This window comes from Sorex fumeus, unplaced genomic scaffold (assembly GCF_029834395.1).
Source record: "Sorex fumeus unplaced genomic scaffold, SorFum_2.1 ptg000034l, whole genome shotgun sequence".
NCBI lineage: Eukaryota > Metazoa > Chordata > Mammalia > Eulipotyphla > Soricidae > Sorex > Sorex fumeus.
The window spans coordinates 31,739,471-31,871,443 of record NW_026606091.1 but is presented as its reverse complement, the minus strand read 5'-3'; the positions used below and the strand labels follow the sequence as shown (position 1 = coordinate 31,871,443).

The window sequence follows — 131,973 nt, the reverse complement described above, 5'->3', positions numbered from 1 at the left end:
GGTCCCCTGAGCACCGCCAGGTGTAACTCCTGAGTGCACAGCCAGGAGTAATCCCTGTGCCTCGCCAGGTGTGACCCAAAAAAGCAAAAAAAAAAAAAATTGCTGAATAGTATTCCATCATATGGATGTACTAAACCTACCTAGAACTTCTTTCATCCTCATTTCTGCGTGCCAGTATTTCCACTCTTCTGTCTCTCTTTTTCACCTCCATCCAAACGCTGCAATGGATGGCACAGAGCTAAAATAGAGCTAGACCAGTTTGTTCTCTGCTGCACTCAGATGCCCCTCTGGCTCTGTGTTTAAGACAGAAAAGCTGTAAAAGCAGCTCCCAGGGGGCCAGAGCAATAGTACAGCAGGGAGAGAGTCAGCCTCGCATGCGCGGCCAACCTGGGTTCAGTTCCCAGCATCCGATATGGTCCCCCAGGCACTGCCAGGAGTAGTCCCCGAGCATTGCTGAGTGTGACCCAAAAAGCAAAAAAAAGGGGTGGGGAGCAGCTCTCAGTTGAAAGAGTGCCCATTGGAACACGAAGTGTGGAGAAACTCCAGAGTCCAATGTGCAAAATAATTCATTTCACCAGGGCCTGCAGTATGACTCAACAGTCCGTGCTCATGCTCTGTGTGCCTGAGACCCGCCTGGGTCCAAAAAATAAATAAATAAAATAAAATAAAAATTAAAAAAAAACAAAGAAGCTTCATTTACAAATCATCAGTGTGTGTTGATCTCAAGCTGGACATTTTTCTACCTCTACGTTTGAACAGTCTTATATTTGTTTATCTGTGTGTGTGTGTGTGTGTGGTGGGGACACACACCTGGTGGTGTTATGGCCTTACTTCTGTCTCCGTATTCAAGGCTCACTTTTTAAAAAAATTTTTTTAATGAATCACCATGAGGTACAGTTACAGACATACAAACTTTCATGCTTACGTTTCAGTCATACAATGATCGAGTATCCATCCCTCCACCAGTGCCACTTGATGGGGCTGGGCGACCTTATATGGTGCCAGAGATCGAACTCAGGTCTCAAAAGCAAAAAAGAAAAGCTGCATTAGATAAAGATAAATTAGATAAATTCTGCACCAAAGAAACAGATCTCAGGGGGAGGCTTTTTCCCTCTGCAAAAGATCTCTGTTGTCTTTAGATGCCAGGGGTGGGGACCAGTGACATGAGGGTCTACGCAGAAGCAAGTGTGTTCCTATCCTCAAGGACCCCGAGAGCTCCTCATTACCCTGTCCAGGCTTTGGAGGGAAGGGAAGATGGATGAACCAGTTGTCAGTGGGCTGCAGGTAATAGCATAGAGAGTAAAGTGTGTCCCTCCAGACACGTCCTGGGAGAGGTGACAGAGGGAAGGGCATGCATTGCAAGCCTAGGTGGGAGGACAGAGGAGGGTGAGTTTGCTGCGGGTTTATCCCAGGCTGAGAATGGCAGAAATAGCCCACATGTGAAAGTCATACATCTAGAACCCTTGGTGCATTTTTGCCCATGCCTGGAAAGCCCTTCGTTTGAAGAGAGCCACACAGGACACCCACACCAAACCACTTGGTCAAGGCCAAGAGGACCTAGGCTCTGGGCACATCCTATCTTCCTCCCTCACTCCTCTGAGTTCAACAAACATCCAGAGAGTGAGGAGGAGACAGCTGCCCCATTGTGGGGAACGTATCTACAGCTCATCGTGATTTTCTCTCACCAGCAATATATATATATATATATACATATATATATATACACACACACACACATATGTATATATATACACACACACATATATATAGTATGTATATATATTTTCCCATTGGGGGACACACCCAGCAGTGGTCAAGGAATATGCTCAAAGCATATTGGTTCTGCACTCAGGGGTCACTCCTGGTGGGGCTGAATGGGGCTGAGGATCCAATCCGGGTTGACCGCATGTAAGGCATGGGACATATCCACTATACTGTCTAGCCCTATTGTTTTTTTTTTATTATTGTCTAAATTTTATTATTATCATTTTTGGATTGGGGGCTATACTCTGCCGTTCTCAGAACTTACTCTTGTTTCTGCGCTCAAGGGTCACTGCTGGTGGGAGCTCAGTGGAACATAGGGGATGCTGGGGTTGGTTGCCTTAACCCTTATACTTTCTCTCTGGCCTGAGGTTATTTTTTCTGTCTGCAGTGCAGCCCAAGAGAGCACCCAAAAACTTCCCTCTTAGAGGAACACCAAATAAAGGTGTTGGGAGGACCCTCCCAGGATGAGAGAAGCATGCTGAAAGTAGACTATAGACCAAACATGATTGCCACTCAGTGTTTCTTTTGCAAACCACAACACCCAAAAGGAGAGAGAGAACAGAGGGGAATGCCCTGCCACAGAGCCAGGGTAGGATGGGGGGGATGGGGTGTGGGAGGGACACTGGGATGCATGGTGGTAGGAAGTGGGCACTGGTGGAGGGATGGTATTTGGTCATTGTATAATTGAAACCCAAGCACAAAAATGTGTAAGTCTGCAACTGTACCTCATGATGTCTCACTATTAAAAAAATTTTTTTAATAATAAAAAAAAAAACTTCCCTCTTAGAGACAAACCCCTTTGAGCTGGCACAGCTGCTCTTACAAAAGTTCCCCCCACCCTCCTACACTGGCAATTTTGGACACTTACTTTTCTCTCCCACCTGAACTTCTCTGCTTCTTTTCTATAGGGTTCTCCTCCAAAGCAAAAAAACAACCCCACATATATGTGTATATATATATATATATATAATGACAGCAAGGCAATATATATTTTTATATATTATAGATTTATATTATATATTTATTGTGTATTATATATATTTGTAATTATATCTTTATATTATATATAAACATACATATATATCTCCACACTGTCATTCTGATCCATTCCTTTACCCCCAGATAGCCTCGGGGCCTCTCTGTGGCCCTATCCAGAGTTTCCTTTCCTAGAAAATCTTCGTTCAGATGCCAGGGGTGGGGACCAGGGGCATGAGGGTCTACGCAGAGGCAAGTGTGGAAACCTCCCCATGTAAGCAGCTCCTCTTAGCTGAGATCCTAGGACTTGCCATGTGCTCTCAGTTAAGAGGAGAGGGCAGTTAGGATAGAAAAGGGACCACCATGACAATGACAGTTGAAAATGATCACTCTGGACAAGAACTGAGGGCTGAAAGTAGGTAAAGGGATATATATGATAACCTTGTGGTACCTGTACCACAAACCATAATGGCCGAAAGAAGAGAGAAAGAGGAGAGAGAAGGGGGAGGGAGGGAGAAAGAAAAAAGGAGAAGAAGGAGGAGGAGGAGGAGAAGGAGAAGGAGGAGGAGAAGGAAGAAGAAGGAGGAGGAGGAGGAGGATGAGAAGGAGAAGGAGGGGAAGATGGAGGAGAAGAAGAAGGAGGAGGAGCAGGAGGAGGAAGAGGAGGAGGTGGATGTAGTGGGACAGACTCGGGTGGTGGCGGGAGAGAAACGAGGAACATTGATGGTTGGAAATATACACTGGGGAAGGGGCAGGTGTTGGAACATGGTATGACTGAAACACAAATTTGTGACTGTATCTCACAGTGATTAAATAAAAAATTACAAAACAGAGTTTCAGCAGAATGGGCTATAGGGAGAGACTCCTTGTGTCAACTTGAAAGTACTTTCGATTTTATCATCTTTTTTCCCTCTGACTTTTATTTCAGTGCAACTACTTTCTGCTGGAGCGATAGCACAGCGGGTAGGGCGTTCGCCTTACAAGCGGCCAACATGGCCGAGAATATTCGATATGCCAAACACAGTAACAACAAAGTCTCCAATGGAGACGTTACTGGGCCCGCTCGAGCAAATCGAAGATCAACGGGAGGGCCTTTACCTTTTACCTTACTTTCCGCTATAATCAAAAAGAAGCTCACTTCTTTTTGAGGCCAAATAACGTCTCAAAGTTATATATGTATACGAAACCCAACCTCACAGGTACTCTTTGCTGATATAAGGCTGGGAAAAATAGATCCATGATGTAAGGAATCTTTGAGCAGATCTATTTCGGGGTTCAGCATTAGCACCATAATCAGCCTAACTCCCCCCCACCGCCTTCCCCTCCCTCGTCAGTTTTTGCCTCACTAAAAATGGCAGAAGTTTCTAGATGATTTCCTGTGTTTTAACTGAGTAAGGAGAAGGGAAAAATAAAAAAACACAAAAGGGAAAGATTGTTGGAGTCGCGTTGAAATTCGTTACTGGCACAGCTATGGATATGCTGATCCTGCAGAACTCCCTAATCTGCCCACAAAGGCCTCCAAGATGAGTCAGCTGGAAGGGGCTAATCTCCAGACAGGATGGATGAAAGCCTGGGCAGCCACACAGCCATAGCACAGTGGAGAGCAGGCCCTTTGTAGGCTGAAAAGATATGGGTACAGCCCACAGAACCACTAGGGTGAAAGCTCCGGCTCCCCAAGAGTCTGCTTCTGCCCTCCCTTTGGTCAGGGGTCACCCCACAGCTCAGCCTTGGATAAGGCTCAGAGAGAAGGGTGATTCCAAGGGGACAGTGGTGAACTTGTCAGCTGGGGTTAGGTGCTCTATTGTAGGGTGGGGCACAGAGGTGGGGTTGCCTACGTTAAGCACAGCACAGCACATTATGGTTGATTAACAGGCAACTGGTCAGTTGGTGCAAAAATTACACTGCCCAAGAGCAAGGGAGAAATCACATAGGTGTATAGGAGCTCAGACTGGGTGAGAAGGCCCTAAAATCAAATATGAAAGTGGTATTCTTATGGTATTCTTATTAATCTGGCGCTTCATGTTTCATAATAAAAATTAATATTTTTTTCTTTTTTTTTAATTTTTATTAGTGAAACACCATGAGGTACAGTTGTAGACTTACAAATTTTTGTGCTTGGGTTTCAGTTATACAATGATCAAGTAACCATCCCTTCACCAGTGCCCATTTTCCACCACCATGCGTCCCAGTATCCCTCCTACCCCCCATCCCCCCAATCCCACCCTGCCTTTGTGGCAGGGCATTCCCTTTTGTTCTCTCTCTCTCCTTTTGGGTCCTGTGGTTTGCAAGAGAGGCATTGAGTGACAATCATGTTTGGTCTATACTCTACTTTCAGCATGCTTCTCCCATCCTGGGAGGATTCTCCCAACACCCTTAATTTGGTGCTCCCTTCTCTATCTGAGCTCCCTTTCCCCCTAGCATGTGTGGCTGGCCTCCAAGCCATGGAGCAAAACTTCTGGTACTAATCTCGGCCACTCTTGGGTGTTAGTTTCCTATTTTGTTACTTTATGTTCCCCAGATGGATGCAATCTTTCTATGTCTATCCCTTTCTTTCTGAGTCATTTCGCTTAACATGATACTTTCCATGCAGTACCACTTGTATGTAAATTTCATGAAAGTCTGTGAATTAAAGTTTGAAAGAAGAATAGCACAATGGTAGGGCGTTTGCCTTGCATGCAGCCAATTTTGAGTAAAGGTAAAGGTAAAGGCCCTCCCGTTGATCGTCGATTTGCTCGAGCGGGCCCAGTAACATCTCCATTGGAGACTTTGTTGTTACTGTGTCTGGCATATCGAATACTCTCGGTAGCTTGCCGGGCTCTCCGAGAGGGGCGGAGGAATTGAACTCGGGTCGGCCATGTTGGCCGCGTGTAAGGCAAATGCCCTACCCACTGTGCTATCGCTCCAGCCCATATTTTGTTATTAACTTCCACAAGAAAACTTCCAGTGCAAAGCCTGGGTGTGGGAATGAGGATTTTTTTTTTCATTAGTGAAACATCATGAGGTACAGTTATAGACTTACAAATTTTTGTGCTTGGGTTTCAACTGTACAATGATCAAACACCCATCCCTCCACCAGGGCCCATTGTCCACCACCACGGGTCCCAGTATCCCTCCCACCCCCAACTCTCCCATCCCACCCTGCCTTTGTGGCAGGGCATTCCCTTTTGTTCTCTCTCTCTCTCATTTTGGGTCCTGTGGTTTGCAAGAGAGGCATTGAGTGGCAATCATGTTTGGTCTATACTTTCAGCATGCTTCTCCCATCCTGGGAGGATCCTCTCAACACCCTTTATTTGGTGCTCCCTTCTCTATCTGAGCTTATGAGGATTTAATTGAGTAAATATCATGAAATTTTTAAAATACTTTGCTTTTTACCTTTACAATAAAGACAAAACATTTCTAGAAAAAAAAGGAAGTGGTATTCATAGAGTAGAGCATCAGCGGGACTAGGGAGATCATGGTCACTTGTTTTTTTGACCTTGGATAAATCATTCGAGAGTTAATCGTGTTAAGATTAGAAACCGTTCAGTCTGGCTGAAGCCTTGGGTTCCCTTGGGTGGCAAAACCTTCTATTGGGGCCACTCTCAAAATCACTGGCAATTCTCAAAAAAGCATTATTCCCTGCTTGCCTATAAAGTGCTTTAGACCTTCATGAGGTTATTTTTTTAAATATAGGATTACTGCTATTTATTCAGCCACCGATTAGCTGATTGAATTGTGCATGAACTCCACCTTACTTTTTAAAATTTTTTTTATGATTTTATTTATTAAATCACCATGAGAGCAGTTACAAAGCTTTCGGGTCTAAGTCTCGTGTGATAATGACTGCGGCACCTCTGGGCATGAGTGGGCAGAGCAGGTGCTTTTCCTGTCGTGGACAGGGCAGCTCCCTCATGCAGAGGCCAACATGAGACCTTTTCACCAGTCCCCTGTGTAGATGGCAAACCTCTGCTTTCCCTATCAACACAAACAACCTTTTATGGTCTTGCTATACAATTAATTTTCCAAGTTTTTAAAAAATTTGTGAATTTCATTTGAGTGGAGTAGAACTAGGAATTAGTTAAAAAAGAGGTTCAGCACAGCACCCAAAAGGAGAGAGAGAACAAAAGGGGATGCCCTGCCACAGAGGTGGGGTGGGATGGGGGGTATTGGGGGGGTGGGAGAGATACTGGGAACATTGGAGGTGGAGAATGGGCACTGGTGGAGGGATGGGTATTCAATCATTGTATAACTGAAACCCAAGTACAAAAATGTGTAAGTCTACAACTGTACCTCATGGTGTTTCACTAATAAAAGTTTAAAAAAGAAAGAAAGGAAGGAAGGAAGGAAGGCAGGAAGAAAGAAAGAAAGAAAGAAAGAAAGAAAGAAAGAAAGAAAGAAAGAAAGAAAGAAAAGAGGTTCAGGTCAGATTGAGTGCTGCCTCTAGAAGTGGCCCCGTTTCCTTCCAAGGAGAAGCTGAGCAAGACATTCCTGTTCATTCCAGCAGACAGAGGGATGGACACATACGTATCTTTTTATTAGGATTCTGCTTTAACCAGTGGCCACGCGAACCACTTTACTTCACCAAGGTAAGTCAGATGAGAAAATCAAGTGCTCCTTTTGGAGTTCTTCCTGGATTTCACTGAGCCCAGCAATAAATGAAAATGCAGATCAAACTGATTGCAGTTATAGATTTCTTCTCACTGTTGCCATCCACAGTCCTGAGAGAATAATCACATCTGTACATGTGCCAGTCATATTTTATCCCATGTCCCATGCTATTTCTGTGTTAGCATTCTATCATCTCAGATTGCCTATTTGCCTGTTACCTGACTGACCCCACCCTCGTCCCATCCCCAGTGAGAGTAAGAGATGGAAACTCTTGTCTCATTCCACTGTGCTGAACCTCAAGGATGCAGAGTACAGAGGAAATCATAAATACTTTATGAACACCATTAACTTTATACTCTTATTTCTTCAGAATTGTATAAACAACATTAACATAGACTTTTTGCTCACACTTTTTTTTTTTTTTTGCTTTTTGGGTCACACCCGGCAATGCACAGGGGTTACTCCTGGTTCTGCACTCAGGAATTACTGCTGGCGATGCTCAGGGGACCATATGGGATGCTGGGAATCGAACCTGGTCAGCCATGTACAAGGCAAATACCCTACCTGCTGTACTATCGCTCCAGCCCCCTGCTCACACATTTTTGATTAACATGATGAAAAACAAGTTAAACCTTTTATGCCAAAACTGATACCCAGAAATCCATAACAACCAAGACTTGCCAAAATACCAGATGCCCATCAGCTTATGAATGAATAAACAAAATGTGGCCTATTCATACAGTGGAATATTACTGACCACAAAAATTAGTCAGGGTGACATCATAGAAGATGGTGGAATAGGAAACTCTAGGAATTCATCTCTTCTGTAGTCACCGGGGAGTAATTGTCTGAGGTGTCTCTTTGGGGGAAGATTAATAAAGAGTAACTTTGAGGGATTTCAGCAAATTTTGCCGTGGTATAGCTACAACCTCCCAACTCCCTTTCTGTGTCAGGAAGCCTTAGGGATAGTGACCCATATTTGTGGCGTAACTTACTTGTGGGTCAGCTGGGTAATTGGGCAGTTGATAAACACCTGGACCCCCACATATCCGGTTGTGTATTGAGGGCTGACTGCTTAGTTGATGTTCAGTGCTGAGAGATAAGCATGGAGATCGGCAGTTATTGTTTCCTCCTGCATAGGCTAGACTTTTGTTGGATTTATTTACTGTTTTTTTCTTTGGCTTTTTGGGTCCCATCCCATGATACTCAAGGGTTAAATTCCTGGCCCTGGACTCAGGAATTACTCCTGGAAGTGCTCAGGGGACTATATGGGATGCCGGGGAGTGAACACTGGTCAGCCACTTAATCACTTAATCACTTAACTTCCCATTAGTCGTCGATTTGCTCGAGTGGGCGCCAGTAACGTCTCCATTTGTCCCTGTCGCGTGCTAGTGTAGCCCAATGGCATCTGTTCGCTCCGGGAACATGAAGAGCCTCAAACAGATCATTCATGACCTTGATGAAGAAGTCTGACCATCTGGTAGGTGGGCGGCCACGCGGTCTTTTGACATCCCGTGGAATCCAGTCAGTAATAGCTCTAGTCCAGCGGTCGTCTTTAAATCTCATTACGTGACCAGCCCATCTGATTTTCGACACTTTGACAAATGAGACAGCGTCCCTGATTCTTGATCGTCGATGGATGTCGGAACTCTGGATTCTTTCTCTCATTTGAGTGAAACGTGTCAGCCACATGCAGGGCAGATGCCCTCCCCACTGTACTAGCACGAGGATAGTCCTCATCCTGCTCCACTCCACTGTCCTAACTTCAGGAACCAAATATTTAAGAAGTTTTCCTCACATCACTGGATGAATCAAAAGGAAAAGGAAATAGTGATAAGGACTATGATTTGCAAACAGTCATAAATGGATGGCACTATCCGAAAGGAAAGAAAAAGGAAGGAAGGAAGGAAGGAAGGAAGGAAGGAAGGAAGGAAGGAAGGAAGGAAGGAAGGAAGGAAAGAAGGAAGGAAGGAAGAAGAAAAAGTCTGAAATCCCTGAGGTAGAGCTGTATTTCTAGTTATAATAGCGTAAGATATAAAATGGCAAGTTCTCAACACAGATCTATAAAACGTACAAAGAAACAGAAAAGTATAGCCCATTCACTGTCACTGTCACTGTCCTCCTGTTGTTCCTCGATTTGCTCGCACAGGCCCAGTAACATTGTGAGACTTGTTATTACTGTGTTTGGCATATCGAATACGTCACGGGGAGCTTGCCAGGCTCTGCCGTGCGGGCGAGATACTCTCGGTAGCTTGCCGGGCTCTCCGAGAGGGGCAGAAGAATCGAACTCGGGTCGGCCATGTTGGCTGCATGCATGGCAAACGCCCTACCCGCTGTGCTATCGCTCCAGCCCAGCCCATTCACAGGGGGTGAAAATAATTTAAGACATAAATCTGACAAAGGCCAATCATTGGGGCCCAGAGTCATAGCACGTTGGGTAGGATGCTTGCCCTGCACATGGCTGACTCGAGTTTAATACCCAGCACCCCATATGGTCCCCTGAGTCTGCCAGGAATGTTCCCTGAGGCAGAGTCAGGAGGAGGTTTTGATTACCCCCAGATGTGTCCCCCAAACAGAACAAAACAAAACATAAAAGTACAATTACTGGGATTATTCAATACATTAAACTGTATTAAATATATTAAATTATATAAAATTAAATAAGCAGGGTTGAAGAGATAGCACAGAAGGTAGGGTGCTTGCTTTGCATCTGGCTAACCCAGGCTTGACCCCCAGTACCACATATGGTCCCATGAGCCCACCAGGAGTGATCCCGGAGGGGACAACATGCATCCACGCTCTTCTTGGCTCTGCCCTGCCCCCTGCCCCCAGCCGTGTTCTGAGGCCTAGCTGTCCAGCATGGTGTCCTTCAGCTTCTACCAATACCGGGGAGATCTCTGCACCCATGACCATCTGAGCATCTCCATCCTAGTCCCCCAAGCTGCATGGATGTGCCCCACTGCTCATCACTGCGCGCCTGCTTACACAGCCTCAGGCTTACTCCTGGCTCTGAGCTCAGGGCTCACTCCTAGACAGTTCGGCGTTGAGGGGTGGTAAACAGGAATGCTAGGGAGGGAACTCAGGTCAGCTGCATGCAAGGCAAGTGCCCTCGCACCTGAACTATCACTCCAGCCCCACAGGCTGTTCTCGGTGGAGGTGCAAGGGAGGGAGGATTAGCTGTCATGTCCACACCCAGGTTTCAGGCCTCATGGGAACAACATCCATTCTACCTATGAGCTCCGGACTCCGGGATGGGCAGGGGCCCCCTGGTTCCCTGCAGTCTCTTTGTGAGGTGCCCCTCAGTGGGCACCTGGACATGCAATGGGCCTATAGCTCTCCAGCATGGACAGGCAACCAGAGTAAAGGTCTCATTGTTATTGTTGTTTTCCTGTCTAAATAGATGCTCATGGCAGGGATGACTCCCAAGGACTCCAGAGGTTCACAAACTGTTAGCCATGACTGGGGATGTGCTGGAGAGATGCTTTCCACTCCCTGGAGGTGGGAGTGAGGCTTAGTGGCTTGGCTGGGGGAGACCTTGGGATAAGACCTTAGACCACCATACTGCCCCAGGAAAAGATACGCAGAAAGAGGGGGTAAAGGAGGGGCAAAGAGAGGGGTAAAGGAGGCATCAGTGGACCCACAGCCTGGAACTGTCTTGGGGTCAGCCAAGTGAAGACTCATTTGTGGTCTTCCTGCCCAGTACTGTAGTGCTGGTGTTGGCCGACAGGGGGCAGGCAGTCTCCTGCATCCAGAGCAGGAAAGGGTCAGGCAGAGGTCATCCTGGTTGACCTCAAAACCGGTTGGAACCGTCAGCAACCAGTGTTCATTTGCAGTGACAGAGCCAGTCAGAATTCAGTAAGGTGGCGCCAAGATCTTCCCACTCATCCATTCACTAACTGCACTCACTCTGTGCATTGTAGGGCAGGGGATGGGGGTGGGGGCATAGGTAATGCTGAAAATGACTCAGGGGCCTCTGCCGTATAGAAGCCCAAAGTCTGGAGGGGAAGTGGACAGAAGGAAAATGAAGAGCAAGTGCTCTTCTGATCATAAGGTGGGACACCTTTAGGAAGGGCTGGGGAGTCTTTGACCAGGAGACTTTGAAAGACATCAGCACATAGGTACAGTTATAGCCCATGATTAATTCCATGTAAAATATACTCTCTCCATATGTTTTATTATTCCAAGATGAGAAGTCAACCTTTGGGGAATTTATATCCTTCAAAGTACTGATGCTGTTGTAAGTTGCTCATTCCTGTGACCCTTTTTGCTGTGGGTCCCAATCCCCCTCACTCACTGGAAGTCATGTCTTGAGTAGGTGGGGACCTCATGGTCTCCTGGTCACTGATAAAGCTACAATACGGGGCACAAAGAATGGATTGGAGGGGGAGATTCCTTGGACAGATGGATAGATGGATGGATGCATGAATAGAGAGGTGGATGGGTTTGGTGGGTGAGTGGATGGATAGATGGATGAGTGGGTGGATGGGTAGATGGATGGGTGGGTGGATAGTTGGGTGGATGGATGCATGGATAGATGGTTGGATGGATGGATGAATAGATGGATGGGTAGATGCATGCATGCATGCCTGAATAGATGCAATGATTAATGATGGGTGGACGCATGCATGAATAGAGGAGTAAATGGATTGGTGGATGAGTGGGTGGATAGCTGGGTGGGTGGTTGTATGGGTGAGTGGATGAGTGAATGATTGGAATTGGATGAATGGATGGGTGGATGGATGGGTGGGAGGATGGATACATGGATGGATGGATGGATGGATGGATGGATGGATGGGTGGATGGGGTGGGTGGTGGGTAGATGCATGCATACATGGATATATAGGTGGATGGATGATGGATGGATGCATAAACAGATGGGTGGATGGATGGTGGAGGGATGCATGAGTAGATAGATGGGTGGGTGGGTGGATGGATGGATGGATGGATGGATGGATAGAGCAGGAATCCATAGAAAATAAGCCTTTATTAGGTCATGTTGAGGGGGTCACAAGTACAGGCTCCGGAGAATTTTCACTGAGCGTTGCCAGCTCTCCTTCCAGCTCTGCGCCCTCTTTATCAGTAATGCGGTTTCATCCTGGATCTTCTTTAACTTCTCCTCAAGCAATGTTAGATATTTCTGGGAACAAGGCACAGGGAGAGGTGACTGTAGGAGGGACTGAAGACGCTGCCCTGAGAGGATGCTGTCCCCAAAGCCAAGGAGAAGACTCCAGGGCTGGGGTCTGTGCCTTGCCTGGGGGAGTTGGGGGAGCCTCCTATTTCACTCCCAGCTCTGCTTTCTCCCCCGAGCATTGCTGGGAGTGCCACCAGCTGAGGACTCGCTCTTCAAATAAAGAATACTGCCCCCGGTGGGCAGCAGCTCCCCAACCCTCAGGAACTGTGGGAGCATCACAGCCCTTCCTCATGTGATCTTCCCAACCACCCTTCAGCTGGGTCCACTTGTTCCCCTCACTTAGTAGGTGGTGACACTGAGGCGGGAATCCTGGCCTGAGGTCACTTGGCTGCCAGAGGCTGAGCAGGCACGAAGACCCTTTTCCCTGAGTCTTTCCAAAGGGCCTCCCTGGGGTGCAGAGGGCCCAGCTTCCTTGGAGCCTGGGGCCTCCAGACCTGGAGCCCTTGCTGAATTCAGCAGGCAAAGGCCAACCCCTCCATGCACACGGGCACGGCCGCCAAGGAGTGCCAGACCCTGACTGTGGGATTCTCCCAAGCCAAGTCTAGGCCCAGGGTACCACAACTGTCATGGGGGTTGGGGTGGGGATGGGACCCGGGGCACTTGTTTTCCAGGTAGGTGTCATCTGCACAGGGGTCAAAGGTTGTCTCCCCCACCCCTGCCAGGGCGGCCAATGCCAGCTCTTCCCACCTGCCTTCCCACCTGCCCACACACCAGGTAGACAGCATCACGGGCCTCTACGGCCGCCAGGTGGCCCAGTGTGGTTTTGGTGGTGCTGATGGATGGTGTCTTCTGCAGGAAGATCTTGGCTTGGATGGTGAAGGGGGTTGGTTTCAGTCCTGGCCACTTCCTACCAACAGACAAGCCTGTCAGCCCTCTGCACGGCCATGCCTCCAGCCCTGGGGGAAGCCGGGCCTTTCTAGTCTGGCAAGAATATAAGGGCATGGGCAGGGTCTTGGGCATCTTGGTAGTTTAGATCACAAGAATCCATACTGGTGCATTTGAGTGGCCCCAGACTTTAATTCTAATTGAAAGTTAACCCTTTCCTGAAAAATAAAAACACTCACGTTTTAATGTCATGAAAATCCCCAATGGGAGCATTTATCACTTCACTTCTTCAGGTCTTATTTCCACCCACGTGTCCCTTCTCAGGAAGGGCCACCCTCACCTCCAGTGAGTCCCTTTCCTGGGCCCCAATTCTCTCCTCAGCCAGTCACTGGACGCCAGTTCCCAGCCCATCTTGCATGCATTTGTGTGAAAGCCACCACTAAGAAGGAAACCGGGTACCCAGCAGTCCTCCTCCTTCTTCCCTCTGGGGGACAAGGCTCCCTTCTTTATGGGTCCTTACTGGCGGCCTTGTCTCACACACTAGGTCCCCTTACCTGTCACCTTCTCAAAACATCCACAAGAAAGGCAGGCAGCCCAGTTCACAGAGGAGGAAACTGAGGCCCAGGCGGACCAGTTACAGAGGAGGAAACTGAGCGCCTTTGGGCCAGTGCCATCTCGGCGTCCCTGAGCCCACCATCGCAGCCAGGATCCCGGCAGTTCTTAGCCCTTACCCGGCCCCCCGCTCAATCAGGGGCTTCTCGATCTCTTCCTCCATGGGGAGCCCCGCGAGCTTCTTCCGGATGAGGATGGATATCTTCTGTCTGGGGGGATACACCTCTGGCGGGCAAGAGACGGGTCACTGGTATGGCCTCACCCCTAGCCTGCCACCGGGGGACTCCTCCTGACAGAGATGTGGGATGCTGGAAGTGGCAGCAGCGCTGCTGGGGGAGTCTCTGGCGGACATAAAGGGTGGTCTGGGCGGTGTGTGCCCTGGACCGGACAACCTGCTCAGAGTTCCCGGGAGGCCTGGCAGAGCCTTCGGCTAAGTCCAGCTCAAATGGTCTCTAAATAGGCACTGCCTAGGGCAAGGAATGGCCCAGGTCCCAGGCTATCCCTCTGCCTTTGCTCCTGCCCTGCCCTGTCTGGCCTTCTTCCCTGGGTTCTGTCTGAGGAGGGGGCCGGGAACAGGCAGGGGTCGGGGCACATGCCCTGATCTGCATGCAGAGCCGCCTGCTGTCCCTGAGTCATGGGGAGAGACAGGAGGTCTTCCCGGCTCCGTTGCTTCTCGGGGACCCCAGCTGCCTCCTCTGCCTCGGCTCCCCCTGCGCTCAGCCCCCTGGGTCTCTGTGGGTCCTGCTTCTACATAAGAGAGCCCAGGGCTGTACAGCACCCACCCAAGTACACATGCACGGGGACCCAGCGAGTCTGCTTCTTGACCCCGAATGGAGACAGAGGCATGCAGATGTCCCTTTCAGCATGGTCACAGGAGAGAGACGCTGGGATGGACCATGCCCAACATCTGGGGATACAGTCACTGAAGATGGTGTCCAGCAATGAAAAAGAAGGGACACGGGGCTGACAGTTTGGAAAGCGTCCACTGGAGGGGAGGCGAGGTGGCAGAGGAGCACACCTCCTGAGCCACCATAAGGCTCGCCTCCCTGTCATTTCCCTCCCAGGCCAGGCCCCCAGGAAGAAGACAGGGGGCGTGCAGAGGTGGGAAGGTGCTTGTGCGCTGCTCTCAAAGGAATGAGCTCGTCTCTTTCTCACACTGCTACAAGAAACGTTGGTCTCTGCCATCAAAACCGTCAGAGACGGGTTTTGATTCTTTAATAGGTTAGTGATCGTGATAGCAGTTAAGATGTGACTGCTAAGTGGAGAGACATGGAGAGTATCACGCTAAGTGAAACAAGTCAGAAAGAGAGGGACAGACATAGAAGGACTGCACTCATCGGTGGCGTATAACATAACATAACATGAGACTGACACCCAAGGACAGTAGATACAAGGGCCAGGAATATTGTGCCATAGCTGGAAGCCTGTCTCATGAGCTGGGGGAGAAGGCAGCTGGAATAGAGAAGGGACCACTAAGTCAATGATGGTTGGAGGGATTGGTCGGGATGGGAGATGTTTGCTGAAAGTAGATAAAGTCACCAAACATGATGACCTCTCAGTATCTGTATTACAAACCATATTTCCCAAAAGTAGAGAAAGAATATGGGGAATATTGTCTGCCATGGAGACAGGGGAAGGGTGTGGAAGGGGGGTATACTGGGGAGATTGGTGGTGGGGAATGTGCACTGGTGGAGTGATGGGTGTTTGATCCACTGTATGATTGTAACCCAAACATGAAAGCTTGTAACTATATCTCACAGTGATTCAATAAAATAATAATAATAATAATAATAATAATAAAATGTGACTTTTCATCTTTGTGCAGTTACAAAGGCAGCAGACACCTTATCTGAGAGTTTCAGTCTCGCTTGATGGGGAAAAAAGAGAAAACTGAGGAATTTCTGGGAATTCTAGCAAAATGGCAGAGGAGTGAAAGCTCTCAGGACCCACTACCCTCCCTGGTATTTTTCAACTAAATGATAAACGGGGTGAAACAGAGGTGCTGAATCAAGGCCAGCGGCCAGAGGAAGATAGGGGTCTGGGGAGAAAAAACTGTAACCAAAGGTGACCACCAGCACACCTCGGAGGGGGGTGAGGGGTGGGGATGAGGGTGGCGTCCAGGTGCATCTGTGATCTGTGAAAGGGAGGATGCTGCAGCTCAGACCCTAGCCTGCAGACTGTGGGGACAGGGGGGCTCCCGTTTGTGTTGGGAATGGCTGCATCAGTGAGGGGAGCAGTTGGAAGCCGTACAGGGTTTCCCCGGGAAACTGGGGGACAATCGGAGGGACAAGCTGCACAGCCAAGGGACTGGGGAGCAGAGGGACACCGGTAGAGGCCACATAAGACAGCCAGGAAACTGGCCAGGAGGCGGCTTCGAAGAGGGAGGTAGCATCTCTGCTGCAGGGGCTCCTGATATGTCCACATTGGGCCTTCGGGGTCCAGGCGGATGGAGTCCAGGGCCAGGGCTTTGGGTTGGGGCACGGAGCTATGGAGCTTGTCAGGAACTGACTGAACTCATAAGAGCGGGTCCTCTCTGCACCTGGCCCTGAGCTCTGTAGAGCATCTGTGTCTGTAGAGCATCTCTGGACCTCTCTTCATCCCGGCTTCCTGCCTCTGACCAGCATGGAGGGCCCCATCATGCCCCACCCTATTTGTGGTTATTATTGTTGTTGCAATAACCAGGGGCTAAAAAAGTTCTTGGTTGAAGGGGTTGCACATCTGGCCGGGGGGGGGGGGGAATTCACCCACCCATCCCCAGTGCTAGCTGGGGGTCCTGCACTTTCAGTTGCTGGACTTACACATGGGCTCACCAGGGCCCATATTCATTTAGTTGTGGTGCCTGTGCCCATTTGGGGATTAGGACCAATAAATGATGGTCCGGCTGCACAGTGGACACTGGATGGGGTTAGAGTGGATGGGAGAGGTCCACATGGACCCAGATGTAGTGTTTGGGGGTGTGGTAGGGCCAGGAGAATTCCCAGCAATGTTTGGGGTACTGGGGTCACACACTAGGGGCCCACCTCCCCACCTCTTCTTACTCTCCATTGACAACTTTGACCCCTTGGGGTTCTCTCTTGACCACAGGGATATGGACTGTCGCTCTGATTTGTCAGTTGTCAGGAGTTGCCTACTTTCTGGCTTGTCGTACCCTCATCAACATCTTTTTGTTCTGGGTACAGCGAAGGGCCAGTGATTTGGTTTATGGCTCTGAGATCTCATCTCCTACTAAGGAACGTTCTCCCTGTCCCAACAATATGAAGCTGTTGACTCTTAAAGTGTCATTTTTTTCTACATACAATTGTTGGCTTCTGCAATGTGGGGGTGGGGTGAGTGGGGCTTGTGGGGCCACTGGTGGTGATGCCGAATGGGACAGTGCAGAGTGCTTGAGCTCGGTGAGGACAGAAGTCACCAGGGTCAGCCCAGAATTACTTAGAGAAATCTTAAGATGTTAAATGTGTTTGAGATTTGCTTTTTAGATTTTAAAAAAGTTATTTTAGGGGCAGTGGAGATAGCCCAGCAATTAGGGCTGCACATTTGTCAGGCACTGGGACTTGGGCATGGCCCTCCAAGCACTTCTGAATGCACCCTGGGAACCCCGAACACTGCTGGTCTAAGCAGCCCTATCTGTCTAGGCCTGGGCACCTAACCAGCTGGCCTGGTTGGCCAAGTACTGCAGGGAAGGACCCCTGTCCCTGAGACTACATCAAAGTCCATCCCCTCCCAATGCTGGTGATTCAATCAAGGCCTGCAGATGTGGCACTGCTCAGCCCTACTATGCCAGGAATTACCTGAGCCACCCTGACAGTGCTTGGGGACACCTTCAGGACTGCCTTCAGTAATGCTTTGGGGACCTTGTGGCATATGCCTTACCTCTGTGCTATCTCTCTGCTAACACTCCCAATCCTCCACCCCAGCCCCGGCGCTCGCAAAGTTATTTTTAATGCAAACAAAAATTCCTCAGTCTCCTCAGTGGAGAATGATTTCACTTTGGGGAAGTTGGGGGAAAGCAGACCCTTCCAGCCCATCACCCTCTACCTCACCAACCCCCAACACCAGGACATAAGGTTGCTGCCACTCACTCGCAGTCTGGATATCATCAGTGGTGACCACTTCGTCCAGTTGCATCAGGAATTTCTCAGTGAAGATGGCCAGGTTGTTTATGAAAAGCATGGTGGACTTCTTGGTGAACTCCTGGAGGAAACACAGATGCTGGGGACTGCCCTCCAGAGAAGCTGGGGGGATTTGAGAATCCAGCAGTGAGACGAAACCCCACCCATGTGTCTAGGTTCACAGGTCCTTGGTCAAGAGGCCATTCCCAAAACAGGACTAGGCTTGAAGACAGGAAATGACTCAGAAACGGCCAAAGATACACATGTAGGAGATGTACCCAGAAGGAAACTACATGAAGAATGGAGGTGTGTGTGTGTGCGGGGGGGGGGGGGGGGATTCCGCATTGTAATTTATTGTGATGCATTAATATCTAATGTATCACAATAGACTAATGATACTTATATTCAATTAGTCCCAGAAATTGACTTGCTCACTTGATCACTTGACATCCCATTATTCATCAGTTTGCTTGAGTGGGCACCGGTAATGTCTTCATTCGTCCCTGTCGCATGCTAGTGTAGCCCAATGGCATCTGCTTGTTCTAAGAATACGAACAGCCTCAAACCGATCATTCAGGGTCTTGACAAAGAAGTCTAACCATCTCATAGGTGGGTGGCCACGCAATCTTTTGACATCCCGTGGAATCCAGTCGGTAATGGCTCTAGTCCAGTGGTTGTCTCCAAATCTCATTACGTGTCCAGCCCATCTGAGTTTCGACACCTTGGCAAATGAGAGAGCGTCCCTGATTCTTGATCATCAACGGATGTCGGAATTCTGGATTCTTTCTCTCATTTGAGTGAAAAGTGATATCACAAGCATAGCTCTTTCGATTCCTCTTTGGGAGACCCAAATAGCGTTCTCATCCTGTTTTCATAGGGCCCAGGTCTCTGAGGTGTATGTTAATGCAGGAAAAACAGTGGAATCGAAGAGATGTGCCCAGAGCTGGAGATTCTTCATCCTCTTAGCTATTTCTTCAATGCTCTTGAGGGCGTTCCAAGCTGCTCTCTTCCTCCTGCACAACTCAGGTGCCAGGTCATTCGTCATGTTGACCTCTCGACCTAGGTATACATAACTGTTGCATTCAGAGATGTTCATTCCATTGAGAGAGAATGGAGCGTCAGGAACGAGACCGTTTCTCATAAACATTGTCTTCGTGAGATTCAGCTGTAGTCTGACCTTTCCACACTCACGGTTGAAGTCGGCCAGCATTTGTGCTGGTTGGCTAATTTTTGGTGTATTAGAACAATGTCATCAGCAAAGTGGAGGTGGTGTAGTTGCCGACCATCTATCTTCACTCCCATTCCTCCACATTCCAGTCATTGCATGATGTTCTCGAGGGTGACACTGAAGAGTTTCGGTGAAATGGTATCACCCTGCCGAACCCCTCTCTTGACATCAATGATCACCTCCCTGTAGAATGGTGAGATCCTGGTAGTGAATCCACAATACAGCTCATGAAGGATAGTGATGTATTGAGTTTGAACACCCTGTTTGGCTAGGGCTTTGATGGCCACTTCAGTCTCAACAGAATCAAAGGCCTTTTTTAAATCAATGAACGTTAGACAGAGCGGCATCTTGAACTCCCAAGAAACCTCAATGAGCTTGGTTATTGTGTGTATATGGTCGATTGTGCTGAAACCTTTTTGGAAACTGGCTTGCTCTCATGGTTGTCCTTCATCTAGTGTTCTGCCAATCCTATTCAGGATGACTCAAGTGAACAGCTTGTAGAGGACAGACAACAGGTAGATTGGGTGATAGTTGCCAATGCTGTAGATGTCTCCCAAGAATGCACAGTAGTACAGCCCTGCTGGTTTTCCATTGGGATGGAACCTTACATTCAGACAGATAGCATGTGAAGAGCTGAGCCAGTGTATTGATGATTACTGTTGGCAGGTTCTTCAGGTGTTGGGGTCCGACCTTGTCGGGGCCAGGTGCTGTTTGCTTCTTTACCAATAAAATGGTGTGTCGGATTTCAGAAGGGAGAACGTTGGGAACAACATATCCATCCTGCAGAATTTGGTATGTGGGCAGGTGGACATGGCTATCAAAGAGATCTGAGTAGAAGTCAAGGATAATCTTCTCCATTGCCCTTCTGGAAGATGTGATAGATCTATTAGGACATTGGAGGGCAGTCATCTTGGTCTTGTAGTTGACGGCGGGCATTGCGAATGATTTTCCCAGTTTCTGCTGCATCTGCCAGCACTGCTGCTCTTCCTTCTTTGAGATCTTACTTTATCACTTCTCTGCACTGCTTTGTGAGCTCGGATGTTAGCTTGCTGTTGGCTGAGGCTTGTGCCAAGCCACATTGGTGAATGAACTCGAGAGTTTTCGAAGACAGGCATCTTTTTGTGGCTATCTCTCTCTCGGCGTTCTTCGCACAATCATGGAGGTGCTGAACCAGTCAATCAAATTCCTCATCAATGTTGTCAATGATGGCATCTTCCCATGTTGCCGCAATAGTGCCAAAGAGCTCCCAGTTGGTAGTCGTTCTGGGAGTTCTCTTCCTAAACTTTGCAGCCCTTTCTCCCCACTCTGTGAAGTAGAATTTTGCACGAAGGAGACAGTGGTCCGATCCTGTTTGGAATTTTGGGACAACAGCGACATTGGTCAGGCAAAACCGTCGATTGAATATGATGTGGTCAATTTCATTGTGGAACCATCCACCAGGAGACTCCCATGTCCAACGTTTAGATTCGGCCTTCTGGAACTGTGAGTTACCATGGATGGTCTTGGTCGACTTGACGAACTCAGACAGTCTCTCACCCTGTTCATTCCATTCTAGGCCATGGGTCTCGATGTGGAGTCCTTCAGCTGATCTTCTCGGTCCTATCTTGGCATTAAAATCACCCACAATGATCTTGTAGAAGGTGTGGTCTTCTTTATAGAACTTCTCCAGCTCCATGTAGAACTTCTCAATTTCTCCTTTATCATAATTGGATGTTGGTGTGTAGACAATGAAGATAGAAACTGCCGGCAGTGAGCCACATCTATTCAAGTGTAATCGTCTGATTCAGGTTGTTAGGCATTCAAATGAATCAATGTTTATGGCCAAGTTCGTGTTGACAAGGACACCGACATCACCAACGCTCTTTTGTCACATGTTCCGAGGAACAGTTCTTCTCCAGTGTCGAAAACAGCGTGATGTGATTGTTGCCTTCTCATTTCAGTCAGGCCAACGATGTCATACTTGATCTTTCGCGCTTGCACCATCAGATCCTCGATAGATACAACCGATGCCAGCAGACGTGCATGGAAAGTACAGACAGTCATTTTTGTCCTTCTTAGTTTTGGCAGCCTAGTTTGGTCCTGAGATTTTTATCAGCTTCTCCTTCTTCATCCATCTTAACACTGCCGTATTGGTGGCTCTTTCAAGGTCAGGGGAATGAGACCCATTGTATTTACTGGTTTTGGCGTATCGAATACACAATGGATAGCTTGCCAGGCTCGGCCATGTGGGCAGGACACTCTCAGTAGCTTGCCAGGCTCTCTGAGAGGGTTAGAGGCTTTTAGGGCAGCCTCTAATCATCCTTGAAGGGGTTCCCATGGTTCAAACCATATTTTTACCCCATCAAATATGGTGCAGTAATCTTGCATTAAGTGTTTTATGATGTGGGTACGGAAAGCGTCCTGAAGCGTGGCAGCAGCTGAGTAGTGGAGGTAGTGGAGGTAATGGAGGTCTGCCAGGCTGCTGGGAGCAGGCAGAGGATCTCTGTTCCTGGGTCCGTTGAGCCTGGAGTCTGAGGTCACAAAGTTCTGCTTCCCTGGTTCTGTGGGGCTTCACCACACATGAATCTTGGCCCTAGTTTCCAGAAAGCATCCTGGAGCATGGTAGCGGCTGGGTAGTGGAGGTAGTGGAGAAATGAATTATTTAAAAATTCAAAGAACCCAACCACACAGCCATGCTCAAAGCCGCTCTCCATAGGCTTGGACGAGCCTCACCTATGAGGGAAGCTGCAGTAAAACCCAGGTATGTGGGACCCATGACTGAGATCTCTGAGCTCACTCAGAACAAGAGTGGGCCTTCTCCCCCCAGCTCCCCAGTTTTCCAGTAGCTTGGTAAGTACACCCACAAACTGCCCCCTGGCGCCATATAATCTCATCAATAGCGAAGATCTAGAAACTATAAAATAAATTTCCCAGAAAAGAGTGACACAGTAGGTCCTGGAGGACACTTGCGGCCATGTGACATCTTATACTCTAGCCCGCTGAATACCAAAAGCAGCACACATTTGTTTGGGTTTAACATACATGCTTGTAATCTCTTATACAAGGGCTTAAATGGCTCCAGGATGAAATACAACAACCTTCACACACTTCCCTCTGAGGGCTGCCCTAATCAGTAACAGCAGTGGGATTGGTGTTTGAATATTATCTGTAATGAACTACTGTCAACAACTTTATAAAAATAAAAATAAATTGAAAAAATTTATTGCTGGGGAAGTAGCACATGGGTCAAGACACTTGCTTTGCATGTGTTTGGCCCTGCTTTGATCTCCAGCACATTGGTTCCCTTACCAATTCCCTGAGACTGCTGGGGGTCCTGAGTGGTCTGTAGGGCCCAGGTAGTACTGCACCAGGGCACTTCACGTTGACTTGCTGGTCTGATTGGCCTAAAATCACTGGGAGGAGCTCCTGGAACTCCTGAGCACCACTCAGCAGACCCCCAAACCCTGCTCTTCCCCAAAAAATAGAACAAAAACGGTCAATAAGGACCATCTCCATCTATAAAACCTGCCTGTTCCCATGGCCTCCTTTGGCCAGATGACAGCAAAGTGCTGCTCTCAGATACCCACTGGACTCACCCCTGCAGAGGGAGTGAAGACCCCCAACACTCGGACTCAAGAGGCCACGGCACCACTGACCTCCAGCTTCTCTGTGCTTGCTCTGATCTCCCCTTCTAAATCTTTCTGCCGTCTCTCTTCCACTTGACATAAAGACTCCATATCTTGGCTGTTTGCCGGGTGTCCAATATTTGGATGGAGTTTCTGGAAATTTTTATCCTTCAATCAAATAATTCATACATCAGTGTGGGTGTCGGGGGGGCATTGACCCAGGTTTGCAGTAGGATCTACAAGTCACTGACCTGCTGTCTTAGCCAACTAAGATCATGGTCAAACTGAGAGTGTGAAAGGTCATGGGCAGGGTTGGGGGTGTGATGGATGGAGTTTGAGGTGGAGAAGGCAAAATTGGGGGCTAAAACCCAGCCTGACAATCAGGGAGGGGATGAACTGAGCATCTGTTCTGGCGCAATCAGGACTTTAAGCCAATGATATCAATAGCATTCGTATCACAGAGCTCCAAGGAGCAAGTAGATGAGCACTGTCCACCCCAGTGACCACAGTCCCATTGAGCACCTGGCAGGCCATCCATTCAATCCTGCAGGGAGCTTATTGTTTCTGTGAAGAAGCTGTGGCTCGCCTCTGACTTTTCCAGTGCCTGTATCTTTCTGCCCTCATTCAACAGTCTCCTTCCCTGGTGCTCAGTTTTCCCTATGCTCTGCCTCCATTTTTAAATTGGGGGGTGGGAGTATTAATCTGGATCCTGGACCGGAAGGGATAGTTCTAAGACCCTCACCTTCCTTCTCTCCAGCTGCTTCTGATGATGAGTAAATTGGTTCCAGATCTCCTCGACGCCGTCACAAAACTTTTTCCAGTGGTTCTCCTTGAAGTTCTCCATTGTTAGCCAACAGACTTGGGGCAGAAATTCCTCAAATCTCCTCATCTGGGCCCGTAATTCTGCACAATGGGATGGGGATAGAAGGGAGGACAGAGCAGAGCCAAATTGCTAAAATAATCTTTCCAACAAAGGACCGGGGTTATTTCCCAGTGGGAAATATTTGGCCTATGATGTAATAGCTACCTCATCAAAAGAGGCTCTGGGGCCTAATGACATAGAACATGTTTGCTTTATAGGATCAAAGGCTTTCTTCACTCTGAGGGCATTTCCAGCTCATTACAAATGCATTGTGTCTTTCAGCACTTCTGGCTCATCCATGCTCTCCCCAGACATGGCCCTGAACTAGGCAAGTCTCCCTAGTTCACCCCACTTGCCCTCAAAATAGCTAGAGGTCAGGCTGACTCTTTCTGTCCACATTTCTTTACCTCTCTTCCATATTTTCACCTTTTCATCTGGGTTACTTTTTGAATACTTTCTTTGGACTTGCCTTCCAGATTGCTGATTTTACCTCTACCTGTGAATTATCTGGTAGCAATGCCACTCCTTATTGTAAATTTTCAACGAGTTTCAATGAGCTTTCTGATAGGGATGTTCCATTTGGTTCTCTTTCATATCTACCTGGCCGGGGCTGGAGCAATAGCACAAGCAGGTAAGGTGTTTGTCTTGCATGTGGTCAACCCGGGTTCAATTCCCAGCATCCCATATGGTCTCCTGAGAACCGCCAGGAGTAATTAATGAGTACAGAGACAGGAGCAACCTCTGTGCATCGCCGGATGTGACCCCAAAAAAGTAATTAAAAAATATATATCTACCTGGCCATTTTAATAGTCTCTTGCTCCTTATTTGTTATCAACTTCCTCTGATATTTAACTCAACCACACAGTTTTTCTGTGTCTGGTGCATTCATGTCCGAAGTCTTCTTGTCTATTTTTGGTTCATACCCAGTGCTGCTCAGGGATATTCCTGTCCTATTCAGAAGTCACCTCTGGTGGTGCTCAGGGGACCATTAGTGGCGCTGGGGATATGAACTGGGGTGATTGCTGCTGCACTCATACATAAGGCAAGTACCTCACTTTCTGTACTAGCCCTCAGGTCCCTGAACCTGAAGCTTTGGCGATGTTCAGGGCTTACTCCTGGTTCTGTGCTCAGGAACCATACCTGGTGAGCTTGGAGACTATATGGAATGCCAAGGAGCAAACTTGTGTCAGATGCATGCAAGGCAAATGCCCTACACATGTCCTATAGCTCCAACCCCAGCACCTGGAGTCTTTACTGCTCTCATTCTGCTGTCTCGTGTCCAAGGTTCCTTTTCCTCTTGTATCTGTGTTTGCTTTGTTTGTCTGTTTTACTGTGAGCTCAGATTCTGGACATTTTGTTGGTGGAAATCCATATGAGCTCAAATTGGTTTTTTCCTTGAAATGATTTACAGTGCCTCTACTTAGCAAGCACCTGGGCATGCATAACTCAAGCCCTTTGTTACTTGAGAGATCATTTGGATGATCCACAGAAAGAAAACTGAATTCTGATTTATTTCGGTATGACTTCAGGATTGAAAACCATACATTGACTTACACCTAGAGATTCTCAGCAAATTTTTCTTCACTTTTACCTGTGAGTGAGCAAGAGTTAAGAAACTCCATTTTGTTTCCCATGTATGTACCTTTTATAATCTCTCGGTCCTCGGTCTTTTCCCTGTCTCTCCTGTGTTGTAGGTTTAATGTTAAACCAGGTCGTTGTGGATGGAGGCGGAAGGAGCAAACACAGAGCCCTCTGGAAAGATACTTGTACCTTCATGCAGACTCTGGAGGTGAATGGCTGTATATCCATGTTGTCTCAGAGTTTTACAAGGAACAGACATCACTTCTAGGAGCCATTAAATGCTGATGCTAGCCAAACTGCCTTGAGACATTACTCTCTTCCCCTGACCCACTGCCCTAAAATTCCTTCTAACTTGCTTTCCCTGTCAGCCCTACAGAAACACTGAGCCCCCAATCTGAGAAAGATGGGTTAAAGAAGGACAGGACGGCCATCATTCTCTCAGTTTGGGAGCACCTTAATAAGACCCTTATTTCTACTTCTTACCCCTAGTCATAGTTCCAAGGTTATATGAATAAGACAGCTCCCTTCCAGCTGTGGAATTAACCTGGGTCTGGTTTCTGTCCTATTCACTGTATTCTGGAGGTGGGAGACCCAGTTTGATGTGGCTTGTTTCTTCACTTCCCTCTTTGGGTAGTCTGATGCTTTTCCTCCTGCTTCCAATGCTTTGAAGGCCAAGAAAATGGGCTTCAGTTTGCAGAAGAGTCAGCAAAGTCCACAGGGCAAAAGCATGGTGCTGCAGCTAAACTTATCTCTCCAGAACTTAATTTGGGGTCTGTTTATTTCTCATTTTACAGTTAGCTCATCGATGCATTTTAAAGATTGGTCACACACAAAAAAATATTGTCCAAATTTTCTGGACCGCCCACCTTCCAAAAAAAAGTCACAAGAAACAGAAGTTTCCATTTTATGTGAATTTTGCTTCTCTACCCAAGATGAACATAATCGGTAGCATTTCCAAAACCTATTTGAACTGGAACCTTTCTTCTGAGATAGATCACACAGGATGTGATCTCAGAACTCCCTTGAAAAATCCTGAGCTAGAGATACAAAACTGCTGATTGTGACTCAATTCCAGTCCTTCAATCACCAAATAAATAAGAACCACGGCTGAGTATCCCCTCCTAAATAAGGCAGGGGCTTGATCCTCCAAAGAAAGTCTTCCAGGTAGCTATTGTCTTCATCTCCAGGTAACAGACAAGGAAATGGAGACTCATGGGTGTAGGTGGTACAGTCAAGGCCCCCTTGGAGTGTGGAAGACGTCAGTGCAGGATCTTGACCCAAGTCTGGATGTTCCCTAATCCTCTCCCTCTTCCCCCCGCTTCTGGCCCTCGGCCAACACAGTGGTTGTGAGGCCCTCAGTTTCCCTGTCATTAGGAGCAGAAGCATCCAGGTCTTCTAAGGCATACTTGGCTGCAGATAAAGAGGCAGAGGAATGTGGGGAAACGGGCAAGGCACGCCGAGGAGGCTGTCTTCACCATTCCTTTCATGTTCTCATAGTAAATATAAGTGTCATGATGGATTTCAACTGCCAATCTTCTCGATCCTGTTCCTCCGGAGACGCTGTCAAGCGAGTTCATGCCACTCAGCCCAGGTCAAATGGACAGTAGGCACCTTACCAAGCATCTGTGGAAGCGTTCTTTCATGATCAAACATCAGCGTTCCCATACAACCCAGCAATTCTACTCCTAGTTGCATATCCAAGAGAAATGAAAACGTACACGCCCACAAAAACAGGGACATGAATGTCTGTGGTGGCATGACTCAAAATAGCCCCGGGTGCCAACAACCCAGGGGCCTGTGGCTGGGTGGTGAGACGACATGTATTCTGTCGTCTGAACCCACCAGAACACGGTGCAGTCATCAAAGGCAATGGAGGGCTGATATATGCTATGAGGCTGGACCTTGACCAGAATGAAAGACACCAGTCCCCAGTACTCCAGCCACATGAAATCAGAACAGGAGAATTATGAGAAACAGGAAGTAGCATGGCAATTGCCCTGGTTGGGGAAGAGATAGACAGACAGAGACACATGCAAGACAGACAGTGACTAGGCCAGGGATGTGGCTCAGTGGAAAAGCAGATGCCTTGCATGCTGAAGACCTGGATTCAATCTCTGGCACTGCAAAAATAATTTATTAAAAAAGATACAAATGAAACTGTTAGTGAGAATTCAACTCAGAAACATGAAAATTCTATAGGTGGGTGAATTATTCATTTGTGACCATCTCAATAAGCTGCACAAAACATCCGTGCAAAAAAAATATTTTGCTGGTTTTATTTATTTGTTTGTAGCCATACCCAGCCAGTACTTGTTATGTGTACTGAGGGTGCCCTTAGTTTGGGGACACACAGGGTGACAGGAATACAATCCAGGTGTCCCACATGCAAAGCATATGCTCACCCTTGTGAGCCATCTCTAATCCCTAGCCAGAATGTTTCTAGTGTTACAGATCACAGTATTTCTTAAAGCAGAAAGGAAGAATAGAAGAAAGAAAGAAAGAAAGAAAGAAAGAAAGAAAGAAAGAAAGAAAGGGAGAGAGAGAAAGGAAAGTAGGGAGAGGGAGGGAGGGAGAGAAAAGGAGAAAGGAAGGACGGGAGAGAGAGAGAAAGAAGAGGAAGGGCGAGAGAAAGAGAAAGAAGAGAAAGAGGAGGAAGGGTGAGAGAAAGATAGAAAGGAGAGAGAGAAAGAGAAAGAAGAGAGAGCAAGCAAAAGAGAGTTGGCATTATTGTTTCTTTCCAGTTAAGTCTGATGAAGGACTTTACCTAGTTCCCAGCTGTCAATCTGTCATTTGTCACAGTGACCTACAGGTCAGGGGGTGTCATTCAGGCCACAGTGCTCAGACCTAGCTCCAGGGGTGGCTTGGTGCGCCCTTGGCTGCCTGCCTGCCACCAGCCCAGCCCATACCCACCAATGAGGCAGGAGTTGTGATAGTCATTCGTGTCGCTGTAGTACTCCATGATCTTCCTGGCCACGTTCTCTGAGCACTGCTCGAAGCTTTCATGCACGAATTCAGACCTGGTGGTCGAGTGCTTCTCCTTATGATAAAACTCCTATAAGGGAGGGAAGCCAGCATGGGAGTGGCGGGGGTCTCCTTCCCGTGGGACTCGAGGCGCCTGCCCTGTCTATCCTCCTCCACTCCCCACCCCCAGAGACTTTCCAGTCTCTGTGGCTCTGTCCTGGGCTGGCCACGCTCTTCCTTCCTCTGTCCCGACAGCCTCTCCAAAGCCCAGCCCCATCTCCTGCCCGTGACCAGATCTGGAGGGTTTCTGTGCAGGGCCACACTGGGCGCTGGACATGAGCCTGCTCTGAAGGACTCATCGCTGTGGGAGGGGGTGGGGGAAATGCAGAGCCTGGTGTAGGTGCCTGTTCCCATAGCCCTGGGCCTAGCCACCCTCCTCTGAGTCAGAGAGGGTTTTTTTTTTCTTTGGCACACCACATGGAGAATTAGTCCAAGGCACATTCAGGGTCTAAATAAATGGGTCAGTGATGGCACGAGGGCAATCTTGGGTGGAAAAGCAAGTCCCTGGTGACAGGGCTGCGGAAACAGTGGCCAGAGGCAGAGGTGCCTTCCCTCAGTCTCACCGTCTCACCACAAGACCATTCCCAGCAGAGTGCCAGATGGGACAGCGGCCCTCACCTCCATAACGGCCAACAGGTGCTCATGACTGTCCCAGAGGAGGCTCAGGATGATCCCTTTAAAATCTCTGCAAAACACACACACAGAGAGAGAGAGAGAGAGAGAGAGAGAGAGAGAGAGAGAGAGAGAGAGAGAGAAACAATCCCCGAGGGGGGTCTCGTAACCCACACACAACCCACAGCTACTGACAGCTCACCAGGAAAGGAATCGGTGTGTGTGTGGGGTGCGGCACAGAAGCAGAGGTTACCCCTGGTTTTAAGGGTGTGGGAGAGATTTACGGAAGTACCCCATGGGTGGCTTGAGAAGACAAAAGTTTCACCCAAACACACTGACAGTGCTGGAGAAATCTGCCTGCACTTCCTAGCTTCAAGATGCCATAACAATTCTCCTCTGAGCAGCCCAGAATCTACCTCAGTCGTAGATCCCTGCCTTGCATGTGTGAGACTGTTTGTTTGTTTTGATGGGGGCACATATCCAGCAATGCTCCTGCCTCTGTGCTCTGGAGATTAAACGGGGGGTTGGCTGTATGCAAGGCAAGGGCCCTACCTGATGTATTCTCTCTCTCTCATCCATTGTAAAGGACTTTTCTGTGACACTCTTGGAGTGACAAAATTAGAGGAATGGAAAATATGTAGGTGACCATCTATGGTTCAGGCTGGGGAGAGGGGTTAGAAGGAGTCTCTGAGACTTGGAGGTCTCCACCATCTTGGAGTGCAGTGCTGTTTTGCTTGGGTGACGCTTACATGAGACTATAGGTGAGGAGATCGTGCCAAGGTGCCAGCGACACGCCAAAACACAGAGTCAGGAGGCGCGTGGGGTGGGGACATCAAACTGCTGCTTCCTTTTGAACATTGAGGCCACTGTCCTAACCTTTCTCCACATGGTTTGCAAGAAGACCAGTGATCAGGGGAAGGGGGGGTGCTGTGTATGTATGTGTGTGGTAGCAGGGAGGGGGCTGGTGCTCTGATCGAGGGGCGAGTAGGGGGCACCGTCCACCTTGGCTTCCTCTGAGCAATCTGGATTTTCTGGAGGCAAAATAGTGCTTTTTTTGCTTCCAGGATAGCCAGATTCTATTTGAGTAGCTGAAAGGAAAATAAAGGCAAGGCAGAATGGGGACCAGGGAAAACACTTGGGAAATTGCAAAAAAAAAAAAAATTTACTCTTAAACCTCAGAGTGTGCTGAACTAAGAAAGTGCCTCTAACTTCCACCTTTATCTTCCACCCCTCCCCTGCTCTCTTGGCTGCGTCTCTCATCAGCCCCCTTCTCTGAGTCAGGAAAAGATCTACCTGGCCCCCAGAAAAGGCTTACTCAGAGCGAGGCGGCTTCTCTCCAAGCACCTGGAACTTCTTTTCCATCCGGCTGGTCTTGGTGTACGGGGGGTAGTGGTGGGGCATCGTGACTTCGCCCCCCATGCTCTGCATCCTGTGGACAGACCCCGGTCTCTCAGCTTGAGCAGCTACCACCCATTGGAGAGACAGTGGCCCTCGGATGCCTCCCGACTTCCCTGAGCACCAGCTCCTTGGGGGAATGAAGCCCTTAGCAAGGGGGCTGGGGGCCTGGAGCAGTGTATCATTGCTTCCCGGAGGTGAGACCCCAGTGACAAACGGGGTCGCCAGCTCTCTCCCAGTGCAGTGATGATGTATGGCCGTTGGAACCTGGGCTTCCCATAAGCCAGGAACAATTTTTTGCTGTTGGGGTAAGTGTGTCCCAGGCAGTGTTTGCAATATGCCTAAATTAGCTTGTGTTGTGTGTCATTCAGTTGAAACTCAGATTTCACTGGACATCCTGAATGTTCCTACGGCAGCCCCAGAAGCCTGGATTTCACTGTGTGACTACTGAGAGCATGGGTATACCGACCGACAGTGGCTGGATCCCTGTGTAAATTCAGAACTCAGGTCCCTACCCAGCCAACACCTGCCCCAGGAACCTCCCCTTGGAATATGACTTGTAAAGTCGCCTGCTGAATGTGCAGGACGCTGCAGAGTGCTAGCTTGGGGGATAATCTGGAAAGTGAAACAGCAACTCCCATCACCACTGCCCCCTCCCCCCACCCCAGCAGCTAGAATGTGATTAATAAGTGCCAGCTCCTTGGAGGTTGCCCCACTTCTAATTGGGGACTGACCAGAGAAAGCCCAAATACACCTGCAGAAATAATCAGCAGAGGGGCTGGAGTGATAGCACAGCGGTTAGGGTGTTTGCCTTGCATGCGGCCGACCCGGGTTTGATTCTCAGCATCCCATATGGTCCCCTGAGCACTGCCAGGGGTAATTCCTGAGTGCAGAGCCAGGAGTAACCCCTGTGCATCGCCGGGTGTGACCCAAAAAGCAAAAATAAATAATCAGCAGAATGGTGTGACTGCCAGGCTTTGGTTGGTGCCACACTCTGCCTCTGCACTGCCAACCTCGCTCAGGACACCAGCTCGGTCTCTGCCCTCCTGGGTCCAAACCCCTCACTGCCCCATCTGCTCCAGGGTCTCTGTCACCACGCCTCAGGGGAGGGCTGGCTGGCTGGCTGGCAGTGGCAGACCGGGAATAACTAACTTGTACTTTTCTCCTTTGCCTGCTTGGTCATGATTTAAATCCACATGGTGAAGAGCACTGTGCCAGGAAGACCCGGAGCTTTCCAAGGTGGCTATGAACCTCTCCATTATTTCCTCAAAAGCCAAGAATTTTTTTCTTAAAAAAAAAAAACAAAACACAGCAATGAGGGCAACTGGCAGACACAGAAAGTCAGCTCGGCCATGTGGCTTCTGGAAGCGGCCTTTTGAGAAACCAGTGTGGGGACTCACTTGGCCTGGGGCCCCCTCCACAAACCTCAAGGGGTTCTGGGCGGGACTCTGAGCAAGAGCACCCTCTCTCCCTCCCTCCCTCCCTCCATCCCTCCCTCCCTCCCTTGCTTTCCTTTTTTTAAAATGTAAGAGAACTGCTATTTATTAAGCCATTAATTAAGCTGATTGAATTGGGCATGAACTCCACATTACTTTTTTTTTAATTTAATTGGATATCCATGAGATAGACCATTACAAAGCTGTTCATAATTGGGTTTTAGTCATATTGTGACCCAGCACCCATCCCTCTACCAGTGCACATTTCCCACCACCAATGTCCCCCATCACACTCCCCCAAACCCCCAATCCCCTCCCCTCAGCCTCCCTCTATGGGAGGCACTTTCCTTCTTGGAAAATATCATTTCTGACCGGAACAACATGTGTGGGAGGGAGCAGGGCCCAGTTCCACCCGTGGAACCTCTCCCACATGAGTTCTCAGGCCCAGAGCCTCGGCGGGGGAGGGTGCCCCTGGAAAGGTGCACTGTGTGAAGGAGGAAGCTGGCCAGAGTGCAGGTGTGTGTGACCAAGTCCACCCTAGCCTGGGCCTCGCTCTGCTGCCGGTATGATCAGTGACTTCTGAGGTCAGTCTGGGAAAGGAAGGAGTGGCCTGTGTTTCGAGGGACCCCAGAGAAACCAGCATCCCCACCTGCCCAAGGAGTAGGCACTGGCAATGGACATGGTCTTCCTTGTCAATATTTCCTGTCGAGGCCGTTGGTGCTTGAAGGCTTCAGGGGAGGAGTGCCCGGGAGGAAAGAGCAGAAGGATCCGGGTGAGGAGGGGCTGGGTGGCACCATGGTTCCCCAGTCCCCCAAGAATCCCAGCCCTGTGAGCTTCTACCTGTCTGTGCCCGGTCCATCTCATACTGATGGGACAAGCTTTTTGAGATGGGTCTGAAACCAAAGAAAAGGGGGTGCATTTTTGCCAAGTGAACACAAGCACCTTTTGGGGCAGGCACTGGAACCATCCCCATGAGCCCACAAAGCCAGCAGAACCATACCCGTGAGCCCATAAAGCCACTGGGACCATCCCTGTGAGCCCACACAGTCAGTGGGACCATCCCTGTGAACCTACAAAGTTGCTGGGATCATTCCCCTGATCCCACAAAGCTGGCCCGGGGTCTTACCTGATGCTTCAGGTCACAGAAGGGGATGAAATGGAGGCTCTGAGGATAAGCCCGGACTCGAGGGCACAGGTGGTCAGGGCTGGGTTCACCACTGGGCACCCAGTGGATGGGCGTGCGAAGCTGGTTGAGGGGCCACTCACTGTAGGATCTTCTTGATCACTTCCAGAGCCGGATCATCTATCATGGACTTCCCGATGCGGCTCGGCTGGATGAAGGACTCGGGGATCAACTGGTCCATGATGGCCTCATCTTCAGCAACGTCAGAGGACACTGGCTCGTCACTCTCTATATCAGAGTTCTTTATGACATTGTCCTGTGGGCCGGAGAGAAGGTGCTGTGGGAGCAGGCCCAGCCAAGTCCCAGCAGGGTGGGTACAGCTCATGTCCCAGTCCCGCCTTCACTTGGCACAGAAGCCATTAACTCCTATGTGACTCTGCCCCTTCCATAAAGGAGTCATGTCAGAGCTCCCTCAGAGGGCACCGACCCAGGCGTGCCCGCCAAAACAAAAATTCTCCAAGTGTATGTTCTTTGCAAAGCATGGCCTGGACCCAGGGATACCACAGGCAGTGCTCTGAGGACAGCCTTATCCTCGTGGTGCTTGTGTAAAAGGAGCCAGACAGTCAGAGACATGTAACATGGCCTTCGACAAAGAGGCTGATCCAAAGTGAGCCTGGGACTATGAGGGGAAAGCTCCCGTGTCTTCAATGAGCTACACAAAAGGCTAAGATGGGCCAGCAGAAATGCACAGGTGATGTTTTTGATCAAATGCGCGGGTGAATGCATGATTCCATTAATCACTACGAGGCCAATCCCTCAGCCAGCTAGACCTTAGAGGAAGATTCAGAGGGGCTCATGGGCTTAGTTAGGCCCTTCTTAATGTTTTGAGAGTGGACTGGTCCCCGCAAGGGAGTAGAGCTGAACTCCCAATGTCTCATTGAGTTCAGTTCTAGTGGTACAATCAGAGTCTCTCTACCTGTGGCAGGGTGGGAGACACTCTCCCCACCACCCCCAACACCATCACCCCCATAAAGAGAAGAGCTGGTTCAAAACTTGGCTGGGAAGGGCAGTTACTGAGGGTGCCCAGAGCAGACTCTGAGGAGCAAAGTGCCCCCTAAGCGACCACTGGCTCCAGATCCCATCCCTGGAAATGGGCCGAGTGCCCCTGATGTTCCAGGCCTGGCCAGAGGGGCTGCCTATGGTGTGATAATGCCTCAGGATAGCTACGCTGGGGAGACGCCCCCTAAAACAGAGTCCTCGTGCACCCTCTGAGGGTTCATGGGGAAATTGGAGACGCTGAGAGGCCAAGAGAACCTGCCTGAGACCAGGACTAGGGGAAGACTTGGGGGGGGGGGGGGGCGGGAGTGACTTATCCGGGGGACAATAGAGCTGAAGCCGGGGCTGGAAAGGGACAAGCTCAGACTGGCTGACGTAGGGGGAGTGAGAGGACAGAAACTGGTAGGTGGGCAGGAGACAGGGTCAGGTAGTTTGAATGGCATGAAGGGAAGCCATGGCTTGCTCTGGGCATGGGGAGGGAGGCAGGGAGGAAGAGTCTGGGCAGCGAGGCTGGCCTGAGGTTAGTACAGTGGGTAGAGCATGAGCTCAGAGTCCTAATGGGGGGAGGTCGGGGTGCCAAGTGGTGGGCGGTTTGGGGAGGGGAGGGTCTCCAAGAAGACAAATGCAGGGAAGGGACCATCTGGACTTGAAGTCTGCTCTGACTGCACAGCTTGTGGCCTTTCCAAAGGCCTCCCAGGGGGCCTGATGTCCAAAAGAGTACCCGCTTGTTCCAGTACTCTGCTGACCTTGTGGTCTCCCAACAGTCCATCCCTGACCCCAGATGGACCTGCTGCTGGTCCCCACTGTCACCTCCCCATCACTGCTTACATTGAAGTTGACTTGTGTGGAGACCAGCAGGCAGTTGAGGTACTGAATCCTCTGGTCCAGTTTTTCTTTCCAGCTTTGGACAAAGTCATGGAGGTCCTCTGTGGTCACTATCTAGTGAGGACAAAAAAGAAAGCCCCAGGAAGCAGGCTGCGGGAGGGCAGGAGGGGTCCATAGGAAGTGCAGGAATGGGGGACTGGCCAGTGAGGACACCCGGGGCTACAGGGAGGTGGCCACCTCCACAGAGGGTGGGGAACAGCTGCACTGGGACCTGTGTCTTTCACTCAGGGGGCAGTGGGAGTCCTATTCTTGCTCCCATGGGGACTTTTCGGCAAATAATTTAAACTCGCTCTCTCCAGTCTCCCATCCATGATGGGAACATGGTCTGTCCCCTAGCTGGAGAGATAGAGGTGATGCTACTGGGTCTGTTGAATGGGGTCATGGCTGGTTAATGTTGCCCTTGCTCCCCAGGAGCTCCTCAGCAAGATCAGAGGAGGAAAGAAGAGAGGGACCCACTTCTTACTGCATAACCCTCACCCTAGTGCTAGCAACCTCAGGGAATGTGTGGAAAGGTCTACATGAAACACGTAACATGTCACCAACATAGAAAATGAGAGCAACAGGAAGAACATATTCTCCATGCTCTGGGGATGCTTGAAATTTTTCTCAAGTAGAAAATATAACAATGCAAAATAAAAAAGCAATAAGGATTGAAAAAAATGTCAGAGCCTAGTGAGATAGTACAGTGGGTAGAGCAGTTACCTTGCATGTGATTGCACTGGATTCATCCCCAACATCCCATATGGTCCCCTGAGCAGTGTTGAGAGTAATCCCTGAGCATAGTTTACTGTGGCCCAAAAACCAGAAAAAGAAAAAAAGGAATGTTTTCATAGGCAGAGCCTGGTGAGGAATGAATCTCTCAGTAAGATCCACTGAGACATCTTTTTCTTGGGGTGCCTGAGTGCACTGTGGATGAAAGATTATGGAGCATATTCGACTAAAAAGAGCAAGGAAATGACAGAACTATCCAGAGATCTGCCTGCTGGCTGGCTGGCTGGCTAATGGGGGTTCCTGGCAGGCAGTTAGAGCCTCTCTTCTCCTCTTTGCTCCCAAGAAGACTTGACGTGGCTTATCCAGAGAAAATGGAAGCTACCAGTTTGTGTTGCCCAAAACAAGTAAAAAAAAGGCCCTCCCGTTGATCACTGGTTTGCTCGAGCGGGCCCAGTAACGTCTCCATTGGAGACTTTGTTGTTACTGTGTCTGGCATATCAAATACGTCACGGGGAGCTTGCCAGACTCTGCCGTGTGGGCGAGATACTCTCGGTAACTTGCCGGGCTCTCCGAGAGGGGCAGAGGAATCGAACTCGGGTCGGCCATGTTGGCTGCATGCAAGGCAAATGCCCTACCCGCTGTGCTATAGCTCCAGCCCAAAACAAATCCGTGAAAAATTAAACAAAAGGTGGCTGTTCTGTTGGCAGCGAGCTGCTCCAGTCATTGTTCCATGAGGGGTTTGAGAGCATCAAGGGCAGGGAGGATGGGTCCCAGAACCCACACTCAGAAGAATCCACTGCATGCTGGGGGCGGCCCTGGGGGTGAGCAGTGGATTCTCTTGCCTAAATTCCACCGAATAAAAACAAAGGTGAACTAGGAAGTTCAGCGGTCACTCTGGTACTGGAGCAACCTGACCACAGACGCCAGTGTATTTTTAAGCTTATGATTTCATTATGACTGTCTTTCCCATTCCTAGTTTAGCATCTACTGAACACTTACTTTATCTGCTGGTGAGCTACGACACATTTCTACCTTGCTCTGAAGCTGTTCCAGACAAGAATTTAATCCATCCGTTTGCAAATTGGATTTTGCCACCTAGGAAAAAAAAAATCAGAGGTTCTGAGATTTGTTGCTACAATACTTAAAAAAAAAATCAAGAAATTGTTCAGCAAAATATATTAGCAACATATTATCTGAAAGATGGATCAATGGCTGGAAGAATGAAATGTAGGGGGAGGATTGTGCAATCTTATCAGATATGGGCAAAATACAAAAGAAGTGGGGTGGTGTTTTTTGTTTGTTTGTTAGTTTTTGAAATCACAGAGATAAGCTTAGGGGATGGATCAATTGAGCCAGTTGGGTGCTTGCCTTGCATTTAACCAACCTAAGTTCAATCCTGGGCATCCGATATGAGCGTGAGAGGAGTTATTCCTGAACATAGAACCAGGAATACACCCTGAGCATTGCTGGGCATGACCCCAAACAAAACAAAGCAAAAAAAGATAAGCTTTAATAATAAAACTGGCCATTCATAGTGGTGGTGAGGGAGCTAGGAAGCCCCAGAAACTCTGGTAAGGAAGCCACCCTCCCACCCTCCCCCCACCCCAAGCATGCAAAGGGCCAGGCTCAAGCACCACTTCAGGGAGAGCACTTGCATGTATGAGGTCCTGGGTTCAATGATTGACTCTTGGAACCAATAGCTTTGCTCTGGGAGCTGTGCCCCCACTCCCACCCCCATCCCCAATGTAATCAATTTCCTGTGCAAGTGTGTGGATACTGCATGTGGTCATAGGGGAAATCCACTAGAAGCTCCTCCAGAAGGAACCATGAAGCAGAAACCAGCAGCACATTTTGGAAAATCAGTCAATCAAATGGTATCCGAAAATATTTGAAGATTTACAATTTAAAAATGTATAAATAGGGGCTGGAGCGATGGCACAGCGGGTAGGCCGTTTGCCTTGCACGCAGCCAACATGGCCAACCAGGGTTCGATTCCCAGCATCCCATATGGTCCCCCGAGCACCGCCAGGAGTAATTCCTGAGTGCATGAACCAGGAGTAACCCCTGAGCATCGCCGGATGTGACCCAAAAAGCAAAAAAAAAAAAAAAAAGATGTATAAATAGAAAGTGGCCAACTTTTTTTTTAATATATAGTGTATATATACATATATATTTATTCCATAATTTCATAGGTAGAAAAGAAAGCTTAGTAAATTAAATGATTTCTCCAGATTTCCTGAATTGCAGTTGATATACAAGATGCGTTTATGGGGCCAGAGAGATAGTACAGTGGTTAGGGTGTTTGCCTTGCATGCAGCTGACCAAGGTTTGATCCAGCCCCGCTGACTCTGGGTAGTGGGAAAAGTGGGCGAAGCAGGTTAAAATGCAGAGGGGAGGAAAAACTATCCAGACCGTAACTGAAATTAGGTTGATAGTCTCCAATTCACAATCTTGACACTGAGTATCAACCCTTCCAGTGCTGACTCAGTGTGACCTTGGTTTCTTATGACACAGGCCCACATTCACTCCCAATGTTACCCAATGCCATTAGTATTTGGAAAGTAAGAAGTGAGGGAATGTCTGCCTTCCAAAGGCTATTTATTTATTTACTTATTTTGTTTTTTTTTGGGGGGGGTCACACCCAGCTGTGCCCAAGGCTTACTTCCAGCTCTGCACTCAGGGGTCACTCCTGGTGTTGCTCAAAGATCCATATGCATTGCTGGACATCACACTGGGGTCAAATGCATGCAAGGCTAGTGTTTTGGCCCTTGTACTATCTATCTGTACTATCATCAGCTGCAAAGGATACTGACCCTGTCAGCTATTCATTGAAATTAGGATCTGGCTGTTAAATAATTTTGGAAAATAACACGTACTATCTTTCTTCTCAACTGACACAGTATATATACTCATGTAGTACACATCCAATACACATTCACATATTGAAAACCCTAAGAAGTCCAGACTGGAGAGATAGTACAGTGGGTAAGGCTCTTTGCTTTGCATGTGGTCAATTTGGATTTGATTCTTGGCACCACATATGTTCCTTCAAGACCCACCAGGAATGATGACTGAGTGAAGGACCAGGAATAAGCCCTGAGAACCACTGGGTGTGACCCAAAAAACGAATACACAAACAAACAAACAAAAAAAAACTTCTAAGAAGTTCTACTGGAAAACAAAGGTGCTCGATCCATTGATACCAATCCTCTGAGGGCTAATATAGCTCACTGAAATAGGCCAGTTAGCAAAAGCTGTGGTGCAAGAGGCCTCACGGGTGTCAGAGGCTTCATGATCTCACCTCTGGCTTCCTTGTTGGAGTGCGAGGCGAGTGCCACCACCAAGGGACCATCCCTGCCCACCCACCCCAGAACCTGGGCCTATGCCTGGACTGCAGGGAGTGGAGGAAGGTGGGACCCAGCCTACCTCACACTTGATGTGCAACTGTAGGTTTGTCAGCAACCGCTGGATCTTCTCTAAGAATAAAAGGTCTGCATACAAGTTCTGGAACTTAGTTTCAAACTTGTTGATGACATCACTGGCCTATGAAGAAAAAGAAAAGGTAAAGAACGGCAGCTTAAGGAAGTGGCAACTTGCGGACTTTTCAAGCAAAGAGAATCAATCCGGCTCAATTCCCGGCTGGAAACTGAGCTTAACCAGCCTAGCGGGTAGGGAGCAAGTGGGCAGGGGCGGGGGGCCACCTGGCAGCCAGGAGTCCTGGCAGGGGTAGGGGCAGGCTCATGCACCTGGTCCATGTAATCATTCTCCATCTTCTCCATGTTGATCATGATCGCATTTTCAACGGACTCGATCCGAGAAGCTTCCTTCTCCAGCCGTTGACACAGGGTCTCCATTTCTTCAATAGAAAAGTTGCCTCCCTCTGAAAACAATCTGAAGACAGTCTGAGTGAACCAAACGTCATGGGGTGGTAGATAAATTTTCTAACCATCCCAAACACTGTCAGGTGGCAAGACTTCCAGTTAAAAGTACCAACTCAATCTTCGCCGGAGTCAACGTGCGTAGTCTGAGGACAGACACAGGGAGAGACAACCCGAGAACCTGTCAGGGAATTGAGTCGGTAAGGAAACTGTGGTGTGGAGGGGCCAGAATGATAGTACGGCAGGGAGGGCATTTGCCTTGCCTGTGGCCAGCCCTTGGTTTAATCCCCAGTGACCTATATGGTCCCCTGAGCACCATCAGGAGTAATTCTTGAGTGCAGAACCACAAGTAACTCCTGGTGCCATCAGGTGGGGAAGAGAAAAGAAAAAAAAAAGAAAAGGTGGTGTGGACCCTAGATGGGAGTGGGTGCTGTCCCTCCTCCTGTTCTCTGGGGATCCCAGTGGCCGCCATCTTCCAGAATTCATTGGAAAATCCAGGTATGAGCCAGCAGTGACGACACACGCCGGGCCTCGTGGGATAGGGGAGGAGCTGGTCCTTCCCCTCCCCTCCCCCGACAGGACACTTAGATGCCACCCATGGATGGCCCCAGGTTCTTATTAAGCTCCTTAATGGCCATGATCCCAGAGACACACAGATGAATCTCGGAATGGGGAAGCTCTTGGTAGAAATCTCTCCAGACCTCATTATTAACATTTTAGAATCCCAAGATCGTTCGGCCACTCTTGCAGCTGCATGACATCATATGCTCTTCATAATTAGCAGTAGAAAACAATTTGTCTAATGTTGCCTTTTCGGCAGGTCTGAGTGTTGGGGGCAAATTCCAAGTAATTATGGTGGGACTGGTGTTGAAATATTGAATGGGATCAAAGTAGAGAGAGAGAGAGAGAGAGAGTAAAGTGGAAATCATCTGCCACACAGGCAGGGGTAGGGGTGGGATGAGGGGATACTGGGGTCTTTTGGTGGTGGAAAATGTGCACGGGTGAAGGGATGGATGTTTGATCATTGTATGACTGAGACTCAAACACGAAAGCTCTGTAACTGTTCTCACGGTGATTCAATAAATAAATTAAAAAATAAAAAGAAAAAAGAAAAGAAAATGTGGTGTGGAAGTCCGGCAGCCCTGTCTTCAGTCTATGAGGGGGTGCCTCCCTGTGGCAGGCTTGAGTGTGGGCACGCTGTGAAGACACCGCATAAAGTGGGATAAGCCAGGCATGTGGGTGGCCAAGTGCTGTGTGACTGCACTTGTATGTGGAACCTAGAGTCTTCAGATCCACACAGGGAGAAGGCAGAACAGTGGTTGTCCCGGAGCAGGGGAGAGGAGAACAGGAGTTAATGTTCACTGGGTTCTGAGTTTTTTCATTCGCAAAGGTTAAAAAAGTTTCTAGAGAGGCTGGAGTGATAGTACAGTGGGGAGGGCATTTGCCTTGCACATGGCCGACCCAGGTTCAATCTCCGGCATCCCATATGGTCCCCCAAATACTGCAAGGAGTAATTCCCGAGTGCAGAGCCAGAAGTAACCCCTGTGCATCGCTGGGTGTGACCCAAAAAGGAAAAAAAAAGGTTGCTGGATGGTGATAGTTGTAGCCTACAACGAATGCTGTGATCGCCACTGAACCAACCCTGCTCCTACAAATGGGATTGATCGTTGGCACCCCGGAGGGTCCTCTGAGCAGTGCCAAGAGTGATCCCTGAGCACAGAGGTAGGAGTAGTCCCTGAACATCATAGGATGTAGGTCCAAACCCAAACTCAAAGCAAAACAAAAAAAGAGGTAAGATGGGGGTCAGAGCTATAGGACAGTGGGGATGGGTGCTTGCTTCGCCTGCTGTTGACCTGGGTTCAATCCCCCCCTCCTCCCGCCCCGCCAGGAGTGATCCCTGAGTGCAAAAAAAATTTTAAAAAAGCAGAAAGGAAGTAGGATTGGACATTGTCGCATTCAGCACAGTGTGTGGCAGTAAGTGAAGGAGAGAAACGAGACCGGCCTGCCGCGGCTCCCACCTGCACTGCTTGATGAACTCGATGTTGGTGTAGCGGAGTTTGCCCAGGCTCTCCTCCAGGTACTGGCGGAAGCTGCGCAGGGACACCTGGACCACGTCCACGTAGCCCAGAAGCTCCCTCTGCAGGCTGCTGCTGAGGGAGAGCAGCCTGGGGAGGAGCAAGGAGGGCGCCTGCAACTCGGGAGGGGAGGGCAGCCGCCCACCCGCCCGCCCGCCTGTCCGCAGGAGCCCCAGCGCCCCACGAACGGTGCCCAGGGTAGGGAAGGCAGCATGTGCGGCATGCCCAGCGGGCTGCTCTCCCAGGCTCGCCCTGGCTCCCGCCACCTTATGGGCAGGAGAGTCTCCGGGGCCGGCAGGATCTTCCTCCCGACTCCCTGCCATCACTCTTCCTACCAGCAAATTCCCTTTTCCCACCCAAGCCTACCCACGCCAGCTGCCCCCCACCCCGGAGGACTCAGAAACTGTGCTCAGGCTTATGCGAGGGCCTCCCCTGCTCCCTGACTGAGCCCCCAGCAGTCCCCCCCACCCCCAGACACACACACATACCCCCCTGCAGGAGCCGCCACCTCAAATCCCACCTGAAGTTACCGGGACCCCAGAAGCCCTGACTCAACCCTAAACACACCCTACATTGAGGGTCTCTTAGGAGACCCCCCTGGGCCCCCTTCCCCCTGGACCCTCCTGTACTTCCCTTTCTGTAGGGACAGAGAGGAACCCCATGGGCTGCATAACCACTCTCTGACGATCCAGGGCTTTTATTATTATTATTATTATTAAATCTATTCATTTCGCTTTTGGGGTCACACCCAGCGAGGCTCAGGGGTTACTCCTGGCTCTGCACTCAGGAATTACTCCCGGCAGTGCTTGGAGGACCATATGGGATGCCAGGAATTGAACCTGGGTCTGCCGCATGCAAGTCAAACGCCCTCTCTGCTGTCCTATCGCTCTGGCCCCCAGTAGGGCTTTTCTTTCTCTGGAAGTGAACCTCCAGCCCTGAGTCCCGGGTTTCCCCATCCCCCACCTCCACTTCAAGGTTTGGGGCACTTAACTCACTCTTGTGCAGAGGTGACCTGAAATGCGAAGGGTGCTGCTGCGGGACCCCCCACCCCACCCAGACCCTCTGGTCCACCTGCGAGGGGCGTTGCCTCCTGGCAGAGCAACTCTTCCATGGGGGCTCTACAGCCTCCACCCGCTGTGGAGACCCCCAGGCCGCTCACCTCTGGCTCTTGGTGGTGTTCAAGATGAGGAGCTCCATGTCGTCGACCTTGCTGTGGAAGGTCTTGCTCTTGATGTTTTGCTCTTCCTGGAACTGGTAGAACATCAGCTGCTCCTTCCTCAGGCCCTCCACCACCCCTGCGCAGTGGCGGTCCAGCCGCTCTTGGTGAAGCAAGAGCTCCGCTGAGGGAGGAGGAGTGGGGCTAAGGCCTCGGGGACCTCCGAGCCCCCCCCCCCATGGCACACTCTGCGTTGGACCACAAGAGTGGCCTCAACAGGGAGCCCTCAGCTGGGTGCCCTGGCCAGTCCTAGGTCCGGCACAGCTTCGGAGGTGTGGGTGGAGAGACGGCCCTGGGGCTATGGGCAGGGAGATACCCTGCCTTCCTGGGAAAGGAAGAAAGCCTGGGAGGTGGGGTACCAGAGTCAGTGATAGGCGGATGGGTAGAGAGGACCAGGGAGAAGGCATCGGGCAGAGAACCTGGGAGGAAACAACTGGCCAGAGCAGGGCTTCGTGCCGTGATATCATTGGACACGCATTTCCAAGGACCCCAAATTCCAATAAACTCCTTTCTAAAGGGGGGGAATGAAGAGAACCTGGAGCTGGCTTCAAGGTCCGCAGGAGCCAGCAGACAACCCTGATCACCTGACCTGATCTCCCTGGGACCAGGAGGAGTGAGCTAGCTCAGCCCGAGATGAAGGCGGACTGCTTTTCTGACCTGGACTTCCTGTGTCTTGGGTGGGGGAAGAAAGCCAGTGTTTAGAGAGCAGCTTTATTGACATGAACACCCCCATGTGCCAGGGGAAGACAATGAGATCCCAAGAGCCAAGCAGGATGCCAAGGCCATGGGCACTGGCGGGGTTCTGGGTTCGGGGGAACGGTGTGGGGAGGACTCTGCAACTCTTTTGCTGCTGAGGACCAAGGAAGTTAGTAGGATTGTGGGAGGATGTCAGGGCTTTACAGTCAATAACAGAGCTCCCAGGGAAACGTGAATGAGGCCTGACATTGGTCACAGGGGAATCCACCTCAAAGCCTGCCCCCATCTCGAGCCGGAGCCATGGACAGCAGACAGGACGCTTGCCTTGCAGTGGCCAAACTGGGTGTGATCCCCGCCATCCCATGTGGTCCCTTCAGTCTGCCAGGAGTGATTCCTGGGCACAGAGCCAGGAGAAAGCCCAGAGCACCACCAGGTGTGGCCCAAAATAAAACAAAACAATGTGCCCCCCCCCCCAATGGAGCTCTGCTGGCTGGTATAATTTTTTTAAGTCTTGTAAATTATATAATTAATGACTAGATTTTTATTTTTTTGAACCTGTGGCGTCTACCAGCTGCTTATACTTGTGGTCGTGATTCCTCGTGGTGCCACTTAAGGAGACTTAATTCCCACCACCGACATCCCTTTCTGCAGGAGAAGGAGGGATCAGAGAGGCCCGTTAATCTGCTCATAGTCAGCTAGAAAGATCAAACCTGATGGCTCTGATTCCTGAGCTAAGGTACTGCACCCACAGCATCTGCACAGGTATATAATAGAACTGGATTCCATGCAGCTATGACAATAATCTTCACTTCAGCACCGAACACTCTCTTGTGTAAGAGAAAAATATAATGGTCTAAAAATACAATGGGGACTGGAGCAATAGCACAGCGGGTAGGGCATTTGCCTTGCACGCAGCCGACCTAGGTTCGATTCCCAGCAACCCATATGGTCCCCCCGAGCACTGCCAGGGGTAATTCCTGAGTGTATGAACCAGGAATAACTCCTGTGCATCACTGGGTGTGACCCAAAAAGCAATAAATAAATATATAAAAATAAAAATACAATTATCTACTTCTTCACTATCGGTCTGGGAGCTGTGACCCCTAACAGACCCTTCAAAGTATGACAATGCTTATCAGAGTCTCCGGGGTAGTGGCACAGCAACCTTCCGGTCCTGGGTCCGTACCTGCCCTGACATTATAGATGTCCTGTTTTATGTTCTGGGCCTTGGGCTGGTGCAGGTGCAGACGCAGCTCCAGTTCTGAGTCTAGCACATCGACCTTCGTGGCCACGACGATCCGGGTATTGAGGGAATATTGGTCAAACCACTTCTCCAGGTGCTCAAAGAAGCCACTTCTGAGCCTGAAGGGAGTGGGCAGTCAGGTAAGTTCTGCCAGCAATTGTGGCCAGGAAGTGGGCTGAAGTGATAGTGCAGTGGGTAGAGCATTTGCCTTCCATGCAGCCCGACCCTGGTTCAATCCTCGGAATCCTGAGCACTGCCAGGAGTGATTCCTGAGTGCAGAGCCAGAAGTAAGCCCTGGGCATCACTTGGTGTGACCCCAAAGGCATAAATAAATAAATAAATAAATAAATAAATAAATCGTGGCCAGGGAGACACTATTCCCTGTGGACAGAGAAAGGGCTTCCCCCAACCCCTTCCTCCTCTGTCCGGCCCCGTTGAACTCTCAGTGATGTGTGCAGGTGTGCTCTCATTCATTCAGCCAGACCCAGTGGTGGATGACATGAGGCTGGGCTCTCTTCTGCAATCAAATAAAGTGATGGAGTTTGGCAATGACAAGCCCAGAGAGCAGCAGAAGAGAGCCCAGCTAGAAGAGGGGAGAGAAGATTGTTTTCACAGGGTGCAGGTTACCTGGATACCCACATGGGAAAAATAGGAATCCCACTTCTACCTCATACATATCAACCAAGGCTCTGCATTCAGGGATCACTTCTGTCGGGGTTTAGCACTGTAGCACTGTCCTCCCATCGATTTGCTCAAGTGGGCACCAGTAATGTCTCCATTGTGAGACTTGTTACTGTTTTTGGCATATCGATTACACCATGGGGAGCTTGCCAGGCTTTGCCATGTGGGTGGGATACTCTCGGTAGCTTGCTGGGCTCTTCAAGACAGGCAGAGGAATCGAACCCGGCTTGGCCGCATGCAAGGCAAACACCTACCCTCTGTGCTCTCGCTCCAGCCCTTACGGGACCATATCAGGTGCCAGGGTTTGAACCTGGGGTGGCTGCAAGGAAAGCACCCTACCCGCTGTACTATCTCTCCAGCTCCCCAAATCAATTTTAAATGAAAATGTAGACTTGCAATGAATTACAGGAGAATATTTTTGCGTCCTGATGATACGCAAATAGTTCCTAAACAGGATACAAATGAGCCTGACTGGTAACAGAAAATCAATAAATTTCAGCTTATTAAAATTAAGAACTTTACTCCATTAAAAGAGATCTTCAAGAGAATACGAAGGCAAGAGTAGAACAGGAATAAACATGTTCTACATGTGGATCTGGGAGGAAAGTACCATTAGGATCTTTAGAATAAGGAAATAGACTGAAGGGAAAGTGCAGATTTCATTAGGAATTTCCTAAAACAAAAAGGTCAGCAAAAGGCCAACAAGTATTTGAAAAGCGGCATCATATCATTTCTCGTCAGGAAAAGGATAAATTAGAAGCATCATGAAATACTGCCACACATGTACCAAGTGGTTAAAAATCAAACTGCGGAAACACCAGCCCTGGCGAAGCCTTGGAACAATCAGAGCTCCCACATGTAGCTGTGAACTACTAAACTGCTAAAAAGAAACACTCAAGAACTCTTTTTGAGGGAACTGGAGTGATACTGTAGTGGTAAGTGGTTTTGCCTTGCATATGACTCAACTTGGTTTGATATCTGACGCTCCATACGGTCCCCCAGCCTGCCAGGAGTGATCCTTGGGTGCAGAGCCAGGAGTAAACCCTGAGCACTTCCAGGCGTGATCCAAAACCAAACAAACAAAAAAATTGGGCTGGAGCAATAGTACAGGGGGAAGGGTGTTTTCCTTGCATGTGGCCACCCTGGGTTCGATCCCTGGTATCCTGTATGGTACCTGCCCCCAAGTATGCCGTCCCCTCCAATAAAAAAACCCTCTTTCCTAGCATCTTTGGGCCATATTTCCTCCAGATGGACATACTTACAACTCTGAGTCTTAGCCATTCCACTCAGCGAGACAGACAACAGAAATGCATAGCACCCCCCACCAAGGCTTGTAAAAGAAGGCTTGTAGAACATCATTATTGGTAGGACCCCAAATGGAAAACAATCCCAATGTCCCACAGTATCAGAATGGATAAATAAAATGAATTGCACTTCTAGATAAAGGAGCGCTACTCAGAAATAAAAATGAGTTTTTATGGTCACATTGAAGAATACATATTTCATTTTTAGTGGTATCTCAAGAAGCTGGCGTGCATGCTTTGCATGTGGGAGCCTGGTGGTCAATCCCCAGAACCGAATGGCCCCTTGAGCACGTCCAAGAGTGACCCCTGAACACCACTCTGTGTGGCCCCCCACAACAACAACCAAGCCCCAAGATTAGAAATGTTCCAGGATCAAGAATACAGGAGCATTCTTGTAGACTGATATTTTTCATGGACAAGACTTAAGTCGGCAAGGCATCTTGGAAGAGGTGATGGTGGCAGGGGTAGGGATATTATGGGGGGTGGGTGGAAGGATCACTCTTATAGAGGATACCTGTGACTGCAAATAATTTCTGAACAAGAGCTACTTTTATTGTGATTTTTATTTTTGGAGGCTTTTTGAGAGGGGTACACCCAGCAATGCTCAGGGGTTACTCTTGGCTCCATGCTCAGGCATCTCTCCTGGAAATACTCAGGGGATCACATGGGATGTTGGGGATCCCATATAGTACCAAGGGGCAGGGCACTCACGTGCAAAGCAAGCATCCTACCCACTATACTATCTCTCTGGCCTCTGTACTTGTCATTTCTACCCTTAGTTACCTTTTACTGAAAGGAGTCTAGTCTTTTGTTTTAATATTCCGATTTCTTAGGAAAACTCAGGGAAGAGAGGGGTTGGAGTGATAGCACAGCGCGTAGGGTGTTTGCCTTGCACGTGGTTTGACTCCCAGCATCCCATATGGTCCCCTGAGCACCACCAGGAGTAATTCCTGAGTGCATGAGCCAGGAGTAACCCTGTGCATCACCAGGTGTGACCCAAAAAGAAAAAAAACTCAGGGAAGAGAATGAGAATAAATTTGTTTTCTACTCACTGTTTCTTAATTTCTGAGATGACTGAGGATGGTATGAACACTTGTTCTAGCAACTGAGCATAGGGGGCATCCATGTTCAGGTTATAGTAGTCTTCATCTTCATCCAAAAACAGGAAGACAAAGTAAGTGTTCCCACTCGAGGTTGTGAAGAACTCCATGTCTTCTTGAGGGATCTCCACCTGAGAATCCTCTAGGAACTTCGCCGAAACAGAAAATACTACTTTATAATTGGTAATATCAGACAGACTTCTTAATGACAGAAGATTGAAATTTGACCGAATCAAGTTTTCTACCCATTTAATGCTTTCACCATTTAAAACTGGGAAATTCATCCAGATGGAAGATGCTGACTGAAAGTAGACTATAGACCGAACATGATGGCCACTTAATACTTCTACTGCAAACCATAAAAACCCAAAAGGAGAGAGATAACAAAAAGGAATGCCCTGCCACAGAGGTGGAGTGGGGTGGAGGGGATGGGGTGGGTGTGGTGGGAGGGACGCGGGGACCATTGGTGGTAGAAAATGGGCACTGGTGGAGGGATGGGTACTCAACCACTGTATGACTGATACGCAAGCACGAGAGTCTGTAAGTCTGTAACTGTACCCCATGGTGATTCACTAATAAAAAATTTTTTTAAAAAAAACTGGGAAATTCAACATAGACATCTGATTTCTTTGAAAATGTATAAAATTTGGAAATCCTGAGTCTATATGCCAACATAGTATTATTGGCTGGAGCTGATTAATGACTGCACAGTTGCCACAGACTATTGCACCTCCCTTAAATTCATATGCACAGTATATTAGTATTTGGAGGCAAGGCCTCTGGGAGATGATTAGGTCATGAAGACAGAGACCTTACGCATGGAATGAAAGAGATTCTAAGAGAGATCCCTTGATTATTCTACCCTGTGAGGACATTGAGAGAATAAAGCCATCAGAGGATCAGAGGTGGAGCTCGGTGGCAGAACATTTACTCTCTATGTGTGAAGAAGAAGAAGAAAGGGAAATAAAAGAAATGAGAAATAGGAAGGGAGGAAAGGAAGGAAGAGGAGGAGGGGATGGAGAGGGAAGAGGAGGAAGGAGGGGGAATGAGGAAAAGAAGGAGAAGGAAGAAGAGGGGAATGGAGGAGAAGAGGAAGAAGAAGGTGAGGAGGAATTGGATAAAGGGAGGAGTTGAGGAAAAGGCAATGAGGAGGAAGAAAGGAAAAGGGAGTGGAAGGAAGAGAAGGAGAGGGAGGAAAAGGAAGAAAGAGAAGGAGAAGGGGAAGGAGGAGGAAAGGGGAAAGAAGGAGATGAAGGAGAAGAAAGAAGGGGAATAAGGAGAATAAGGGAGAAAGGAATGGAGAAGGAAAAAGAAGAAGTAGGAGAAGAAAGGGAAGAAGCTAAGAAGAGGAAGAAGGGGGAGAAGAAGGCCATATATTCAACATGGAATTTAGCCTTAATAAAACACTGAATCTGCTTATTGTTGGTCTTGGACTTCTCAGACTCTAGTACCATGATAAAATTTAATTGTTTATGTTACCACCCAAGCTATGGTATTCTATATGTAAGCCTGCATTGACTGACAATAATTCAAATAACTCACTCTTTTATACTTGGTCTCCAGTACTCCTTTCTTTCATATGCCTTTGTACATTTGATCTGGGATCCCCGCTCAGAAAGAAGTCTCATATGCCATCCCCTTAATCTAATTCCTCCTTCACCTTCATCCCCCCCAGACCCCCCCTAAAAAATTCAGGAAAAGTGACTTTTACCTTCCCATTATGGAGTTTGTGACTGTTTTGTGAGTTTTAGTGTTTGGAGGAGAAGATGCAAGCACATGACTCACTTTCCTGCATGCTAAGAAAATTACACCAGAGCCTGGAAATGGGTCTTTTTTTAAATTGTGCAACCAAAGAATGAACAAAGAAAGGCATGGAATAGCACAGTGTGTCTGTACAGCACAGAGAAATGGAGAGCAGGACAAGGGCAGCCTTAGAAGTGAGGGGTAACTTTACAAGAGGCTCCAGGATGTGAGATGCAAAGTGAGGAAGAATGCTAACAAGCATTGTTGTGAGAGAGGAATTGCAAACTTATTGACAAAAATAAAAGGTGGGCAGCAGTTTGCCTTTTTAAAAAAAATGGAGACACCACCACTGGGGGACCCCAGCTTGTTTGAAGGGTACAATTCAGCAAATCCAGGGAATCCAGCAAACTTATCCCTACCCAAGTACGAATCGGTTGCCAGCTTACCTCATTCACAGACACACTCTCAGTTTCTTCCTGGACTTTCTCCTCCTCTTCCTCTGCATTCTCCTCTTCATCTGTCTCCTGCTCCTCCACTTCCTCTTGCTTCTCCTCCATCTCCTCGCCCCCCTCTGTCCCTTTTGCCTCCTGCTCCCCGGCCTCCTCTGCTTCCTTCCTTTCCTCTTCATTCTCTTCTACCTCTTCTTCCTCCTCCTTCCCTGTCTCCTTCCCTTCTTGGCTCAGGGATGTTCTTGAGTCCCTCTGTCTTCTTCCCTGTACTGTTGCCTCCCTTCTTTCGCCCACTGCAGGCTCTTCTTGCAGGCTTGCTTGCGACCCCAACTCTGTACTGTGCCCTCTCTCTGAGTCTTCTGTGGCACTCATTAGACTGGATTCTTGTCTTGCACTTCGCCCTAGTTTGTTCAGTTCAACAGAGCCTTTTTCCTTCTGTTTCCTCATTCTCTCCCGGAGGTCTCTTTCATGTGCTTCTGTGGATGACCAGGCCCCAGACACAAGAAGAACCAGGTTTACCAGAGTAGCATGGATTTACCCTCCCCAGCCCAACCCAAGGTCCAGAACCATAGGCAACAAGGAACAGACAACAACGAACTTGGAGAGAATTGGACTTGAATCACAAAGGTGTTACCTGGTTCCCTGATTCTGAATATGACTTCCCCATTCGAGTTCTACAAGGGAAAAACACAGGGTGTGGAGTGAGGGCATGGCCTTCCTCCAGAGCTGGACTTCCAAGAGCATCTCTGTTCTTTGATGAGAAGCCACGCTCCCCTGAAGCCTCACGTTCCATGGGGGATCTGAGGGTTCCCAAGCCAGGCAGCCAATTCCCTTAATCCCAACAAGGCTAGCGAGCTCACTGCATCGCAGATGCTAGTGCAAAAAGGATCTCATTTTGAGACAATCTTGGTGTCAATCTGGGGCAAAAGGCAAGGGAGGACTGAGGGATGCAAATCAACTGAGGGATGCAAACTAAGGGGCAGGAAGGACTGCATGGGAGGGCTTCGTGGTTTCCATCTGAGTTTCTGTGATATTAGAGCCACTTCATTGACCCAACAGGTTCCTGACCTCATGGATTCAGTATGGACATGCTATGTCCTCCACAGTGAGTCTACAGCTCTGAACTGGAATCCCAGCTTCGTAAAATCCGGGTAATTGGGGGGTATTCCTTTAAATGCAAGGGGAGTGTAAAAGTGCCTGTCCTGTAAGCCAGGTGACCAGGAAAATCTCCAAGGGCAGAGGGGAGATGACTGTCTGAGAGCCCGAGTTCCACATCTCTGCAGAGCCCTGGTGAGGGGAGGGAGTCTTTGGGGAGCCGCCCCTCCATACACCCTCCACCCTCACCCCCACCCTGCTTCTATGGGAAGGCACACACCAGGCGCACTGCCACCCACACAAGCATTTCCAGCTCTGGCCATGCCGGAACAGGGCAGCCCAGGTCCTCCTGCAACCGGGGGCCCCTGGTGCTGTGGGGGAATCTGCGCAGGGCCTGTGCTGAGAAACGAAGGCTGGTTGGGCAGCTGTGCCCTTCTGAAAACTCACTCTGGGGCAAGCCACAGACAGATTGGGAATTCCCGTATCTGTCCACAACCCACACACCAGCACAGGAGAAGGAGGAGGAGGAAGGGACAGTGAGGGGCAGTGCCGGGGGGTGGGCAGGCTTGAGGGGGTAGGGAGGCTGGCAGGGGTTGGGGTGCGGGGACAGGAGGGTCCCAGCAGAGGAGAGGGAGAGGTAGAGGACAGGGGCAGAGCTGGGAAGAGGAAAGGGTCTGAGAGAAGGAGGGGAAGGGGACTGTGGTCACACAGTAGGAGGGAGGACTTGGCAGGGTCTTCAGAGAGGTTGAGGGGCTTCTGAACAGGAGTGCAGCCAGAGGTATGTATTTTCTGAGGGGTAAGTAGCAGCATGTGTGTGGAGGTTGGTGGCAGGAGGGCTGAAAGGCAAACGTCATTTCACTGGCTTTGGATTACCAATTGGTGGGGGTATGGTGCCACCAGCAGGTCAATCTGTACTTGTGAGGCGAGTGCATCAGCAGCCTGATGGCGCCTTCAGACTTCCAGATACCCCAAAGTTGCTGCTGTGCCTTTGGCCAGACCCCAAAAACTTGGGCAAAGTTTACCAAGAAAGTAAACGGCCAAGTTAGGTATGTGGGGCTAGAGAGATAACACAGCAGGTAGGGCGTTTGCCTTGCATGCATCCGACCCGGGTTCGATTCCAGCTTCCCATATGGTCCCCTGAGCACCGCCAGGAGTAACTCCTGAATGCAGAGCCTGTGAATTGCCGGGTGTAACCCAAAAAGCAAAAAAAAAAAAAAAAACCCAAAAAGTTGGGTATGTGAGAGCCACACCCACAAACCACCTCCAGCTCCGCTATATAATTGGAGGCATGGCCTCTCTGGTTCCTGATCAAACTGCTTAAGGGCCATGATCCCAGAGACTCAGAAACAAATCTCGAAACCCAGTGGCTTGTGGCAGAAATGCGTCCGGTCCCTGCAGTAGGCTACCGGCGCCGGGCCACCCCAGGTGGGAATAGGTTTTGTGCCTTGACCTGTTCCCCCTGACGGCCCGGTGGCCATCATCCTCCAGAAGCCACTGGACAGTTAGTTTTGGGCCCGCAGTGATGAGACACACCGAGCCTTATGGGATGGGGGTGGAGCCGGCCCTTTCCACCCCATCCCAACGAGACCCCGAGTTGCTGCCCACGAATGGCCTGTCTCCTGATCAAGCTGCTTAATGGCCATGATCCTAGAGACTGAGAAACAAAACTGGATTGCCAATTGGGCCTCCAAGAGCTTAGCCCTAAACCTCCAATGGGGAGAAACTCGTGCAGCCCCAAGAGAGAGGGGTTCAGGAAAGGGGCTCCAGGCAGCCTCCCTCCGCATGGCCCCTTCAGGGGAAGGGCTGTGCTTGGGGGGTATCCTGCAGCACCTGTTCAAAGATCTCGCGCACGTAGAAGTATCTGCTGAGGGAGATGCTGTAGGCGTTGAGTTCTTTCAGGATGATTCTTGGGTAATGGATGGCCTCGTTTTTCAGGAGGATGTGAAACGTCTTATACCTAGGAGGGGAGGAGACAAAGAGGGGCAGGCAAGGAGAAGCGCTGGGTGCTGGGTGCTAGGTGCGGGAGGCCTCAGCCAGGACCCAGCCCGTGAGCCCATGATGGGAGCGGGCGATTGGCACATAGTGCGGAGGGCACTTTCCCCTTGAGGCTGGCAGGTCGTAGGGAAGGGCCCCCATGGCAGTGGAATTCCTGGGAAGCCAGAAAACCAATAGCTCCAAGGCTGCAAAAAGCCCATCTTGCGAACACAGGAAATAAGGTCTAAGAAGACCTTTACCTGGCTCTGGCAAAGACCAGAGAAGGCTGGACATATCCCCTGCCACCGAGAGAAGCTCCAGCAGGAACAAAAGTCCAGAAAAGGAGTTTCAAAGAAGACCATCCGCTACTCCTAACTCTACCCCCTCGGCAATCACCCTACCAAGGGGACTCTTATCTCAGTAGAGAGCCCCACATGGGGCGGATTGAGAGAAACCCCATAAAAGCCAACTTGAACAAGAAAAGCGCACACGTATGCTGTGCTGCTCGTTTGTGTACTGCTGGTGTTCATGTGTCGAGGACAAGAGCATGTGGTGCCTGAAGCCGTGTGTCACCCACATCTCCCCTCTCGAAACATGCAACTGCGTGCTTTCCTGTCCAATGCTGAGATATGGGTAGGGGGCTCTTTCTGCCTTGGGAGAAGGCTGCATTCTCTCTTAAGCGAGTTCTCTCTTTGTTTCTCTCCCTTCTTCCCCTTCCTCAAAAACCTCCACATAAAAACTGTTTTGACTTCACTGCTCATCTCCTCCTGAAATTCTTTCCTGTGAGATGGCAAGACCTACGACAGACTTTCCTTTCCTGCAAAGAGCGATTCTAGCCCACGTGCATGGCTTGCTGAGAAATTGGGTGGTGGGGATTAACTCCTGTGCCACGCAGAACAAGTGGACGTTTGTGACTTGACGGCTACCCAGCCCACTGGCGGGACTCGAGGGCTTGCTGTGCAGGGGCTCATCGCAGGCTTTATCAGTCCTAGTCTTCCCAGCCAGTCCTGGGGTGGCAGAGGTGGATCCACTTCACATAAGCCCCCCAGGGCCCAGTGGCATCACTCTTGCAGGTGTGTTTGGCTATTTGGCTATTTTTCTGCACAAACAGGGCTCTTTGTGGAACATCTGGAAAGCACAGGCATAGGGACTCCTCTGCTAATTGGCAGGCCGCTTCTCCTTTCCTGTCTGCCCTCATCAAACCCTTCGAGGCCCAAACCTTTACCTCTTTCCCTAATAAGAAGACCTGGGCACCAGGAGGCTGCTCATTTGCTTCTAGAGAAATGAAGCGAGGACCCGTCTGTCATCTTCAAAAGTGCAGTTCTATTTCAGTATGACTGGCCCTCGCATGGCCAGTTACAAAAAGGCACACCTGGAGTGGGGGCTAGTTCCCACAGAGAACTGTTTTGATGATCGAAAAGCGAGAACCAATCAGAAACAGATTATGGGTTGTGGGGAGGGGGGGATGGAAAAATCAGCATGAAACATTCTCATTCGTGAGGTCTACCTGGTCACGGAAAACGAAATCGCTCTGTAGCAACTTGCATGGTTTTCTGGCATTTCTGAGGGAAAAACAGCCCAGGTGAGGGCCTGGCCCCATAAATAAATATCTCTGTCCATAAAATGGAAGAGCTGGGAGGTTAAAAAGTGGGAAATTTTCTTCATGTTTGTATTGGTTGGCAGGGTTTCTCTCTCTCTCTCTCTCTCTCTCTCTCTCTCTCTCTCTCTCTCTCTCTCCCTCTTTCATAAAGAATATGTGAGCTTTTGATTTTAAAAAGACGTGGGAAGGGGAGCAGAAGCGATAATACAGCGGGTAGGTCATTTGCCTTGCACATGGCCGACCCGGGTTCAAACCTCAGAATCCCATACGGTTCCCTGAGCACCACCAGGAGTAATTCCTGAGTGCATGAGCCAGGAGTAACCCCTGAGCATCAGCATCACTGGGTGTGACCCAAGAAGAAAAAAAAAAGATGTGGGAAGGCCCTTGAAAACACACCCCAGCCCACTCTCTGTCCTCACAGGCCTGACTGATATACCTGGCTTGCATATCCTTCAGGAAAGTGAGGGCCTTCTCCAGGTGATACTTCAATGTCTCCTCGTGGTTTTGCTGCCTCAGTTTGTCCAAGATTTTGTCCAGGTGGGCCTCCTGCACCTGGAAGTAGCCCCCAAGAGAGTTGGAAGCCAGAGACTGGTCGCTGGAGCTCAGCATCAGGGACACACAAGGACATTCTGCAAAACTGGGGTCCGGGGGCCAGGGGTGGGCCAAGGCCTCTCTTTTAATTTTCTACAAAAGGGGCCCCAAGTGTGTCGCTGCCTTACTCCAGGTTCTAGGGCTTTGGGATCTTACTTTTCCCTGTTTAGGACATTCTCCCTGGGGCACTTTACAACCCCCCCCCCTAGCCCCCGAGATCCAGGGACAACTTTTTCCCACCCACAGAGGCTGGGAAGCCCCCCAGATACCTTCCCTACCCCTCTCCCCTCTGCATAAGACTGTGAAGGCAGATGGAGGCACTCGTGAGTGGAAAGGCACAGGGAGACCCCGGGACAGATCCTGCATACCCCCGAGCCTGTCTCTCACTTGTACTCTTACAGATGTAGACACCGGGACCCACTATGATGCAGCCGAGACCCAGCTCTGGCTAATTGCTTCTCTTCTACGTGGTCCCATTGCCCAGGGACCTTCACTGCCTCATTGCTTCCAATGCTCTAGCTTGGCATTTGACAGCGGAGTCTGGGATGCATTGGGGTGGGGTGGGGATGGGAGGTGGGGGAGTCATTTCTGTCTGCTGTGTGTGAAGCAGGGATCGGAGTGGGCTTGTCCAAGATTGGATTGTGTTGTTGGGTCCCCAGCTGAATGCTGTTTGCCTCCACAGGGTGTCAGGCAGAGCCACCATGCAACTGGCCCATTCCTGAGGAGCTGTGGGGTGGTACCCAGGGCACCGGGCGCACACCTGGTCTTCCAGTTTGTGCTTGTGCCGCTGCTGCTCCATCCTCTTCTCCAGCTCCAGCTCCCGCACCGACAGCATGTTCTGGTGGGTCTCCCACAGCTGGATGGCCTCCTGGAAGTAGCTGAAGAGGCTAGTGCTCTGCTGCTCCATCTGCTTGGCCAGGGTCTCAAAGGATTTCTGCAGGGCAGAGCCCAGAGAGGGAGCCTGGAGGGCCAGGCAGCTGGGACCAGGAAACGGCCTGCCCAGCCCAGAGGGTTCATGATGTTTTCCTAGACTGGCTAACCTCTGGGTCCCCTGGGGGTTTGCCCCGAGGTCCGGGGCCCTCTGTCCCTGGGGACTGCCTTTCTACTCTGCCTTGCCTCCAGCCCACAGTCTGGCTGATCTTTGAATGTCGTCACTACACCTGTCCATCTTCACTGATGCTGCTGGCCAGAAGAGGAGGGACCCAAGGGCCTGGAAGGAAGCAGCAGCCACTCTGGAGTGCAGCCTGGGGCTTTCCCTTCCCAGCGGCCCCCACTCAGCCTCTAACAACAGCCAACTCCTGCCTGCACTCAAGAAACAGAAGCTTCTGCTCTTCTTGGGGTGGGGGGGCATGTTGAGGACTAGAGGCTCCCTCTGGTCCTCTGCCTTTTGTCTGCCTCTTTGCTTGTTTGGCTCTAGAAGCAGAGATTTTTTTAGAAAGAAAGAAAGAAAGAAAGAAAGAAAGAAAGAAAGAAAGAAAGAGAGAGGAGAGAAAGAGAAAAAGAGAAAGTAAGAGAGAAGGAAAGGAGAGAAAGAAAGAAAGAAAGAAAGAAAGAAAGAAGGAAGGAAGGAAGGAAGGAAGGAAGGAAGGAAGGAAGAGGGGCTAAAGCAACAGCACAGCGGATAGGGTCTTGCACACGGCCAACCTGGGTTCGATTCCCAGCATCTCATATGGTCCCCTAAGCACCGTCAGGAGTAATTCCTAAGTGCAGAGCCAGGAATAACTCCTGTGTATCGCTGGGTGTGATCCAAAAAGCGCAAAAAAAAAAAGAAGAAGAAAAAGTTCAAAGAAAGAGAAAGAAAAAAGAGAGAAGAGAAAGAAAGAATAAGAGAAAAAGAGAAAGAGAAAGAAAAGAGAAATAGAAAGAAAAAGAAAGAAACAAAGAGAAAAAAAGAAAGAGAAAGAAAGAAAGAAAGAAAGAAAGAAAGAAAGAAAGAGAAAGACCAACACCTTTATTAAGTGACTGGAAAATGACAAAAGGAATTACTTAAGGGAGGGGCTAACGCTCAAATGTCAGTGTCCACCAGCAAAGCCCAATGAACCCCCAGCCCAATAGTCATTGGTTACTGCCGTGGGTGGCCGGCAGATGGAGAATCTATTTCGGGAAGCCAATGGTGGGCAGAGACTGGGTGCTGTGGGCCTCTCGGGGCGGGATCCCATGGGCTCCTGTTTGGGATGCTCCAGGAGCACTCTCTGACTACAGGCAGAGCAGAAGGGCACCTGGAGCAGGAGGATGGGAGACCCGGGGGCTTGCCGCCCAGCCTCCCCTGCCACCCCAGCTGGGCTTCCCAGTTTTTGGGCTCCCCAGCCACGCACATCCAGGGACGCCAGCCCCTCCTCCACTCTACTCTGGAGCACGCCCACCGCCTGGTAGAAGCTGGGGTTCACCAGGGCCTCGGCCTCCTCCTCGGTGAAGGACGTCCACTCCAGCAGCTGCTTCTGCAGGGCACAGGGCATAGCGGGGCTCAAGGCTGCTGCAGTGGGGTAGGGGGGGCTAGTGCTGCCCCGTGCCCAGCCCCCGCGAGTCCCACGCTGAGAGCCTGGTCGAAGTGGGGACCACCGCTCTGCATCCTGCCCCCGCAGTGACCGGCGATGCTGACACACTGGGGGACCTGGGCTCCAAGGTGAAGGAAGGGGCTGAAGGTCACAGACCCCCCAACTCGGACCTGTCCCTCTGCAGACCCACAGGCAGAAACAGGGGTGCGCACTGCTCCCGCTCCTTCCTCGAGAGACTGGAAGCGGCTCCCAGGCTCAAAACTCAAAACGGCACCGGCCTCCCCCAAACGGGGACTCTATCCGCAGTGGTGGCCACTTCCGGCCGCTGTGGGTCAGGCGGGATCAGGCGCACCCAAGGCCTCTGTCCCCCGTGTGTCCCTCTGTCCTCTGCGTGTCCGGTCCTCTCGGTGCACCCTGCAGGGCTGGGGCGCAGGGGCCACTCCCAGGGAACACAGGGGCTCCCTCCTACTCTGTACCCCCAGCCCTTCCCTGATCCTTCGGGAAACTTCGTCGGCTTGGATCCAGGGGGCCGCGGCACTGCAGAACTCCAGTGGAATTGTGTGTGTGTGTGTGTGTGTGTGTGTGTGTGTGTGTGTGTGTGTGTGTGTTGGGTGGGGGTGAGAGAACTGCGGTCCTGACACTGGCTGTGGCCCAGGCTCCCTGAGCAGGGCAGGGGTGGAGCTGCAGGAGCTGCAGGAGAGGGGCGGACTGGGCCTCTCTCAGAGCTGAGGATGCCTCCCAGGGCCTCCACTGGCAGGTCAGACCGTGTCCGGACTGTGAGGGAAGTTTTATAGCCACTGACGTCACTGGACCGAGGAGCCCAGGAGGGGCTCTGTAACCAGCTCTTTCCTTGCTCCAAGGGGAAGAGTAGGTGCTGGGAGGGAAGGGGGCTGGGAGAGAACTCAGGGCCTCACACTCCCGCTGTGCAGAGGGTGGAGAGTCACAGGAGAGAGCCCTCCCACACGGGGGGCTCCGGAGGCATGTGGGAGGACCCTCGCCACACAGGGGGTTTGGGAAGCACATGAGAGAATCTTCCCCACACAGGGAGCTCGGGAGGCGCACAGGGGAACCCTCCCACACAGGGGACTCGGGAGGAAGTGGACTGCCTGAAGCGTGGACGACTGACTCCGTACACAGGATCCCGGGATGCTTCCTGGTGGAGACAAGTGACAACCATGGAGGAGAGGTGGGAAGAGGTGGGAGCAGGGATCCAGGTGACAGTGAAGTGACCCAGAGTAGGCCGAGGGCGGTTGGAGGGAGTGTTTTGAAAGGGGGAAAGGGGGTTCTGGGAGGAGGCAGGGAAGGGCACCTTGCACTTGGGCACGTAGGCCAGGCACTCCTGCCAGGTCTTCTCGTACTGCAGGTGGATCTGCGTCATGCACTCCATGTGGTAGGAATCTCCCGGGAGCAGAAAGCAGACAGGTTAGCCAGCTGCATCCCCAGAAGGAACAGGGGACGGGGCTCCCCGGCCTCTGGAGTGGCAGCTTTTCCCTCCAAGTCAGAGCCTCCGGAGAGACTGACCTGAGGTCAGCAGTTGATTCCCCGTCCCCGTGGAAGGTCCCGTGATGCCCCCCACCCCCCACTCCAGAGGCCTTTGCACTTCCCCCTCTCCATCCAGGCTCCATTCACTCTCTCTGACCCCACTGTCCCCCAGTTCAGAGCCTTCCACAAGGGCCCCCGCCGACCTAGGATAAAGTCCAACCCGCCCCCTCGGTCACACGGCCAGCACAGCCTGGGTCCTTGGCACCTCCTGCCAAGGCCTCCACCCCGAAGGTCCTCCACCCTGCCTTTTCTCTCAGCCTCCACACACACTCTGGTGAGTCTTCCTCCGTGGGAAGTCACCTGACCCCAAGGTTGGGCTGCTCTGAGTGGCCGTGCGAGTCTGAACCGGGCAATCACTCCTTTGGCAAGGCCTTTCAGGACTCCTTGTTAGGCTGTGTCCACAGAGCTCACACAGACCAACATCCTGCAGACTCTGCCTCTGACTTCCCTTCTTGGGTGGGAAAGACCCCAAGGGAGGCCCCACTCCTACCCTGCTGGTCACCAGGACCCAGCCCCCCGTACTGATCCCTAGGCAGTGAAGTAAAATGGAATTCCGTTCTATTTGAAAGCCAGGAGCAATGGGGTGCACCACTAACCAAGGCCCCCAGTGGGGCTCTGCTCTGTGACCTTGGCCAGGATGCTTGCCCTCTCTGTGTCTCTGGGTCCTTCCCCGTCACAGGGGGACAATGACACCATGAACTTGAGCAAGTTAGGTATCAAGTTATCAAGTTGTGCTAGGCATCCCAATGGAGACAGAAATACCGTCTTTCTCCTGAGCGCACCTTAGCCAGGTTTTTCAGCCAAGTCTTCAAGTGTTTCCAGCTTGGCCCGCCAGACGGCTTCTGTGGCCTCTGCTCATTTCTGCTTTTCTGGGTTGGAAGCAGCCACAGACAAGATGCCAAGAGAGGCACCAGCCTCGCACTGAGGACGACGAGCTATTAGCAGGCAGTGGCTGAGAATTCAGTGTTCAGAACACTGGCTCGAGGGGATGTTTCAGCATCACTGTCACTCAGCCCTCTCCATGAAGCCAGGCCTGAGCTCCGAAAGGACTGCAGGATGGCACACACTCCCTGGACAGCCTTCCAGCACAGCGGCCTCTCCCAGGCCTCCTGAGAACCCTATTCACAGGGGAAGAGCCTGAACCCCAGAGAGGCCATGACACCTCCAGGTCCCAGAGCAGGGGTGCAGAGACCGGGGAATCAAACCTACACACAAGGCCCTGTGCCTTAACCACTGGCCGCCAAGCCCAACGCTCCCTGGAACTGTCCCTCTGGCTCCCGGGGCCAGGAGCTCACCTCTGCCTTTTGGGTAGTGATTTGAGAGGCAGAGGGAGGGTAGAGGCGCCTCTGACAGGCTAGGTTTGGGAAGTTTGCTACCAGCCCTCCAGGACCTTCCCCTTCATACCGCTGACCCTGCCCTCAGGTCTGACTGACCAGCACCCCTGAGGTTAGAGCACAGCCTCCCATCGACCACTGACCCGCAGGTTGGAGCACGGCCAAGCCACCGTCCTCACCAAGCGGTGGGAGCAGCAGACCCCACTCACCGAGGTTCCTGTTCAAGGCTTTGAGAGAAGACTGCCACTCGCTCAGCTGAGCTCGGCTGTAATTGGGGGGCAGAAGGTCACTGGGGAGGGAAGACGGAACAAGTCATCTCAAATGGGGCCTCCACTCCCTGCAGAGTGGGACCTGCAAGAAACAGAGCAATGACTGGGGATTTCCACACTTTGGGGAGTTGGGGGGCATAGAGGGAGGGGCGCTACTAAAAACAGACCACGGAGGGAAACCCCATCAAGGTTCCAAGGTGCTCAGGATTCTCCGGGGACTTTGAGCACTCTTGCTGGGGACCGTGAGATCTTAGCCAGCCTCCCCCCACTACCTCCCCGCTCCGTCCAGCCCCACCTTCACCACTCCCAGCACCCCTCCTCCTCCCTCTCTACCAGATGCTGTAGAGGTGCTTCAGCCGCTGTTCCTGCAGGAGTTTCTGTTTTTTCATCATGGTCTCCATCTCCTTCCTCACGCCTGGAGGGTCCTGAATCCTCTCACTGGCCATGAACTTGCTGGGCACCAGGGCCAGGGCCGGAGGGAGAGGAGGTGAGCCACGTCAGAGCACTGGACGCCAATCCCCACTTCCAACCCCACCCTGGCCTGGGAGACACAGAGGAAGTGGGGGGGGGGGGAGAGGGAGGAGAGCAACCACTGGGGTGGGGGTTGGAGGGTCTGACACCCTTCCTCTCCCCATCCACCTGACTCATCTGCCTCTTCTGTCAGGAAGGAATGATGCTACCTTCCCCTCTGGCACCTGAGGGCCCAGGGAGAGAACAAGGTCCGGGGCCTGGCAGAAGGAAGGGGCCTGTCCGTGCTACTGTCATGACTGGCCTTTCCCAGGAGCACCTTGAGCATCCTGGCAGCCGAGACAGGGCCACCGGGGGGAGGTGCTCTGTGCCTGAATGAGCAGACGCCGGACCAAGGTCTCAGGGGCAGCAGAGGTGGGAACAGGGCTCGGGGTTCTTTTTTTTTTTTATTTTAATGAATCACAGTGAGATAGTTACAGACTTACACACTTGCATGATTACGTTTGCACACAATGTTCGAGTACCCATCCCTCCACCCGTGCCCATTCTTCATCACCAATGTTTCCAGTACCCCTCCCCTAGCCCCCCCCCCGCCCCACCTCTGTGGCAGGCATATTCCCTCTTATTCTCTCTCTCCTTCTCAGTGTTGTGGTTTGCAATACAGGCACTAAGCGGCCATCATGCATGTTCGGTCCATAGTCTGCTTTCAGCATGCATCTCGCATCCCGAGCAAACCCTCCAAGCATCATTCACTTAGTGGCCCCTTCTCTATCCCAGCTGCCTTTTCTCCCAGCATATGAGATGGGCTTAGGGCTCGGTGCTCTTTGCTTCCATCCCCAAAGAAGCCAGACTCTGGGGCGCTCCCTCCCAAGTGCCACCGGAGAGACGACCTCCTACCGCGACAGAGACTCTCCTTGTCCTGTGACCTCTCAGCCCAAAGCGCCCCTCCCTCAAAGTCTAGTTCACCGGAAACACCCAGAGGCCAGGCCTGACCCAAGAGCCCCATGCCGAGGAAGCAGAGGAAGCAGAGGAAGCAGAGGAAGCAGAGGAAGAAGCCTGCCTTCCAGATCCTTCTCACGGAAGAGACTTGCCAACAGAGGGGAGGAGAGGGGAAGAGTGGGGGGCTGTGTGGCATCTTGGGCAGTGCAAGGGGAAGCAGCACCTTCTACTGCACTCAGAGAAAGGTTCGCGGGAGGGTCTCTGAAGACAAGAAGCTGGGGGAGGGCGGGCAGCTGGAGCAACAACAACAAAAAGGACACTAAGCTGCCAATCTAGACTTGCAGCCTGAATGTTACAGGGCCAAGGACTGCGAGCAAAGGCCCTGCCGCACGTCACACTAGGGCGAGGGGCTGGGGGAAGCACACACGCCACACCCCTTTCTTTTCTACCAGACACTTTTGACTTGGAGTGATAGCACAGAGGTAGGGTGTTTGCCTTGCACGCAGTCAGCCTGGCCGAGCTGGGTTCTATTCCTCCACCCCTCTCGGAAAGCCTGGCAAGATACCCAGTAACAAGAAGCCTCACAATGGAGACGTTACTAGGCCCGCTCGAGCAAATTGATGAACAACAGGAGGACAGTACAGTTTGGGCCCGCTCGAGCAAATCTATGAACAATGGGAGGACAGTACAGCACAGTACTTTTGACTTGAAGCATTGTCAAAAAACTAGCACGTACTCAGCTCCACATCTCTCCCTCCCCGCCGCACCACCCCCCCCCCAGGTTGCTCACCTGAAGTCCTGCGCCAGCATCTCCTTCTTGAGATTCTTCCAGGTGCCCAGCAGGTCCTGCCAGCGGTGGCGGCTCCCCACCTCCTGCTGCAGCGTGGCCTCCATCAGGTTGACCACCAGCTGCGCGATGGCCCTCCGGTTGCCCAGCAGGGCTTGGTTTATGACCTGGGATCACAGCGGTGTGGGGGCACTCAAGGGTCTGGGCTGCTGAGGACATGAGGGCGCACCCCTGGGGCTCAGCCATGGGCAAGGACAGGGGTGGACGAGGGGGCGTGCAGGAGACTCTGCTGGACTCTTTGATCCCTTTACCCCTGGCCCCTCGGGCTTCCACCTTGCTCCAAGGCACATCAGTTATTTGCCAGAGATGTTGTTTCCCCTGGAGTTAAAGGCTCCAACGGACCAACGGCTCTTTGGGCTTCTCTAGGTTTTGCTGCTGCTGCTGTTGCTTATATGTTTGTTGCTAAAGCATCATGCCCGTGTCATCATGAAGACTCGACACAGCTGTGGTGAGAACTGGGACCCAGTGACCTTGATGAGCCTGTGTTGGTGCCCTCTCCTCCTGGCCCTCCTAGCGGTCCTCTCCTGGGCAATCTGGGGCCAGCGGCGGGGACAGAGGAAGAGACTCTGGCTCTGTCATGCCGCCCTGAATAAGGGTGCTCCCTCTCTGGTGGCCTGGGGCTGCAATGGCCAGAATAGTTCCCCCAGCCCACTAGCGGTTCTCATGAAGCCAGAGGTTTGGTGCTAGCTGCTTTTCCCGGCTGGCGGGATTTTCTGTCGGGTATTACAATACTTGTTAGATATTTCCGGAACCTCTACAAAATGAAGAACCCGCTGGTGACTGTCTCAACTTTGAGACAGGTGCAAGACTGGTGCAGAGAGCAGACAGCAAGCATCAGGTCAAGATGCAGAATTCCAGGTCCACAGCACCCTCGGTCTGAAGCTCCCGGCACAAGAGGCTCTGCCTTTGGAACAAAGGCTAAGAATATCTAAGCCTTTAAGCCAAATAATTCCAAACTCTGTCCCTGAGCAACCTCCTAGCAATAGACTTTGGGGGTCAGTTTGGGGAAACTATAAGCATGAGCTTGGCAGAGGGAGAGACACATATTTCCCATTCTTTGGGTGGCCTGCCCCTTTCTTTTCCTCTACGGCATACATTTTCCATCTTGATTCATCCACACCGCTACTTGGGACGTGCATTCGGCTCTCTGCGCTCTGGAGAAGCCCTTTTCTCTCTCGAGCACGTAAGTCTTTCTCTCTATCCTCCTATTTCCCAGGTAAACACCTTCACTATACAGCTCCTTCCTGAAATGTTTTTCTCTGCGTGGGTCATCACCAGCTGGGGAGAGGCTCGTACTGACTTTCCTTTTCCTACAAAGAGCAAGTCCTCACTCCCACCATGCCGTGATCAGATGACTCAGATCAGGTCTCTACTGTCCTAAGCAGTCTCACAGCGGACTCTCAGCAGTCCTAACTCTCACAGGCACTTCCCAGGGGACAGAGGTAAGAGAGAAAAAAGATGGAACTTCCCCGCCCCCCCCCTCGCTCTAGAAGCTGCCACATCTCTTCTGCCCCACTTCATAGGTTGCCTCAGGACATGAGGCCATGAGGCCAATCCGCAGAAGGGAGTCCAACAGTGAACTCTGCTCACTCAGGCTCCCCCGAGGGGGATGTGAATCACTGTGAAGAATTTGTGCTTGTCTCAGGATGAAAGAGACAGCCCTTAACCCTTCCTTCAACGAATCCTGGGAGCATCATGACCCTGCGGGGCACAGGGGTAGGGCTGAGTGTGTATGACTGGTCAGTCTGTGCTGTCGGTTCCCAAGGTGCTGTGCAGGGACCCATCTGGGATTATCATCTGCGATTATCGAAACAGTTCTTTCACCCCACCTGCTGCCTCCTGGTGAGCCCAAGTTCCTGGTAGGCTCAACTTCCTGATGGGTCTAACTTCCTGGTGGGCCCACCTTACTGATGGATCCAACTTCCTGGTAGGCTCAACTTCCTGATGAGTCCAACTTCCTGGTGGGCCCAGCTTCCTTGTGAGTCCAGCTTCCTGGTGAGCCCAGCTTCCTGGAGAGCCCAACTTCCTGGAGAGCCCAACTTCCTGGTGGGTCCAGCTTTCCAGACTTCTGCCTGGGAAACCCCAGGCAGACAAGACGGTGATTTTGAATTACCCCTCCCCCTGCAGGTGAGGCTTTGCTCTGTCACCGTCACCAGGCTCTTAACAACCTGGCATGCCTTAATGTTTACTCCAAAGACAGAAGTAGGTGGGGAGACTGGGGATGTGTGGAGGTGGTAGCAGCGGGCATGGAGCTAAGGGGGCAGGCATCAAGGGACACTGTCAGCTAGCAAGAGGAGCAGGGAGAAGTTACAGGGAAACAAGGCCAGCAGAAGGGAAGGGTCGCTTACAAGGGCACACACTACCCTTGAGAACCCCAGATGATGCCTCCTGCAGGAAGTCCTCCTGCAGCCACTGAAACATGGCTCCGCAGATGCTCCTAAGACTTTTGGTGCTGGGTATCCTGGGATTCAGAAGGCAGGGGAGGTGGTAAAGGTACTTGAGGAAAAATCGCTACTGCAAATCCTTCGCCAAGATTCTGGTTCTGGGCCCCAGCGGCCACGCTATTAAGTGGACTGACTCCACCTGTGAAACCCATCCCTGAGGACAGGGCCGCTGGGCCACTGCACCCCCTGCAGGCCGAACCCGCACAAGACAAGCACTCACCATGGCTTCCTTAGTGATGAGCCAGTTCACGTCTCGCTGCATGAGGTAGGACGTTTTCTCTAGGATCCTCAGATACTTTTTCAGCACGCCTTTTAGCTGGAAACGACACGTGAGCACAATCAGTGGGGACCATCTCTAGAGAACACAGAGGAAAGAGCTGAGGCCCTGGAGGAGCCTGCATGCGCGTATCACCAAGAGCCCAGCGACAAGCCAACTCACTTTGTCAGTCCGGGAGAACTCAAGCAGATGCAAGGTTTCATCCAGAGCCTTAATATCCTGCTTCTGGAGGGCGAACTTCATGGCCACCTGATCCCACAGCTCCATGAGGGGCTACACCAGAAAGTCAGAGTCAGGCTGGGGGAAGGGACGGCAGTTGAGAGGGAGGGAAGGAGCAGGGCTGAGTGGGGCAGGCTGGCTACGAGGGGACCCCCTACCTGGATGGAATAGTCTTTGAGGTCCTTGTCATTTTCCATCTTTCTGAAGAGACTGTCGATGGCAGCATCAGATTTGTTCAGTTTTTTTAAAAAGCGTGCTCCTGGCCCCAAGATGAGTGGTTCCATTTCCTAAAACAGGCCAGGAGAGAGGCCAGAGTGATAGTACTGTGGGTAGGGCGCTTACCTTGCCGGCAGGTGACATAGGTTCGATCCCCGGCATCCTATATGGTCTCTGGTGCACCACCAGGAGTCATTTCTGAGTGCAGAGCCAGGAGTAATCCCTGAGCGTCACGGGATGTAGCTGCCTCCCCTCCAAAATAGGCCAGCAGAATGATAGTTATGGTATCAGTACCTCCAGGAAGAGAGGAAACACCCCCAGCCCAGCACACCCTACCACCACCAATACACACACGCACACCCTCAGGGTCCCATCTCAAACATAAGAGGAAATTCAAAGACCTGTGAGTTTACTGACTAAATCCCAACCAGAGCACAAGATAGCTGCCATGTGGGCACATGCAAGAGGCGGGCACACTTCTGGGGGGCAGGAAAGGGGCTTGACCTTGGACCCATTGGGTCCTTACCACCCAGTTCACCACAGAAGGCACCAGGGCTCTCATTTACCCGGGGAGTGTTCAAAGGGATGGGTAGGCTACGGGAGCACAGTCCTGGGACTTTGGGGACTGAGTCAGCCCTGGGAAATCCAGGGGAACCCACCGAGGAGATGAGAAGAGAAGGGTGAGCACAATCTGGGATTCAGAGAGGATGAGCCCTGTGGAGAGGACCCTGGAGCCAGGTGAAGGGGTGACCCAGAACTGGGCAGTCTCAGGCCTGTGGCGAGTGGGGGCAACAGCAATGGGTGACCAGACCTCTGGTCCTCATGGACGCAGGGGCTGTGTCAGAGCTGGCGTCCAGGTCCCATTTGGTCCTTCAGCGCCAACTCAGGCAAAGCTTTGGGCACTTCCCCTGACGAATTGGGGACGGACCCCGGTGTTCGCCACTGTGACGAGCCGCCCTCACCCCAGTGCCATGTCAGAACAGGGCCACTGTGATTCCACCTATGCCAAAAAGAGCCACTGCAGGTCTCCCAGGGGAGGGGAAGGTAGTGAGTGACATTGGGCCCCTTCAGCAAGGCCCAGGAACAGAAGAGAAGCGAGTGGAGACAGTGATGGGACAGTGGGTAGAGGGCCTGTCTTGCACGCAGCCAACCTGGGTTGGATCCCTGGCATCCCATATGGTCCCTTGAGCTCTGCCAGGAACAATCCCTGAGCACAGAGCCAGAAGCAGCCCCCGAACACTGCTGGGTGTAGCCCTCAAAACTGAAAAGTTTAAAAAAATGCAATAAGAGGAGCTCGCGGTGCTCACCATTCCGATCTGTGCCATCTCCTTCTTAAAACTGCTCAGAGCGTCCTCGAAGTTCCTCCTCATGTGGTCCACTTGAAAGACCTTGCCCACCCTCTCGGGGACTGGGAAGAGGAGCGGAGGGGACAAGGCGACTTTAGCAGTTGGGGCAGGGAGCCCCTCCATGTCGGACACACGCCCCCACCAAACCGGGCCGGGGGTCAAACGGCTTCAGGAGAAAGACAGCCAACCACAGTCTGCAGAGCCAGGGGCCCTTCCTGTGTTGCTGCTTAATGCTGGGGGAAGTTCCCACACGGTGGGTGTAGAATGGGGCCCTCTGTGGCTCACCACCACCACCAAAGCTTTTCAGAAATCAATACACCGACAGGCAAGAATAACCAACGTTGGGATTGGAGCGATAGCACAGTGGGGAGGGCATTTGCCTTGCATGCAGCCGACTCGGGTTCAATTCCCAGCATCCCATATGGTCCCCCGAGCACCACCAGGAGCAATTCCTAAGTGCATGAGCCAGAAGTAACCCTTGATCATCACCAGGCATGACCCAAAAAGCAAAATAAATAAATAAATGATCTACATGCGGCCAGGGCGGCTCACAGGGCTGGGGTTTGGGCTTTGCACACAGAAGGCTGGGGTTCCATTCCCAGCACATCCAGGAGTGACCCCTGGTGGGGGGGGGCTGTTGCCTACAAAAGGGAAGAATCAGCAACACCACCGGCAGCAAGCAGGTGCCTAACGTGGTGCTGATGTGGACGCAACGTCCGGATGAGGCGGTCTGTGCTGTGGGCCCCCATCACAAGGGTGAGAGCAGGCGGGTGGGAGAGAACAAAGTCAGCAGAGGGGCAGGTGCTTGACCCAGGGTCTCAGGTATCCTCCCCGCTGCCCCCTCCCTTTGCTGCTGTGCCCTGAATTTGTGTGGGAAGAAGGATGCTTTGCGTGAGGGACCCTGGTGGGAGAAGGAAGGTGTGTGTGTGTGTGTGTGTGTGTGTGTGTGTGTGTGTGTGTGTGTGTGTGGTGTGGTGTGTGTGGTGGGAGGAGTGGACAGAGTTTTGATTTTCCACTCTGTGGCTGCCTTTGTCACAGTGAGCATCTAACGCACGGCTTCTTTAAGGATGAAGGAGAGCCTCCCCGTTGGGCTGAAGTCAAACTAGGGCAGTGAAGGGTGGAGGGAGAGAGTGTGGCCTATTGCCCAGCCTGGAGCAAGCTGCTTTCTGTGGGCCACTGCTGACTCCCGACTCCTGGGCCCCAGGGAGAAGTTTGGGTGAGGGGGCAGTCCTATAGGGGATGGGTAGAGGAGCCGAGGAGCCGGTGGCCATTTCTGGGATCCCACGCTGGCATTCCTGTGGCTTGGTGGGCCCTGAGGGAGGAAGGGGGGCTCACCTACGTTGTCCAGGAGACCCTGCACTTCCCGGGCAGCGATGGTGTTCTCACTCTCTTGAGCCTTCTCCTTCTCGGCTAGTTTCTGTTCCCTGAGGGTCAGCAGAAGAGCACAGCACCCCCTCTCACCAACCCCCAGGCAGCTCTGGCCTCTGGGGGGGGGGGGTCTGGCCCTCTGTCACTCACCCCAGACATCCCTGAAGATAGAGCCCACAAGATATCACACAGAGACCCGATCCATCAGTTCTGGATTTTCCCAGGCACTTCCCAGGTGATGGAGGTGAGGAAAGAGGAAGTGGCAGAGAGACCTGCCCTCAGGGAGCTGGTTTCAGCTCAGCCCTTTTCTCTGTGTGGAAATTGAGGGCCGACAGGGACAGAGAAAGCAGGACTGGGGGCGGAGGCCTCAGCACGACCCCCCCCCCCCCCCCCCCCCCCCCCCCGCTCCTGCCCCATTTATTTCTTCAGCTGCCCATTCTCTGAGGTGGTGGAGGGTGAGGGAAGAGACTCAGGGCAGGCAAGTGTGAGAAGCCAGCTCGGCCTGTGAGGGGGAGCAGCGACACCAAGGGCCACTGTCCAGGGAAGGGTGGGAATGGGAGAGGAGTGACCAGGATCCTACCCTTTCAGCAGGAAGGACACAGGTAAGTGGGCATGACTGCTGTGCAATCAAGTCCCTGGACACAGGCGCCCCCAAAGGCATGTTTCTGTAGTGGCTGCCTTTTTAGAGTTGCACCGAGTGGTGCTCAGGGCAGACCCATGACTCTGCACTCAGGAATCGCTCCTAGTGGGGACTGGGGAAGCATCTGAGGTGCCAGGTAGCAAACTCGGGTTGGTGGCATGAAAGGCCGGACACTCCAGCTGCTGTCGACTGAAGCAGAGAGGTAGATGGGTGGAGAGCAGGAGTAGGGGATGGGGGGAGGAGGGGAGGGTGTCCCCTGGGCACAAGTTCTTGGGATATAACAAACTCAAGGTGGGATTTGAAGAAGCTACTCCTGCCCTTAGGCTTAAAGCAGCTAAAGGCATAATTGGCGGACCCACTCTGTGGACACAGGGACAGAGGCCAGATAATACTCCTAAAACTCTCTTAACAACAAACCAGCAGAGACAAAAAGCTATGATAAGGACGTGAAGGAGGACCACCAAAGTTCCAAGCCCCTCCTCTACAACACTCTGATGATCTCCTTCTGCCCACAGGAAATAAAACTAACTCTGGCTCTGGAGAAGCCCATAGTTTTCATTTCCCTCTCTTTCTTCTCTCTTTTCCCTCTCCCTCTCCCTTACTCTCTCTGCTCCCTTCCTTCCTTATAATCCCTAAATAAAACTTCCACTATCTGTCATCTCCTGACATTCTGTTTTGTGAGGGAACGACGAACCTGCAAAGCCTGGGTAAGGTCTAGGGCTAATTTTCTTTCCCTGCAAAGGGCCATTTCTCGCTCCAGCCTGAGCCCACGGCTTCCTGAGACACTGGGGGGGGGTCCTCTCTCACGCCCTGCAGAACAAGAGGAGCTCAAGTGCCGCTGGACTCAGGTGCCCCTTGGGGCTGGTGGGATGTGAGGTCTGTAGCATACAGGGGCAAGCACCCTCACCGCTCTACTATTTCATCTCCCATCCATCAGTTCTGGACTTCCCCAGGCGCTTCCCAGGTGATGGAGGTGGGGAAAGAGGAAGTGGCAGAAAACCTCCTCGAGGCTTCCACCTCCTCCTTCTACCCAGGTCACGTAAGTCACCTGTGATACCACCTCTCTGTTCTCTTGGCACCCATTTCTTCCCTGCGCTCAGGGAGACTGCATGGTGTGGGTCTCCTGGGGGGTTAGGAATTGTCCTAGTCAACCAGCTGTTGGGGGCCACTGTGCCCCACTAGGGGAGCTGTTGATGCCTCAGGTGAGTCTCTTGCTTGCCTCTTCTTGGGGTTTTCATCCCTACCCTGCATTTCCCCCCATTCCCTGAAGCCCCCTCCTGGATGGATGAGTGCAGGTATGAATTGGCTCTGGTTGGCCACATGTCCAAAAGAAAGCAAGCGTTCCAGAGGGGTTGTCAATGCCAAGACATCCCCCACCCCCATCATCATTTTGAGGACCTGGAAGGTTACAACCACATCTCTGCTCCTGCCCTAGGCCATAGGGATTGTAGCTTGGTTGCATACAGGCCAGGACTGGTCTTGTCCCCATCCCTAATGGCTGTGTAGAACATTGTCAGTATTCGCTAGGGAACCACCTGTCCCTATCCCCATGCTGAGGCTGTCAAGAGCTCCTGACGGATGCTTTTGTCCGTTTGCTAGACGAGGGATGGTCTGAGGCTAACCCCAGGGGATAAGGAGGGGGCGGGGGTCCTCAGAGACAGATGTCAGGAGACTCCCACCTGGATGAGAACAGGTCAGCTGAGAGAGGGCCTGCAATGCTGGTGGGAACCAGACTCATAGGCAGGCTGTGGACCAGCTCTCTGGGGGTGGCCCAAGGAACAGGTCCCAGTGCTGCATATCAAGTCCTGAACTGCACAGTAAGGGTATGCAAGACCAGAAGTCTCTGGAGCCTTTCCCTGGGGGAAAATTGAGGATCAAACTTTGCTCAGAATTGGGTCAGTTCCTGAACCAAAAGAAAAAGGGACAAACAACAAGAACAGATTCAGGAGGACGGACTTCTCGGCCACAGGTAGAGTCAACTGTAGAGATCACCGGGTCAAAGGGACTCACAGCCACGTTCCCCCAGAGGTCACCATACCCTGTCCTTTCCATCCCTCATCCCCTCCTCTGGACTCCTGGAAGAAATAATCCGCTCGGAAAGTTCAGGTTTCACTTAGGAACTTGTAAAATTCAGAGCAAATGCTGAGCTCCTGCCCTCTTTCCTCCCTTCCTCTCCCATCCCAGCGACCAATGGTGCAGCCGATGCCCATCCTGGAGGCCAACAGGACCCACCTGTAGTAAACAGGGTTTTCTGTGATCCCGTCGTTAGACAGGCTGTGTGCCCACATCTGCTGCCGACGGGTCATTATCTTCCCTTCGGGGATGTCCATCTTCTCCATCAAGGGTTTCCTGACACCCTTGCCACTCAAGAAACGCTCCACAGCCCGCCTCCTGCTGGTCGCCAAAGAGTGGACGAGCTGCATCTGAAGCCCCCCCACACACAAGATTATTATTGGGGTGGCCAGAGCTACAGATTCCCCAGAACCCCCCCCCCCACCCTGGGTGGCTGCCTAATGATAGAATGTCAAGTGACACTTCTGGCAGGAAAAACCCAGCTCCTGCTGGAAGGTCTCTGGGCCATCCACTCAGTCACTTCTGGGCAGGGGTCTCAGGAAATGCTCCTGGGGACCCAGATGCTAATCCCAGAATTTTCTGTGATCACAAGAAATCAGGAGAATGGAACTGTGCAATAATTTGCTAAATACATATGGTTCTGTCCTCTCCATGGGTTGTCAGGCGTTTATTAAAACTGAGACTTAGAAATGTTTCAGGCAACAAGATAGGGAACCCTGGTCATGTATGTTGGGAGGAAATGTCTTACAGCCTAGACCAGTCTGAAGACATAAAGGCCTTGGACACCGAAAGAACCCTATCGGGAGCCTGGAAAACCATGGAGATGCAGAACTCCAGGCCAGCAGTAAGGATGGCTTCCGGAGAGCTGCCAGGACCCCCTGGGAGGAGAGGAGCCAGGGCTGGAACGAAGGTCACACAAAGAGTATCAACAGAAGACCATCAACTTCTCCAAGCTCTTCTCCTTGGCAATCACCCTGGCAAAGGACTGGGGAAGGGAGGCGGGAGCAGCATTTGGAGAAACTACATAAACTAACTTGGCAGAGGAAGAGGGGCCATATACCACCCACATCTCCCATCTTGAAACGTGTATTTTCATAATTTACAGAGTTTCAAAGGAAGGAGTTGAGTCTGTGTGCTTCTTTTAAGCTGCTGTTTGGGTTGTGTTTGTTTGCTTTTCTTTTTTCTTTTGTCACATGTCAACAGACAGCAGCACTTGGGGCTTGGGGCTACTGCAGGCAGAAGTACACTCAGGCTAGTGGTACTTAAGAGGCCTTTAGGGCCATGTCTGGTACTGCTAAGGGACAGAGTATGCCAGGCCACATGCTACCAGTTTGGGGGATCACCTGTTCCCCTACCAGAGTGTTTTGTCTGTGCAGTTGTTGTTGTTGTTTCATAAATGACAGGGTAATTCTAACAACCTTGCCCGTTGTCAAGAGGCTGTTACTTTAGTTTCACATTACAGGAATCACAGCCAAAGAGATGTAGCCATGAGCCCTGCCAATGTGGAAGCTGTTAAGAGGATGCATGGTCATGATCAGTTTGCAATGTATACACCAAGCGATTGAATCACTGTGCTGTAGGCCTGAAGCTAAAACGATGTATGACCACTGCATTTCAAGGGGGGGGAAAAAGACATTCTAAATCTGACTTACTCCATTTGAAGAGTCAGTAAGAATTATTTTTAAAATCAAAGCAAATGTTGCCATAACCATGCTGCCGGACCCTGGGCCAGGCTGTTTCAGTCAGGGGGCCCCAGAGTTGGGGGTGGGTACGACCCCTCCCTACCCCAAGGGACCCAGCTCCAGCAGTTGAAAACCTCCAGAGCTCAACGGCTGCCCTGCTCGCAGCCGCTCTCCACATGCTCTGGGTGAGCCTCACCCATGAGTGAATCTTTCCCTGGACCACATGGCTGCAAATGCAACACTTCATAGGATGCAACACTTCATAGGACACACTCTACCCATAGTTCATACCACACCACATTAGATGGGATTCAAAATAGGAGGCAACCCTTTAGAGGGAAACATTATATTATTTTGGTTCTGCTTTGGGGCAGGGATTGGGGTTCAAGATGGAAACACCAAACTATGGTGGTGGGAAGGTGTAATGGTCATGGAATTGATGTTTGAATATTAAATGTAATGAAATATTGTGAACTACTTTATCACTGTCACTGTCCTCCCGTTGTTCGAGCGGGCCCAGTAACGTCTTCATTGGAGACTTTGTTGTTACCATGTTTGGCATATCGAATACGTCATGGGTAGCTTGCCAGGCTCTGCCGTATAAAATTTAAAAATTAAAAAACAAATCAAAGCAATTGCAATGCCTCTTCATTTCATTACCAGATAAGAAGGGGAATTTTCTAGGGAAGGGAAGTCTGAGGTACAAAGAGATAAAGGGTACAAAAAGAAGAGGGCTTACCTCTGCCTCGAAGATCTGCTGATAAACTTTACCTACGGGAGCCTGGGTCACCTTCCCCACGACGGGCATCGTGGTGGCTGGCAGACAGTTCCTGGGCAGGTGGAATCAGGAGTCCAGGAATGAATGGAGAATGCTCCACCCCAAGACAGGACTTGTCACTGTCCTGTTGATGTAGGCAGGATAGGAAAGGCCCCCTCCCACCGCAATGGCAAAAGCTGACCTTTCAGAAAACAGGAAAAAAAACAGGAACTTAGGCCTGATAAGACCCTCGCCTATCTACAGCAACAGACCCAGAGAAGTTCCTGCAGAAACAAAAAAACAGGCAAGAAATTTCAAAGAAGACCATTACCACTCCCAATGCCCCTGGTAGCCTCCTTAGCAATGGACTTTTACCTAGGTAGAAGTCCCACATGGGGGCAGGTTGGAGAAACCCTATAAAAGCCACCCTGAAGGGCATGTATATGCTGCCGGAGCCCATGTGCTGCTTGTGCCCACATGGTCAAGCATATGTGGTGCCCGAGCACATGTGTCACCTGCATCTCCCCTCTTGAGATGTGTATTTTCATGCTTTCCTGTCTAATGTTGGGGTGTGTGTAGGGGTTCTCTATGACCTTCCCTTCAAAACCTCAAAATAAAATCTGTTTTACTGGGTCCTGGGTGGCAGAGACAGATGGGGAGAAAGTGACCATCTTTCTCCTTCCCGCTTCAATTAAGTCACCAGTGGGGACCACCGACATCACTGTCATACCCAGATATAATCATCTCAGCATCCTCTCCCCCATTTTTAATGGCATAATAAAGAAAAGATCAACTACCCACCTTTCTTAAAATGTATAAAGGGGGAAGGTGTCAACCTTTCTCCAGAATCCTGCGTTAAGATCCCCCTCCCATAATCTGGGGACTTCCCTGCCTTCCGTTCCCTTCCTTTGCTTTCCCCTAAATAAAGTCTGTTACCGAATTGGGTCATTTGGTCTTTGTTGCCTTGCTTTCAATTTTCACTGCTTGAGGACCACCTCATTGTAGCTGTCGGTGCCACTATAACAACAGGGACTCTGGAGTGGGACACATTAGACCCATCTCCCTCTCAAGGTTTGAATTAGAACCTGAGAGGCGGCAGGGGGCAAAATTAATCACTATTTATTTTGTTTTGTTTAGGGGGCACACCCGGAGGTGCCCGGGGCTAACTCCTGGCTCTGCACTCAGGGATGACTCTTGCCGGAGATGGAACCTGGGTCAGCCGCGTGCAAGGCAAGTGCCCCACCTCGGCTCCAAGAGATCTGTTTTGTGCGTCCCGGGAATGTCACTGCGCCCAAGGGGGCAGCTGAGCTTCCGCACCCGGCCTTGCAAGCCCGCACCTGGCGCTGAGCAGAGTCCCAAGGACCCCCCGCCCAGAGCACCTGGGGAGGGAAAGTGGCCACTGCCCATCTCTGGCGCAGCCGCTTTGGCACCTACTGTCTGCAACAAAGACCCAGACAACGCCTCTCACGACCCCTCCTCGCGTCCCGTGGGCGCCCGGGTCAGGCGGGGGACGCCCCCAGTCGCAGGCCCAGTTCTCTGGGGTCACCTGTAGGAGCCGCGGGACCTCCTCTGCCGGGCCAGACACACACGCCTGGTCCCTACGGCAACGCGGAGGGGCGGGACCCTCTCCGGAAAGGGGCGGGGCGATGCCCTTAGCAACCGGGGGACGCCGCGTGGAGGCGGAGGCTCAGGCCACGCCTCCCGGCTCCTCCTTCCCACGCTGTTCCTCTCGGGGCATCCCCCGAGCTGCACCTTAGAAGTTCTGGGAACTAGCAAGAGATGGGATATGTAATTCTGAGCCACGGGATGGTGAAGTATATCCAGCGAATGAAAGTACAGCGGGTAGGGCGCTTGCCTTGCACCCGGGAAACCCTGGCATCCCAGATTGGTCCCCAGAGCTCACCAGGAGTAATTCCCGAAAACAGACAGAACACTGAACATTGCCGGGTGTGGCCCAAGAACAAACAAACAAAACCAAAAAACATGTCGTGGTTAAAAGCAGCCCCCATTAGTGGGGCTCACGCCTTGCTCTGTATTCAGGAGTCACTCACGGTGGTACTCTAGGGATAGTATAGGGCACCCGGGATCACACCTGTATCTTCTGCATGCAAGACAAGTGCCCTATTTGCCGTACTGTCTCTTCAGTCCCCTGAATTCCTTTTCTTATATCATGTGAAGGATGAAATATCTGTGAAGCAGTTTTTAAGGCTACCTGACCCTTGTTCTGTTAGCTTTGCTGCTACCCATGAGCTAGGGTTTCCAGCATCTTGGCCTTTCCTAACAGAATTCTTTTTTAAGACAGAAATTCCCTAAAAGGTCTCTGATTTCTTATGGCCACTCTTCCCTGAGTGAGACCCAGCAGGTCACTGGTGAGATCTGCTATCTAGATTTCTATTGCATTAACGACCCCTCCCCCCAAGTAAGATACTTCTCTTTTGCTAGCCAGGGTGATGTGGCGTCAGGTGGTTCTGAGGCCCATGATCACTCAGTCATGTTGTTATTCAATGTCCTAAAGGGGTGGCTGAGCCTGAGCCCAAGCAGCCTCTAGCCCCCAGGACTGATCATGTTCTTTTCTAGTCTGGCACCTTGGTTATGTTGTGGAAGTGTGTGCCACTCTTGATGGAGTTTTGAATAATGATGAATAAGAGCTGTGGGTATTGGGGATCACAGGGGAATATCTCCAATGGCTATGCATGAAATATCTGTGCTTTATTTAATAGCACAGCGGTAGGGCGTTTGCCTTGCACGCAGCCAACATGGCCGACCCGAGTTCGATTCCTCCGCCCCTCTCAGAGAGCCCGGCAAGCTACCGAGAGGATCTCGCCTGCACGGCAGAGCCTGGCAAGCCACCCGTGATGTATTCGATATGCCAGACACAGTAACAACAAAGTCTCCAATGGAGACGTTACTGGGCCCGCTCGAGCAAATCGATGATCAACGGGAGGGCCTTTACTTTACTTTACTTTTATTTAACCATGTAAATAAAGAAAACATATCAGTCTTCCCACATTTTCAAGTCAACTGAAACCAACACTGTAGGTGTGTTTGGTTAAATAACTGGGAAGTATGGCTTGGTGAAATTGACACGCAGACTATCATTCAAAGATCAGAAAGGTGACTCAATGAACCAGAGTGAATGCTTTTGGGGGGCAGGGGTGTGGGCGGTGACAACCAGTGGTGCTCAGGGGCTGTTCGTGGCTCTGTTTAAGGATCATTCCTGGAAGTGCTTTTGAACTGTATGTGTGCTAGGGATCAACCTGGAGTTGTCCAAACACATGGAAAGCATTTTAACCTCTGTCCTGTATCTCTAGCTCCAGACCTTTCTTCCTTTTATGTGTGTTTCTTTTGGGAGCCATGCTCAGCTGTGCTCAGGGCTTACTCCTGGATCTACATTCAGAGACCACTACTTGTGGGTTTGAGAGTCTAAACGGGGTGCCAGGGACGGAACCTGGGTGAGCTTCACTCAAGGCAAATGCCCTAACTGCTATCCTATCATTCCAGCCCCACCTTTCTTCTTTTTAATGTTTGTATTGACAACAATACATTTCCTATGAGCACTGCTTTTTTCTGCATACCTTAAGTTTGGTATTTTTTATTTTCATTTGATTCAAGATACTTTGAACACTTACCCAGTGGGTCTCTCATGGTGCATTATTTAATTTTTGCATAGGTGTGGCTTTTCCCATTTTGAACACCAAACTATTACATAGCTTTATTCCATTATGGTCATTAGTGATATTTTCTTATTTTATAGAAAAAATTATGATTTTTTGGGGGTCTCAGATATGCTCTATTCTGAACATTGTGCCACGTGCAAGGGAGGAGAATGAATATTCTATGGTTTCTGGGTGTGTTGTCAGGTCTACTTGATTTACAGTGTTGTTTAAGTTCTCTCTTGTTGATGTTCTCTCTGGTTATAATAGAAACTACTGAAATCTCTACTATTACTGTAAAACTGTCTACATCTCCCTATAATTCTTCCAGGTTTTGCTTCATACGTTTTATGACTTTCTTTTTAATTATGCATTTGTTTATATTTGTTAAATTTTTTGATGGATAATTTTTGGATAAATTAAGCATGCTCAGGGCTTACTCCTGGCTTTGTGCTTCGGGGTCACTCCTGACAATGCTCGGGGGACTATACATGGCATTAGGGATTGAACCAGAGTCATCTACATGCAAGGTAAGTGCCTTAAACCCATCATCATCTTTCCAGCCTCTGGATATCAAGTTAATCAATACATGATATAATTAGGAATGAGAAAATCATTTCCCCTCCCCTTAGAGGCTTGCAAATCAGTTTAAGGAAGAGACCAGGAAACAGCTGTGGCCGGAGCTGCAAGGCAGGTTGTACCACTCTCTGCAAAAGGGTCTCATCTCCTTTGCGCTCCCATGACCTTGGTGTGGGGATTGCATGCAGATGGTACTTGGTCAGTTCTGGCTGGGTGTGAGGAGGAGTATGGGCTATAGTTGCAGCACTCAGCTTCATTGAGAGAAACTTGCCCCAGTGGCAGAGCTGAGACAAGAATCTTCAGTGGAGTGGCTTCCCCACAAGGACTCCAGGATCTGGGTATCAAATTCATGGCTAAAACAGTAATTCATTGTAGTCTCATACTTTTATTCATTGCCATAGCCTATGGTGTGGTGGGCATGTGCTTTGGTGAATGAAAAGTGAGAAGGCCCCATTCTTCACCGAGCTGACTGCTGAGTAGAGGAACGGGAGCCAGGGAGAGGAGGTGGACAGTGACCTGATTCCACCCATGGACAGTGAACCAATTCCAGCCACCCACGGGGGCTCCTGTCAGGCACAAACTTAGAAGTGCTTCAGTTTTCAACAAATCCACCCCTAACAGTGTCAATGGGCTCTTAGGAACTGACTTTGAAGAAAATGATTGAGAAGGAAATCAGGTTCTCAAATAATTTTATTTTCTGTTTATGTTGGTGGGGATTGTCTTTCTCTTATCAACATTATTTTTTTGATGACATTGAGCAAAGTGAAATTATTCAAGAACCTACTGCTTTAGCTCATTCATTTTGTCTTTTAAATAATGTTGGAAAGGAAGGGAAGAAAACAGACAGAAATGTCCAGGCTTTCTATGCTGGCAGTTGGCCTCCAGTGAATCATCTGATCCAGTGTTCTATACCAGGAATGGGTGAAAACAGTTCTCTGTGGCTACCCAGGATATTCCAAGGGAGCCACAGGTAAGAAATCATGTAAATGGGGCTGACTATAGCATGATTCTAGTGGGATAATCAGCAGGACAGAGAGATTATAGGAAGGGAATGTGGTTCGAAGGGGCCAGAGTCGGGGGAAGGCAGAGAAACAGCCCTAACCGCTCCACAGAGCCATGCACTACACTCACCAGGAGGCCTCCCCACTCAGACAGGCCTGGGCCTACCTTACTCCCAAACCCAACCTCTTAATATCCCCCACCTTGAATGCCTCTGCTGAGAGGGGTCTTCCTGGGTGCTCTTCTTTAATCAGAGAGACCTTTTGCACGTTCTGCTACCAAGACCCAGTCAGTTCTGATCCATCCCTCAGGTCAGAGCTTTCTGGTCCCTTTGCCATCAGTAGTTGGGGTCCTGGGATTCCTTCTAAAGCAGGAAGCCATGACTCTCCCTGGTGCATTACGGCCACACTATCCTTCAGAGAAAAACTGTTTCAAACGGTCAGACTCTCCAGATAGAAAACCTGTGCCAACCCTCTTTGGTGACACCGAGTTCTGCCCTTGTAGTCAAATGAAGTCTGCTCCAGGCTGCCTCCGACCCGTGGATGAGGGAAAAACATAATTGGGAAAACAAATTCTCCACAGAAATTCTTCTTTGGTTCTTGCTCTTCTTGTCAAGGCATGAAGAAGACATGAGGTGTCACCGTTCAAGGCAGGTGACACCATGAGTGAGTCAGACTGTGTGCCAGCTACATAGTGTCTCTACAGCCCAACGCACTGAGGGGGGCTGCCACCGAGAATCAGAGGCCTTGTCTTACGGGCAGTCCAGAACTGGCCTTATCGTCACCTTGTAGCTTCGAGTCAGCTCTCGGAGCATGTCAGCAGAATCTGTGAAAAGTCCCGCGGGCCATGGCCTGGCTTTGACTTTCTGAGCATGACCAGTCTGGGGTTGTTGATCAGGGTCTGCAGCAAGAGCCACCGTGTCCTGCATCTAGCTGAGATGCGGAAACCTAGGACAGAATCAGAGATGAGAGAGACCCTGGGAGGGAGGGGGGTGGCTTCTCTCTGCCCCTCCCTGGGCTGTGAAGTGTGGCAGAAGGAGCTGGAGCAGGATGCTGGGGACCCTGGGGGCAGAGCGAGAGTTCTGAGTCCGTCCCACAGAGTTGGGTAACTGCAGCATCCCAGAGGCAACTGGTGGGCTTCTCAGCAGAAAGCAGAAGGGAGGAGCAGCATGGCGAGGGTGGAAGTAGAAGGTATAGGGCTCAGAGCGGGCAGGAGCTGGTGGCCCAGAAGGTTTATAGTGAGCAGCTTGGTAGATGAAGACAAATTGGGCCCATCTTAGAAGGCTGGGGTGGGGGAACTGCAGGCTGGGATATGGGTGGGCTCTCAAGCAAAGAGGCTGTGGTGGACCTGGTGCCAGGACCTGGGTCCATTCCTGGGAAGAAGGGTGGAGTCCAGTTAGGACAAACACCAAAGGCTCAGGCTTCCCCAAGACAAGGTGATGGTGGGCTAAACCTCCTGATCCCTTGAGCAAGTCAGCCAGAATAGGAGGAAGGAAGAAAGGGCAGAAGGGAAGCCTTCTCAGAGCTCTGAGGGAAGCCCCGAAGACTTGTCTCTGAGGTTCAGGCTCGGTGGTGGTTCATGCAGGACCCTGGAGCCTTACCTGTTGACTGACTCAGGTACCAGATCCTGAGGGCCTGGTGGGCCTTCCTCTCCCTATGGACTGTGATTAGGATGTGACAGAAGGTGACGAGCACAGGGTTGGTGTGGTAATGGTCCACGTAGAGCATGCCGATCCATGCGTTGAATCCTGAAACCCAGAAGGTGAATCAGGCCAAGCAGGACCCCCAGCAGGACCCAGTGGTGCATCATGTTCTGGTTCTGCCAGTTTGTCCCTAAAGGGTGCTCCTGGCTTTGCCGAGAGTCTAGAAAATGAGGGAGAGATTTCTGGACTCTAGAAGATTATTATGGGCTGGAGTGATAGCACAACGGGTAGGGCATTTGCCTTACACGTGGCTGACCCGGCCGACCTGGCTGACCTGAGTTTGATTCCTCCGCTCCTCTTGGAGAGCCTGGCAAGCTACCAAGACTATCTCTCCCGTACTGCAAAGACTGGCAAGCTACCCGTGATGTATTCAATATGCCAATCACAATAACAACAAGTGTCACAATGGAGACGTTACTGGGCCCGCTCAGGAGAACAGTGACAGTGACAGAATATTATATCCCTATCTGTTCACGTGGGGGTGGAGGGTGGTTTGAACTCTGAGGGACTGGAGCCTGGGTGGTGAATATGGAGAGGCCTTAGTCCTCCAGCAAATGAATATATTCATCTAGAATAATATAAGAACAAAAAACAATACCTCCCCCACTGTAGGATAACATTGCTTTGCCCTTCCTGAAAAGGGAAGGGTAGTTTACTCAGGTAGTTTAGGTTTATTGGGTTGCTCCCATCACAGTGCTCCCATTCCTCTGTGTTTATTTGTAACTTCTTTTTTTGTGCTCTGTTGACTTGTAAATATTGTTTTTCTCATCTCCTTAAGTCCTTTGCATAGTTTATTCAGAGCAATGTCCTTTTTGTATGGACACAAGAAGACAGTATATGCTATGCTTTTGTAACATGTCTCTCAGAGATATTTTCCTCCTGGGCATCTGTTCTCTCACCTAAACCTCAGCTGTCCTTACTTCCTAGCACCCCCAAAAGCAGGGTCCCGACAAGGGACTGGATGGAACCAGGACAGCGGCAAGCTATGTGCTACCCTGGCATCAAGATGGGCCTGGCCAAAGTGCCTAATGCATAATTATAAGTTAAGAGCTTGGTCATGGACAAATGCTGTAGTGATCCAAAAAGTAATAACTAGATTCAGACCCTGCTAGGGTTAGGACAGATTAATCTGGCCTGAACTCTCTAGTCTGAGTCTGTGACAAGATGTTCCCAGGAGAGCTCCCCTCCAGGCCTCAATGTATCTCTTACTGTGTCCATACAAAAACAACTAGTATGAAGATGTTGATAGAGTTATTGGACTGAGGAAAGGAGAAAAACACCTTAGGACGTAGTTTGCCCTTGGGCAGTCAGGAAGGGCTTTGGAATACCCCTAGGCCATGGTTTCCCTTGAGCCTGGCAGTCAGGAAGGGCTTTCTTATGTTGATTTTGCTACCAGACTGGGTGCAGTGTCTGCCCAGACTGCTGGGGAAGTTGGAGAGACTAGAGAGCTGGAGAGAGGGAGAGGATGGGAGAGATAGGAGAGCACAGGGCAGCAAGATGGAGTGCGGAGAGACTAGCCAGGGGAAAAGAGGGAGAAGAATGTAGAAGAAGAATACAGGAGCAGGCACGTGGAGAGAGAGAGCCCAGGTTTCGAGATGGAGCGCGGAGAGATGAGAGGGAGAGACAGGAGGAGACAGGAATGAGGGGCAGTGTGAGACTAGAATGGGGGACTTAGAGAGACTGGGGCAGGCACATGGGGAGAATGGAATAAATGACAACTGATCAATCAACCGGCTTGGCCCTCATTTCCTGTCATCTGCCCCATGGTCCGGGCCACTCTGGCCAGGCGAGGGGCCCGGGCCCACCTGAATGTGCGTGGCTAGGGGATGAGCCGTCGGGGCCTCTCCCTGGCCACCCCCAGAGATATTATATACCCCACCTCACCCTTCAAAAAAAAAACTTCATCTTTGATTTTGGAGTAATTCAACTGAATAGACCATTTATTTTTCCTTTTTTCTTTTGTGTGTGGTAGGGGTAATTCTTAGCAGTGCTCAGGGGATTGAGATACTTGCCTGATGGCACAGGACTGATAGTTGAGTGTTTGGATAAGGTAGGGTTTGGCAGACCTGTCAGAACTCTGCTTGACAGGGCTGGAAGTAGAAACCCTTTTATTGCCTTTTATTACCCCTCTCGGAGAGCCCGGCAAGCTACCGAGAGTATTCGATATGCCAGACACAGTAACAACAAAGTCTCCAATGGAGACGTTACTGGGCCCGCTCGAGCAAATCGACGATCAACGGGAGGGCCTTTACCTTTACCTTTACCTTACCTATTATTATTATTTTAATTTTTATTAATGAAACACCATGAGGTACAGTTGTAGATTTACAAATTTTTGTGCTTGGGTTTCAATTTTACAATGATCAAACACCCATCCCTCCACCAGTGCCCCTTTTCCACCACCACGGGTCCCAGTATCTCTCCCACCCCCCATCCTCCCATCCCACCCTGCCTCTGTGGTAGGGCATTCCCTTTTGTTCTCTCTCTCCCCTTTTGGGTGTTGTGGTTTGCAACAGAGGCATTGAGTGGCAATCATGTTTGGTCTATAGTCTACTTTCAGCATGCATCTCCCATCCTGGGAGGATCCTCCCAACACCCTTTATTTGGTGCTCCTTTCTCTATCTGAGCTCCCTTTTGCCCTAGAATGTGTGGCTGGCCTCCAAGCCATGGAGCAAAATTCCTGGTACTAATTTCGGCCACTCTTGCCTTTTTTGGATGGGGAGGGGCTACACCTGGCAGTGCTTGGGGGACCATAAGGGGTGCTGGTCGTCCATATGCAAGACAAGCACTCTACCCATTGCACTATCTCTCTGGCCCCCTAGACTCTTTCCTTAATAAAGTTTTCAACTAAAACCACCCATAATTTTGAGATGTCTTCTCTCTCAAAACATTCAGAACCATGCTTTCATGAACCAAATTTTGGTTTGCTTAGAAAGAACTGCAAAGTTCTGTCCAACATGCAGCCATTTGACAGCCTTGAGTTCCCTTCTGGACACTGAGGTGAATGTATCTTTCCTACTCAGCTTTATGGCCTCCCGTGGAAGACAGGCTCTGAATAGGAGTGAAGAGTCTGAACTCCAGGGGCTCGAGAGCTGACTTCCAGAGAGTTTTTCCCAGAAGGCAAGACCAGCCCCACAGCCCCACACTCCTGGGACCAGTGGTCAGCTACTTACCCATGTCTGCGCCCTCATAGCCATTCTGCAGGATGGTCCTGTCGATCCGGGCAACCAGCCATGAACCCAGAATACAGCTGATGAGCAACCGGGAGAGGCAGGCACCCAGGCCCAGCAGCACGTTGTAGAAGAAGAGGAAGTAGTTGAAATTGTGAAACGCTTTCCTGTACAGGGAAGAGACAAAATTGGCTCGGCAGGTGGGTCACAGCTGCCCCGGACCTGTGGTCAAATCCTACATCATTCATCTCCTAGCCGTGTCCCAACAGGTCCTGGCCTAGTGGCTTCCTACCAGCATCTCTGCCCTGTGGGCTGCTGGCTGTACTCACCTCATCTCTACTCGCAGGATTCCCCCCAGCCTATGGGCCTCAGCTCCGTCCTCCCACTTGACGTTGAATGGGCCACTCCTGCCTCTTCTCCATGACAAGTGCTCCTCCTCTAAGCCTTTCCCAGACTAACGCTCTTGTCCTGATGTCTGGGCACCAGTGAACTGTGAGTCACCCATAGGCAAGCATGAGGTTTTTGGGCTCCGTACTAGTACTAGTACACTAGTACACTAGTACACTAGTATACTAGTACTAGTACATTCAAGTCTTTGCCTGGAGACTACATATGCAGTGGGAACCCAGGTGGGAATGAGTCCTGGAGAATACTGATGCCCTATGTATATTTTGATGAACCCCAGAAAGCCATGAGTCCTTGGTCCTTGTATAAACAACAGGACCTCGAGGACAGGACCCGGGGGAAACAGTGAGACCCTGAAGACTTGTATCCATGCCTAGACCTTGGCACAGCTGTCTAAAGGAGAGAGAGTGAGCCAGAAGGCTTCCCTCTGTGAAAGCTGCTGGCCCAGAGAGGAGCCCGAGAGCCCCGGAAGGTTGGAGGGGGCCCCCAAAGAGGGGCCACAGCCACTGCTGTGAGGAGTTGCTAGGAGAACTCAGTGCCAGCCCCCACTGGGGGTGCAAGGGGAATGTTGTCAGCCAGGAGGAGCCCAGAGCCAGCGGGGAGTGGGGGGCAAGGGGGTGGCTGCTGCCCCACTGCCCTGAGAGTCTGAGATCAGAGAGCCTGGGGCCATGACTGAGAGGGAGCAGCAGGCTGCCAGCTCTGGGGGGCTGAGACAGCATGCCGGCGAGCAGGAGGGAGCGAGGGACGCTGGAGATGATGGGACGGCCAGAATGTGCACAGCTCCAATAAGAGGTTAGACATCCCTTCTGCTCCCCTCAGTTTGGCCTCTCCCTCTGCCTGCTTCTGCTCCAGACCCTGAGACTTCCAGGCCGGACTAGGTGCTCCACAAAGCAGGAGAGAGCAGAACCTGCAAACACTGTCCAGCACCCTATAGTGAGGGATTTTGCTTTTTCCTGGGTGTCCAAGTCATTTCCTCCATGAGCAAATAGCTCTGAAGGAATGAATCAGAAAGGATGACCATGGGCTAGGTGCCGCTGTCCAAGTTCTTCTTTGAATACATTTTGTCCTCAAGGCATCTCTTGGATGGGCCAGAGCAATAGTACCTCAGGTAGGGTGCTTGCCTTGCATGCAGCCGGCCCCCAGTTTGGATTCCTAACCCACCGCCCTAGGGTCCCATGAGTCCCACTAGAGTGGTCCCTGAGCTCAGGGCCAGGTGAAAGCCAGTGTGACTGGCTTTTGGAATCCAATATGACTCCAAACACAAACAAACAAACAAAACCATCTTTTGGAAGTTGGCACAGGGGGTTGAGATTCATAGATGGCTAGGGAAGTCAAAAGGTCAGAGATATGGAGCCAGGATTTAGACCCAGCAGTGTCCGAAGTCCACTCCTGAATCACTGCTCTTCTCCCTCCCAGATACTGCCCCTGGCTTAGAAGAAGGAACAAGAGGCTACTGGGTCTGAGGCCCTGGTCTCTCCAGGGTCCAGACCTTCTCCGGCTCACCTGTTGTTGAGTGCCAGGGGTTTCTGCTTGTCTGCTCTGCTCATCTTCGGCTGCAGGAAGAAGCTTGTGGCAATGCAGACCTGCAGGACCATGAGACCTATGACGATGGCTATGGTGAGGCTGAAACACAGGGCAAGACCAGCCTGAGGAGGCCTGGTTCACTCTTCCCAGGCCCTCCTCTGCGGTGCCCTGATAACACACAGTAGCTGTGGGCAGACTGCAGACCACCAGGGCATGCTCTATTTTTACAGCCCAGAGGGTACCCATGCGCCCATTGCGTAGGGAGATAAATGGAGGCTGACAATCTGGAGGTGGTGCTCTTGGGACTCTAGACCACAACTCCAATGCATCCTTGACATTCTTTTGTTCACTGGTGACAGCTGGGATGGGTGGTTTAACGGCCTAGGAAGAAAGAAAGTGCTGGGGTTTCTAGAAGCATTCAGAAGTCATGAGGGAGAGCATAGGGTGGGCTCACAGGTGGCTCAGGCAAGTCTGTGACCAGGATCAGAGCAGGAGGGAGGACCCCATTTGTTGACTGAACTCCGTAAACAGCAGTGAAATGAGACGATGATTTCAAACTATCCAGTTCCAGGGCCAGAGAGATAGAACAGTGGTAAAGCTTTTGCCTTGCATATAGTCAACCCTGGTTTGATCCTCAGCAACACATATGGTTCCCTGAGACCCTCCAGGAGCGATCCCTGAGCACGGAGTCAGGATTAAGCCCTGAGCACAGCCGAGTATGACTCAAAACGTAAAATAAACTAAAAAAAAAAAATCCAAAAAAAATCATGTTACCCAGCTCCTAAGCCTGCCTCTTCCCACCCACCCCCCATTTTTTTTGGGAGAGGGGGACTTTACAGTTTCTGTCTCCTCATCTAAAAATGAAAGATGTGGGGGGGGGGTTTCGGGGAGAGGCCAGCAAAAGCCCCAGCCTGGGAGTTCTTAGAGCACGGATAAAGAGCAAATTTTCAGTGGTGTCAACATTCCCTGCTACCATCCACTTGGAAAAACTGAGGCAAAGCCCAGCAACTGACCCCAAGTCACTGATTGGAAACCCAAGTTCAGATTCTTTCTCTCTTCTCCCTCTGCCATGCTGAATCTCCCTTCGTCTTCCTGATTACACAGGGGGCATGTGCCCATCACTGTGAACGGTGATTCGGGGACAACGGCACAACCTCCCTGGGGCGGGGGGCTCTGCCGGCAGCCTGCTCAGCGCTGAGAGCAGGGGTCCAGGAAACGGTGAGATCCTGGCAGGGAAGGGCTGGTGAGAGAGGGGCTGAGAGCAGACTTACATGCCCAGGCCCAGCCCTCGGAGCATCTCCAGGCCTTGGTTGTGGACGATGGGCAACACCAGGCTGTATGTGATCACCACGGTGCCCAGGCTCTGCATCACGTGCAGGATGAGGTACCCTGCGGACCAGGGGTGTCAGCCATCACTCCATGCTGCTCAGGGCCCGTCTTACAGGTCCTTCCCACAAAAGTGCTGCCACTTGGGTCAATGCTCAGCCTGCTGTGACCCCTATCCCCTTCTTCCTGCTAACCCTGGAGCTCGCATATCCACAACAAGCACTTGTGCCGTTCCCTGGATGGGGACAGTCCCTTCATGCTCCAGACACCACTGCCCTGCACACACCTGCCTTATGTATGTGTGTGTGGGGGGGGGTGCAGGGGGGTGTCCTTCGACCAACCATGGTACTGAGGGTTGCCTCTGCCTCACTTTTCTCATCTTGCCCACAGTTGGACCCTTTGTTGCCCGAAATTTGCACGTGGGGTCCCAGGATGGCACTTACCCCACAGAATATAGGCAATTTGCCAGCCAGAGTACCGTGCAATAGCCACCTGTGACAATGAAAGGAGAAAGGAGACAGCTGGGTCTGACCCCAGTTCCATCCCTTGCACCTGAGGCCCTGGAACAGTGCTGGGGGTGACCCGGCTGGCCCCTGGCTGGGGGGGGGGGGTGGAGCAGCAATGTTCCTTTGGGTGTTCACCCTGAACCACCAGCTAGGTTGTCCCTGAGTAACATTTGGAAGAACCCCCCCCCACACACACACACAAGGAAACAAAAGAAAGAAGAGGTCTGAAGGGGAGACACTGATTGTCCAACGCAGGGGCCCAAGCCACGGAGCTAGGACAGAGTTTCCTCTCCCCCCCCACCGCCTCTGCTCCCCCACTTCCACCAACTGCCCCCAGTTTTCTGCCCTCTTAGGCGCAGGAGAAGGGCAGGGAGCAGGAGCACCCTCCATGGACCTACCACACTGGCCGAGGAGGACGGACTGTGGAACTTGGCAGGGAGAAAGCGTCGGTCCCCTGCCCACAGCCTCTTGATGTGCTTTCTAGAGAAAAGGTGGAAAATCAGAATCATTCGGCACTAGGAAGCCCTCCGCACGTGGTGCTCCACAGGACACAGAAAGGTCAGTGGAGGGCATGGGCCAGTTCAGCAGCCCCCCTCTCCCCCACCCGGTGGCTCACCTGGGGGTTCTGACCCATCTCGAAATCTGAAATTGAGTGTCTTCAGATGCGACGACAGAGAAGGCTCAATGGATGGGCTTTGTGGAAGGCCTGGCTTGAATCCCACCCCGTAGAGTACCCTGAATACAGATCTGGGAGTAACCCCTGAACATCATTGGGGGTATTCTTGCTCCCCCACCCTCCCAAACTAAGAATATATAGCTTCCGAGTTGAGATTTGGGGAGATGTGGCCTTAATTTTCTTCATTTTACTTTCTTTTCTTTCTTTTTTTAATCATATATAAGTACTACACCTGTAATCATTTGGGGGAGGGGGTGGTGTACTCCAGAGTGACCCTTGGTGGTGCTGGGGGTACTATATGAGGTGACAGGGATAGAACAGGGACAGAGTGTTGCAAGACAAATGCCTTAAAATTAACCCCTGTACCATTTCTTTGGCCTGAGTAATAACATTTTAAAACAAATAATAACATAAAGTTTTGGCACTGAAGAGATAGTACAGCAGGTAAGGCACTTGTCTTGCATGTGGTTGACCCAAATTCAATCCCCAGCACCCCATATGTTCCTCTGAGCACTGCCAGGAGTGATTCCTGAGTGCAGAGACAGGGGAAACCCCTGTGCATTGCTGGGTGTGGCCCCAAAATAAAGCATAAAAACATAAATCTTTGTTAATGACAGTTACTGAAGGGGGTATTGGGGGTGCTAGTTCCTCAGAACCCACCACCCCAACAAGTCTGTGTTCTCCCATTTTTTTTCAGTCTCCACCTGACCTTTGACATGATAGTTTTGGTCTCAGCCACACTCCCAGTTGCATCCTGCTTTTTCCCTAACAGTCTATCTCCAGTCTTTCTCAAATTGTTTTGTAACTCCATGGCTGCTAGATTAGAAACTTTAGCATGGAATAAAGGCAGTAAATATCTCATTTGTGGTGTGCATTTGTATGAAAGGATAAAGTGATGACAGTTGGGCTGTCCAATGTTAGACAAAATTTGTTCTTACTTCCCTCTTGCATTTTTAAGTGTGTCTGCTAGAAAATTCAGCTGTGCATCTGAGACTCTTGTCATGTCTCTGCTTGACCACACAGAAGGGAATGGACTGCTGGGAATGCAAACACGCTGATATAGTTGCATGATGTAGAGAAAACTGGAAGGATGAAGAGGAAACATATACCCGTGCTTCCTTCTGAGCTACACATCTGTGTCTGGAAGGGAGGGGATGTACTTCATACTAACTCTTTTTGTAACATTAAAAAATGTACATGGGTTTGGAGTGATTCCAAGAAAAGTGAAATGCTGCTACTTCACTATTGTTGTAATGCTCGGGAGTTACTCCTGGCTCTGCACTCAGGAATCACTCCTGGTTGTGCTCAGGAGACCACATGGGATGCTGTGAATCAAACCCGGGTCTGCTATGTACATCTCTAAATGCCCTCCACTCTGTACTATTGCTCTTCCCTCTTGCCATGCAGTTTTCAGGGTGCTTTTCTACCTCTTAGGTCCTTTAACTCATCTTCACTGAGGCATTTTGTTGAGTTTCAGCTTCCTTAGATATAATAAGGAGCTAAGAGAACTCCCCAAGTTTGACGTAAAATTCAAAGAGCACAATACCTTGGGGAGTCTGTGTGTGTATGTGTGTGTATGTGTGTCTGCATGTGCGCCTATGCTCACACACATATGTGGGTTTATATCAACAGACCGGGTTCTCCCTGGACTCTGATATCTACTCCTGGATCCAACTTAGGCTCTGCCAGCATTGTTCAAGAATTCTTAGGAAAAGTTTGTTTGATGCTTTCATGGCTGAGGACACACAAATATTCCCAGAGCCCTCTTACCTGTAACAGACCAAAATGTGGAAGAGATAACTCACACATGTGAGAGAGGCTGGCAGAATGGTCACCACCCAGGCAACTGAAAAAAGAAAGGTAATAGGGAAGAGCTCAAAAAATGAACCCAATAAAGGGTGTTTGGAGGATCCTCCCAGGAGGGGAGATGCATGTCGAAAGTAGACTATGGACTGAACATGTTCGCCACTCAATGCCTCTTTTGCAGACCACAACACCCAAAAGGAGAGAGAGAACACAGGGGATTGCCCTGCCACAGAGGCAGGGGGGGATGGGGGGATGGGGGTGGGGGGGATATTATCCACGGTGGTGGAAAATGGGCACTGGTGGAGGGATGGGTATCTGATCATTGTATAATCAAACCCAAGCACAAAAAAATTGTAAATCTACAACTGTACCTCATGGTGTTTCACTAATAAAAAAAATTAAAAAAAAAATGAACCCAAATCAAGGGCCGGGAAGATAGCACAGTGGGTAAGCCTGGCATGAGTCTGACCTGGGTTTGATTTCCAATATCTTGTATGGTCCCCTGAGTACCACCAGGAGTGATTTGTGAGTGCAGAGCCAGGAGTAATGCCAGAGCATTGCTATGTGTGGTCCAAAAACAAACAAACAAACAAACAAACAAACAAGCAAGCAAAAAAACCCAAATTAAAAGAAAACAGAAAGGAAAAAATGAGTTCAAATTAGCACTCCTATAATGCATAAATTCTCACCAGAAAGATCTGGGCCAATACACTAACATCCTTGAGCACATTTCTTATATAAGGTTGTGCTTACACAACTGCTTCATTTTTGCTGCACAATCCTCTTCTTTACTATTACTATTTCCAATAGAGAGAGTAATGGGAAAATAATGAGATTTGCATGCAATTGATAACTAGTTTCCATCTCTAGAAAGCACCATTATTTTATTTTTTAACCTTTCCTAGAGAACACCTTTAATAGCTGCACTCCAGGGGTAAGAGAGTGCAGTTTGCCTTGCACATGGCGAAGTGAGTTTGATTCTTAGCATCACTTACGGTCCCCTGAGCCCACCAGGAGTCACCCCTGAATACAGAGTCAGAAGTAAGTCCTGGGCACACTACTGGGTGTGGCCCTCAAACAAACAAACAAACAAACAAATTCTCTTGGGGCCAGAGAATTAGCACAGGGCACTTGCCTTGCATGAAGCCAGGCTAGATCCCTGGCAGTCCATATAGTCCCCTGAGCACTGCTGGCTATGACCTTTGAAAATCAACAACAGCAACAACAACAAAAATAAAATCATCAGAAAAGTCAAAACTTACTGTTTTGTTTTTCCCCAAAATGAAAAATAGGTTCCAGTTTTAATTATTCAGTGCGATACTTGAGATTAGAATGATCTCAAAAAAGATTCAGTTCTGCCCAAGTAGTTTTTAACAAAATGACCAATGTCCTGACCCCGTTGTCCATCTATTCAATCTAGGGAGCCACACACCAATTGTAACATCTATTTTTCCAAGACCAGTTTCCTCATCCAGGTAATATTGATAATCATAGTCATTACAACAGATATGCACCTGCTGCCAATTCCAAGTCCTTCCGTCAGTTTTCTGTATACGTGGAAGGAACAAAAATGGTTGTACCTTTGGAGACATTCATCAGCTCCATCAGTTGGAGGATCACTGGGGTTAGGGTGCCCGTCTGATTCGTGGAGATGACGTAACTCTCCAACTTGCTTTCAAACACATCCAGCTCATCTCTCACCTGCTTGAATACGCAGAACTCGATGACAATGAACTGGAACACAGAGCAAATGTTTTGTGATCTTACCCAATCTAGCTCAGTACTTCAATAACATGGGTCTCTCGACCACCCCTGATTTCCCCGCCCTTTCGGTCATGCCGAAGAACTTCCTCTGGGCGCCATTTAAGCACATTTACGGCCATGATCCAGAGACTCAGAAATAAATCTCGGAAGAGGGCAGCATACCACAGAGATGCCACTGGACCACAAATATTTTTTTAAAAATTTAGAATTCCAGGAGCACAACATCTCATGCTATTCATAACAAGCAATACAAAATAAATTATTTATCATCTGTCTATGAGGCAGGCTTGGGTGGTGGTGGGAAAGTTCAAAATAATGGTGGTGGGAAGATGTAATGGTGGTGGGATTGATCTTGAAATGTTGAAGTAAACAATTACTGTGAACAACTTTATGAAAATAAAATTTAAAAATAAATTAAAAAGTAATGTGAAGTTCATACCTGATTCAGTCAGCTTAATCAGTGGCTGAATAAATAGCAATACTCCTCCATTTAAAAAAAATAACTTATGGATCTCTCCTTGAGTTTGAGGTCAAAACACTTTGAAACTCCAAATCCCACTAACATGGACTTCACGTACCAGACATTTTCCATAGTAAGTGTGTTTGAATCACTAAAGCGAATAGGTTTGTGACTTCCTTGGAAATAGCAATGACCCCAAATTCTATGTTCTGCCTTCCATCTCCGCTAGGTTTAAGAAATTCTGTGTGCATTCAATTAAATCTGAGCAGAATGAATGCCTAATTTTGAGAAGATATGACCATGGAAACAATTCTAGGCACATCCCTGTTCCTCTGCTGACATCTCAGCAGTAACCAAGTTGGAGAAGGGACTGGACTGTTAGCTGCAGTGTTTTCCGTATGCGTGCCTTCCGGATCACCTCCCTGCCATGCTGTCACTGTGCAGTTACTAAACCCTTCCTTCGAGAGTTCTTGCTGCCATTTTATTTCACCAACAAAAATCTTGTTTATCTCTGACCTTGAAGTTCATATGCTTTCATCTTTAGCTTCTCAATCTAGAATCATACATTCAACTTCTAGAAAACTTTCACCTCTCCTTTTCTTATGAAGACAGCAGGTATACTTTATGCCATAGCATCATATCTACTTTTTTACACCAGGGACTACATCTAGGCCCAGACTCTGCTGAATCAGCGCTTCTCTCTCTCTCTCTCTCTCTCTCTCTCTCTCTCTCTCTCTCTCTCTCTCTCTCTCTCTCCCTTCCTCCCCAGCTCTTTTTTTTTTTTGTTTATTTTGCTTTTTGGGTCACACCCGGCAACACACAGAGGTTACTTCTGGTTCATGCACTCAGGTATTACTCCTGGCGGTGCTTGGGGGACCATATGGGATGCTGGGAATCGAACCCGGGTTGGTTGTGTGCAAAACAAATGCCCTACCCGCTGCGCTATCACTCCAGTCCCTCTTCCCAGCTCTTAATATAGTGTTATATACAGTAGAAAACCAACATTATCTGCAAGTGAGTTATTCACTGTTGCAGAAAGCTCTAGTTATCCATTAAAATCCATTTTTCACCTTCTTTTGGATGCAAAGCTGAGCTACTTTTCCTGGCCTCCTTAGTGTTAGATGTGACCACATGGAAACATTCTTGCAATGGAAGAAGAGTGGAAAGAATATGTGCTATGTCCACATGGGTCTTTGGAACCCTCCCACATGTGCTTCTCCATGTCCTTTCCCTTTCTGCTGACTAGATGCAGATTGCAAGGGCTCTTGGGCTGATGGTGGCACTTGATGGAAGAATCTGGGGTACAGAAAAACACAGAATTCTACAAAACTGGAATGTTTGTTAAACTGGCAGAAATGGAAGGTGCTAAGTCACTGAAATTTGGGGTTAATGTAGTACTTCAGCATACACTAAGACATTTGCTTAAAACTAAGTAACATAATTTATTTATAAAGGTATTATTCGGGTACAGTTAGACTTGAACCAAGTAGTGCCAGTTCTCCAACTCAATTCACTGATAAATCTTTGACTATTCTGAGTCTTTTATTTTTTTATGTGAACCTTAGAACCAGTTCCACACAAAACAAATTCCTGAGATTTTGATTTGGGTGTCATTTAATCTGTAGATCAACTGAGAGACAACTGGGAGTTGACAATAATGATTCTTCATTCATTCATTCATTCATCATCCTGTTATTCGTCAATTGCCTCGAGCAGGCCCCAGTAACGTCTCTTTCATCGTAGCCATGAGATTATATTCAAGGCTATTTAGGATAATGAGACCCATCATTGTTACTGGTATTTGGCATATTTGGTACGCCACGGGGAGTTTGCCAGACTTTGCCCTGTGGGCAGGCTACATTCGATAGCCTGCAAGTTTGTCCAAAATAGGAATGAGACAATAAGATGTCATAAAAAAAAAAGTTCTGATAAGATGTCGCATGGCCGATTCTTATGATTCTTACAAGCCATAAATATGCAATTTCTCTAGTTATTTTATTTCTTTCAATAGTTTTGTGGTTTCTTCCTACAGTCTCTAAGAACTAATTTGTCAGTTTGTTCAGAGTTCATTGTTAGGATAAAGTAGCATCTTGCAAGTACCTTAGATGGGGACTTGGCAGTCAAAGGTCTTTGTAGATAATTTAATTACATTAGTAATATTTACCATATGGGAAAATGTGTCCTTGGCATCATCAAAATGGTGAATATGAGAATTGTACTTCTTTGATTTATAGAGATTCAATTGGTTCCTTTTTCTTTTTATGGGCAGGGGCATACTCAACAATGTTCAGGGGTTACTAATGGCTCTACATTTAGGAATTAACCCTGGTGAGCTCAGAGGACCATATGGGATGCCAGGAGTTGAACCTGGGCTAACCCCTTGCAAGGCAAATGCCCTACCCCCCATACTATCTCTCCGACATCTAACTCCTCTTTCGAAGTCCAGCCTCTGTTTTATGTCTAATAGAAAAGGATTTTCTCAGGTTTACTTACAAGGTACAGGCAGATGAAAGCCAGCACGGTGGTTCCAATCATTCTACTTGGGAACTGAAAGTTGGGGTCCCACTCATAGACCTTGGTTTGGAACCAAGACTTCATTTCCTCTCTGCAAATGAACAAACACCAAGAAAGGGCAGGTTGTGGCTAGCAAACACATGCCCAGTTCTTCTAAAAATTACACTGCCTGTTCTTTATCTTAGAGTTTAGGGAAGAGGAAGTACACAGACAGATCCACAATTGTCATTCCCCGTTACACATAAGGACCGAGACTCAGATTGAATTGTACAGCAATTCAGCAAACAAAAAAGACTGTATTTCCTGACCTGTCTTCCAGCTAAGAGTGACCAAGACTATGTACAGGGCACTTATATGTGGTGAAGGGCTTTGGGAGAGTGCTCATAAGGATATGACACAGATGTAAGCCTACTGCCCCTCCCTCTTTCTCTTGACTGCTCTCCAAAATGCAGACCTGTTAGCCCAGGCTAAAGACCCACCATCCATCTTCAACTCTGGTTAACCTTCATGATGGAAACCAATATGACTGTAGTCAAAAGACAGATGTAAACTGCCATGGAGGGTGGTCCCGGCTCTCCCTGGCCTGCCCTTCCCCCGTAATTCTTTTACATAAGAAAGAAATCTCTCTTGCTTGTGCCAGTGTTTATTTTGCACTAACTGCTCCATGGAGTTAAATGTAGTTTTAACCTAAGTATGAACTTTGTCCTGTGAGACCTTAGAACTGACATGCCCCTTTTCTAGTGTGTATATATATATATACATATATATATATATATGTATATATATATATATACCCTTATACACAGTGGCAATGGCAGGAATAGGATGACCTATGGGATCACTTATGCTTGCAGTAGTAATAGTACTTCATGTCTCCCCTGGGAATTTGCCTTTCCCCATGCCCCATATACCAAACCTACAGGTTAAGTGCATTTGAACCATTTTCTAGTCCCCCATGTCACCATTAGCTCACTGCAGCCACCTAACCACAGTGACTGGTTCCGGAATACCATGAGATCCCATCTGATCTGATGAGACAGATTCATGAGATTCTGTTTGAATGCTTAGAAAGGAACATCTCTTCCCTGGTAGCTTGAGCCAGGAGGGAATGAGTTTGAAATTCTGGGGACCACCATGGTGGGGGATGCCTGCCTTACCCAGAGGCTCACTCAGATTAAAGCTGAGCTAAGAGGAAGTGAAGGAAAGTGGCCTGGTAAAGTGAAGGAAAATTGCGAATGTTGGTGAAGTGTCTTGACGCATCTGTGTCAGAAATAGGGTATGCTCTTTAGGTAAGTTTACCTATTACTCTCTTTTAAAATTTGATTTGAGTGGGTTTCTGTTGACACATCTGACTAATCCAGTGCCCTCCCAGTTGTCTCAGGGCTCTCTGTCAGGGTTGTCAGGGTTCATACATGAAACTGAGAACACCTAGGGTCACTGTCACTGTCACTGTCCTCCCGTTGTTCATCGATTTGCTCGAGCGGGCCCAGTAACGTCTCCATTGGAGACTTTGTTGTTACTGTGTTTGGCATATCGAATACGTCACGGGTAGCTTGCCAGGCTCTGCCATGCGGGCAAGATACTCTCGGTAGCTTGCCAGGCTCTCCGAGAGGGGAGGAGGAATTGAACTTGGGTCAGCCATGTTGGCTGTGTGCAAGGCAAACACCCTACCGCTGTGCTATTGCTCCAGCCCAACACCTAGGGTGAATAGGTCAAACTACAGCTTACTGTAGGGGTCGCTTCCTCAGGAGCTGTTTGACGTGCTCTGCCTGGTGAACTTCCAGGAAAGGCTTTTCTTCCTGTGAGAAAAGAGTGAGGTCAGTGCTTTGGCCCACAAACTCTTATTAACGTGTTGGCCTCTTTGACAGACTAGTTTCACAGAGGGCCAAACTTTCTGTGCAGTCACTCTTTTAGATGGACCCAGCCTGTCAGTTATTTCCTGCTCACCAGGCACTCGATTTCATGCAATGCCAGAGGCCTCGCCTGCCTTCACTATTCTCCTCACTGAGTGCAGTGCTCAAAGTTGGTGGCCCTTCTACCCTTTGGGAATTAGTGCTTTCCATCACAGTTGAAAATATTGATTTGAGAACCAAACATCCCAGATCCCAATGTCTTTCCCTTGGTATGATTAAGAGTCCCTTTGGCTCATTTCTTTATTATTATTATTATTATTATTTATTTTTTAAAAGCTGTTCATGATTGGGTTTCAGTCATACAGTGTTCCAACACCCATCCCTCCACCAGTGTACATTTTCCAGCACCAGTGTCCCCAGGTTCCCTCTCATTACCCCCCACCCCCCACCCCTTGTGTGCCTCTATGCCAGGCACTTTTCTTCTCTCCCTCTCCCTCTCCCTCTCTCCCCCTCTCCCTCTCTCCCTCCCTCTCTCTCTCCTCATTTCTTATAGTGCAGTATTTAAAGAAATGAATTTTAATGGTATGTTTTGAAACACTTTTCTCCAAGTGTAATGGGCTTTCCACGAGAACCACCAACTTTGCTATATATGCATGGAACAAAGTATCTACTAATAGATTGTGACTCACAGCATGTACACATGGAACAAAGTAATGTGTACATGCTGTGAGTCACACTAGCAGATGTTGGGGAGCGTACAAAGGATCTGATTAGAATCCTGATTGGTGATGCTGGGGAGATGGAGATACAGGAATTCTGGTCCCTAAACCTCTATATGGAAGGTCCCAGGGCACAGAAAGATACCCTTGTTTTGCAATTTATCTCCCACGAAAGATTTGTTTTTAAGACACAACCTGAGCCCACGTTCTAGAAGAATAAGGGAACTTTACTGGGTTGCTGTCAGGACACTCACTGTCCTGATACCAGGTACTCACCCTCTGGAGATCCCAGCCCAGATGTACCCTCAGAGACTTGACAAACATGTGCAGGAAACGGCCCAGCAGGAAAGCCAGGCAGAGCAATGAGGGCCAGTAGAACACAACCGCCTCATACTGCCCCACGAACTGCAAAAGAAGCAGGCCACAGGGCATGGGCCAGAGGCAGGGAAAGGCCAGTCCCCTGGCAAAGCTAATTTGACTCCAAATGTCTCAATTCTAAATGAACTTCTGGAAAATGGAAAGTTCTCCAAGGACAACACCTGGGTTACGGAATCTCAGGCACCATGAGTGGCAAGGACGGCATTTGGGCGGCTGGTGTGTGTGTGTGTGTGTGTGTGTGTGTGTGTGTGTGTGTGTGTAGAGACCTTCTACAATGTTCTGAACTATGGGGGAAAGTATGGAACTATGGGGGGAAGGTCCAGCACCCAAGTCTCATCTTCCACACTGGATCCCAAGATGCTTAATTCTCTACATCACACCCTTTAATCCTTCAAGTTTCAAAGCGGAGGGAATGTTGTGGCCTTGATGCATAGATTTCTAGACTAGATAACCCTCTTCTGAGCTCTGTACCTCCCTACTAACACTCCTGGCCAGGCACACTGGGGTTCCCCTGTTTCATCTTTTCTTTTTCCCATAATCCAAGGCTAAACCGATGAACCACCTTCCACCCCAATTCTGAGAAGGACAATGATGGCCCAACTGAAAGGGGTTCATCTCATGTGAGCCTCCTGTTTTACAGACAGAGAAACTAAGGCACCACGAAGGGCTGGAAAAACACAAACATTGAAATAGGTACATTTGGGGCTCAACTCCCAAATCTGATTCATCCTTAGAGTCACTTAGTATACCTGGACCACAGTTTTTTTACCTGTCAGATTGGTAGAGCCTTCCTACCTTGAGGGGCTCCTGTGAGTATCACACCAGACAGTGGTGCTCTGGGAATGAGCACCCTGGTGAATTAAGAGAGGTTAGAAAAACAGGAAGCATCATGATCAACACCAGCCTTCCCTTTCAACTGCAGCTATGCTCAGAAAGAAGCAGAGGCTTATCCAAGGTCACAAGCATCTCATCATGGGGATAGGACTAAACCTTTCTTTCTCTCTCTCTCTTTCTCTCTAATTCTTTCTTTCTTTCTTTCTTTCTTTCTTTCTTTCTTTCTTTCTTTCTTTCTTTCTTTCTTTCTTTCTTTCTTGTTCACCCCCGGCAATGCTCAGGGGTTACTCCTGGCTTTGCACTTAGGAATTACTCCTGCCAGTGCTCAGGAGACCAAACAGAATGTCGGGGATTGAACATGGGTTGGTTGTGTGCAAGGGAAATGCCCTACCCACTGTGCTATCACTCTGGCCCCAACAACTGAATTTTCTAAAAACAACTCAGTGGGGACTTACCTGCCCGTGGGGACACTCTATGATGTGAAGAATGGTTACAGAAAACCTACAAGAAAGAAACAAGGTTGGAGACCCTGAGTTTCCTTCCAGTACTGCCCAGACCCTTCCCATCTGGACATATGCCTGCAGCAATCATCCTCCAAGGAAACCTGAGGCAGCCCCAGGAATTTCACTTCACAGTCCCAGAATCCACAGTGGCAGAGCAGGGATCCCTGGAAAGCACATGGTCACTGCTTGTCACTCACGTGGGGGTGGAGCCCTGGAGGGCAACAGGTGGACTGTCCCACAGCCACATGCAGACCAGGGGCCAGACCTGGTCTCCCGACTCTGGGGTCTCCACCCTTTCTGCTGGATGCAGCCTTGTTCATAAACCGGGCCCTGTGGAATAATCCTGCTGGGGGTGGCATTGCTGACCCAAGTCCCCAGGGTGTCCAAGCTGCTGAGCCACTCCCAGCATGCTCTCTCCTGCTGGTGAAAGTGAGACCAGAGAGATAGGACAATGGGTAGGGTGCTTGCCTTACACAAGGCTGACCTGAGTTTGATCCTTGGCGCCACATATGGTCTCCTGAGCCCTGCCAGGAATGATCCCTTAGTGCAGAACCAGGAGTGATTCCTAAAATCACCCACCTCCAAAAACGAAAAAACAGAAAAATCCACCAGAGGGTTCACTCCACCCTCCAAATTAGAAGTTACTTCGAATTTAGATAGATGGGGATAGGATAGCACCGTCACACATTCCAGCCTCTGCAAGTCGCTCCTCCCTGCCGTCCAGTGACCAGTCTGAGCTGCTGCTCTTCGGGGCCACAGCTCCCCCCAGGTGGAAGTTCCTCTGGCTGAGCCCTGTGCCCTCATGTTGTCCTTCCGTCCCCCAAACACAGGGCTGGCCTCATGGGTTATTTTACTTTACTTCGAAGCTTAAAAATGAATAGCAGCCACTGATGATGCCACTTGCTCTTGAGCCCAAACAGTCACCCCTGCACCGAACTTGCCCCATAGAAATGCAATAAGGGGGCTGGAGTGATAGTATAGCAGGTATGGCAATTTGCCTTGCACACGGCCAACACGGGTTTGATTCCCAGCATCCCATATAGTCTTCTGAGCACCGCCAGAGGTAATTCCTGAGTAAAGAGCCAGGAGTGACCCCTGTGCATTGCCGGATGTGACCCAAAAAACAAAAAGAAAAAGAAAAGCAATAGAGGAAAAGCCCGTCTCAAAAGGTGGCAGGGTAGATGGGGTTGCAGGCATGGGTATGAGCCCTCGACCTGGAAAGCAGAACTGTCCACAGAGGCCTTGTCGGCAAATAACCCACGAGGCCAGCCGTGTGCTTGGGGGGCGGGAGGACAACCTGAGGGCACAGGGCTCAGCCAGAGAACTTCCACCTGGGGGAGCTGTGACCCTGAAGAGCAGCAGCTCAGACTGGTCACTGGACGGCAGGGAGGAGCGACTTGCAGAGGCTGGAATGTGTGAAGGTGCTATCCTATCCCTTTCTAAGTCTTGGCTGGCTCGCAGTGGAAATGGGAGAGCTTGTTCGCCAGATGTGTGCGTGGATGGGATGAAGGCCCATGGGAGTCTAGTATGACCGGAGGGATGAGTCGGAGCCTGAGGGGTGCGGGTGCAGGGGGACCCAGGCTAGTATGGCCTGAACTCCAAGTTGAGATATGCGGATGTTTCTCCCTGGCTCCGAGAGGGTGGGGTGGGAGTATGCCAACCTTGTGGAAATGTGTCCAGTGTGATGCCTCAGAGTTAGAGAAATAAATGTTCCTCCATCCCTGGCGCTGAGAATATTCTAAGCATGAGCAGCCTCACAGGAAGCCAACAGAAAGCCTGCCTGAACTTTTGCTTTGGTTTTATTTGGGTGTAGGGGGAGGGGTTGTGCCATCCCCAGCAGTGCTCAGGGTTTACTCCTGGCTCTGTGCTCAGGAATCAATCCTGGCAGTTTGGGGGTCCACATGGGATGCCAGGGATCAAACTCAGGTTGATCACAGGCAAGTACCCTACCCGCTGTAGGATTGCTCTGGCTCCCTCCCTGATCTTGACCTTTTGCAGCCTTAAGTGCTGTCCATGGGGGCCACCTTGCTTCACCCCCCTCCCCACCACCACTACCAACCCTGCCCTGCATCTCCGTTCCGGGCCAAGGGATGCCCCTTCAGGAGAGTGCTCAGGTGAGCCGCAGTCGCTGTGGTGAAAGGAGGATCAGGAAGGCAGCAGGCAGAGTCCATCTTACCAGATGAGAGAGTAGCTGAAGCCGAGGACGGAGCTGACCAGCTGCAGGTCTGACGAGAGGCAGGCGAAGAAGGGGAAGTGGGACAGGCCAACCTCGAACCCTCCGATGAGAAGCACAAAGGCTGGAGGAGAAGGGGCAGAAGATGCCGTGAGGGCCCATGTCTTGGGTGCACTAACATCCCAGGGAAGTAAAGGACTTAGGGGGTTGACTCCTACTCGGCCCTGCAGGAGCCAAGAGGCTGATGGGACATGGCTCTACAGAGCATGGGCAGGATGGAAGTAACATCTTTCATCCGTTCATGCAGCTCGCTGCCTCATGCCAGGCGCCCACAACTCCTCAGAAGATGACCTTTGGTCTCCCCGTTTCATCAACTCACAAATGGTGGGTAGACACAGACCTGTCAGCGAGCAAACACAGCTCCGAGACCAAGAGCTCCAAGTGCATTGCAGCAAGAGAGCTGTGCTGTGCAGAGGACAAAGGCCTCTTGCTGACCATTCTATGCTCTTGACACTGAGCCCTAACACCCATCCAGCCACTCACTGGCTCAGAGATGGTCTTACCATGCAAGACCTAACCAATCAATATGACCCTCACAAACTGTTTAGTCTCCGTTGGGTCCTGGGCCAGACACTAAGTCTACCTAACAAGTTTCCTGCCATAAGTTACTTGTAATTCGATTGGGAGATGGGAGGAAAGTTAAGTAGTGATGTGTAGCACATCTGCTGCCCGAGCACATGTGCTGCCTGTGCCCATGTGACCGAGCACATGTGGTGCTCACATGTCCCCACTTGATATGTGTACTTTCATGCTTACATAATTAGAGCAACCGAGAAGGCAAGCCGCCCAAACCCAGGAAACTCATTGATCACAAAAGTAAGTGATGAGACATATTGAGGTCCACATCCAAGTGAGAGGAAGTAGGGGAAGAGTCCCAACAGACCCAGCACTCAAGAATAGAAGAATCCACATAGCCAGCAGCTCTGGGGAATGAAGCTGCAGGAATAGGGGTGGGGGTAGGACAGGTGCTGAAGCCAGAGCATGCAGTGAGAATGGCTGGTCTGAGTGACAGTGCCCACAGACTCACAATGTTCAGTACCTGCATCCCAGGACAGTGCCCCACATGAATAGAAACAGCCGGCCAACAAAACCCTCAATCAGAAACACACAATCTGGAACTGTGAAACTGTGAGTCCAGATGAAGTGGAGGGAAGACAATCACCCTGGAAGCAAGAGGGTGTAACGTGGGTGCTGCTACACGATCATTTTGTGAAAATAGGGAGCACTCTCAGGTCATGGAGCAAGGGCGATATTCTGCCCAGGCACGGTCTCAGCACCTCTCATCTCCAGGAAAATAAATACAGACAAAGGCAATGAGGAGATACCGCCTCAGCCCACCTGGAGAACCATTTAAAAACACAGCACTCAGATGAAGCAGTGACAGAGCACAGGCCATGGATGTGTGAGGCCCTGGCTTTAATCCATAGTATTGCAACCACTAAAAATCAACAACAATGACAACAAAAACCTTTTAAGGGACTGGAGTAGTAGTACAGTGGGTAGGGTGCTTGCCCTGCATGCAATTAACCTAGGTTCGATCCTTGGCATCCCATATGGTCCCATGAGCACCACCAGGAGTAGTTCCTGAGTACAGCCAGGATTGACCTCTGAGCATTGCCTGGTATGGACCCCAAAACAAACAAAAAACATTTAAAAATTAAAAAACTAGATGATAACAAGTATTGGTTAGGCTGTAGAGAAGCTAAAACCTTAGCACATTGGAGATCAATAGAACAAAACAGAGTCCACACATAGGAAGTCAATTCGACAAAGGTACCAAGGCAACTTAGCAGACAAGGGGAAGATTTTTAATTTAAATAGGAAAAGGAACTGAAACAATGAATATCTATTACCACCTCCCCCCAAAAAAAAACAAACAAAAAGATAGCAAATTCCCCCAAGAACTTCAATTAACACTTGATGATAAGTGCAAAAAAATTAATAAGATATAGCACAGTATAAAACTTACATAATAAAAAGAGAACATTTAAGTAATATTAAATCAGGCAAATATTTCTTATATGACCCTATAACATAACTCATAAAAGGAAAAATGAATAAATTGCATTTCCTCAGAATTTAAAATGTCCCCTCTTGAAGAGAAACTGCTGGTAAAATAATAATATGAACAAAAGGCTAAGATAATACAAACAAAAGACTAAATTTCTAAATTCACATATAGAAACTGAAAGTATATACATAATTTATATACAAATTTACATGAAGAATTCTCAGCACTCAATGATAAAACAAACAAACAAAAAGCCTCACTTATTTTTTGAATAGGCAAGTAATCTGAATAGGTAACTGACCAAAGAGGGTATAGGGATGGCATAAAAGTCCATGAAAATATACTCAACGTCATTGGTCATAACAGGAAAGTGCAAATTAAAACCACAATAAGACACCACTACAACTTCCTTATAATGGCTAAGCTTGAAGTATAGCCATGAATTGCCTAGGATATAGAGAAACTGGAAGTTTAAAAGATCACCAAAAATGAGACTGCCTGAAATGAAACTTGAAAAACTAATTTGATAGTTTCTTAAAAACTATCACCTACTATATGATCTGTAGGATCCAGCCATCTGCTCATAAATGTCTACCCAAGAAAAATGGAAATACAGGTCCACACAAAGAATGGGAATACTAATATCAGCTACTGTCACAATAAATAACTAGAAATAAGTCATACCTCTATCAACAGGTAGTGAATAAACAAACTGGTAGAGTCATGTGGCAGAATCTACTCAGTGATGAAAAATAAGTGGGTTTCTGAACTGTGCTAAATGTACATGAATCTCAAAATACCATGTTGTGGGAAAGAAACCAGCCCCTCCAGAGAATTCGATAAACACCTTCTACGTGATCCCACTTATAGGAAGGTCAGGAGGGCAGGAGAGGCTGAAAAGGGGAACAAGTCCTGACGTTCATTATCTTTATTGTGGTGATGAGGTTTTGGGTAAAACATCAATTTGCTTGTAAGAGGTGCATAGGTTCTATCATTATGGTTTTGCCTGCAAGCTACCCATGATGTATTCAATATGCCAAACACAGTAACAACAAGTCTCATAATGTAGACGTTACTGGGCCCACTCGAGCAAATCCATGAACAATGGGAGGACAGTGCTACAGTGCTCCCTAAGCTTGAATAAAGGGACCAGATAGTTCCAGGGTTTTGCTTTTCACGTGGCCAATCCTGGTTGGATCCCCAGCACCACACATGGTTTCTTGGGGACTGCCAGGAGTGATCCCTGAGCACAGAGCCAAGAGGAAACCCTGAGCATCACTGGGTGTGACTCTCCAAACCTAAACCAAAAAACCAAAACCAAACAAACAAAAACAAAACAAAAACAAAAATGAATAAATGTTGGTAGGTAGGCATCTGATCACAGAAGCATTGAGCAGAAGGGAGAGAAATGATCTGAATAGAGATTTGATAGTGATTATATAACAGTGATGGAACCTGTAGATTAGAAATGTGCCTTTGAGAGAAAGGGTGGGGGGGACAGAAAAGCACCTGCCATAGAGGCAGGCAGGGGTGATGGGAGGGAACATGGGGGCATTGGTGTTGGGAAATGTACACTGGTGGAGGGATGGGTGTTTGAACACCATATGACTGAAACCTAATCATGAACAGCTTTTTAAAGATCTATCTCACAGTGATTCAATTAAAAAATAAATTTAAAAAAAGAAAGAAAGAAATGCGCCTTCAAGAGGCAGAGGTAAAAGCAAGGCCGCAGGCCAAGAGCTATCCACATAAGCTTTATCCTAGGGCTAATGATATTTAGAGGGCGACCACGGCAGTAATGAGGGGGAGCTTTAGTGGATGAACGGAGGCAATTAAATCTTCTTTCTGAACTTCTCTCCTACTATATCGTACAGGGACTCTTATTCTAACTGGGGGCAGAATAAGGGCCCCTCACATGAATTTGCAGACTCTGTGGGCTTTGGGCACGGACCCAGCGAGTGACAGACTGGTAAGAACATGGACAGTTGACCAAGTAATTCTCTGATCTCCAGGGAAAGATTCCCACAGTCTATGCAGGCGGGAAACTCCCACATGTTAGCAGACACACTGGTACCTTGGGCCCACTGGGGGGCATGCAGGGGTTGGTAACCTTCGGAGAACAAGAACATGATCTTGTTGGCCGTAGCCCCAAAGGCGATTCCGTAGGACCACCGGTTACTGAACGTGCCCACGAAGTCCAGAGGTCTGTGAATGACAGAAACAGAGTCTGAGGGCACAGGACGGCTCATCCCAGAGGTTCTCCCCAGGTGATTGCTCCCACCAGAGGAGGAAGAGCGGGTTGATTGATTCCTTTGACTGACTCTTCTCTCTGGGCCAGGAAGTATGGGGTGATTGATTCCTATCGACTGACACTTCCCTCCGGGCCAGTCTTGGGATTAGGCACAGGGTCTGGATACTGAGGCCAAGAAGACAATGTTCTAGTCCTTGAGCATCTATGTTGAAGGGAGATACAACCAAGGCCAACAATCGTTATGCAGAAAAGGAAGAGACATGGACCGTATGATTCAAAAGACCAGAGAAGGAACATGCCCCGGCAGGTTGGAAGGGAGCCTGTACAGCACCAGCCATGGTCTCCAAGAGATCCTGTTTCCAACATTTCTCAGACCGTCTGGATGTCACTGCAGCTTTTTGGCTGTGGCTGATTGGACTAAAGCTAGTCACGTGACTTTGGTGGGCCAATAGATGCCTGGTCTCCTATTTTTGGACATGTTACCCTGGAATATAAGCCAATTTGTTGTTAAAATACTATACGAGGCCTAAGGAGATAGCCCAATGGTCAAGGGCAGCATGCCAGGCCCACACGGGCTGGATTTGAATCACACTCCATCACGGCCCTCTGAGCATTACTGAGGTTTCCCTGAATGTCTCCAACATCTCTGGCTGGAGCAGCACCATACTGGTCGGGAGCCCAGTATTGAACCATCCTGTTCGCTGACCAAATATCCAGGGGTGTATCCCTAGATCCCCTGAATATCCCCAATTGGTTCTAAACTGAATTGCCAAGTTGGGATCAGATTCAGTGCTTAGAGGACAACTGGGGTTTTCAGGAAGCAGCGCTCCTAAGTCACAGGGCAGAGAGGGCAGTGGGGAAAGGGTGTGGAGAGGGATGTAGTGACAGAGAGGGCAGAGACAGAGGAGCCTGTCCCGAGAGGCTTTCTCACCAATACTAGCCTCATACCACTGCACAGCTGGTAAGGCAGTTCTTTCATTGCCTCCACGACATCTCTGTGACTTAAGCAGAGCAGGGGTTTCCAGACATCATTGGAAGGTAGGGAAACTGAGTCTCACACAGCTCTCCACTCTAGAGCTGGGATCTAGATTAGAATTCACTTCAATTCAACACAAGGTGCACCCACAGAGAGCAACTGCTCTTTCCCAGGACCAGTATTGGGGGAAGATGATGGGATAAAATTAACCAGAAAAGTGTTACTTTTTTTTTGGGGGGGGAAGCACATTTAGCCATGCTCAGAGCTTACTCCTGACTCTGTGCTCAGAAATTGCTCCTGGCGGTGCTCGGGAGACCATATGGGATGCCAGGGATTAAACCCAGATTGGCTGTATGCAAGGTAAATGCCCTACCAGCTGTATGTCTTCCAACCCCTGAAAAGCACAAATTTTGATGGGGAAGTGGTTAGAGAACAAGTGAATGAAGTCATAATCAATTTGATAAAAAAAAAAGTTTAAAAAATTGAAGCAGTCTAATGCAGCATCCTTGAACCGTTTTTATATCTGCAAAGCAGCCCTGGCCCTGCACACTGGTCCAAACACCAGTGTGCAGTTATAACCACTGTGGTAGACGAGTGGTTTTCAACATTTCTACACCTGCAGACTCTCACCAGTCCTTGGACCGGCGATTAAAGACACTGGCCTAATGTTATCAGTATAAGCTGATGACATTTAAGGCTAACCATAGCTATGCAAACTTCTTGAAATTCCTTTCCTGGCCCCTCCATGCCCAGTGCCCAGGGAGGAATTGACAGTCCCTGAAACCTGCTTTCTCTGAGCCTCAGCCCTTCTCTGGCTTACACCTGGCTGCATGGGGCAGATCTTAGCTCTGGTGGGTGGTCTCCAGAATGATTTCAATTGTGACACTGCTACACTGAGCTGGTATTTGGGGTACTCAGACACTGCAGTCAGACTTCTGTCACCCCAGAGTCCTGGTGCCCTGTACCCAGCTGTGTTCCTTAGACCCTACCTTCATCTCCCTTCAACAGAGTCCAAGGTATAGGCAAGGCACCATACTAGAACCTGTATAGGTCATGACTGAGAGGGAAACAGATCTCTCTCTCTCTCACACACACACACACAAACATACACATACACACAGTTAAAACTCTCAAGTCATATAAACCTTGGGTAAGTCACTTCACTTCTTTGAGCCCAAGTGTGTTCATCCATCACATGAGGATAATAACCTCCATGCTAGACTGGCGCCCAAGGCCAGTGGCTCAGAGACGGAGTCATAGTGTATAATAAATGTTTATTGCTTTATTGCTGTCATTATTTATGAATTATTAGGGGGCGATGAGGCAGAGGCACAGGCTGTTCGAACTTTAGGGGAAATGTGATAACAACTGCAGAGACTCAGAGTGCCCAGGATGGGAGGACCCCGAAGGCTCTCTGATCCCACAGGCTCTCCTGCCACATGACCCCCTGCGGTACCTGCCACAAGAAAGCTGATACCACGAGGGATGGGAAACCCACTTCTGCTTTGGAGGTTGCCAGGCTTTCCCACAGTTCAAAGTGATTTAGCACCTTTTAGGCTGTCCTGAGCACAAAGGACCCAATGTTTTGAAACTGCTCAAAGACCTAAACATCAAACTCTGAGCTTTGGTTGTGTTAGTGCTGGGCTGGAGCGATAGCACAGCGGTAGGGCGTTTGCCTTGCACGCAGCCAACATGGCCGACCCGAGTTCGATTCCTCCGCCCCTCTCGGAGAGCCCGGCAAGCTACCGAGAGTATCTCGCCCGCACGGCAGAGCCTGGCAAGCCACCCGTGATGTATTCAATATGCCAAACACAGTAACAACAAAGTCTCCAATGGAGACGTTACTGGGCCCGCTCGAGCAAATCGATGATCAACGGGAGGGCCTTTACCTTTACCTTTACCTTAGTGCAAGGAAGCGGCAGGGCTGTCCATGGTGGGGAGAGCTATTTAGGGGGAGGGGAAGAAGGCGGGGGGAGTGCATCTGAGTCATCTTGGCCTTGTAACTGCTGTTGACCCCAATCACAGGTGACACCCCGTCCTCTGTTGATCAACCTTGGCCCAACTCACATGATGATTCCAAAGTGGCTGTCCAGGAGGGAAGACGTGTCATCTTGCTGTCTGTGGTGTGCTCGTCTTTGGAGAAAGGACAAGACCAAAATGATGACAAGCTACAGAGAGAGAGAGAAGATGAGCACATCAGGGGGTGTCGGTCCTGAGTGTGGCCACAGTTCAGCCTCCCTGAACAAGAATGTGTGGGTGAGCGGATGGCCACAGGCTCCGCGCCAAGGACTCATCTGGGAGCTTCCCTTTCCTGAAACCTTGTTGAGGATGTGTTGTCCTGACTGTCTCCATTTCCTCACCTCGCTCTGAATCTTCAGCACCCTCCTAGGCTTCTCCCCCGAAACTCCAAAGAGACAACCCCTCTTCAGATCTCTGATTAGTGTCAGCCTCACTCAGTCTGTGGTAGCGGGTGTGCCTGGATCTGCCTTGATGCCCAGCAGCCGGCCACAGTGCTGGCCACGTCCACCCTTTCTACTCTTCCCAGGGCTATTCTGCTTTTAACCCCCCACCCCAAACCCGCACTTCTGCCCAATCTTGGGGCTAGAGCGATAGCACAGCGGGTAGGGTGTTTGCCTTGCATGTGGCCAACCCGGGTTCGATTCCCAGCATTCCATATGGTCCCCCGAGCACTGCCAGGAGTAATTCCTGAGTGCATGAGCCAGGAGTAACCCCTGTGCATCACTGGGTTTGACCCAAAAAGCAAAAAAAAAAAAAACCCCAACTTCTGCTCACTCTACTGGGCTGATTCCTCCTCCTCCAACCACTTGACATGGAGTTCCTCAGAGCTTGGTCCCAGGGTCACCCTCTCATCACTGTCCCCGCTGTCCATACATACCTATTATGCTCACACCCTGACTATCCAGCCCAGCCAGCACCTTGTGATATGTCTATCCACCCACTGCTCATCGGGCATTTCTTTCTGGAGTGTTTGAAGTTCTTCAATTCCCTTTGCCTGAAGGGAGCCTCATGATTCTCCTCCCTGTCCTGCCCCTTCAACCACCCAAAGCCCCACGCTCTTCAAATTTCCCTCAGCCGGTGACAGGTAGAGAAAGCCTCATCCTCACAGCCCAGGAGTCCTGCTTCATTCCTCCTCCTCCTCCTCCTCCTCCTCCTCCTCCTCCTCCTCTTCAGCCTCTCCAACCAACCCCGGCCCCAGCCCTGTTGTTTTGAACCTCCTGAAGGACAGGAGCTCACCTGGCTTCCCCCAGAGACTCTGCCACCATCTCCTATCTGTTTTCTGCCTCCTCCCTCCCCGCCCAGTCTCAAATGCAGCCAGAGTGATCATTTCTAGAGAGCTGTCTGTTGGGACACATCCCCATCACTGCCCGCTGCAGTTAGGATAGCACACACTGTGAGGACTATACTGATGCCATGACAAGCTGCAGCTAACCTCAACTAGGCCTCAGTTTCTGTTTCTCCAGAGCAGGACTTAAAGTTTCTGGTAGACTCCCAGTTGAGGAATGTGCCTAGATAAGGAATTGGGCAGTTGGGTCTGGCCAGTCATGAGGGGTCACTGTTACTGAGAGAACGTTGTCTAATTGCTGATCACTGTTGTAATAGGGCCAAGGCTAAAAATAAACGACTATATAAATTGCTTCTTAGCTCTGAACCCTATATAAACCGCTTGTGATATGGAGTCGGGGTCCTTGTCAAGGCTCAACTGCATTGGATGAGACTTGGACACTAGCGCAAGCTAGCGATGGCTCAAGTTAGTAACAGAGTTCCTTTGCTTTTGCATTATTGTGTGTGGAACTGGGCCTCTCTGTGACTGGAGATCTGAAATTTGGGCACAACAACATCATTCCCCCCCAGGGCTCAGCCTGGCCTGGCCCTGCTCTTCATTCTCCACCCAGCCTCCCCTCATCAGCCTTTGCTCTCTCCTCTCTTCTCCTCCAAAAGTCCTTCGCACAGATTCGCCCCACTGCCTGAAAACTCTCTGTCATATTTTCCAGTGGAACTTAGCAACATCATTTTTTTTTGCTTTTTGGGTCACACCTAGCGACGCACAGGGGTTACTCCTGGCTCTGCACTCAGGAATCAGCCCTGGCAGTGCTCAGGGGACCATATGGGATGCTGGGAATCGAACCTGGGTTGGCCGCATGCAAGGCAAACGCCCTACCCGCTGTGCTATTGCTCCCGCCCCAGCAACATCATTTTAAAGCTCTGCTTAAAAGCCTTCTTCTTGGGCTTGGGTGCTCGCCTTTCATGTGGGTGGTCCCAGTTTGATCCCTGGCACCCCATACGGTCCCTGAGCCCACCAGGACTGATCCGTGAGCACAGAGCCCAGAATCCCTGAGCACTGATTGTGCCCCCAAATGCAGTCCTCCGAACGTCTCTCTCCTTCCTCTGTGTTTGGTGCAGAGTGTGTGAGAACATGAAAACCTGGGCCCTTCAGAAGTGTCTGTGGAGGCATAGCCCAACTCCCTACCTCTCCCCACCTGACCTCTCCTGCCATTACTTACTGACGGGATGAGGGAGTAATGCAGGAAAAGCTCCATGTCCAGGGAGCCGGCGCAGGTGCCGTTCAGCTGCTGGGTCCTGGAAAAGAGCCACAAGCGCGTTTGTGCATCACTGCCGCCCTTGACTTCTGGCCAGGAGCATCACTACTGCGGGGAGGGTCACCGGCAGCATCTACTAGGACCAGCCACTCTGCTTCCGCCTTGCTCCCTCGGACCCAGCAGGGTGCTATGTGAGACAGAAGCTTCCTGCACTCCCCAGGAAATCAGCCTTCATACATGGGTCCTAGCACTGGGCAATGGAAGCGTGGCCGCTGCTGACCCGCCTCTGGGCTGTGTGCCCCATGGAAGTGGACTCGGTCGGCCCCAGTTCTCTGCTCCCTCTGAAGCACTCATCAGCCATCAGCCCAGGGCTGCCTCCCTGATTGGTTCCTGTTTCCCCCCCAGAAGCACTTCTAGGAGAGCCCCCCAAGAAGGGCACATTCACTCCCTGTAGTTCTTTAAATGTTCAGTGCTCAGGACTTAACTCCTGGCTCTACACTTAGGGATCACTCCTGGCAGGGCTCAGGGGACCCCTGTGAGGTGCCAGGGATCAAATCCAGGTCCGTCATGTGCAAGGCAAGCTCCTGACTATTAGTCCAGCCTCACATATATACATCTCTTGACATAAACAAGTCATACATCTCTTGAAAAGAGGTCCTATATGATCAGCATTGTTTGTGATCCACTCCCTTTGTAAATACACAGAATTTTATAGAACCACTATAAAATAAAGTCCACAATTAATTACCAAGAATACAAACAATATAAACCAAGAATATCCAAAAGTGTATATGAAAGAAAAAAAGTCAATCATTCCAACTGCTGGGGGCAGAAAAATAATATTTAGGGGTGGCATGTTTTTGTTCTTCCATACAGCAGATAATAAGGAAGAAAAAATAAGATAGAGATTAAAAGAAACACCACAAGAACAAAAATGCTTAAAAATGATAAGCCATGAAGAAGAAATTCAGTCAATAAATCCTTTAAATTTCAAATGGTAATAAGTGTAAAAGTTAAGTTGCCAATTAAATTAGGAATTGTTGAACCATCGGTGAAGAATGTTATTCAGAACTGGCTCTAACCATTCTGAGGATTAATTTTGTAATAACTTTCAAAACTCAACCATTCCACTTTGAAGAATTCCACTTTCAGAGTAATGGGATGCCCCAAAATTTGTTAAATGGCTCTTAAATTCCAGGCCATGTTTTGTGCATGAAAATAAAGATAAATGGCTATTTGGGGCTTATAAATAAATAAATAAATAAAAAGAGCTCCACTTTCAGATCTGGAGGATAGCACAGCAGATAAGGTGCTTGCCTTGATGGGACCAACCCAGAATTGAAGCCCAGCAGTGTGGTGAGTTTGGAGCAGGAGAACCTGGGAGTGAGCTTCCGAGCAACCTCCTCAACAATGTGAGGGACGAATCACTTCCTCATCCTGAAGACGGATTGAAAGCTCCCCAACAGGGTGCTGTGAGGCTTTGCTCCCGGGAGTCACGCACACCCCTCAGAGCCCAGACTCTTGCTCTCTTTCTTAAGCAGAGATGTTCCTGGCTCTGTGCTCATGGGTAGCTCCTGGAGGGGCCTAGGGGACAAGATGTGATGCCACGGATCAAACCAGGGTCAGTCGCATGCAAGGCAAGCACCCACTCCCTGTACTATCTCTTCAACCCTGTATCTTCCATGCTTTTGACTAAAGACAAAGAATTTTCCTTTGAAATGGGGTTGAGTTGGCCTGGGCCTCCCCTGCCTGGGGCCCTGGAGCATGCAATGGGCTGAAGTCCTCCTGCTGGTTAACCAGTAGCCAGGGCGGCTGCCTGTGCCTGACCCCTGGGCCAGTCTCCCTAATCAATGCTGCTGGCAGGGGTCCTCAAGCACAACACAAAAAATGGCCAAAATGACTCTGCTGCTGTCCCTGAGTCACCAATATCCTCTGCGACCCTTGGGTAATAAGACCCGGCTAGGACCACCTCTCTGGGGAATCCTCGCTCTACACCTTGGTGCCATGATGCCTTAGATTCTGGGGGGGCCCTGAGTCTCAATGTGGTCACTGGTGAATTCAGAGAGTGGCACTTTGGGGGGCCTTAGTCCACTGTCAGAGCACAACTCACTCTCTGGAAATGTTGTTCCGTGAGTCTGTGTCACACCTGTCCCCTGAGAGGCCCTTTGGGTGTAGAGACTGTCTCATTTGTCTGCACTGGCCCAGCTCTTTCATGCCCAAAAGCTGGGACTGAAGTTCTCCCTCATGCCCCTCGCTGGACTAACATTTTCAAGGGCTAACTAAGACGAACTAACATTTTCAAGGGCTTACTGTGTGCCAAGCTAAGCTTTATTTTGTGTTGATTGTTCTGTTGTTGGTTGTCTTTTTAAACAGTTCCGGGAATCCAGGATCCCACACACGCAAGGCAAGGGAGGGGGCTTTGCAAATCCCTGGCCCAAGTAATGCTTTAAGGATTGTAGTTTTAGGGCACCACAGCACTTATTATGGTAATTAAGCAGGTAAGGAAACAATCCTAATGTCCAGCTATGAATGAATGGATCAAGATATTGTAGGATATGTACATAATGGAATACTATACAGCCCTGAGAACGAACAAAATAAAGCCATTTGCAGCAACAGGGATGGAACCAGAGCATACTATGCTGAGTGAAGTCAGTCAGGAGGAAAGGGATAGATATAAAATATGTGGGACTTAAAATATACACTGAGATATAGCAACAAAGATCCAAAAGCAACTCAGAGGGAGCACTAATGCTGAGAGTTGAGTTTGCAGGCTGAGAGGGAGGGACACTGGGGTTTTGGGGGGATGGAGACCAAGGTGGTGGTGAGCGTGCTGTTGGAATGATGCACATGGAACATCGCTATCAACAACATAGTGTAAATCACAGCACCTCAGTCAATTAAAAACATTTTTAAGAACTAAAATAGATCAAGGTTATAGTTGTGCTGGGGTAAGAGAGCTAGGACAGGGTTAAGGTGCACACGAAGCATGGCCAAGCCCTGGGTCCACCCGAGGCTCCAGCAGGGGTCACGCTAGAGGCCCCCAAGCACCACTGGGGTGGCCCCAAGAACCCCCAGCAGCACGGCCCCAGGCAGAGCCGCATCCTCAGGCCTCAGGATTGCAGTCTCATACTCCCAAGGTCGAGGTTTCTGGGAGAGGCCCCCAGGCCCTGTGAGCACTACTTCGGAGGACTCACAAAATTCAAACTGAATTTTCTAAAACTTCAGCTCTATGAGAGGAACCGCTGCCTCCACCCCCACTTTTCAGAGGAGGAAACTGAGGCTGTGGATGCTCAGAAGCTTGTGTAGGGAGACCCATCTGGCGTAGCTAGGGGGGCAGCAGTGTGGCTGAGCCTGTCGGTCCCAAACGCCACTTCCTATGACGCTTGGAAGCACTTTTCTGCTCCTGTGGCCTCAGCAATCTGCGTTCTGGAATGAAGGAGACAGGGGCCAAGGAGGCCCATGGAGAGGCGAGCAGGGTGCTGTGTGCTGGGGGATATGGGAGCCATGGCAACAGCTGTGACAGAAAGTGAGGTGTGGAACCCAGAGGGACCAAGCGCTGTCCGCAGTCGAGATGGGATTGAGGCGATGGCTCTACCCATCCCCTCTTGTGTAGATTTGTGTCCTTCCACTATAAAAAAAAGTTTAATTGGTGGGAGGATTGGCACACCCTGCAGTGTTCAGGGATTACTCCTGGCTCTGTGCTCAGGGATCACTCCTGGTAGGCTTGGGGGAAAGAGAGGGGGGTGCTGAGGATCAACTCTGGGTCGGCTACGTGAAAAGCAAAATCTGCTGTACTATCGTTCTAGCCTCAAGAAATTTAAGTGTGTTTGAGGTGACCCTGAGCACTGCCAGGCTGGCTTGGGTCACCCCTGGCACCATATGGCTCGAGCATCACATCCTTGCATTGAACCCACTGGCCTGGTTGGAAAGAATTTCAGGGAGCCGACCCACCCCCTCCCCCCATTTACAGTGACACACAAAAGTCCATTTTACTATTGCTTGTTGTTGTTGTTGTTGTTGTTGTTGTTGTTTGCGGGTGCCACACCCAGCTGTATTCAGAGCTTACTCCGGGTTCTACACTCAGGGATCTCTCTTGGAGGGGCTCTGGGGATCCTAAGGGATGCCGGGGACCGAACACGGGTCAGCCGCATGCAAGGCAAGTGTCCTATCCTCTGTGCTATTGCTCCAGCCCGACTCATTCTTGACTGTCCAATAAAGCAAAGGTGCTGATTTTCCTTTCTTTTCACTTCATTAAAGAGGAATGTTTCATCGTAGGCTGGAGGTTTGCCCTGTGGGGGACCCTGGGCTTTCGGTTTTAGGATCATCGTCTGCTTGACTCCTTTCATGAGGAATGTGACCAAAGGCATGACTTCATGGGAGAGGAAGTGGGGGGTGGGGGGACGTTGGGGTCCCCAGCTTGAGGGGAAGAGCTGGGATTTTAGTGCTTCTAAAATATGCTGAGTGACCAACACCCAATAAGAGAGAGAGAACAAAAGGGAATGCCCTGCCACAGAGGCAGGGTGGGATGGGGGGAATGGGGGGTGGGAGGGATACTGGGATCCCTGGTGGTGGAGAATGGGCACTGGTGGAGGGATGGGTGTTCGCTCAATGTATAACTGAAACCCAGCACAAAAATTTGTAACTCTACAACTGTACCTCATGATGTCTCACTAATAAAAATTTTTTTAAAAAATTTAAAAAAAGAAAAAAATAAACTAAGTGTATTCAAATGAGATATTTGAATAAATTTAGTGATTTAAATGAAAAAAAATAAAATGTGCTGAGTGAGAAGCAGAGTCACATACTCAGATCACATCAAGACGCCAAGGAAGGTTCCCTGTGTGGGACCCTCAGCGGGACAGGGACCACCCGCTTCACTGGCCAGAAGAACCCAAACAAACAAATCCCTGCCCTCGCCTGAACCCAGACAGGCTGGTTGTATCCACTGGGGTGATGGGATGGAGAGGTGACAGGGAGGGGACACTGTGTCCTGACTCGAGGTCATCACTCGATGACATCAGGGGGTCAAGGGACTCCGGGAACTGAGCTTGGGGCCACAGAACCCCAGCATCGCCCATGCTGTGGACCATAATGCACTTCATCAAAAGCATGTGAGCCCCCATGTCTGACCTGGCAATAACCCCTGAGGGATAGGGAAAGAGAAGGAATGGGAGGTGGCAGAGGACATGTGTCCGGTTAGGGGTCTCCGAGTCAGACCCCTGGGCACGGCCGCCTCTTTGCTTGGCTTATCTCTTTGAGGCCCCCCCACACACAGCACTCCCAGCCCACCCCAGTGGGACATATCCTCCCCTTGCTCCTGCACAGGTGTTCATCACACCCACACACTCTCCCTGGCCCTTCACCCCAGGTCACCTCATTCCAGTGCCTGCCACCCCGTAGTCCCTCCAGGTCCACTGCCATGCTCCACCTCAGCCTGCCCACCACCAGCTCCTGTCCTTGGGCTCACAATGACCCCTACATTCCTGCACCCAGAGGGACCTCCTAAGAGTCCAGAGGGACCGCCACACACCCCCCTCCCATTTCCACGGCCTTTCTCACCAGCCCCAGGAGCCAGCAGAGAAAGGCAGGACACGGTGTCCCTCGCCTCTCCAGACTCGGTCCCTCACTTTGATCTCTGAGCCGCCCTCTGGTCACTTTCTGGTCACACGACTTCCCTCTGCTGGATGCCAGGATCCTCTGGTCCTTGTCCAGGCTCCCAGTGGCTCGTCTGGCTTTCCGACACCCTCGAATCCCTCATCCTGCCCCATTAGCCGCACCCTGAACAGTGAGCCCAGGCCTCCTGGACTCCTGAATCCTTTAGGGGCAAACCACCATTCATAGTCCAAAGCTGGGACTGAGGGACCAGCGAGACAGGACAGGGCACTTGCCTGGGTTTGATCCCCGGCATCCCATGGGGTCCCCTGAGAGGAAGCTTGTTCCCTGAGAAGAGGCTTGTCTCCTTTGGGACCTCAAAAGGGAAAAGGCCATGCCCAGGGGTACCAGGCGTAAGCCCTGAGCACTGCCAGGGATGTTCCCCCAGACACACAGAGAGAGAGAGAGAGAGAGAGAGAGAGAGAGAGAGAGAGAGAGAGAGAGAGAGAGAGAGCTGGGACAAAGAACTCTTTGTTCCTGCCCACCCTGGACCTACGACTCTGCTGGCCTTCTCTGGGCCCAGCTCACCTAGACTGGGTGGTCACTAAGAGGTTTTAAGACCTTCAGGAACAAACCCAGAGCCAGGACACCAGCCCGGGGAGGGCGAGACTTGATTGAGGACCGAGGTACTCTCCCCTGCACTCTCCCTCAATCAGTCTGCCTGCCACCAGCTAAATTGTCTTTCCCAGCTTCTGCAAGCCACACCATGTGGTCCAAACAGCTGCCAAGACCACATGGACCCCAGCTACTCTCCCCCAGGACTCTTGACAACTCACCTTGCATGTGTGGCAAGCATCCTCTGGGCTTCTCTGGTTCTCGGGGCTTCTCTGCGCTCTTGCTCCCAACCGTGGCGGCTGAGGTGCTGGTGTTCGGCCCAGACCTCTGCAGTGCCCCAAAACCTCAGAGGAAAGGCAAACACCCCGTCAAATATTTACCAGGGAAGGGAAAGCTCGGGGCAGCCACTTCCGCCTTTCTCCACGTGGGCGCAAAGCAGGCACCTCCCTCCCACTCCCTGCCCACCAGGCTCTCCTGTCTGCCTTCAAGTCTCTCAGAACCCAGTGGCTGAAGCCTCCTGGACTGGCTGTAAATAATTATTACGGGCAATAAACTGGAGATCTACTGCCTAAACGAGGAAAGCAGGGAGCGCGGCTACCTCGCCCTGGGAAGCAGTCCCCCAGTTGGCTGGGAGAAGTGGCTGAAGACAGTTTTCAGCTAAACCCCAACCCAGGGGACCTGAACTGGCTGATCTCCTGCTCCCCTTCTTTATTTTTTGTTTTTAAATTTTGTCATTGGGCTTCACCCGATGGTGCTCAGGGCATACCCCTGGCTCTGTGCTCAGGGGTCATTCCTGGCAGGACTTAAGGAACCACATGACCACAGGGACCAAGCCCTGGTCAGCCACGTGCAAGACAAACGCCCTCCCCACTGTGCTCTCTCTCTTTCTCTCTCTCTCTGGTCCCTGCTCCCCTTCCAGAATGAGTCTGTGCTGGGACCACAGCCAGACGGGGGCCACACTCCCCAGCTAACCCGTGCCAGCCCCGACCTCTGGAAGTAGAGACTCACCAAAGGAATGTGAGCGGAGGTGAGATGAGTGACCAGTGCCAGGGCACTTAGGGAGCGAATGTGTCATTTCTACTTCCTGCTTCCCCTGGTTGGCGGGACTGAAAGGCCCAGGAGGAAGCAGAGTCACGAGATGGAAAGAGCAAAGAGCGAGAGTCCCTGGGGCACCCTGGAGGAAGCAGCCATGCCGGCCCACTGGCTTCTCACACGCTGAGATCACATCTTCCACCCAACAGATGGTCATTCCGTCCCAAAGCTTGGGGACATCAGATGCTTTGCTGAGTTCTGCAGGTGAGTGAGCCCCATGGCACCCTGGGGAGGCTTTCTCCAGAGACCCTGCCTTGGGACTGTGAGCCCTCTGCTCGGCAGGGCCCACGGGCGACAGGAGAGAAGCAGGTACACCCGCCCGTCACAAAGTCTGGGCATGTTTCCCAGTGGGAGCTCGGCGTAGGTCAGCCTCTGTTCTGTGCACATACAGCTTAATTATTAAATTTGGGAACAAGGGAAACCAGATGTCTGAATGACCTCATACGATTTCTTTGTTATACCGATGGCTTCTTGGGTTAGGCATGATCTTTGACTAGTGACAATCTTTTTTTGAAAAACAAACAAAAGGGAAAAAAAAGAAACTAGAGTCAAGTCTTATCTGGTTCCTTGCAATCACAAACAGGGCTGGCTCCCCCTGCTGGCAGGTTCTGGGCATTCTCCTCCAGCTATTAGTGATGTGACTGATCTCTGGGTAAATCCAACTTGGGGGAGCTCTTAGGTGCTACCCGACCCCCCCCCCCCCCGCAACTCTCACCACCACCCCCCCCCCCGCCTCCTTCATGTGTGACACAGATATTCACGAAGTTCCTGCATGCAAGAAGGACATCAGTCTCTGAGGGAGAGATGCCACAAGGACACATCGGGGTTCGCTTGTCGGGGTCGGGTGGGAGAGCAAAACCCTGTCTTGCACAAAGTCCTCCCCGGGAGGGAGTCAACACTTCTGCATTCATCGCAGATGGACTGATGACCGCACGCAAAGTTATGCCAGGACAAGGGCTGGGGCGGGGGCAGCTCAGCCCCTGCCTCTGCACTCAGGTCCAGCTCTCCATCACCCTGCCCACCCGCCCCACCTCATGCCTGCCGCGCTACGTGCAGTAAGCACAGCTCTGAGCACGAGGGTCCCGCCTGGAGACATTGCCCACCTCCCCTGAGGGCACACTGACCAGGGTTTTTAGGTCACATACCTGGGCTGGAGCAATAGCACAGCGTTAGGGCGTTTGCCTTTTGCGCAGCCAGCCGGGCGGAACCTGGTTCGATCCCTCTGCCCCTCTTGGAGAGCCCAGCAAGCTACCCAGTATATCTTGCCCTCAAGGCAAAGCTTGGCAAGCTATGCGTGAAGTATTCAATATATGCCAAACACAATAACAACAAGTCTCAAAATGGAGACGTACTGGGCCCTCTCGAGCAAATCGATGAACAACTGGAGGACAGCGACAATGACCTGGGGTACAGGGTGCAGAACAGAGGAAGAGTCCTTTTTAAAGCCGCACTCCCTGCGGTGTCCACCAGGGGGCGATCTGCACAGGTGCCGGCCGCGCAAACGGTTATATCTGAGCCAGAGCCCGGGGAACTGCTGAAAGGAAAAGGAGAACATTCCAAACATTCCACAAAAACTTACCTCTGCTTCCAGCGAGGGATAGGTGCTGACCCCCTCCACTTTACATTTTCTTAGAGAGGGACAATATATGGGCCACACAGGGTGGTGCTTGGGCGAACATAGTGGCAAGGCAAGCCCCTTAGCCCCGGAACTAGTTCTTGCCGCCCCCCCCTCCACTTTAAAAGTGTCAATGAGGGGGCTGGAGCAATAGCACAGAGGGTAGGGCGTTTGCCTTGCAAGCGGCTGACCCGGGTTCGAGTCCCAGCATCCCATATGGTCCTCTGAGCACCGCCGCTAGCAGTAATTCCTGAGTGAAGAGCCAGGAGTATCCCCTGTGCATTGCCGGGTGTGACCCAAAAAGAAAAAAAAAGTCAATGAAAGAGGACTGTGGGTGATTCACCATGATTACCAGGAAAAGTGGCTGCAATGGGTGGTTTCAGTCCTCATCTCTCGAAGAGTGACCCAGGTGACCCAGGTTGGGGGAGTGACTATTAAATAAAATAAAATTCAAAAAAAGAGCCTGGCAAGCCACCCGTGATGTATTCGATATGCCAAACACAGTAACAACAAAATCTCCAACGGAGATGTTACTGGGCCCACTCGAGCAAATCGATGAACAATGGGAGGGCCTTTACTTTACTTTACTAAAAAAAGAGGGGGGCCAGAGAAATCACAGCGGGTAGGCGCTTGCCTTGCATAGGCAGATACAGGTTCAGAGGCTGGAGCAATAGCACAGCGGGTAGGTCGTTTGCCTTGCGCGCGGCTGACCCGGGTTCGATTCCCTGCATCCCATATGGTCCCCCGAGCACCGCCAGGAGTAATTCCTGAGTGCAGAGCCATGAATGACCCCTGTGCATTGCCGGGTGTGACCCAAAAAGAAAACAAACAAACAAAAAAACAGATACGATTCAGTCCCTGACACCCCATATGTTCCCTGAGCCCTGCCAGGAATGACCTCTGAGTGCAGAGCCAGGAGTAAACCCTGAGCACAGTCAGGTGTGGCCGCCAAACAAAATAAAACTAAAAGAAAATAAATTTTAAAAAAAAGAAAGGATTATTGGATGCTCCAGGATCTATCAGGAGAGGGCAGCAGCAGCCTGAAATACGCTTTTCGGGGGTGTCTATTGTCATCCTGGAAAAAGCACAGGATCATTGAACAGAACAGAGGGCATGACAGGCCCTGACATAACTGCAGCTGGGAAGGACGCCCACCAGCACAGGCCAAGGGGCAGCTTCAAAGACAGGGAGCTGGGGGTCTGCTTTTATGCCCAGTGAGGTAGTGACACAGCTTATACATATTCTAGTAGCTCTCCGGGAAACTCCCAGGAAAGTCATACATATTCATGAGGGAATACAGCATAGTCAATGAGGCACATATGAAGAACATACATTGCATGTACAGAACATGGTTTAGAAAAGTCATGGGTGAGCAGTTTAGTACAATAACAAAGACCAGGAGACTAAAGGTTGAAATGGGCTCTACTGCACAGTCCCTACTGTCCAGTATTGTCCAGCCAGCGACCCGGGTCCTTAAAGAAGGTTCCATTTGGCCAGATCAGAGCCAAAAGGGACGTGACGAGGCGGCAGCTTCTCCCTTGGAGAGGTTGTCACTCTCCAAACCAGCAACCTCAGGCCAGTCCTTTTTAGCTTTTCTTGAATCCCAGAGAGTCTTGCTAAGCTTTTGGAGAAAGGAGAAGGGACAAAGTTAAAAACAAAACAAAAGCCTTGACAGCAGGTTTGTGGGAGAACTCACTGAATTAAAGCTCTAAGAGAAGGTGATTAGGCGAACAGGTTGCTGGCAAAGAAGCTGCAGGGCAGCTTTACTCCTGAGCAAGGGACCGAGAGCAAAGGCCAAGCCCCGTGTTCCATCCGGGCATACACACTGTGGGACCTACATGAGTGGGCTTACACACTGTCAGCGATGCCGTGCTACATGCAGTAAGCACAGCTCTGAGCACGAGGGTCCCTCCCGGAGACATTGCCCACCTCCCCGTAGGGCACACTGGCCAGGGTTCTTAGGTCACAGACCTGGGGTAGGTAGGGGGTGCAGAACGGAGGAAAAGTCCTTTTTAGAGCCGCACTCCCTGCGGTGTCCACCAGGGGGCGATCTGCACAGGTGCCGGCCGCGCAAATGGTTATATCTGAGCCAGAGCCCAGGGAACTGCTGAAAGGAAAAGGAGACAGGCCGGGTGTCAGAGTGGGACGGGAGGCATGTTAGACGCATCGCTGACAGGGCTCTCTCATAGCTCAGAGCCCACCTGCAGAGTTTCTGTGCAGTCCCGTTCCTGGGGGATGACTGAGAAAGGGATGGCTTGTGTTTCCTACTTTCCCCGGTCCTGAGATTGTGCCAGAAACAAGGAATCTGTTGACCTGGGCACTTTAGAATAGTCTCCACTTAGCTTCACAAAGGAGGGCTTTGGGGACCAGGGCAATAGTACAGAGGGTAGGGCATTTGCCTTGCACATGGCTGGCCCAGATTTGATCCCCAGCACCCTGTATGGTCCCCCCCGAGCACTGCCAGGAGTAATTCCTGAGTGCAGAGCCAAGAGTAACCCCTGAACTCTGCAAGTGTGTCTCTAAAACAAAAACAACCAAACAAGAACAACAACAACAAAAAAAAATGGAGGGGGTTTGCTATTTAATACTCATTACACACTGCATGGTGTGTGTGTGTGTGTGTGTGTGTGTGTGTGTGTGCGTGGCGCTGGTGTTCAAACCGAAAGCCTCTCACATGCAGGACAAGTGCTCTGCCATCGAGCTATGCTCCTATCTTTGGTTTACTCAGTGTGTGTGTGTGTGTGTGTGTGTGTGTGTGTGTATTGGGAAATACCCAGTGGTGCTCAGGAGCTAATCCCACTTCTGTGCTTGGAGGTCCATACAGTGCCAGGGATCAAACCTGGACCTCCTGACACAGAGCATGAGCCCTGCCCATTGAGCTCTCTTTCCAGCCCCTGATTGGGACTTTATCTGACCATCTTCTATTTCTCTCATTTTGGCTGGTCCATAATTTCCCTGATTCCTGTTTCTGTGTTGCTTCCCAGGCAGGAAAGTCCTGGAACCTCTTGGTCTTGTGTGTGTGTGTAGGGGGGGGGGGGGGGGGGGGGAAGGGCGGCAGCAGCAGGTAACAGGAAGGTGCAGCTGTGAGAATCCAGGCCTGAGATCCCACCCCCAGTGTGCTTTGGTTCTGGACAGGTCCCCTACCTTTGTCAGCACGGTGCAAGGGTCCTCTAAGGACATCAACTTCCTCCTGCTCAAGCCTAACTCCAGCTCCATCAAGATGCAGCAGGGTAAGTGGGGCCTCCACCCCCTCCCAGCCTCGACAGGAAGCCTTGGAACAGACCATCTTTCCCTCTGTGGGCTCAGGCTCTCCTGGGAAGGGACAGAAAGCCCCTCCACAAGCCTTTGAGGGTAGCCACAAAGCAAAGCAAAACACGAGGTGGGGGGGATGGGGGGGTGCAGACTTTCCAGGCTGAGCTTTTTTCTAAGAAAATGAATTCTGCTTCTGGCAAGGTGATCTGGTTCAATTATTTATGAGAAAGCTGGTGGCAACTGTTTCAGCTGTCCTGATGGGGAGGGACACTCCCAGGGGCTGCGACTCGGCCCTTTCTCTGATAATAACCCCACATCATGCGCCCCAGGACTGATGGCAGATGCTGGAGCTTTCATGGCTGCCCACTCTACTCAGGACCTGTGTGTGAGAGGACTCGTGAGCGTGTGAGTGTGTATAAGTGTATGAGTAGGGGGGCTGGAGCGATAGCACAGCGGGTAGGGCGTTTGCCTTGCACGCGGCTGACCCGGGTTCGATTCCCAGCATCCCATATGGTCCCCCTGAGCACCGCCAGGAGTAATTCCTGAGTGCAGAGCCAGGAGTAACCCCTGTGCATTGCCAGTCATGACCCAAAAAGCAAAAAAAATAAATTAATTAAATTAAAAAATAGGGGCTGGAGTGATAGCACAGCGGGTAGGGCGTTTGCCTTGCACGCAGTTGACCCGGGTTCGATTCCCGGCATCCCATATGGTCCCCCAAGCACGGCCAGGAGTAATTCCTGAGTGCATGAAACAGGAGTAACCCCTGTACATTACTGGGTGTGACCCAAAAAAGAAAAATAATAATAATAATAAATAAATAAATGAAAAGTTCAGTAGTCCTTGGGCATGCAAATGGCCCTGCCCCACAATTTATCTCGAAAAGATGGTACTCCCCCAAATTGTCCAAAGGACCCACAGGTCCTGGAGACAACTCCACATTTCACAGTACCAACAGCTTAGTAGGAGCACGGCAAATATGGGAACATTGTACAGAAGCCCGCCAAGCTTAATGAGTGAGAACGGTCACAGAGCAGGCTCAGCTAGCACCAGCCTGCTCAGTACATCCTCAGACAATGACGTCCGTAACACCGTCATGAGATATATGTTGGAGCAAGCAATCTAAAGAAAATTATTTTATGCCTGCGAAGGGGGCAGGTATGGACGCTGGGTGGAAAACTGGGCACATTGGTGGGGGGAAGGCCACGCTGGTGGTGGGATTGATGTTGGAACACTGAATGCCTGAAACAACTTGGTAAATCATGGTGTTTAAATAAAAGCTCAAAAAACAAAAAGTTTTGCTTTGTTTTGTTTTTTGGAGGGGACATACCCAGTGGTGGTCAGCAGCTCTTCCACTTTTGTGCTCGGGGGTTGCTCCTGGGGTCATGAGTTGTATGTAAAACTCAATTACACACACACACACACACACACATACACACACGCATATGCATGTGTGTGATAATTGTATATTAAACACAAGTGTTTGGGGGCAGGAGAACAGAGCGGCCAGAGTCACACCTGGCTCTGCTCAGGGCTTACTTTTGGCTCTGCTCTCAGGAATTACTCCGAATCACCCCTGGTGGGATTCAGGGGGCCACAAGGGATGCCAGACCTCACCTGCTGTACCGTCTCTCTCCCCACCACAATTCTATTTAGCCATTGCCAGCGCTGCTGACCCTGCCGCTACAAGAAATCAATGTGTTATTTGCATCAATTCTGAGTAATGTGATTAGGACTGATTTCTAGGTGCTCTGCGTGTGACCTCTGTTTGCGGACTGCTTCCTGGGCCTGCTCCTAGGACTCGCCGATTTATCACTCGGGATCTAATTTGATGGTCAGAGAGGAGCGCCAGCCACGTGTAGCCACTCGGGGCGCAGAGCACCCGGGGCTCGCACTTGGATGTGGCTTAATTACCCCGGGCAGCCCCGGTGCCCATGTGTTCACATAAAGAACGGTTAAGGAGGCAGCATGGAAGCACACCGCGAGCAGCTGCACCATCAGGGCTCGGAGAACAAAGGGACGGTTGGGATTATTTATTTACTGATCAGAGAGGTTCCTTTTAAAAGAAAATACTTTTTTTTTGACACTGTGATTTACAAAGTCGTTTGTAATCAATAGGGTTTCTGGCATCCAATGTCCCCATCATTTTATGAACACCCCCCCCCCCGACATACACACACCTGTGCAGACCAGGCCCTGTCCCACTGCCTGCTCACCTGTCCTGCTCTTCCAGCTGCTCAGCCTCCAAAGCCCACCTTTGCTGGGTTCCACTTCTCACCATGTTCTCTCCCTGCCCCCCAGCATTGAGATCTACCCCCTTTTAACTACCCCCCCCCCCCATATTCACAGGCCTCCTTGTCCTCTGCCCTGGAATGCCCCCCGTCCTTCCCACAGAGCCAGAGACAGGCCTCACAGCCAGGTTTGGGATGGGGCGGGGGATGTCGGCACAATGAAGATGGAAACAGGATGAGCTAAGAGCCAGCCCTGCACCGCCAGGACCATCGGTGAGTCTGAGCAGACTCAGGATGTCCCTGAAGAGCAGCCTGGCCTCTGGCTTTCGAGTCCTGCTTTGATGGCGTCCTTGCCGTTAGAAGTATTTCCTTCACATCCTTACAGAAGTTTGGATTTCTGCACGTGCCCTCACCCCCACATTTATCAATATGCAATGACACCAAGAGCGATACCTACCAATCCCATTTCACCAAATGTGTTTCTCAATCCTTTTTGAACAATGTCCCTTTCTTTAAAAAAAAAATATTTATTTATTTTGCTTTTTGGGTCACACCGGGGATGCACAGGGGTTACTCCTGGCTCTGCACTCAGGAATTACCCCTGGCGGTGCTCAGGGGACCATATGGGATGCTGGGAATCGAACCCGGATCAGCCACATGCAAGGCAAACGCCCTACTCGCTGTGCTATTGCTCCAGCCCCATAATGTTCCTTTCTAACTTTGCTTCTTTCCTGTGTGTCCCCAGTCCTGCTGCTTGTCCCCCAGTCTCGTGCTGTGGCCCCCATTTACTCAAATTTTACCTGCGGACTCAGAATATCCTGGGGGCCCCAGGGGACCAATATGATTGGGAAAAACGAAAAAGCAACCACCAAATAAAAAACATCTTTTTGTTTCAATTAACCTACATCTCCTTTATTTGTTTGGTGTTTTTTTTGGGGGGGGTATTGGTTTTTGGGTCACACCTGGTGGTGCTCAGGGCTTACTCCTGGCTCTGAGCTCAGGGGTCACTCCTGGCAGTGTGTCGGGGGCCAGACACAGGTTGGCTGCATGCAAGGCAATCACCCTACCTGTTGTACAGTGCTAAGGCCCCTCCTTGCTCATTTTCAATACTCATATGAGTGACCGCTTATGGTTAGATGTGCTACTGTGTATGTATTTATTTAGGGGCCACACCTGATGGTGTTTGGGGGACCAAACCTGAGTGTTCCACACACAAAGAAGGAAACCCAGACATGTGTTATCTCTCCAGTGCCACCACAACTTATTTAATCACTGCCTGTCAGAGGGTATTCAATATCACATTATTTCCAATGTTTAGCAATAGTGAGCAATTTCAGAATAAAACCTTTACACGCTGTGATGATTCCCTCAAAAGAGATTCATAGAGGGGGCCAGAGCAATAGCACAGCGGGTAGGGCGTTTGCCTTGCACACGGCCGACCTGGGTTCAATCCCCGGCATCCATATGGTCCCCCAAGCACCGCCAGGAGTGATTCCTGAGTGCAGAGCCAGGAATGACCCCTGAGCATCGCTGGGTGTGACCCAAAAAGAAAAAAAAAGAGAGATTCATAGAAAGGCACCCAGAGTCAAAAGACCTGAGCACTTTAAAACTCTGCTCCTCGGGCTGGAGGAAGGGTTAAGGGGCTGGAGCATAGGTGTGCCATGTGGGACCCTGGGTTTGATTCTTGACACTGCATGCCTCCCTGGGGGCACCACCAGCTCTGTCACCCCACCTCTCACTCCCCCAAATACCTAGAAGGCTGTTCCAGGTAAAGTTGGCAGCCTCCTGGTGGAAGAGCCCATAAATCCTGACAGCACTGGGTGCTCACTAAAAATGATCCAGAAAGGTTTCCTTAGAGGAAAGTGTGTGAAAATTATTGAAAAGTGTGTGAAAATTATTGTATGTCACCTTGTATGTCACTTGTATGTAAATTATTGTATGTCACTTACATAAGCCCCTATATAAGAGATCACGAACATGTTGTTACAGGTAGAGCTTTATGAGTTGCCTTCTACTTTAGCCCCCATCAAATGTGGTGTGCTATTCTTGGTATATCAGTGGCATAAAGTCTGCGATGTCGCTCCAGGAATTCTAAAATTTTTTAATCGGGAGTTAGATTTTTAACTGGATGGTGATTTGGGCATCCGGAGGCATCTCTGCAGCGTGTTGTTCTCTTCTGAGATTTATTAGTCTCTGGACCATGCCATTAATGAACTTTTACAGCTCCCAGAGGCAGTTGGTGGTGTGACTGCCAGGCACCTGGAAGCACAGGGAGACGGGAGGGGCACCCATTCCCAACTCTGGGCAGCCTGGAGGTTTCAGACACAAAGCCCACATACCTGTTTTTTTCAGCACTGGCCCCCAAATTCAAAAAGAAATTTTTTTGTTTATTTTTTGGGGGGGTCACACCAGTGGTGCTTAGGAGTTACTACCGGCTCTTCATATGGGATGCTGGGAATCGAACCTGTGTTGGCCATGTTGGCTGCGTGCAAGGCAAACGCCCTACCCGCTGTGCTATGGCTCCAGCCCCTCAAAGTTACTTTTAAAGATCTGCGGGCAGTAGAGAGGAGCACAGAGGGGAGAGTGCTTGCCTTGGCTGCCCCTGTCCCAGGTTCACCCCATAGGGTCCCCTGAGCATCATCAGGAGTGATTCCTGAGCACAGAGCCAGGAGTAAGCCCTGAACATAGCTGGGTGTGACCTGGAAACAAACAAAAAACAACAATAAAGCTATCGCCACCAACGCAGCTATTGGCTACCTTTATGGAGCTCCAAGAGGAAGGGACAACGCAACGGGGCTTCTTTGACTGTACAAGAAGCTGGCTCGAAGGACTGATGGGTGGAGAGGAAACGATGGGGAACAGCAACTGCGGAAAAAAACAAGTGGACAGTCTCGTTAAGTCGCTCTGGTTGTGTTCGTGTTGAAAGCGCGAGATCACACAACCACATATGCTTCCGTAGTCCTACAAAAGTCCCCCTAAACCTGGGGGGGGGAGGGGGAGTGCACAATAACGTGACAAGAGTCGCCGCTTCCTTCTAAACTGGGGTGGCCGCGGAATAAAGAAAGGGTGGAAGGGAAACTCTTCCCAGCGTGAAACTCTGAAATCGTCCAAAGTAAATCTTAGAAAATCGTTCCGTGCAGAAGAAAAGAAATAGCGCATCCTTCCGGGAGGATTGAGGCGCATCCTTAATCCTGAACCCGACCTCGGCTCGCACCCGACCCCACCTCCCGCCCAGAGGGACCTTGGAAAGAAAGTGCTCTTTCCCTCCCGGGTGTCCGAGAGCAGCTGTGGGGCCCCTTCCTCCAGCGAGAGTCCACCCCGAGGGGCGCGGGGCCCGGGCCGGGCAGCCACGTGCTGGCGCCCCGCGGTGCGCACTCGGCCAATCAGCGGCCGCCGAGCGGGCAGGGAGGCTGCGCCCGCGCGCGGGGAGCCGGGCGCGGAGCAGAAGCGGCGCCGCCGTCCCGGAGCCGGTCATGGCCCGCCTGCAGCTGCTGCTGCTGCTGCTGCTGCCGCTGCTGCCGCCGCCGTGGACCGCCGCGGCCCGCGCCGCCGCGCCGCGTCCCGGGTGCTCTCCGTGCCCGGCCGGGCTCGCGGGCGCCGAGGGCGCGAGCTGCGGGGGCCGCGCGGGCGCGCGCTGCGGTCCGGGGCTGGTGTGTGCCAGCCGCGCCGCGGGCACGGCCCCCGAGGGCACCGGGCTCTGCGTGTGCGCGCAGCGCGGCGCCGTCTGCGGCTCCGACGGCCGCTCCTACCCCAGCGTGTGCGCGCTCCGCCTGCGCGCCCGCCTCGCGCTCCGCCCGCGCGCCGGGCACCTGCACAAGGCGCGCGACGGCCCCTGCCAACTGGGTGAGTCGAACACCAGCCCCCTCCCCACCCCAACGGGGGCTGGGACCCCACCCCGCACCCGCAGTTCCTCTCCCGACAGGCGCCCCGACGGGCACTGGACTGCAGTTTTCTCTCTGTGTCGGGGGAACAGCTTTCCATACCTGGCCAGGAGGCCGGGGGGCCTGCAGGGCCAAGAATCCACACCATTGCTCTCCGCCTTCCCCAGCTCACGGAGGCAGCAGCCGCGGAGCGACTGGGAACTGTTTTGGTGCTCCTCCTTTGGTTCAGGCCTGAGTACTTGCAGGTTCCTGCTGGCCTGGCACCTTGGCCTCTGCGTCCTGGGCTCCTCTGGACGCCCCATCAACAGTCCCGGCTTCCGGCGAATTGTGTGAATCGAGAGGGCGGGCAGGGAGGTGAAGCAGCTCCAAACCAGCTGCGGGAGTTTCGGGGTTGATGGGACAACGGCCCAGGCAGTGGGAGGGGGGCTGGTGTCCTGCGGGACAGGTAAGGCCTCTGGAGACCTGAGCCTTGAAAAAGATAACTGTGCTATGGGGAGCGGAGAGGGGTCTGGGCGGGGGGGAGTCCCGTGGGGTTTTATGGGCTGACATGAATTGGAGAATTCCACTTTCAAGTGACAGGCTAGAAAAAAAAGCTTTCATTGTTGGAGACTTAGCAGGGAAGCCTCATTTATATGACAGTCAAGCGATGTTGGGACGAATCGCCGGCGCTCACCCTAACTATGTGATCTTGAAACGATCAAATGAAAAATTAACCGCACGCGAGTCTTGGGGTGCCCTGCCACCGTGGGCCTGGCCCATGAGGTTTTGGAGAACTGCCCCTTTAGTTCTCAGTACTACAGATAGGGGGCAGTGCAGAGTTGGGGAGGGGGTGAAGCCCGCCTCCCCCACTCCCCTCCCCTCCCACACCTGGGGTTCAGTGTTCTGGCAAGAATTATGACCTGGGCCTGGAGACCAAATCCAGATTTCTCTGCCAGGGGCCGGGGGAGGCATGCAATGATTTCAGGTCCACAATGAAGCTGCACCCCCAAACCTTTTCTAGGCCTGGAGCAGTGTGGAGCATTCCCCCTCTATCCTAGTCATCCAGACCGCTAGCCCTTCAGGACCATGCCTCTCCAGGGATGGAGGCAGAGCTGACCACAGCCAAGTCCCCACTGGCTGCTCTGGGTGGGGTTTCCATGGGGCAGAGGTGGTGGTGGGGGGGTGTCCCTTCAGCTTGGAACCTTTGTTTCTGCGTTTCGTGTTTAGCCAGGCCCATCTCCTCCTCCTCCTCCTCCTCCTCCTCCTCCTCCTCCTCCTCCTCTTCTTCCCTCATTTTCTTCCTCCTCCTCCTTTTTCTCCTCCTCCTCCTCCTCCTCCTCCTCCTCTTCCTCCCTCATTTTCCTCCTCCTCCTCCCTCCTCCTCTTCTTCCTCCTCCTCCTCCTCCTCCTCCTCCTCTTCCTCCCTCGTTTTCTTCCTCCTCTTCCCTCCTCCTCCTCTTCCTCCTCCTCCTCCTCTTCCTCCCTGTTTTCCTCCTCCTCCTCTCTCCTCCTCTTTCTCCTCCTCCTCCTCCTCCTCCTCCTCTTCCTCCCTCGTTTTCCTCCTCCTCCTCCCTCCTCCTCCTCTCCTCCTCTTCCTCCTGTCTCTCTCTCTGAAGTCTGCTTTCTCAGCTCTCTGCTTGTGGTAGCTCTCTTTGTCTCACTCCAGGTAACTGGTCCCTCACATGGAGGAGGTGGTAGATGAGAGGCTGATCCCGCCATCCCCTGGACAGATGGAGTCTGAGCTGGAGGGCCAGATGCCTCCTCCCAAAAGAGCGCTTTAGACTGAGGGGACTGAGAGCCGGGGCAGCAGGGGACTTGTCCAGGGTGACCAGCAACGCTGGGACACCCTGCTCGATGTGATTTCAGGACAGGATTGGAGGGGGTTAAAAGTCATCAGGTGGCGTTGCCATGGTTACGGGAAGCCAGATGGTAGATGGAAACCCCAAACCCCGAATTCGCCAGCAATCACCGAGTGACCAGTCAATGTGACAGCGCCCCCACTCTCATCTCTGGGCTCTGGGACTCAGCTCAGGACCCAGGTGCTAAGATGCCCCGGGTCCCAAGGGTGGCCCATTTAGAAGCTGCTTTTCAGGGTCCCACTGTTGGTGGCTGGTGCCAGGCACCCCCCAACCCCTAAGATTCCACTCTCCTTCCCCACCGGGCCGGATGGATTTGC

General features: G+C 50.6%; 3 protein-coding genes across 4 annotated transcripts in view; 1 reads left to right on the top strand and 2 right to left on the bottom strand.

Moving 5' to 3' along the window:
• Positions 1-12,331: 12,331 nt before the first annotated feature.
• CCDC180 (coiled-coil domain containing 180) lies at positions 12,332-74,190 on the bottom strand. The gene is made up of 38 exons (XM_056117464.1): positions 74,122-74,190; positions 71,860-72,050; positions 68,955-69,043; positions 67,581-67,681; positions 66,216-66,344; positions 66,001-66,111; positions 65,782-65,877; positions 63,061-63,224; positions 61,197-61,316; positions 60,804-60,883; positions 59,028-59,116; positions 57,539-57,661; positions 55,984-56,157; positions 55,069-55,184; positions 52,889-53,015; positions 50,598-50,637; positions 50,359-50,439; positions 49,961-50,085; positions 47,724-47,920; positions 44,630-44,805; positions 42,691-42,871; positions 41,475-41,621; positions 39,325-39,469; positions 39,005-39,121; positions 36,572-36,673; positions 34,811-34,921; positions 33,070-33,242; positions 32,644-32,696; positions 32,453-32,531; positions 30,288-30,401; positions 28,979-29,045; positions 28,250-28,391; positions 23,639-23,799; positions 22,927-23,064; positions 18,034-18,145; positions 14,074-14,179; positions 13,229-13,364; positions 12,332-12,463 (listed from the first exon to the last, which is right to left on the bottom strand). Exons 1-38 carry the CDS (start codon positions 74,188-74,190, stop codon positions 12,332-12,334), a joined length of 4,614 nt encoding a protein of 1,537 aa, XP_055973439.1.
• A 5,914-nt stretch (positions 74,191-80,104) lies between these two features.
• LOC130026541 (stimulated by retinoic acid gene 6 protein-like) lies at positions 80,105-119,013 on the bottom strand. Of its 2 annotated transcripts, XM_056117403.1 has the most exons (19): positions 118,759-119,007; positions 117,972-118,094; positions 111,505-111,580; positions 109,049-109,149; positions 105,829-105,959; positions 101,687-101,807; positions 99,463-99,508; positions 98,072-98,200; positions 96,952-97,022; positions 95,203-95,314; positions 92,066-92,219; positions 90,450-90,525; positions 88,402-88,483; positions 87,941-87,989; positions 87,443-87,560; positions 86,151-86,270; positions 84,246-84,409; positions 80,971-81,117; positions 80,105-80,317 (listed from the first exon to the last, which is right to left on the bottom strand). In XM_056117403.1, exons 2-19 carry the CDS (start codon positions 117,989-117,991, stop codon positions 80,169-80,171), a joined length of 1,866 nt encoding a protein of 621 aa, XP_055973378.1. In that variant the 5' UTR covers positions 117,992-118,094; positions 118,759-119,007; the 3' UTR covers positions 80,105-80,168. The 2 variants fall into 2 exon arrangements, with proteins under 2 accessions (XP_055973378.1, XP_055973379.1); XM_056117404.1 differs by lacking the exon at positions 80,105-80,317 and having other exon boundaries at positions 80,990-81,117; positions 86,151-86,247; positions 118,759-119,013.
• A 10,397-nt stretch (positions 119,014-129,410) lies between these two features.
• Positions 129,411-131,973, top strand: part of IGFBPL1 (insulin like growth factor binding protein like 1) — a 15,569-nt gene continuing 13,006 nt past the window's right edge. Inside the window, exon 1 of the mRNA XM_056117463.1 lies at positions 129,411-129,780. Within this exon, the coding sequence (XP_055973438.1) occupies positions 129,411-129,780 (370 nt within the window). The remainder of the gene's footprint in view (positions 129,781-131,973) is intronic.

What these genes read in the sequence shown, in the direction of transcription:
- CCDC180 (XM_056117464.1), bottom strand. Translation starts at nt 74,190, where the DNA reads ATGCCCGTCGTGGGGAAGGTGACCCAGGCTCCCGTAGGTAAAGTTTAT. An exon ending in AGCCTTGAACAGGAACCTCG is followed by an intron (nt 59,117 to 60,803) that starts GTGAGTGGGGTC and finishes TGCTCCCGGGAG; the next exon opens with ATTCCTACCACATGGAGTGC. An exon ending in CCACACAAGTCAACTTCAAT is followed by an intron (nt 33,243 to 34,810) that starts GTAAGCAGTGAT and finishes TCCGGCCCACAG; the next exon opens with GACAATGTCATAAAGAACTC.
- LOC130026541 (XM_056117403.1), bottom strand. Translation starts at nt 117,991, where the DNA reads ATGCTTGCCACACATGCAAG. An exon ending in GCTGATGAATGTCTCCAAAG is followed by an intron (nt 90,526 to 92,065) that starts GTACAACCATTT and finishes TTCTTTTTTCAG; the next exon opens with TTGCCTGGGTGGTGACCATT. An exon ending in CGAGGGCTGGGCCTGGGCAT is followed by an intron (nt 86,271 to 87,442) that starts GTAAGTCTGCTC and finishes CCTGTGTTTCAG; the next exon opens with CCTCACCATAGCCATCGTCA.